This window comes from Coptis chinensis, chromosome 9 (genome assembly GCF_015680905.1).
Source record: "Coptis chinensis isolate HL-2020 chromosome 9, ASM1568090v1, whole genome shotgun sequence".
NCBI lineage: Eukaryota > Viridiplantae > Streptophyta > Magnoliopsida > Ranunculales > Ranunculaceae > Coptis > Coptis chinensis.
Window position 1 is genome coordinate 24,143,278 of NC_141464.1, and position 144,179 is coordinate 24,287,456.

Here is a 144,179-nt window from a genome sequence, read left to right on the forward strand (position 1 = left end):
CACCATGTCGTTTGGGGTAAAATCAAATCAAATCAAATCAAATTATACTTATTCCAAATTACATCAAAATATCATATTGACAACATTGTACAACTTAGTCGATCACTCGATTGCCGTCCGAATCAACTTAGTCGATCACTCGATTTCCAAATCATATCAAATAAAAACCCAAACATTATTTCCAAATAACATAAAAATCAAATCAAATTACACTTGTTCCAAATTACATCAAAATAACATGTCAAAATAAATTTACAAATTACATCAAAATATCATATCGACAACATACGAACCACTTAGTCGATAACATGTACTGTTGGGTCTTCAACGGGCTCATCTTCCTAAATTAGATTGGGAATGTTCAATGCCATAAATTGGAATTGCCTTGATGTGAATGCCAAATTCTAACTTTCAGCAATATTATATCGAACTCTAAGCCATTGGCGCATTACTGGAGAAACTGGACAATCTTCAACAAGTTCAACATTGACAAAATGATTTCCACCAACATGTGCACTACCCAACACTTTTTTCACTCTCTCAGGATTTGCTTGGGTTCTCAGCGGCATGATAAAGAAGCACTGACGACTTCCTAAATGCAGGAGGACAACATTAAATCTTGAAGCAAATCCAACAAAGGGCATGCTCATCCACTTATTTAAGGGTGTGTAACCTTCTTCATGTAGGATTGTTTTCTTCACATAAACAACCTCATTTTGACTGTACAAAGTACAGTAAAGAGGGAGGTGGTCAATAAGCTCTTGGTACAAGTCCTTTCTCATCTACGGCCAATCTTCTGACTTCTTCCTAATGCAATGCACAAAGCTCTATAACCGCAGTTGCCATCGCCAACAAGGTCATTGACTCTAACAATGTATTTGTGCATTTCTTCAGGAATATCCAACCCGTAATCTTTAGGACCCCTCGTCTTTCCAAAGTCTAACCCATATTTCATATTTCGTGGTGTGGTTGTTTTTAGAGAAGCCTTATTTCTTGGTGTGGTTGTTTTTGGTGTTTTTGGAGAATGCTTCTTTCTTGGTGTGGTATGGGTGTTTTGGGTGGTTGTTTTTGGAGAAGGCTTCTTTCTTGGTGTGGTGTGGGTGTTTTGGGTTAGTGTTTTTAGAGAAGGCTTCTTTCTTGGTGTGGTGTGGGTGTTTTAGGTTGGTGTTTTTGGAGAAGGCTTATTTCTTGGTGTGGTGTGGGTGAAATGGGTAGGCGTAGTGTTTTGTTGTGACGAGACCCACTCCTCATGGTCACGTTGAGAATGTTCAAAATGAGATGGATCTCGCTTTGAAGAGTTCTCATCTCCAGTTAGAAGCTTTCTCTTATAGCTACCTTTCGGCCGACCATTGGTTTTTGCTACCTTTCGGCCGACCATTGGTTCTCTTGGCGGTACTAGCCATGTACTTTCTGGTACAGCAATCTCCATAAGCTTCCTAATCATAACCCTCTTCTCTTCTTCATAAACCATTGCAAACCTTTTCATGAACAAGTCGATCGAAGGTCTAACATCGGGACCAACACCCACTGACACATTGGGAGAAGCAGACAATTAATGTTTTCCAAAAGTGGTCGATAGTAGTCAAAGGGATGGACCGCTCTTGCTCTTCAAACTCAATTAATTTATGAGCACATGGCAGTCCATGGCTCGTGCGCAAATAGCACCAACACCTGATCTCTCCATCTTTAACACATTTTACGCGGGTATCTATTTCTTCAAATAGCAAGTCCAAATATTTGTGTGAGACAAGGCCTCTGAGTTTACGAAACAAAAGAATCTGGTGGTGGTGCTGAGTTACAATCATACTCCTCTCGAAGGTAGCTCTAATCTCTGACATTTGGATCCCTAGAATCGGGTGGATTAAGCTAAACATACTCAAAAAATCATGACAGTTTGCATTTCCTAGTACACGCTTCACCTGAGCATGAGACCCTTCAACTCTATTGGTCGTTGTACTCCCAAAGTGAATGTGTTGGTCAGTCCAACAACATACAAATCGATCCCTGTGAGGAAACCAAGTCTCTCGCAAATGACTAACAAAATTGGAGTACTCAACCCTGTAATAATTTTCCAAAGCATCCTATCTACACTGGAAAATAACCTCTGTCTTTGATTTAACTACAGTGTTCCACGAGAACTGGGCCTTCTCTACAAGTTTTGTGCTTAGAAAAATATTGTAACATTTTGAAAGGACGTACGTAACGATATTCCATCTATATAGATGCTTGTGTGCGTTAGGAAAAACTTTATCAGCGACACTCATCAGGGCCAAGTCCTTATCAGACACGATCACGGATGGGCTTATGTCACCAAGCAAGCCACTAAATTAACGCAGGGCCCACTCATAGTCGACTGCTGTTTCAGACTGAAGCAGCACCTGACACACGGTGAAAGACTTCCACGTTGAACTTACCCCCAACAAACTGTATGAAAGGCCATCGATACCTGTTAGTTTTGTAGGTAACGTCTAACATGAAAATTGTTGGAAAAGTTTGAGCCAACTTAACACCTTCTGGATGGGCCCATAACAACCTCGCTATCTCCTCGGTATTCTCATCCTCTCTCAACTCCTCAAAGTAATGTTTTTTTGCTAACAACTCACACAATCTCTGCAATTGTGTGAGATCGTTCATATCCAATCTCCTCACCTTCTGCCTTGCAGTGTAGACTTGGGATATACTAGATATGTTTTCATGATACCTATTCTTGATGGAATCCAAAATTTGTTTAGGCTTTATTCCACACTTACTCATCTCTGACAAGTACTCGAACTCTGGAATGGTCAAACGAGTAGCAAATGCATGTCCTTCAAGGGTGCCAATACATGGTTGTGAATACCATTTCTAACTTCTATTTTCCAACTATCGACAGTGTTGCATTGGAAAACACCTTTTAACTTAAATGGACATCCCGATTTCTTGGTTTCATTCCGACTTTCTCTTATTTTCCCTCCATTCGCCTTCTATAACACCCCGGCTTTTTCTTTTGTTTTCCTAGTATAAAATAATAATAATAATAATAATAATTAAAACAAAAAATAGGATAAACTCTGTTAAGGATAGGAAACCCCGTAGGTTAGGAGATAAACCTTCCTTCCTTGTTTTTCGCGGGGGTTTAAAACAAAAAGGAGTTTGCACGGAGAGTTAGGAAAACACAGAGAGTTTTAAACAGAAAAAGGGAGAATTTTACTTGAGAGGAAAAGGAAGTTTTTATAGAAATCTACGGATAGCTAGCTGACAAATGGCTAATCACGGGTGAGTAGATATTTTGTTTAACTCATGGATTTTCTTCGTTACTATTGTCTTTCTAAATTTTTATAAACTTCCGTCATCTGGCGGTTCTCAGGCCGTTCTATGCATGCTCAGAAACTTGTCTCAGCGATATGTCTACGCAGCTGATTGAACAACGTAAAAACTTGTCTCGCTATATATGTTTATGCAGTGATTTTAACAACAGAAAAATTGTCGCAATCAATTTGTTTTATGACCGATTGAACAAAGTGTGTTTATAATAATTCAAGTATTAACTCTAATCACATGATTACATACTTGTCGAAAATTGTTAGATTATAGTGATTTAGTTTTCCACATGTTTATACTTGCGGTTGTTTTGGTTGTGAGAACCAACCCTTTTGGTTGGTTGAAGGGGGTGGTCGATTGATATCGAGTGATGGGTCGAGGTTGGTGGTTTGTTTGGAGTATCGTGAAGCGGTCGGACGGGTGGTTAATGGCGTTAATGGAGGCGATCCGAATCGATACTATTTAATTTTGTTGTGTGTTTTGATGGGTTGTACTGTGGTTTTAGTATAGAACTGTGTTGGTGAAATGAGAATTGATTTCATAGGGGTTTGGGGTCATTGAAGCTCAAGAGAAGCCATTAATGGCGTAGAACGCGATTTTCGCAGATATAATGGAATTGAGATTTGAGGGTATCGGTGGATTGGGTTTTTGTGATGAATCCAACCGTGGGATTTAAATTGGAGATGGGTTGGTGGGTTGTGGTGGTCACCGGGTGGAAGTTTTGGTGAGGAAGGAGATGAATATACCCTTCGATTTGGGCTTGGGCCAAATCGGGATGGGCTTTTATCTTTTACTTTTGGATTTTAGTTTTTGGGCTTAAGTTAGCCTATGGGCTTTAGACTTTGGGCCTTTGGGTTAGAAGAGTTTGTGGACTCGACTTTGATCTGTTGACTGAGTGGACTCGACTTTGACCGAGTTGACTTTGACTTTGACCCGATTGACCCGAAATTTGACTTTTCCTAAAATTATGATTCGGGTCTAATAGGATAAGTCTAGGACTATTAACGTGCTTGGCTTTAGGCTAAGACCTTTCTATATATAATCGTGTAATGCGTGTATTAACTAATATCACGATTGTCAAAGATTTTATGATATACAACGTTGACACTTTTCTGATCATATGAAATTAATAACGCGTAAACCTAAAATGCGTGAATCAAGATATTTCGTCGTTCTCTGAAATAATAAATACAATAAATTTCAATAATGCGTAAAACAATTTACCTCACTCTTTTAGAACTCTCCACGCCTAAAATTTCATAATTGAGTTTTATGACTGTTGATGTCATATGTTAGGTGGGCATTTATTGAATGTGTCATAAATGGCCCGTTAGCGTTATATAGGGGTATTCATTGAATGTGCCATGAATGACCCGGGTTTTCATTGAATGTGCCATGAATGACCAGATTGTTTGGACTGCCCTAGAGAGGAACTAAGGTATTCGCTTTGCGGGTTAGTGGTATTAATTTGATTATGTGAGTGTTTTGGGTTTTCTTTTGAATACCTAATATAATATCTACATATGATATATAGAAGTTCTAACTTTCTTTTCTGCGGGAGGGTAGGACTTCATAACATTTTGTGTGGGACCGGTCCTACCCTTATACAGCAGTGGATATCGGTAAGTGTAATTCAATTATTTAGATATTAAAAGGAGTTATTAGAATGAGTTAATAAGATGGAAGTTAATAAGATGGAAGTTAATAAAATGGAAGTTTTGCTTGGGAAGAAATTATGCGGTTAAAATGACGAACTACACATCTTCCAAGCCGCGAATGATTGAGTTATGGGATAAAATAAAGGGATTGTTTGAATAATTAAAGTATGATAATGGTTATATGTGTTTAGTCTACTCATACCAAAGAATTCAATTTGTCGACCCATGTTTGCTTTGTTTTGGCAACGGGTGTGTTCTTGGGAACATAGGTGGAAAGGCGATGGAATCAAGGGCGTGATTGATTGATTCTTCACCGAGCAATCGGAGTTTAGTTTATTAGGTATGATCTTTTGGAATGATGTAATAACGTAGGTTACATTTTCATATGACATGAAATACAATGTTGAAGACATGTTATTCTTAAAGTTTGTTTATGTTTGTATTGGGATGGAAGAAAGTTTTTAATAAAGTGATAGTTGAGGAATTTGGAGTTTTTTGTTGTTAAGTTGATCCCCGCTGTGATGTGGGTTTTAGGTTTTGACATGTGTTGTATCACCCCGTCATAGCCCAGGTTTTAGACAATTGAATATAGTGATGTTTGAGATATTTATATTTCAAATATTCATTATTTTAATTGTTTAGAAAATCGGGCTGTGACATTTTGGTATCAGAGCTTAGGTTAGCCTAGATAGTGAAGGTCTAGGTGATCCTCGGAATGTGGTGATTGGGTGTGTTTGAGTTTAAGATGTTTGAAGTACTAATAGAAGTTAGTTTTGTTAGGTGATGGCTGGAGATGACAATGGCGTTCGGTAATCGAAGGAATAATACCATATCTGGCGATTTGGGATCAATATTAACTTCAGTTGGTGCAAAACTATTCGGAGGGGTCAACATGCTAATCTAGGAGATCCTTTTGCTAGGAGAAACAAGGATTTTGTTACTTTAGGAGGCCGAAGTTCAAGGGAGAGAAAGGGGCCATTGATCTTTGAGAAATGGGTTACTATGTGTGAGTCCGGTGTTTGCTAAGATGCAAACTCACCGAGGTGCGTAGGAGTTGGCTTCTCACCAGTTGGAGGGGTCAGCTTTATTTTGGTGGAGGTCTATCAAGGATAATGTGGATGTGGGAAATATGACTTGGGAGGATTTCCAAGTAAGATTTGAGGGAAGGTTTGTTCCTAATGCTATTAAAGAGCAATTAATTGAGGAATTCTTTCATCTGACCCAAGGAGGGAAAACTGTTACAGAGTATGTGACTAAGTTCAATGAACTATCGAGGTATGCTCCCTATCTAGTGGATACCCAAGTAAAGAAGAACCAGAAGTTCATCCGTGGACTAGAGCCATGTCTATCGAGTTATTTGATACCCTTTGATTCAGAAACTTTCGATCGCGTGTTAGATTTGGCATTAAGATATGAACAGTTGGATAATAAACCCGGAAATGAGAAGATTAAAGAGAATGCCCCAAAACAAGCCAGCTTACACCTTATTTCTAGTCACCCACGCCAAGGGCGAGAAAAAAGTCAAAGATCACCCATATAATAGGCAAACAAGTAAGCATGTGGATAATGACGCCGAAAGTGCTTCGCTAAAGAGATTTGATGGTAATTGTTTGAACTGCGGGGAGGTTGGACATACTATTCGAAGATGTTCTAAACCCAATGAACTAGTAGGCAAGTGTTATAAATGTGGGCAGCTGGGACACTATGCTAAGAACTGCACTGGTTAATGTTAGGTATGTTTGAATTTGTTGTTTGCTAGTTTCCTTTATTGGTACTTGGCATGTAAGAATTTATCGTATGATTATGAAAATAAAATGCTGGTTGTTTTAACGGTTAGTTTCTTATGATTTATAATCAAAATTGTTCGGCATGTTATAGTATTGTTTTCCTAACGGAGTTTTCGATTTTAAGTAAGTATTGACTAAAGAAGAAATGGTTATTTTAAAATTTCATATTTGAGTAAATTGGAATTATCCAAGGAATAAAGAAACCCTTTTGATAAAGGTTGGATTTGAAATATTTGATATTGTCCAAGTTATGTATATCGTTGGTGTGTGATCCAATATACATAACATCTCTCTGTATGCATCGTTGGAGTTTGATCCAAGTGTACATGTACATCGTTGGAGTGTGATCCATTGTGCATACCACACATCGCTGGTGTTTGATCCTATGTGATGGTAGAGAGTTAGTATGCATCGTTGGTGTGTGAACCGGTGTATACTTGCATATCGTTGGTGTGTGAGCCAAGATGCATACATCACATTGTAGGTGTTTGATCCTATGTGATGGTGGACATAGTATAGGCCGTTGATAATATGAATCATCTATCGTTTTATATTTTTATTTTCTAACATGTGGTGTTTGTTTGAGACAATCGAGAGAAATGTTGATATATATGTAAATACTAAGAGTGGAACTAACTGCCTCGGTGTGAGAGGAACTACATTGCCTTCTTAGTATGATTTCACTCAGAAAATATGAATTTGTTGAACTGAGAAAGAATGATTTTAATTAAGTGTTGGCAATTGAAGAAAACTAATTATGTTTATTCCTTTTAAGGTGTATACTTTCTTGCGATACACGCATATGTCTCATTTTTATTGGTTGACGTCTTGTTTGTTTGGTTAATCTACACTCTACCTTGAATCTCGGGCGAGATCCTTTTAAGATGTGTATATTATAACACCCGGCTTTTCTTTTGTTTTCCTAGTATAAAATAATAATAATAATAATAATAATTAAAACAAAAATAGGATAAACTCTGTTAAGGATAGGAAACCCCGTAGGTTAGGAGATAAACCTTCCTTCCTTTTTTTTTCGGGGTTTAAAACAAAAAGGAGTTTGCACGGAGAGTTAGGAAAACACAGAGAGTTTTAAAAACGTAAAAAAGGGAGAATTTTACCGAGAGAGGAAAAGGAAGTTTTTATAGAAATCTACTACGGATAGCTAGTCGACAAATGGAGCTAATCACGGGTGAGTAGATATTTTTTTGTTTAACTCATGGATTTTCTTCTTAGTTACTATTGTCTTTCTAAATTTTTATAAACTTCCGTCATCTCACCGGTTCTCAGGCCGTTCTATGCATGCTCAGAAAACTTGTTCCGCTGATATGTCTACGCAGTTGATTGAACAACGAAAAACTTGTCCGCTATATATGTTTATGCAGTGATTTTAACAACAGAAAAATTGTCCGCAATCAATTTGTTTTATGCGACCGATTGAACAAAGTGTGTTTATAATAATTCAAGTATTAACTCTAATCACATGATTACATCTTGTCGAAAAATTGTTAGATTATAGTGATTTAGTTTTCCACATGTTTATACTTTGCCGGTTGTTTTGGTTGTGAGAACCAACCCTTTTGGTTGGTTGAAGGGGGGTGGTCGATTGATATCGAAAGTGATGGGTCGAGGTTGGTGGTTTGTTTGAGTAATCGTGAAGAAGCAATGGACGGTGTTAATGGCGTTAATGGAAAGCGATCCGAATCGATACTATTTAATTTTGTTGTGTGTTTTGATGGGTTGTACTGTGGTTTTAGTATAGAACTGTGTTGGTGAAATGAGAATTGATTTCATAGGGGGTTGGGGCCGCATTGAAGCTCAAGAGAAGCCATTAATGGCGCAGAAACGCGATTTTCGCAAAGATAATGGAATTGAGATTTGAGGGTATCGGTGGATTGGGTTTTTGTGATGAATCCAACCGTGGGATTTAAATTGAGATGGGTTGGTGGGTTGTGGTGGTCACCGGTGGAAGTTTTGGTGAGGAAGGAGATGAATGCCTTCCGATTTGGGCTTGGGCCAAATCGGGATGGGCTTTTATCTTTTTACTTTTGGATTTTAGTTTTTGGGCTTAAGTTAGCCTATGGGCTTTAGACTTTGGGCCTTTGGGTTAGAAGAGTTTGTGGACTCGACTTTGATCATTGACCGAGTGGACTCGACTTTGACCAGAGTTGACTTTGACTTTGACCAGTTGACCCGAAAATTTGACTTTTCCTAAAATTATGATTCGGTCTAATAGGATAAGTCTAGGACTATTAACGTGCTTGGCTTTAGGCTAAGACCTTTCTATATATAATGTATGCGTGTATTAACTAATATCACGATTGTCAAAGATATTTTATGATATACAACGCCGACACTTAGGCGATCATGAAATTAATAACGCGTAAACCTAAAATACGTGAATCAAGATATTTTTCGCCGCTTCTCTGAAATAATAAATACAATAAATTTCAATAATCGTAAAACAATTTACCTCACTCTTTTAGAACTCTCCACTTAAAAAATTTCATAATTGAGTTTTATGACCGCTGATGTCATATGTTAGGTGGGCATTTATTGAATGTGTCATAAATGGCCCGTTAATATATATAGGTATTCATTGAATGTGCCATGAATGACCCGGGTTTTCATTGAATGTGCCATGAATGACCAGATTGTTTGGACTGCCCTAGAGAGGAACTAAGGTATTCGCCTTGCGGGTTAGTGGTATTAATTTGATTATGTGAGTGTTTTGGGTTTTCTTTTGAATACCTAATATAATATCTACATATGATATATAGAAGTTCTAACTTTCTTTTGCAGGAGGGTAGGACTTAATAACATTTTGTGTAGGGACGCGGTCCTACCCTTATACAGCAGTGGATATCGGTAAGTGTAATTCAATTATTTAGATATTAAAAGGAGTTATTAGAATGAGTTAATAAGATGGAAGTTAATAAGATGGAAGTTAATAAAATGGAAGTTTTGCTTGGGAAGAAATTATGCCGGTTAAAATGACGGAACTACCGTCTTCCAAGCCGTGGAATGATTGAGTTATGGGATAAAATAAAGGGATTGTTTGAATAATTAAAGTATGATAATGGTTATATGTGTTTAGTCTACTCATACCAGCAAATTCAATTTGCTGACCCATGTTTGCTTTGTTTTGGCAACGTGGGTGTGTTCTTGGGAACATAGGTGGAAGGCGAATCGCTGGCGCAGGTGATTGGGATTCTCACCGGAGCAACTGGAGAGTTTAGTTTATTAGGTATGATCTTTTGGAAGGATGTAATAACGTAGGTTACATTTTCATATGACATGAAATACAATGTTGAAGACATGTTATTCTTAAAGTTTGTTTATGTTTGTATTGGGATGGAAGAAAGTTTTTAATAAAGTGATAGTTGAGGAATTTGGAGTTTTTTTGTTGTTAAGTTGATCCTGTTGTGATGTGGGTTTTAGGTTTTGACATGTGTTGTATCACCCCGTCATAGCCTGGGTTTTTAGACAATTGAATATAGTGATGTTTGAGATATTTATATTTCAAATATTCATTATTTTAATTGTTTAGAAAATCGGGCTGTGACACCTTCCTTCTTGTGTGACTGATATACACCCGAGCACTCCCAAGCCAAATTCAATCTTGCTACTCGGTTTCCCTTAGCATACTCCGACTTTTCAATTACCACAACCACATTAACTTGTTTTCCTATAGTAGTTGCCCAACCAATTGCCTCGCTACGTGTATGAAAGACCTAAACACATAAAAAACAACAACTATTATTAATATACTAATAAAGTTATATTTAGAAAATTTAAAAAAAAAATGAAATCAATGCCTACTCCATCATAGAGGTGGGAATTTGGCCCTAACGACCCTAACCCGACCTTGACCGACCCGACCCTAAGCCCTATAAAGCCCTCACAACTAAAGCCCTCACAGAGTTTAGGGCAGGGCTAGGGCTAAGGTTCTGAAACATAGGCCCGGCCCTAATTCAGCCCTAGTTATAGTTTTATATTTTCACTATAAATACACGTACCATAATTGTCTAACTCTTTGTTAAATATTTTAATTAAAATAACAATGTCCTTTGGAATTTATCACTTACACCCAATGGTACTTCCAATAACTTGTCTTATATAACAAAAACTTGTCAACCTATCTAACAGCCATGAAGAACAATGAGCACTAGCCTAATAAAAAAATAAAACTTTATTTCTTTGATCATCAAATCAAAGTCTAGAACTTATTATTCTCAATTTATTTTCCCACTTACTTCTTATAAATTATATTTTTATTCACATCCAAGCCAAGTCTAGAACTAAAGGTTTCCGTCCACACCATTAAAGCGAAATACAGAGCAGACATTTGTAACACAGAAACAAAAAAAACAACCTTTGTTTGAAAAATGGCATTTGTAAAATGAAGAAAATATATAGGCCCGGCCCTAAAGCCTTTAAAGAGGGCTTAGGGTAGGGTCAGGGCTTGAGATTTAGACTTGTGACCCGCCCGACCGACCACCCTCTTTGACTTTTAGGGCGGGCCGAATCCGACCTTTAATATCTAAAGGGCTTTTAAATGTTTAGGGCCGGGCTAGCCCGACCTGCCTACCCCTACTCCATCATACCTCTTCCATAGTAAATATTTCAATTGTATCACTTAAAATCGGTTGACAATCCACGTCATTCGAGTTTGCAGAGGATTGGTTCTCGGATCGCGACAAAGGATCCTACATTTAGAATAAAACAAGAGTCTAAAACAATTTGTGTAATGAGGGATTTCAAAGTCACCAAAAAAAATGAACTTCTCACTAAATTTAGTCCAAATTAAATGACCCAGTCATGTAGTTCCATAGAGGGTCCAAACGACCCAGCCATGTTGGTTGCTAGAGTCCCCAAACGACCCAAAGGTGTCGTTTGGGCTCGGGTTCTAAATGTTCTTGATTCATTCATTCAATCAAGTGTTTTGCATTCATTCTAATCAATGCTCTCTTATAGATTCATTCATTCATTTAATCAATCAAGTGTTTTGTATTCATTCTAATCAAGTGTTACCTCATTATTTAGGTTTGGTTGTCTTTGTCGTCGACGATTTCTCGGCATCTCATTTGCTCGACTAGTCGCATCTTCTATTTCTTCAACTTCTTCACCTTCACCTTCAACATTTTTTGCCACTTTTTCACTTTCTATTGGTTGTTCTTTACCTTCAACATTTCTTATATTTTCTCCTTCTCTAATTTGTTGTTGCACCTCAAGCATTACTTCAAATGCTTCTTATTCATCTTCGTGTTCAATTTAGGATTTTGATTGTGTTTTGATTGAGTATGAAAATAGTAAGGAGTAAATGAGAAACTTGAGTATTTGATTGAGTATGAAAAAAGGAGTAAGGAGTAAATAAGAAACTTGAGTATTCTATGTAGAGATATTTGAAATTTTGATATATTTCGAATAATTGAGTGAAATATGTTTGTAAACCCTAAACCCCAAACTAGTTTATTATTCACAATTGAAAAAAAAATGGAAAATAACAAGTTTAGATATAAAACAAATTATTATTTTAGATTTGGATAATTGAGTGAATTGAATATGTTTGAAATTAAATTTTTTTTATGGTACGAAATTTGTAAACCCTAAACCCCAAACCCCAAACTAGTTTATGATTCACAATTTGAAAAAAAAATGGAAAATAACAAGTTTAGATATAAAACAAATTATTATTTCGAATAATTAAGTGAAATATGTTGGTACGAAATTTGTAAACCCTGAACCCTAAACCCTAAATCCCAAACCCCAAACCCCCAAACTAGTTTATGATTCACAATTTGAAAAAGAAAATAAAAAATAACAAGTTTAGATATAAAACAAATTATTATTTCGAATAATTGAGTGAAATATGTTGGTACGAAATTTGTAAACCCTGAACCCTAAACCTTAAACCCCAAACCCCAAACTAGTTTATGATTCATAATTGAAAAATAAAAATAAAAATAACAAGTTTAGATATAAAACAAATTATTATTTTAGCTTTTGGCATGTTTGATTATATTATTTTAGATTTTGGCATGTTTAATTACATGTTTTAACTTGGTTATATAGATATTATGTCATAATAGATAAAGAGTGTAGAGTGTATGTAATTATGCTGGTGCAACTAATTGTGTTGTTCCTAACCCAATTTTTTAAATCGGATTTCAATTTTGCTAATTCAATTGGGATGTATTGATAATTGATCATTACTAATTCAATTTTGCAGATCATTGTTTAAATAAATTATTGTACAATTATGATCGATTAATGATTTGTATTATAAGAAAAGTGTTCAGTGTTTTATGTATAAGAAAAGTGTAATTGGTGTTTATGTAATCAATTTTTATTGGTTAATCGGGCTAATCATGAATTATATTCTCTTGGTTTAGAACTTTTCAATTATTTTAGTCCAAACGACTCCCCCATGTCGCCCCATAGAAGCCCCAAACGACCCAGCCATACCGCTTGCATGTGATACATACCAAACGACATGGTCAGACCGTTCCATGGAAAAAATAGAAAGCTCTATCTCAAACGATATGGCCAAGCCGTTTAAGTGTACACTCAAACAATATGGTGATACCACCCCCCCCCCCCCCCCTCAAACAGCACGCTCAGACCGTTCCATGGAAAAAAAAGAGCTCTGTCTCAAACGATATGGTCAAGCCGTTTGAGTATACACTCAAACGATATGGTAGTACCGTTTGAGTGTAGCACGCTCAGACCGTTTCATGGAGATTCCAGAGAGCCAATTCTCAAACGACAAGCTCAAACCGCGTGCATGTATACTAAAACGACATGGTGGTATCGTTTGAGTGTATACTCAAACGACATGGCGAGACCGTTTCACTCAAACGACTCGAGGGTTTCGTTATGGCGATACCGGTTGATTGAATTGGTTGTAAAATTTCTTTTTTTTTGGGGTTGCCTAATCCAATTTGATGAGTGCCCAATTAAAGTAGCTTTTATAACTCTGGTTTTTAGCAAAGCCCAAAATATCGCCGATATATCCGATATATATCGTGTTTTTGGTACACCGATATGGATATATTCGATATATATCTACCGAATATAGAATAATTTTTTTCCCAATATATATCCGAATTTCCAATATAAAACTTTATATCGCCGATATAATTGATATTTACGATATATATCGTTTGACTTTTTGACCAATTTTTAATATAAATATTTTTGAAATATCCGATATATATATCGGCGAGATATCCGATATATAGTCGATATATCCGAGATATCGGTGGAGGTAATTTTAATGTTTAATTGCATGACTCAACTGATGAGGAAACTCCATTGGACCCACAAGTATATGAGGTTGCACCCAGAAACAATAGTGGTAAAGGAGTTCTTAATGACAATTCCCAAAGAATGTATGCGCCCAATGTATAGTTGCACCAACACTCCTCGAATTGGAATTATATTAGAATTTCTAACATAAAAATATGAGTGGCATGTTCGACAATTTCTCGGCGGTAGGTATAACTCTGTATACACTTGGGTAGGGTATTGTGAAGCAGTTAGGATTCAAGAAGCGGGTATGCAAATTGACCAGCCACGTCACTCGTTTATGTATTGATGTAACTTATTTATCTTATTTTGTAATTTGAGACTTTGAGTACATTAGATTATGACATTGTGGTTAATTATTTATCAATATTTTTTTATGGTTTTTTTGATAAATAAATGTTGCTATTATATCCTCTGATATATCCGATATTTCCAATATTTTAGATAGTTTGGACGGGTCACCAAAAAAATAGATATATCCGATATTTTTAATATATCGGTTTTAGGTACACCGAAATATTCACCGAATTCGATATTTTGAGCTGTTTTGAGTTTTTACACCGACTACACACAAAGAATGAGGTTTCCCAAGTAAAACATTCTTTAATTGCCCATTACACCCTTAGACGTGGGCCGCAAGGGTCAAAATATCTAAAACGAGAAAGGCGGTTCAACGTTCAACCCCTTGTCCCATCTGTATTTCCACACTATAAAAACCAACCACAGAAACACAAAAGAAAAAGAAAAACAAGAAAGAGAGAACTCTCTATCTTTTATTCTAGCTACATTTTTTCAGTAGAAAATTTCAACCATGAGCTTTCCCCAACAAAATAACAGAACCCGAAGAAACCTGACTCCTCGTAATCATTGGATCCCTAAACCCTCCACATCATCATCATCATCATCCGACGTGGAAGGTACAAATAAGTTACCACAACTAGTACAAGAAATAAAAGAGAAACTATTAAAGGGAAATGTAGAATGTATGATATGTTACGATATGGTAAAAAGGTCAGCACCAATGTGGTCGTGTTCAAGTTGTTATTCTATATTCCATTTACATTGTATTAAAAAATGGGCACGTGCACCGACATCTGTCGGTAATCAGGGGACGAATTGGCGGTGTCCCGGTTGTCAGTCTGTGCAGTTTAATTCTGGTAAGGAGATAAAGTACCTGTGTTTTTGCGGAAAGAGGTATGACCCACCTTTTGATTCATATTTAACGCCGCATTCGTGTGGTGAGAATTGTGGGAAAAGACTTGATAGGAATGAGGAGGATAGGTGTCCACATTTATGTGTTTTGCAATGCCATCCTGGTCCTTGTCCTCCTTGTAAAGCGTTTACACCTCCGCGGATGTGCCCGTGTGGGAAGAAAGTTATTACTACTAGATGTTTTGATAGGAAGTCTGTTGTAACATGTGGGGATGTATGTGATAAGGTTCTTGAATGCGGGCGCCATATGTGTCGGAAGATTTGTCATGTTGGTTGTTGTGAGCCTTGTGGAGAGTTGGTGAATGCTGTTTGTTTTTGTAAGAAGGAATCACAGCTTGTCCTTTGTGGAGAAATGGCGTTGAAAGGGGAAGTGAGGGATAGTGATGGTGTGTTTTCGTGTAACTCGGCCTGTGGGAGGAGTCTTAGTTGTGGGAATCATGTGTGTGGGAATACTTGTCATCCAGGGCCTTGTGGTGAGTGTGAATTAATGCCTTCGAGGATCAAGACGTGTTATTGTGGGAAAACAGAATTAGAAAAGGAAAGAAGTAGTTGTTTGGACGCGATCCCTACTTGCTCACAGATATGTGGTAAGCTTCTTCCCTGTGGTCTTCACCATTGTAAAGAGTTGTGCCATGTTGGGGACTGTGCACCTTGTATGGTCACTGTCAGCCAAAGTTGTCGTTGTGGGTCTTGTTCACAAAGTGTGGAGTGCTCTAGAAAAATGGCAGAGAATTATGTATGCGATAAGCCTTGTGGGCGGAAAAAGAATTGTGGTAGGCACAGGTGTAGTGAGAGGTGTTGTCCTCTCTTTAATTCCAAAACCCAACTTCCAGGTGACTGGGATCCTCATTTGTGTTCAATGGTCTGTGGTAAGAAGCTCAGGTGTGGACAGCATTCGTGTCAGTCGCTCTGCCATATTGGTCATTGCCCTCCTTGCCTTGAAACTATATTCAATGACTTGACATGTGCTTGTGGGAAGACGTCAATCCCTCCTCCGCAACCTTGTGGTACACCTCCTCCATCTTGTCAACATCCGTGCTTGGTTCCTCAGTCTTGTGGCCATGCCTCTTCTCACAGCTGCCACTTTGGAGACTGCCCACCTTGTTCAGTTCCAGTGGCAAAAGAATGCGTAGGTGGTCATGTATTCCTGAGAAATATACCGTGTGGGTCAAGGGATATTAGATGTAATCAGCTATGTGGAAAGACCCGTATATGTGGTATGCATGCTTGTGCAAGAACTTGTCATCTACCTCCTTGTGATCCTTCTGGTGATTTTGGTTGTAGCCCAAAATCAACTTGTGGACAGACATGCGGTGCTCCACGAAGAGATTGCAGACATACATGCACTTCCATTTGTCATCCTTTAGCACCCTGTCCTGATGTAAGATGCGAATTTCCTGTGACAATTACTTGTTCATGTGGTCGGATAACTGCCAGAGCACCCTGTGACACTGGAGGAAGCAGTTGTGGGTATCATGTGGATTCTCTTTTTGAAGCTTCCGTAGCTCAAAAGTTACCAGTTCCACTTCAACCTGTGGAAGAAAATGGTAAGAAGGTTCCACTGGGGCAGAGGAAGCTTGTCTGTAATGAGGAGTGTGCAAAGATGGAGCGCAAACGTGTACTCGCAGATGCTTTTGATATCTCTCCTCCAAACCTGGATGCCCTTCATTTTGGTGAGAACTCGGCCTTGCCTGACATGCTTACAGACCTGCTTAGGCGAGATCCAATGTGGGTTTTTTCTGTCGAAGAGAGATGCAAGCTCCTAGTTCTTGGGAAGAATAAAGGAGGCAACACCAACGGTCTTAGAGTTCATGTTTTCTGCTCAATGCTTAAGGACAGGAGAGATGCGGTAAGGCATATTGCAGAAAGATGGAAGCTTGTAGTTCATGGTGCAGGGAGGGAGCCAAAAAGTTTCTTAGTGGTTCATGTCACACCCAAGTCGAAAGTACCATCTCGACTGCTTGGGCCCAAGGGTTCTGTGCTAGTGAATGTATCTCATCCTTCTGCTTTTGATTGTATGGTAGACATGGATCCACGACTTGTGGTGTCTCTGATGGATTTGCCAAGTGATGCAGATATAAGTGCGCTAGTGTTAAGGTTTGGCGGGGAGTGTGAATTAGTCTGGTTGAATGATAGAAATGCCTTGGCTGTATTTAGTGATCGCGTCCGAGCAGCAACTGCACTAAGAAGGTTAGATCATGGTTCAGCATATCATGGTGTTGTGGTTCTACAGAATGGTGGCACATCAGCTTCATCTCCGGGGGTTAATGCTTGGGAAGGAGCAGAAGTCACCAAAATTAATCCATGGAAAAAGGCTGTTGTGCAGGACACCCAGTGGGAGGAGTGTTCATGGGGTAGTGAGGACTGGTCTGATGCTACCAGTGTGCAGCCACAGGTGTGGAAAGGTAAAGAAACATTATTTGCTCCTTCAGCAAACAGGTGGAAGGCTTTGGACCCAGATACTTTTCCAAAACCAATGACTGTGGCCTCGTCAGGAACTGAGAATTCAGTGGAGCATGGCACTGGTAATTCTTCAGGTACAGAATCAGTATCACGTGTGCACGGTTTGAACTTGACTGGGCAGATTGCAGGCGTAACTGAGGTAGCAGAACCGTCTGAAGTGGTAGATGACTGGGAAAAAGCTTTTGACTAAATAGATGGATTCAAGTGAGTTGGGTGCTAGGCAAAGAAAAATTGTCAAACTTCTTCCATCTTGTTCATGTATGAATTTCATTTGTTATAGTTCTTCTTTCCTGTTATAAAAGAAAAGGAAAAAGGAAAAACATTGATTGTATCATCAACAATGGCAACTATCATAAGTATACCAGCCCTTTTTTGCTGCGGAGGTAAATACTGCTTTCAAAGATTCATATGGGAATCTGTCGTTTATCTTTTGATGCTTTGATAAGTTTTCTTGTTTCTGTTAATACACAAATTTATGTAGTGATGTGACTGTATGTATGGGTATTTCTTTCTAGACTGTGTTTGACTTAACTGGGAGATTAAGCTACTGTTGCTTGGAGTGTATCTCTTTTCCAGAGTTCATCATTATGAGTAGCTCTTTTGCCTAAAAAAATTTGTGACTGCAATATGTAACTATTTATATTTTTAGATAAAGTGACTTGGATTTTGATGCCATGTGGTAGGACTAAACTTTGTTATGGGGTCGTTGTTTGGCAATGAGAATTCAGTTTTAGATATGGTTGGCTGTTGGAACACATTATTACTTTAAAAGCGCTGCATAGCTATACATTGAATCAACTTTAGTCATGTTCCAAGGTTGTCAGCAAGTTTTTTACTGTATAACATGTAAAGATGGCAGGCCGTGTAATCAGTATTCTTATAACTAGTTTTTTATTATCTGTTCTTTCCATCCATGGAATAATACCATTTTTATATCGTCCCAGAGTGAAGAGCTTTAGTTAAGTTACTGAATTTTTCTTTGTTTAATGCTTTTGATAGTTTCAATCTGAATTGAGAAATTTTTACTGTAACTTAAAGTGACTATCAAACTTAGACTACATGTACTAGAATCATTTCCAAAGGCCAAATGAGTAAGCAACTGTAATGGGTCTGCATGGAGTCACGGACTAGTCGTGCATCTACACAAGCGAGGGTGGTGCCTAATCATGCCTACAAAGCTAAGCATTCAGCATTGTGCCAATTGTTACAAAATGCTGAAATCGGACTTGCTGGGAAATGGGGTTCTAGTTAACCTGTGGTGAGTTCAAACTTCAACGTTCAGTGCCAATGGATTAAGAACAAAACACAACCAAAATTCAGGTGACAGGAAGAAAGTGAATAGGGTGGAGTCTCCAAGAATTAGGGAAAGGTCTCAGATAATTACAGAAAGGATTTTCCTCAGGACCTAGGAAAGAAAGTAAAGAGAGCTGGCATTAATGAAAGGTAAGTCTATATACATCTAAGAAATTCAGTGTCTTTTACTCTTTGCATGCCCTTCTGTTTCAGAGGACTAAACTGTCAGAGTGCGTTTCTGGTTCAAATTGCAGATTGTGGAGTCAATGCGGAGAGCAAGGCTCAGTTAGATAGGCTAGCATCTTTGCGGACTAAGCTGGCTGATCTCAAGGTAACACTGTGATTTGCAAATCAGTAAAATTATCTCTTTAAGATGTTTATCAGATATAATAGTATTAAATGAATTTAATATATATGAAATCTATTTACAGAATCTGGAAATGGTGGGAAAAGTCCCTTTTTTGCCCAACTTGAACACCCACAGGACATGGCATACTTTATCTGTTTTTATTTTTGTCGTTCTTTTATGAAGCACATTCCTTTAGACTTTAGTTGACCAGTCCACAATGTAGCAGCGTCATTAGGCCAGGAGGCTCTCAATTTTGAGAACATATAATTCAATGCTTAATAAATTTTGCATTAAATAATCACTTAGACTAATTTTCAATGCTAAGTGAATTTTGCATTGCAATTGTTAGTGCAAAATTCCTTTGCATTGAAATTGAGTATAGTATTATGCAATTTTTTTAAAGACCGTTAGTTCGTTACCACTAAACACCCTAAAAGACAAAATATGCCACAAGAATTACTCGATGTTGGCATAAGACAAAGGCCTATAAGTGTATATCAAGTTTTAAGAACGAATTCTGATGTTTAAAATCTTGAATTACAATCATGTGATTGTTTTTTTTAGTTTTAGGACACTGGCAGATTTAATTGACTTAATCAGGGTTTCCTTGAAGCTTATTGTCTCATTCATCTTATTTGAACTTTGAAATGACTCTCGCAGTTAGCTTTGTGTTCTTAAGCCATGAAAAGGACAATTTGTTAGCCGATAACATAGTTCCTAGACCGAAGGTCCCTTCAGCACGTGGTACCATACCTAGTATTATGCTTACGCAGTAAACTGTGGGTAGGACAGGATTAGCCAGAACAATGTTACAAGCAGGGTGTTGGGTTGGTAATCTTATTCAGTTTCTGATTGGTGCTATACATTGTTATATATAGGCACTCTTAGCAAACGACAATAAAGAGTACTTCAAGAATGTAGTCTGGCTAGGGCTTTTACTCCTTTATTGATTATATATGTACTGTCAAACAAAAAAGAAACAAAAAATCCTTGTAAAAGCAGTAAATCGTCGAGTCGGTTTTGACTCAAAGCACCCACCTTTCTGATTAATCGGCGGTGTAATCACGGTGATCAGGTTAACCGATTAGTTTGAAAATCATCTTGGTCCTGGAGTGTGTAGTTTGTACCCCGAGTAGTTGCCTATATAACTGCGAGCATGGAATTTCAAAAGTTATTTGGAGCTCATTGAAACACCAAGACTTGATTGCTAGAGTAGAAGTTGATGCCTTGGTAGTTATTGTAGGAAAGCACATGGTGGAAGGGAAAAACCTTAAAGCTTATGAGCGAGAAGCAAATTTCTGATAATATCAAACCAAATAGCTAATGTTGAGTTTTCCTTTCTCTTTCTTTTGAGATGTTTCGTACTTTTGTTTTTGAAGATGGAGATGCTAGTTTGTGGTAATGTGGTATTCTTCTTCTTTGTCCCTGTTTCAGTTTTGGTTGGAGCCCTTTTTTGTTTTTCCCAATTAAAGAATTAAAAACATAAAACCAAAATGGGGTCGCCAGTAGTGGATCTAGAGCATGAACCAACTTAGAAAGGGATCGAGGGATCCAGAGAAGGGGTCGTTGCGGTGTGCATGACTGTGCTGCTCTAATGGTACAATTTAAAAAAGAAATTGTGAAAACACACAAATATGCTAAGTCTGAAGGTTATCTCAGTGCCTTAAGTTAGTTTGTCAGGCAAGCTCGACCCGTCCAACACCCAAGGAGCACCAGACAAATATCTAACTAGGCCTCAAGGTCCCAACCGAACCGCGTACTCAGGCTCCAACTGAGCTCCACTTGTAGACCTGTCCTGAAGTTGTTGGGAACCCGATAGCATACCCTTGAGTAGTCGGTAGTGTCATGAGCTAGCCCTGTAATTATGTCGGCCAAAGATGTGGTTGGGAAACAGAACATTACTTGTCGAGGCATTCTTAGTATAATTGTAAAAAGGTTTTACTATTGAGAAAAAGGTAACACTGAAATCACAACAAGGGTGATCCACCATCTGGCATGGTGGGTAAGCTTGAGGCTGACTTGTCATGATTCATAACTATGGCACACTTTACACGACCACAACTATACCGCACCGGTGGGTCGGTGGGTGGGTGTGGGGGGGAGGAATTCTGATAGCTCTGGGAAAAAAATTAGTTGGAGTCTGTTGTTTTGCACCTTTGATACTTGTTGTTTAAGTGAGCTCTTTATAATCATTATGAATTTACTCCTGATCATCAACACAAACGTGTTTTGTTAGTGGTGGTTGGCTTTCATGTGGACTTTGCGGGTGTCAATGGCAATCTGATTAACTGAAAGTCCGAAACTGAACTGGAACCAGAAGTAAATATTTCGATATGGGTCATTATGCAGTAGATATGTTAATATTCCGATCTGAGAAAAATGAACAATATGGAAGACTGGTCGATGGCTAATATCTGCTGGTACACAGGTACCGGTGGGTAGCCGTGAAATTTTCTTTCTTTATCTATACATGTATATTTTCTTTATTTGTCTTGGTGAATTGGGTATATGGCTATGACAAGAAATTGTATATGCTCTGCAACTCAGAATAGTGTTTCTTTATAGATAAAGAACTACATAATAAAATCAGTTTCAATCCTACTTTGTTACTTTTACAGCAACTGATACAACTGATTAGTGACTACACCCACTATGCATAAAAAGATTGCAGGATTGAGTGAGGCTTTAAGGAAGATCAGTTATCTAACAGATATTGTTTGATACAACTGATTAATGTCCTTAGTTCCTTAATTGTTTTAGAAGTATGCTATTTAGTAGTTTTTATTTTGGTTTCCAATTAGAATTTGGAGCAGGTTTCTGTTAAGGCATGTTAGCTTTCATTGTTAATTGGTTTTTATTGAATACTATTCTTTGAGATTGTTCTTCAAATTTAGGTTTAATCCCCAATTTTAGGTGTGTATTTTATTAAATGTAATTGGTGTTTATCAATTGTTGAAGATTCAGCCAACAAGATACATCGGATAGTTCATCCATTTCCAGATATTGCTAAGTTGCTAACATTTTAAATTATCACCGTTTTACCAGTGTTTGCTTGTCTACTTCTTGAGCTGCAAAGTTTTTTCCAAGAGTCTTTAATTTTTTGCTTCGAGCAGTGGCACAGTTAGTCTAGCTTTAGAATTCATAACTAGGTTAAGAAAATTATAATCTTTTCACAAAGTAGCGAATCACTTTATCTATTCTCAGTTGTTTTGTAAGTTTGTCTTTAATCGACAGTCACTAGCCAGTCGTTAGTCGTTACTAAAACGTTCTCTTCTGTTTATTTGATCGTATTGGTTTGCAAGTTTCTCTCTTTAATTAATAGGTTTCTACTATTTGGGCTTGCAAACCCACATTGACTGCCTTTTACTCTTGTCTCATCAACTACTACAGGTATGTAGAGCCTGTCATCATCTCCTTACAATATTTGAAAGAATGTTTATTTTGATATTGTATACCAATATTTTCTTATTTATTTCCTGTGGTATTAATAAGGGTGATTCTTTGGAATATTATAGTGGTTGGTGAACAAGAAATTGATGAAAAGATCATATTGATGATTGAAATCAGGTTCTAGCATTGTAACTAGACAAGTGATAGTCATCGGCTATTTATGCTTGAAGGTCATCTTTTAAGAAATATCCATGTTGGCCAGGTTTGAAAATCTACCACAAGTTCTTGAATACTAGTGAACTTTATGTCCAGTGTCCATGCCATTAAAGTGGATTAATTTAGATGTTATGTTTACCAAAAAAATGTAGGATAGATGAGAAAAATGCTAAGTTTGACATTAGGAACAAAGATTCCTGCCTTTGCATCTCATTCTGGTTGACGCACCAATTTAACTGGGCATTGCATGTGCATCATTGCGTGTAGAGTATGTTTTGTTCTTTTTGATATTTTTCCTACAGTACCCCACTTAAAGTCCTCACAGGGGTAAAAGAAAAGATGAGAAGAAGAGAAAAGATCTAGTTGTGATTTGAAGGATATTAGTGGATTTAACTTATGAATAAGACTCCATTCAATTTTAGAACTCTTACCTCTTCTTGCAATTTGATACTGGGAGAGAAACATGAAAAGATCATTTGTGTACAGATTTTTTCTTTCCATGTTGATATGTAGGAGAAACATTTTTGTATTTGGTGTTGGATTTACCTATTCACATGTACACCGATAAAATTGAGTATGTTGTCCTACTTGATTCGCTTCTTCTACGATTGAAGCTGGGTTCTAAAACAGTGCCAAAGAGCTCATTGTCTAAGTAAGATGATTGTTCTTTTTCTGGTTGTTGCGTAGCAGTTCATGGTGAAGATAATTTTGATGTCAGTTCTCCATTTTATGTCTCTTGATTATCCAGGGTGTAATCTTTGCATTCTCGATCTGTTGCCACAGGTCTTCAGGCACTAGGATGGGAAAAATGGACACTGCATTTCCCATGGTCTAATAGGTCTTTCCGAGTCTTGCACTTTTTCTGATTCCATATTGGCATCTGATATGGCAGGGAAAAACTCCACGACAGGTTTGTGCGGAACCCATTGTCATTTTAAAAGGAGGGATGAGCTCCATTGTCAACAGATGTGCTTAGCAATTTGTGGTTTCAGGTTGGAAAACTAGGATTCATCTCCCTCCAGACGTGTATACTTCTAATCAACCATTAAGAAAAATCCCAGATTATGTTGAGCTCCTCTAGTGTTTGATGTCAGTTTCCAAATATATAGGTTCTTAGTTGAAAAGGTCCCCTAAGGTCCCCTCAGCTCTTTAGGAAACAGACTTCATGATTAGTCCCCTCAGCTCTTTAGGAAACAGACTTCACGATTAATGTAGTGGTTCCTCCATGAAATTCCTGGCCTCGTGTAGGGAATGTTGTTTCCAATTTTTATAATTGATGCCACAACTGATTGGACTTTCTCAGAGGATGTCAATAGTATGGTGCTTATCTGAGATGTTTGATGTATTTCACTAGAGCAGTTTCTGTTCAATCGATCTCTCTCCCTCATTCTCATTGTTCTGGATATAAAAGCTTGTTTTTTTTTGTTTTTTTATTTTTTTTGATTGGCAAGCCTATTTTAAATGAGATCAGTAACTTTTTGATGCTGGCGGGTTCGAGCTCCAAACCTCTGGTATCATCACACAGGGAAAAAAGGATTTACAAGATGAGATAAGAAACGAAAAATGAATTATACAATATATAATAAAAAAATATGGGAGAAAGTAAAACTCAATACAACTACACATAAATTCATCTTTCTTTCTCCTAAAAATTAGGATATTCCAACGGTCTTCCCCAGCAACCAGAGCACAAGTGACATTTCAATACCGAATATGGTGTGTAGACAAGTCCTATCCAGCATAAACCCAAACACCGTAATGCCCGCCTTATTGTTCTCAAAATACGTCACTGCACCATAGGTGTATAGTTAATAAGTACTTGATCATAAATCACAAGTAAGTTCTTAGAATGATAATAGTTAATAGAATAAAACCCGAGCCATATCAATAGTTTACATGCGAATGATTGAGAAAAATCCAAGTGATGATAGTGATAATACCTAGGGCCTGTCTTTTTTGAAAGCAGATGGTGTGTGCATAGGCCGGCATAATGATCTTGGTGGTGTCTATGTCATCGTCCTCATCACCAGCATCATCTTCTTCTGATTCCTCATTTGGATATACGTGTCTATTTGAAGTGATTTGAGTTGTCTCACCATCAGTTGCATCAAAAGAATCAAGGGTGGCGCAAATGTGCCACTTGGCAGCCAAACAAGTGACGGACTGGGCCTTGTGTGTGATCTTTGTGGCACTGCGTAGCAGTATAAAGAGCCCTGCCATCAGGGTCATGGAACATAGCTGCAACAACACAGAAATTTCCAGTTATACATTATGAGGTATAAAATTCTTATATGAACTTATTTTGTCATATATATGTTACACATTTGACCAGTAGTTGTCCAAAGGTAATTTATGTTTTTTTCACAACATGAATTGGTATCCTTCACCGTTGATAGTGTGGAATTTGCATTTCTTTTCAGTGTGAAACGTGTCCATTGGAGTTTGTATGGTAATTTATGATGCTTAGCGTTTCACAACATAAATTGGTAGTTTTCACTTAAAAGGGTTGGTATTGCAGAATTTGCACTCAGTTTCAGCATTCATGTGTTCTTCGGAGTTTGAAGATAGCGTACCACTGTCATCGTCGGCCCCCAGGAAACTGTGGTTGGCTATGACTCTGAGGTGATTTAAATTTGTAGAAGCTTGAGATCCGCAAATAGGTTTAAGTATTTACTTGGTTTTCCATGTTTTTAAGAGGAAGAATTTTGAAACCTTTTGTATTGAATATGATGATTTTATGAATCATATGTGCGGTGATTATTCGTAAGATGGCGCCACTTGGTTTAATGAGTATGCACCTTTGCAGCATTTGAGATTGGTTTTGGTTCTAATGTCTAAAGCGCCTTCATGCCAAACCTTTGTATCCTTTTTGGGTTGAGAAATTCTTCTGGTCAATCCTCATCCAATTTGATTCTAGGGTAAGTGCAATCCTGAAGATCTCACCTTTTGATCTCTCTAGCCTTAGTAGATTGTCTATATTTTTTGGTCTCCACCCTTTCACGGTGTTTCAAGTCAGATTTTCATTTGGTAAGGATCGTTCTATGGTCTCGTGGTTGAAGGGTTTCCTTTGCCCACCATTAAACTTTGGCTAATATTTGAATAGACCTCTCCTTTTCTTCCTTTGGTTGTTGCTTCATGTCTGATCAGGTTTGTTAGTGATTTGTGAAGAGTATTTATTTTGAGGTTCTTTGGGTTTAATTGTGCTCCATACCATTCTGCTGCTGTGATGTTTAGAGAATCTTCTGGCATCTTGGTTTGCCATCCTACTTAGTGCTTCATGTCAGAGCTGAGTGTGTTGGCGAATTTTCTATTATTTCTATCCTTAGCATTTAGTTTCAACTTAGGAGACTTTACATTATATTATATAGTTTACATTGTTTAGGGCTTGTGAATTGAGGATATGTAGGGATTGTCCTTGAGAACCTTGTATGCTTTTCTATGCATTTCTACGTCCTAATGCACATACTCTGAGGGAGGATTCTAAGCTTTATACTTTGATCTTAAATGGTACAGTATAGGGGTCTGAAATTTTAAATAATACTGACAGGGGTCTGCCTTAACTCCACAAGTTGTTTAAAGAAAAAAAAGTTAGTAATGATCATCACAATTGATTGTGGAAATGCAGATCAAGTGAATAATGGTCGAAGGTTTTATCAACCATTATGAAAATTTGGGAAAATTCCGATCCCCTGTTTTGAGTTTGGACGAAATTATCGCTACATAAGTTATGAATAGTCCATTAAGATAAGTAATGTAGTACGTTATTTTTTCAAATTCATATCTATTCATTTAATCGCGTTATGGTTCTGTTTGTTTTGCAGGAAGTAGCTGAAGATAAATATTCTTCAAAGGCATTTCTTCCGTTTTACTTCAATACGTTTGGAATTATTTTTCTTTCAAATGTTAGAGCGGAACATGATTTCTTCTAGATGATTAAGTTGCAGAAATATTCCATCAGGTTTTTGTTTTCTATTTCTGGATATATGCTTAAATATAATAGTAGAATAGTAGTCAACAGAAAATAATAATTAAATAGAATATTCTTTTCAGGTTACTTCTTGCAAACAAACGCAGCATACTGCACTATATTCCTGATCTGTTTGAAGTTTGAACCAAAACATGCAGGGGAAGCATAATTAAGTTGGGTTAGTGATTTGAAGCTTCTTATTTTTCTCTTGTCAATATTTTCACCACCAAAGTCTCAGTAAGGTGAGGTAGGGTTTCAGCAAAACTTTGCATCTCTCTTTTTGCTGCTAAGATCTCTACGAACTTTGTTACCATGCCTAAGTCTTTTTTTTTTAGTTTTTTTGTGCGGAAGTCTATTGTGCGACAAGCAACAATAAACACCATCATGAAACCCTGTTACCTAAACTAAAAAGTCTAAAGTGTTTGCTTTCCCCCGCAAAGCCTGTGTAACAATATTATCTATTGACTAATTATTATCAACTAAAACGTTTCTGGAGTGTTAAAACTATATAACTCATTCAGTCGCACTCTCCCATAATAAATAGAAAAAAAAATGGTAGGAAATTAAAGATGGGCAAGACTTACTGCAAGTTCTCCAGCTGTGTAAATTGTAATTTCAGCATGAGACCGAGTTGTATCAAGCAAGGATGCAAGCTGACTGGCTGTGATAATAATTAGAGCAGATAGGATAAATGCACGATACCGATGACTTATGATACGAAGGTGTCTTCTGATCCTGAGATGCTCCTTTAATACAGTCCCTACATCTGATTCATCTTGGAAGACTTTAGCGAAGTCCTGGAACCTCAATAACTGGAGATAGCAGATCAAACGGAAGAGAACACACACAAGGAAGAAGATCGATGTTCGATACAGCCATGATAACAATTCTAAGATGCATGCTATCGCATCGCTAACATACACATTACCCAAGAAAGGAATCTGACTGGCTCCAGAGCTGTACCACCAGATTTTATAGGCTCCCTCGGCAGCAAAACATGGTAGGACAAAGAGAGCCAGTAGTTTCAATGATCTCTGCATCCATTAAACAAAAGAACATTTATGTCGAAATCGGTGAAATATGGTCACTGACTGGATATATAAGCAGGTTTTGTTTGGGTTGCAATCTGACCCAAGCTTCCCTCCTTTGTGTGTGGAACTACATTTAATTAAATAGTTAAAAAGAATAGCATAGCAATAGATTTAATTTCAACAGAATCTTTTCCCAGAAGCCACATGCACATAGTGGGGTTTAATTGGTTTTTTCATCGTGTTGTACGTTACAGCTAACTGTGACAGGAAACAAGCTGAAGAAACAGCGAAGGTTATATAAAGGGGAAAAAAGAAGGATACATACATGAAGTTGTGCCATATATCCTTGGCGAACGTTCTCGCTTTCACCACAAAGCTTATCAAGGTAAAGAAACCTTCGAAGCCCATATTGCCGAAAAAACCGAGAGAGACAAAGAAATGATACGGTTGAGACGCTGGAAAGAGATAATTGTACCACACCGTCATAAGGCCGATGAAGCTTTCCATCACAATCAGCACAAGCTAGAATGAAATGAGACAGACATGGCACTACGATTGCTAGAAAAAAGAATAGAAACCATGAAAGACAAGCTCTGCATGGATTTGATTGATCTACACACATCCATCTTAGACATGATCTGAAGTTGTGTAGCTCATCCGCTGCATGTGAAATGCTGCGTCCGAATACCTTGTTTTTGTTCAATAAACTTTGTTTTTCTTCATCACCCATTGTGCTTGATTATATTGCTTTATATGTCTCTGCCAAAACTTTGAGAGGAGAGAGGGTGAGAGGTTGAGATTGAATTGTAAGAAAGATGACTATATATAAAGAGAGAAAAGATAGGTGGGAATCAAATGAGAGATGTTTGTAATTCGGTTTTAAAATTGTTTCGTTCAAAATACTAAAATAGCCGTGTTAAGATGTTTCCTGAAACCTGATGGTATATCATTCATGTGACCTTTTCTTAGTTGATATATGAATTGCTATCATGTGGATACTATTTTCATGCGATAGAACATTTCCATTGGTTTAATAATTAAGAAATCCTTGGAGTAGTCAATTCTTAATTCGAGTGCAACTGAGAGAGTGATTGGCTACTTTACCTGTCTTTCATTAGTTTTTACCTCATTTTACCAACTTTGGCCGAACTCTAGTCCGGAAGATATATAGCTTTGGTAAATTTGCCCATACGGCCATACCTATGGAATTAGTTCGCCCTAGTGTCTAATGAGCTCCACTAGAGGTGTTCAAGTAAGAATACCTTCCTACAAAAAAAAAATGGTAAGAACGAGTATCTTCTTGTTTTCTGCCAGATGATATACTGCAATGGAGAGCCATACAAGAAATCAAAAGCTGTTCAACTATTTTTTAGAAAAACGAACAATAAAACAGTAATAGAAATACAATATATATAAAACCATTATCAGAAGTCATTCACTACTGCTGCACAACATTATAAGAAGCTTCAATTTATTCTTATCCGTTGCATGCTTGTAGATTTGCTACTCCTGCAGTGACCCAGTGAGATTGAACATGGCATATTATTTCTTAAACTCGATCTTACAATATTTGATGTTATTGTACATCATTCCAAACTTGGTTCACAAGTTGTTGGTAACAAGCTAAAAATTATATAAGATCTCTTACACTGACGTTTTCATGGTGGCACTGCTCGACTGCGTCACAGTTTTGATAAGAACTTATAAAAATGTCTGCTTTGAGTTTTAATTTTCTCACTGAGTTGTAAAGTGTAAACATTATATGGAAAAAATAATCGTTCTTGAGGAACAAAGGCAACATCAGAATCGCCACCTATAGATCAGACCAAAGCTGGAAGTGGGTCCATTGGCATGAGGCGTGTAACTTTAGAGCGCGTATCAAGGCTTGACTAAACTCCTGCTTTACACGTTATAATGCACAAACCAAATATATAAAGGGATCCCATATAAAAAACTAGTCTCTTTCATGTTCAGTAATCAGTCGTATATAATTGTATCGAACCTTTGCAGTGTCAAATGTCAATGGAACTGATATGTTTTTGTGTAACGTTGTGTTGTGTGTGTTGTAACGTGTAAGATGCTGATAGGCAGGGGTGGTAGAACCATTTGTTTTTGTCTCTTCTAAAGAGTAGGCTTGGGTGGTTGATGAGGTGTCTCCAAAACAATGGTTTGGTTTTCGGCGCTTTTTTAGATTCAGTAAAAACTAAACCGAAAGCGGCGCAAGTGATTTGAATTTTGAAGTAGTTTAAATAGAATGCCCCAGCGAAAGTAATTCTATTGATGGAATCCAGTTAACATAGGAAAAAAACCTCATCCTAGGCAATTCGGGTTGGCAATTTACTTTTAGCTTTTGTAAATGATGATTCATCCACTGATCTAATGATTTGAGTCGATCACACGAAAGTGTTTTAAGGGTGACCAAATTTGATATTGATTTTTATTATCGGAAAAAAAAATGATATTGATTTTTCACATAAATAGCTTAAACCTCCTTTTCTCACGAGTTAATTAGTTTGTACGACCATTTAATTTTAAATTTATGCTATAGGATATTGATCAGAGTATTTAATGGGGATCCAGAGAGATTTTAAATAATTTCGTTAAAGAACACGGATAAATATCACAGTCTACTTGGGACACGGATCTACTTTCGTTAAAGGACACGGATAAATCATAAATATTACAATCTACTTTGCATATGACTCATGTAATAAGTATGCCATGCAAAAGTCTTCTTACAGTTTCGGATGAAGTGAGGTTCTGTACAATAATTGCAACGTCACACCACAATACCATATTATTTAAAGACGAGCTAAGTAATACGAATCAAAGATCAAAATATCACTGATATATCTGATATATTATCGATATATATATTATTTTTTTGGTACACCGATATTGACATTTCTAATATATTTTTATCTAAATATATCGGTTTTTAAGTACACTGATATCGATATTTTAGTCTTGATATGAATAACACAAATCTGAGTATGGACACCGATTACAAAGATCAGAGGAACGGTGAAGTGTGTCACGAGCATCACAATCAACTTGGGATGAGGAATGTTGTCGCCAAACAGTGGACACCATGGATCATGCATTCATGCCTCAGTGATTGACCGTGATGTAAAAAGGGAAGCATAAACAAAGAACTATAGCTAGAGTGAGCGACCTCCTAGGCTCCCACAATGTAGATTTATGTTCCAGTTTGCTAGTCTAATCGTTTGGTATCAATCGTTGGTCAGCCACTTATCCCATACCCACCCAGCCAGTAGGGCGTATTTGTTGCTACTGGAGCAATTGAGTTTGGGTAGCCTAGCTTCCTACTTCTATCGTTCTACGTACTCATGGACCTCACCTTGACGAAATATGTAATTAATTGACGTCTAGATTTCACCTTCGCAGCGTACTCTTCCTCTAGACCCATCTAAATATTTTTGTCCAACCACCCGTCAATGAGGACCAATGCGAGTGTTGCTTCTCAGGGCATACATTGTACCCCATTTGCTTGCAATGATAGCAACGATTAACTCCTAAAGCTAATATAAGCTATGAGTATCTATCCAATTTGCAGGCAGTAATAGAAGTGTCATACTTCATAAACTATATTTAGGGCATCTCTAATGGGGGTTTTAACCATATAGAGTGGAAATTTTATACCCAAAATATCAAAAAACTCTTTCCAATGGGAGTGTTATATCCTAGATAACAGGGTATTAGTTGATAGAGGGTGGAAAATTCTCCCTCTCGCTATTAATTAATAAAAAGTCCGGACGACACTCGAACAGACGTCTGAGTAAAAACAAATTCGGACGTCACTTGGAGTGTCGTCCCTATCTATTTCTAAACTCACAATTTAAATTTTTTAAACTCAGACGTGGAGTTTAAAATTGAACATTTTTACACTTTTCCATTAGGAACAATAGAGAGGATATTTATACTCTACAATAATTTACAATTGGAGTAGTAAAATCCTAATGGCACCTAGGTGGCGTCTATGTGGAGGTGTAATTTTACACCGCCCCTCCCCATTAGAGATGCCCTTACACCAGTCAGGATCCAAATATTTTAACATTACTTTTATAGAGTCCCAGAAAGAAATGAACTAAAACAAAATATTATTGCACAAAAATGGTGACAATTTGACGACAGCAACTAACAAATGTAAATAAAGACACAATTAACTTAGTGATACATTAACAGCATTTTTTGCGTATCCTGCTACACTTTACATTCTACTGGAATCCCATGATCCCATCAGGCAATCACACTTCGTCCTTGCTAGCAGTGTCTCCACCCATGAGCTCTTCAAGGGATCGAGAATTCATCTTTTTCGATTATTTCACCATCATTACCATCCCATGGTTCTGTCTTGACAATCGTGGGAGGACTCTCTAAATGTAAATTTCCCTTCCCACCACGCCCTGCCTCCTTCACAAACTCTCTGGAAAGAGAAATACAACCAAATGATTATTGCTACATATTTTGACACGAAAACAAGGGGAAAAGATCCTGGTAAAAAATAGCAACTTCATTCCACTCATTTTGGCACCAAAGAAGGAAAAAACATCCAGGACTTACATGATTTGGTCAAGCTCAAAAGCACCCCGGAGAGGTGCCTGAGCACCTTTCTTCACATTCAATGCTACCATAGCAAGGTATCCATAACCACCTACACCAACTTGCTTCTCAATAACCGGTTGCTTACTTGCAGCTGCCCAAACATATAGCTGCAAAAGGCATCCAATCAGATTCCTTTAGTGTAAGGACATCTGAAACAAGTCATTCCAATTACAGCTAATGCTGTCAGATATACTAAGTTCATACATTTAAGTTGAATCTTTTCAAATTTGTTTAATGATAGTAATAAGCAATAACAAATAAAAGCCTTTATTGTCTGCTGATTCTAATAACACAAAAAATTCTCTTTTTCCTCCTAGATTTTGATTCTGAAGAGGAACAAATTGTGTTAAATCAACTTTTTAATAAGCTTTATGAAAACAAAGTTAATCCAAGGACGGTGTATGCTATGTCTATGTCGAATATAGATGTAGATGTTTGGTCTATTCCAAGTGCTATGAGAAAATTGGATTGCAATGATTCAATCAGCAGTTTAACAACATTACATGACGGATAAAGTAAGCAATTTGGATATTACTATTATAATATTCGAACTATTTATACTAAAACAATAATCTTTTTTTCACTTTTCTTATTATCATACATTAAAAACATTACTATTCACATTTGATATTGCAGGAAAAAAACTGTTGGAGAAAATGTAAAGATACATCATACAACTATGAAAATTAGCAATAATTATTTGGCCTTCACACTACAGAGATCAATACATACTCTGACACCTAGTGCCAACACAAAGTTTGAAGAAAATATTGCACATTATATCAGAAAATGCTAACACAAGGGATGGAAAAAGAATTGCAGAAAAAATAAGATTACAGTTTCAACTTTCAACGAGATGCATACTAGTGCTGTGCGGTAACTAATGTAAGAAACAGTTTCTGACGAGGTGTAGAACTTCCTAATTAAATAAAAAGACTAGAAAAAACTACAACTGGAACTATCATAGTACTTACCTATAAGGACTTCTCTTGAACTTATCTGCAAGACTGCAACAGACAACAAGAGCTGCACATACTTGTTTCTTCCTTCTTCCTTCTCCCTTAGTAACTAAAATGTCAGGGAGGAAAGAGACAAAACAAATCGCAGCTGAAATACACTTCTCTTCCATAGCATCCTTAATCACTTTCCCCAATCAGTCAAAATGTGATAAAAGGGTGCGATTACTAACTGGGCTTGTCAGCTCAGTTACTTCAGGAGGAGAAACATTTGTTTCCAGCTGTCCCAGAGCAAATGATTCAATGGCCAAGGCAGCTCTTGCACTACTCTCATAAGGGAACGGACTATCTATGTCAGCACCAAATACCAAGATTGTAGGGAAACCTTGCACATTGAACCTGCTCATCAGAGACTGGTGGAACCATTTTGTTAGAAACTGCACAATTAAACTAGCATGTACATTGAACTCACAACATAAATTTGGAAGATCAGAAAGTATTCTGTATCCCCTAATACCTGACTGAACGATTTCTATTGAGGAGAATACTCGTTCACTATGTAACAAGTCATCACTTAGTTCTACACGTCAGCATTGTTATTTCTGTTCAGATGTTGTTACAACTGTAATTAGTTATTCAGTCTTGATATCTTGTATACATAAGGTGAACTTTCTCAGTAAGAAACAAGTTCATTTCTAATAAAATTCTGTTGTCTCATTTCATCTTTTGTGTCGAGATTATCATGGTATTGGAGCCATTCATGCCAACGGCGGCCACAATCTCTCATGCTGAAGCTTTTTTCTCCAATAAAGGTGCTCTCAATTCTTATTATCTTCATTATATCATCTCTTTCAATCATTTGAGGTAATCATCTTTTAACTTCTCTTGTGCTTTCGATTCAATTCGATATAGTTCTTGTTTCAATTATAGGTCATTACTCACTTCCTAAAAACATCAATTCACGTTCAGTTCAATTTGGTTTCATTTCAAATCGATTCAATTTTCTACATATTCTTCACTAAATCATGGATCAAACTGTTCAACAAATTGCTCAACTTCAGTCACATTTACAAACACGTCTTCAATTTCAAAACCAATCACAAATTTCACAACCCTCAAATCTATTCCACATTCAAAACATCTCTAATTTTGTTCCTGTGAAATTCAACCGTGACAATTACTTGCTATGGAAATCTTTGTTCACACAAGTCATACTGTGTCATGATTTGTTATCCTTTGTTGATGGAAGTTCACCTTGTCCACAAAAACTCTTACTTGATACTAACGGAAATGAGACCACAACTGTAAATCCCTTGTATGTTCATGGATGAAACAAGATCAAATAGTACACATTTGGGTTAATGCCACAATTTCAGAAAGCTTACCTTATATTGTTGGATTACCAACCTCAAAAGATCTTTGGACATCTCTTGAAAATCGATTTGCTGCTAGTTCTATCTCACATTGTCATCAATTGAAAGAAAGACTTCATAATACAAAGAAAGGCTCGTTGACTATGGCTGATTATCTACAACAAGTCAAGGCACTTGCAGATGCCAGATAGCTTAGCAGCTTCCGGCACTCAAGTAGGAGAAAAAGATTTGGTCTATCAAATTATCAGGAGATTACTCGATGAATATGAATCTTTTGGTACTTCTATAAGACTGAGAAAAGAATCAATTACTACTGATGAACTGCATGGATTGCTACTCAGCGAGGAGATAGCTATGGAGGAGAGACACAAAGGAATCACCACTGAACCTACCACACAAGCCTTTTTAGGATTCAAGACATCTTTTCAGAACAATCAAAACAGTCAGAATAATGGGAATTTTCAGAATAATAGAGGACCAATATTGTATCAAAGGAATCAGTACAGTCCAACAGGCCGAGGAAATGTCAAAGAGGCAGAGGAAGAGGAAGAAATTTCTATAACAATGGATATAATCAAGGTTATAACAAAGGGAATAACAATGGATACAATCAGGGTACAACAACAACAACAACTATAGTGGCAATAGTTCAAAACTTCAAATTATAACTCTGGAGTCAGATATGTAATAAGGTGGGACATGTCGTTGTGGATTGTTACAGTAGAATGAATTATGCATTCTCTGGGAAAATACCACCTCCAAGATTCGCAGCAATGGCCAGTTCTTCAAATTCGACTCCAAATGCTTACTATGCTGATCACAACTCATATCAAGCTGAAAATACATGGATTGCAGGCTCCGGCGCAACCAACCACATGACAGCTGATCTCTCAAACTTATTTCTGATTTATACTGGCACAGACAAGGTCATGGTTGGCAACAGTGAAGGTCTGTCCATCAAACACACTGGTTCTACTTTACTTACCACGCCATCACCTGTTTTTAAATTAAACAATGTTTTACATGTTCATCTACATTGCACACAACCTACTGTCTGTACACAAATTTGTCACAGATTATCACTGTACGATTACATTTACACCAACTTGTGTTTTTGTGAATGATCTTACCTCAGGTAAGATTCTTTTCAAAGGACATGTTAAAGGCGTTCTCTATCCTCCTGCTTCAATCCACATCTCAAATCACCAAAACCACCTACTGCGTTTTTTGGAACAAAGGCAACTTCTTCTGTATGGCATAAGAGATTAGGACATCCATCACAACCAGCTCTCAGCTATGTTTTGTCTACTCACAAGCCTCTTCTTGAAGGATCAACACATGATTCAACTTTCTGCTCTTCATATCAGCTTGGGAAGAGCCACAAGCTTCCTTTTCAACTTCAAAAATAAGGCCTACAACACCTCTTCAACTCATTCACGTTGATCTTTGGGGACCAGCACCTCTCTCTTCAGTTTTCGGCTTTAGATATTATGCGAGTTTTGTAGATGACTGGTCTAGGTTTTGCTGGATGTTCCGGTGTAAAAAGTCAGATTTTGTCACTGTCTTTCATGTGTACAAAAATAATGTTGAAACTCTTCTCAACACAAAAATAAGATCCATTAGAAGCAATTTTGGTGGTGAATTTGTGAGTACAAGATTTGAATGTTTCTTAAAGCTTCATGGTATTACTCACTATTTCTCTTGCCCTCACACTCCCCAACAAAATGAGGTTGTGGAGAGAAAGCATAGACATATAGTTGAGAGTTCAAGAACTCTTATGGTTCAGTCCAATGTTCCTATGCTTGACTGGTTTGAAATATTTTAAACTGCAGTATATTTGATCAACAGACTTCCCTAAAAAATAGTAGAAACATATATCTCGTTTTGAAAGACTTTATCAACATAAACCAGACTATTCCTTTCTCAAAGTCTTCGAGTGTACATGTTATCCTTGGCTAAAGCCATATACTAAACACAAAGTTGAGTTCAGAACAAAACCTTGCATCTGTATTGGATACAGTACCAATTTTAAAGGATATAGATGTCTAGACAAACCCACGGCAGAGTCTACATTTCAAGACATGTTGTCTTTAATGAACATGAATTTCCCTTCACCACTCCATCTTCAAGTTCACAAACTTCTATTCCAAATTATCGACAAAATTCTGTGACAACAGTTTTTCTTTATCCTCCTTTATTTAGTTCTACTGCCCCTCCTACTTCTCCCACTCCACCTCATACAACTAATACTGCTCAAAATCAAAACAATATCACCCTTCCACAAAGTATTACAGTTCCTAATCAAAATGAACAACAATTTTCACAAAGCCCTGTCAGACAAAATACACAACATCTTTCACAAAATCATGTCAGACAAAATTCACAATCTCCAAATTCATATCCTTCATTCCTTCTAATATCATACATGATACTACACCAGAAATTATTTATACAAGTCAACCTACTGTCCAACAAGTTCAAACATCTGAAGTCGATACTTTGTCACATCAAATACCAACTCGGGGGTCGTACCACCTTAAGCACCAAAATCAAAAGTTTCTATTCCACATTCAATGACAACAAGGTCAAAGAATGGCATCCACAAACCCAAAGTAGCTTTCCACTCAACTAATTATCCACTTCCAGTAGCCCTTTCTTCTCAGTTAGAAGACCAACCTCCAGTCCCTACTTGTTTTACACAAGCTTCCAAAGTTACTAAATGGAGAGAGGCTCACTCAAGAATACAATGCTCTTATTCAAAACAAAACTTGGACTCTAGTACCTCCTCATCCAAGTCAAAATGTAGTGGGAAATAAATTTGAATAAAATCCAAAGCCAATGGCTCCCTTGACAAAAAAAAGATAGACTAGTAGCCCAAGGCTTCCACCAAATAGAAGGCACTGATTTTAGTGAAACCTTTAGCCCAGTAGCCAAACCAGCAACCAACAAGATTCTTCTTTCCATTGCTCTTCAAAATGATTGGGTTGTTAAACAGTTATATGTGAGTTTTCAAAGAATTGTTTTCATGGTTCAACCCCCTGGCTTTATTGATCCCAGTAAACCTAATCATGTTTGTCAACTTCATAAATTTTTGTACGGGTTAAAACAAGCCCCTAGGGCATGGTTTGAAAAACTTACTCATGCTCTCTTTAGTCTAGGATTCAATGCCTCTCAAGCAGACTTTTCATTGTTTGTCAGAAAAAGTCCATTAACTATAATCATCATCTTAATCTATGTGGATGACATTCTCATCACTGGAAACTCTCTATCCACTTGCAACACCCTCATTCAACAATTAACTCAATCTTTTGCCATGAAAGATCTTGGTCCTATTCATTACTTTCTTGGTTTTGAAATATACAGAGATTCAAACTCAATGTTCATTTCACAAACAAAATACATTTATGATCTCTTGAAAAAGACCAACATGACTGGCACCAAGCCATGTAGCTCACCATGTTCCACTACAAAACCTGATCCCTTCTCCACACCACAATTGTCTGATGCAACTGAATATAGATCAATAGTTGGAGCACTTCAATATCTCACTTGCACAAGACCACATATCTCCTTTGCAGTCAATCAGGTATGCCAACATATGCATGCTCCAAGGGTGCAACATATGACTCTTGTTAAGAGGTAATGAAGGTACTTGAAAGGTACAATTGGTGAAGGATTGGTATATAAGAAAGGTTCTCAGGAGATTACAGCCTTCTCAGATGCTGATTGGGATGGCTGCCCAATAGATAGGAGATCAACCACAGGTTTCTGTGTATACATGGGATCTAACTTGGTAAGTTGATGTGCAAAGAAGTAACAGACAGTTGCTAGGTCTTCTACTGAGGCTGGATACAGGTCTCTTGCATACACAGCAGCAGAGATTTCTTGGATGACTAGGATATTGAGAGATCTACAGTACACATTACACAAACCACCTTTGGTGTTCTGTGACAACATTAGTGCAATAGCTTTGTCCTTTAATCCAGTATTTCATGCGAGAACAAAACATGTTGAAGCGGACTATCATTTTATTAGAGAAACGGTTACACATAAACTCTTAGATGTGAAGTATCTGTGCACTCAAGATCAGTTGGCAGATTTGTTTACTAAACGACTTTCATCTGTCAGATTCAGTCGACTGAAGATCAAGCTATCAGTTCATGATCCTCTCTTCAGCTTGAAGGGGCATATTGAGGATAATACTCGTTCACTATGTAACAAGTCATCACTTAGTTAATAGTTAGTTATACGCATCAGCATTGTTATTTCTGTTCAGATATTGTTACAAGTGTAATTAGTTATTCAGTCATGATATCTTGAATATATAAGGTGAACTTTCTCTGAAAGAAACAAGTTCATTTCTAATAAAATTATGTTGTCTCATTTCATCATTTGTGTCAAGAGATTATCAATTTCTGGATTGTAGCATCTATTTAAATCTTAGTAATGCCAAGTACCTACTTATTCTCGGTCTTAACTTTGGATAGAGATGAATGTAGAAATTTAAATAAAGAAAAATATTTATTGATAGTTGGATTGTTTACATTGAGAAAGCAAATGCTTAAATAGATGTGGCTGAGTACATCAATATGGAAAGATAAGGGCAGAGGATTATGAACAAATCCTAGAGATAAAATCTTACCATATTAACCTAGCTCAAGAAATATAATCTTACCGTACTAATCTAAATCTAGACTATTCCAATCCAATAGATATTATGCACATATTGGCATAATATATTCCAATACTCCCCCTTAATCTTATAGTGCCTGAAAAACAACATGAGATTAACACCATAATAGAATGTCGCCAAACTTCAATTCAAACTGAAAAATTTGTCCGAAAGTGTGACAAAGGTTGTTTGTAGCAAAACACCATCCATGAACGGTAACATCCGATAAACAAACGCCGGACACACGTCTTGGTAGCATCAACAAAGGGCTTCTCTTTTTGAGACAGCACCAACAACGATATGATGGACTCCTCTTCATAAGTTAGTACGAACAACAAAATGCTCCTCTTCATGAGGTAACATAAACAACGGAGTATATCAAACTATAGTGAGGCTTGCATAACAAAAACCAACACTATATCCACCAAAGAGATAACGACGTCGAAGAAAACTCATACGAAAACATACTTTTGGTTCAAACAACTACTAAACGATTAAGCAAAAGAAAAATATTTTATGAAAGTGTGGAAACTAGTCGGGCGGGCAGCATTGTGGCGGCCACCCGCTGGAAAAAATAATTTACCTTAGGATCGAACTTAAGCTCTTGGTACCATGTAAAATTGTCAATTTCTCCATAAGCTCGAACTTATGTGAAAGGTCAATTTTGTTTATATATTATTTGAGAGTCTTGGGGACATAGGTGGGATCTCACCTAGTCTTTGGGGTCAACACTCCCCCTCAGCGGGACACACTGGAAATAAACAGGTAAAAGGATTAGACATCTTCATCTTACAAGAGTTGAACCCAAGACCTCTCATAAACCAGAGGCTCTGATACCATGTTAAATTGTCAATTTCTCCGTAAGCTCGAACTTATGTGAAGGGTCAATTCTATTTATATATTAGAGACTCATACATGTCAACAATGAGGTATTATATAGATTCAGTGTGGCGGATATCACAATTAAGGGAGTTAAGAGTTTGGTATCACTGTCCATCTTTTTGTTGTCTACTATTCTATACTTAATTCTCCTTCATTTTTCAAACGTTAGTTTGATATAGAAAGTTCCAATCAATCAAGCAGGACCATGTGTTCAAATAAACTCTATAAAGTTTTTTCATGTACACTATTGTAGCCTTTACTATTGTAAAAGATACGACACATGTTATAGACAGAAACTTCATTCGGAAACTCAATGGTTCATAGCCTTAGATCTAAGCCAAGTTCAACATATCACCAGAGTGGGGAAATCTTTGCTATTTGGGAGAAGATTTTATGTACTGGTCGATCAATAGAGTACAAGAAGAGGAAAATAAAATCTTCCAAAACAGCTTCTCAACAAAATAGGGGTTCAATGTCAAGGCAAAATAGCTTTAAAATATAAGTTTCTTACCTTATCTTTATCTGCATCACAATCAACATGCCCAAGCTTCACCTTTCCCCTCAAATTGTTTGCAGCCTTCTTCTATTCCGGTGCCAACTTTTTACAATGTCCACACCTGTAAAAAAAAAACCAAATAGGTTACAGATAAACAATACAAGTAGTTATACTTTTTTTATTAAGCATACGGTCAATTTATTTTCCTTGATTTTGCAAAAAAAAAAAATGTAAATGCAGGACGAACTTTGGTTGTTATGGCATCCCTGGAAAAGTTGGTTTTTCATTACACATGATATCTCAATTTTATGCCCAAGTAGGAATGAAATGACTTCATTCTCTCTTGTATTGGTTTGAAACAGGTAAGAGTTAGCAACTGTGTTGCGTGGGAACTTCAAATGGAAGTCGTACCCGCGTTGGACACTCCATATATTAACTGAAAATGTTGTGTCTCCGGAGTGTCCCTGGTGTGTCTAAGTCATACCCGTGCAACATAGGTTGGCGGGTACATTAACAGGAAAGAATTTTTCTTTTAAATTTTGTAAAAATGACAAGTTTATCCTTTAAATTTTGGTCATTTTCTGGTAAATCAAGGATCATGAATCACACACACTTCAAAACTATCCAGAAATCTGGTTAGGCATGATCATAAAAATAAAGAAAAAGAAAAGGAAACACTAGTATATGAACAAGCTTAACATAAAAACAAGAGTGATGGTACATTCTTTTATTTGGTTGAATGTGCTTTTGTTTGGACGTAGTTTATTTCTACATCCAAATTTCTAATCATATAGTCAACCAACAAATTTAGCATTTTGGAAAAACCTACCAGGGTGCAAAGAACTCCACAATCCAAAGTTCTTTACTTTTAAGGACCAATTCATCAAAATTACGGGAGTCCAATTATATAGATGCACTTGGTACACTTTTCTCAGACGATCTTCAAGTTGTCTTTCCATTTAAACAATCAATAATCTGTCCATGGCTTCAGTATGTAGTAATTTCACATACAATCATCACGTGATAGAGAGCTCTGAACATAGAGAAAATCACAAAAGGTATGTACTTTATAAGAAGTAGATATCAAATTTGACTTGAACTACCCTCACATTGGACGGAGAAACTTTATCTTTACAGTTCAATTTATTCATTCAAATTAAAACAAGTTACAAGACATGATCCCTGGGTAGTTAAATCGCTACTCGGTCGCTACTCAATGGAGGTGCGAGTAGCGAGTAGGTCTACTCGGTCGGGGATTAATCGGGATTACTCGGGCGATTTTTAACCGCTACTTTCGTCGCTACTTTCGTGGAGGAGGCCAGTAGGTCTACTACTCGGTCGGGGATTAATCGGGATTACTCGAGATGTCTTAATTTTTATATGTTTATATGTAGCATGTACATGACGTTGGGCAATGTGGCATACAACATGGTACAGAATTTTTGCTATCAATATGCTATAGAAATGTTGACATTGTCCATAGTTATTTGACTACTAAAGTTTCAGTCAATATCATTGTTTTTTCAATCTTTTATTTTCTTTAATTTGTTATAGTTACAAATGCAAAACATGGGTCGCACATTTTTTTTTTTTTTTTTTATATTAAGTTGTCATCAAGTATTCAAGTGGGTTCTCAAAAATCATAATACACCACATAGTGTTCAATCAAAATACACCACATAGTGTTCACTGAACATATTTTGTGAAGATTATCGGGGAAAAAAAAATCGACATTTTGCATTTGTAAAGAGAGTGGAGAGTCGAGATTGGAGAGGAGAAGAGAGTGGAGAGTGGGCGAAAGGGCGACCGAGAGGAGAAGAGAAAAAGAAAGAAAAAAAAAAAACGTAGAGAAGAAGCCGGTTCGGAGAGATTGAGAGACGCAGAGAAAAAAAAAAAAAGAAAAATGGAGAAAAAAAAAAAACGTGATTTGGAATTAGAGCTTGTTTTCACTACCGGAATTGGAGAGAGGCTAGAGAAGAGGTTGGAATTGGAGCTTGTTTTGGCGGCCGGAAAAAAGCCCTAACTTGATTTCATGGTTAGAAAAAAAAGAAAAATCTTGGTTTTCTTTTATATACCGATTTATGGTGAGTAACTCGCCCGATTCCGATTCCTCATAAATCGGCAACTCGGCCGATTACTCGGCGATTTTTGGACCACGATCACTTACGGGGAGTAATTGGTTGGTCGGGTCGGCTAGGTACCGAGTAGCGATTCCCCACCGAGTACTCGTCGAGTACTCGCCGATTTAATAGCACAGCATGATCCAAGGCAGCATGATGCTACTAGACCATGAAAATGCAGGCATGGACCTGAACTTACAAGGTTGGACAAGCACAAGCCAAATCAAACAACGCTGCGCCTTTTTACCTCCTCCACTATATTGTGCAGTTCCCTCTCCTTGTCCTCAAATATCCTCAAATTCTCTCCTTCCATAATATCCACACAGTCACATATAGGAATAAGATCCACTAGCCACTTGGCCTGGCCTTACTAGAGAATGAAACCAGTAGCATCTCCTTTGCCAAAGGATTTCTAATATTTATGGTGGAACCTAAGGTTTTTGGAAGGGGTCTATAATTAAGTACCATACCTTACTAGCTAATGCCAAATTCACAAGAAAGAAGATCGACACTTTCCTCCATCCCCTTGCAAAGTAAGCAAATATATATATATATATATATATATATATATATATATATATATATATATATATTTTTTTTTTTTTTTTTTTTTTTTTTTTTTTTTTTTTTTTGAAAATTAAGCTACTAGCTAATGCCAAATTCACAAGAAAGAAGATCGACACTTTCCTCCATCCCCTTGCAAAGTAAGCAAATATATATATATATATATATATATATATATATATATATATATATATATATATATATATACAGCCCCGCTCTTAGACGGACGTCCGTTTACGGACTTAACAAAAAAAAGTGAAATTTCACGGAATATACTCACGAAGGGTTTCAACATATTTCTCTCTATATATCTCAATTAATGAAAAAAAAAATCTATATATCATATCTCCAAACATAACGTTCTCCCTTCGTCTTCTCTTTCTCTCTCATGCAGTTCGTCTTTTCTCCATTTCTACTAACAAAAGCAATGAACTCTCTCCCCTTCCCGAAAGCAAAAGCAGCATGACTCTCTCCCCTTCCCCAAAACAAAAGCAGCGTGACTATTATTGAATTGGTTTTGAGTATTGCTTACTTGGATTTGCGCGTACTCAATTTGAGGTTTGTGGAATTGTGGTTTTTATTGCAACAATTCTATTTCAGTTGTGAATTCTTTTGTCCATTTGACCATTTCATGCCTTTTGTATTGATAGAGGCATGATTTTCTTAAAAGTCTCGCGGTCAGTTCGACCATTTAGTCCATGCCGTTGCAAGTATTCAACATGGGCATTACGAGTAGTGATTTCGGCGAGCACCCTCTTTTGAACATCATCTACTCGTAACATCATCGGCGTTACTCTCGACAAATCTTGGACAGCGGAACTTAATTTACCTTGGTTTCAATTTCCTACTTCTCAAACAAATTGGTGGTGCTTTGGTGGAGTCAGACAGGCATGATTTTTGGTAAAGCCATTAGCCTTTTCTTCAACATATTGGTGCCACTGTATATATTATCCAGTACTATAAAGCAACTCTACTCTGCCTATCCTAAGAAGAGAACGTTGAAGAAAGAAAGAATAGAAAAGAGAGAAAGAAAGAATAGAAAAATTGAAGAAGACCAAGTATGGCACGAGATATATGGGCGTTTTCACTTTCGGCTTTGGCAATGACTAAGGTCAAGCTTGTGGCTTCTCTTGGGGCTTCATTAGTCCGGCTGTCCGGTGGCTCAGTCCGGTTCATTCTTTGATTCAAGAAACTCTTCCCTCTTGGTTTCCATCCGTGCATGGGCGAGAGCGGGATGGAGGATATGGAGGGATGGGTGCAATCTTTGGGGATGCGACTTGCATACTTTGCGCTTATGTGTGGAACGCTTTTGCACAGGAAGTGGATTCGGTATCATCGTTCAAAGCGGCCCTAAAGTCATTGGTGCGCACTTTGAATTCATGGCTAGTGCACTTGATGGGAATATTTCACTTTCGGTTGTGATTGGGCAACTTGGCGTGCATATGTATCGGGTTTTGTGAGCTTCATGGTGGGGTGTACACCGGTGTGGCTGTCGAGGGCGTGGATATGGATGTATTAAAGAGACCGAGCAAGGTGGGTTGAGGCAGTGGAATGAGGAGGAACTTGCTCGGGTTCCGCTAGGAAGAAGTGGAATTGGAGCAATGGGAGCGGCGCCCGAACCCGATTATCTGTAAATCGAGTAATATACGACATATATAACAATTTTGGAGTGATCTAACACCATAGTTGTACATTACTTTCGGATGTCGAGGGTTGCCGCTTGTAACCTCCATTTAAAAACACTATGCTAGTTTAGTTTTTGTAGAACCATCGAATATGTACAATTGTAAGTAATGGGAAATGGGTTTTGAATTTTTCAAGTGGATGAAAGCAATTCTTTTCATCTTTTTTTTTTTTTCAGATGTAGAAGTTCTTGTTTGTACCTCAAGAAAACCTCGACACCGAAGTTCTCTGTAGAACCAACATGTTCTGGATGAATTTGAGGAGTATTGTTTGAGAGGAAATTGAGTCAAAGATAAAGAGTTGATATGGTGGGGTGGAACTTCTTTGGAAATCACAAGAGCATATCTCCAACTTTTGTTCTTTAATTTTCAGTCTAGACAAAAATTTATTTGGATGTTTTCCTCATTTCCCTCATAATATGGTTATCAAATCTGTTTGGAACAATTATCTATGAGACATCATCTATATCCCCACCGAAGGTATATTTGGGTTTTCATTTATGCAAATTAGGCAAGATTGAATGCAAAAATAAAATGGACTAACTGGACCACCTTGTGGCAAACCGACAACCGATATAGAATTGGCTTTTGTATGTAAAATCACCTCATTTTGTCTTTTCAAAACAGATTATGAGACTCTAAGAACCCAATTGTACAAAAATGACATCAAATTGGAAAACCCCGATAAAATTCAAACAAAGATAAATTTTCCTGTCTTTCACATAGTGACAAGATGAGCTTATACTTTTTCCCTGTTTTACACAAGGTGCCAATTAATACAATTGCTCTTCCAAAAGTGTAACTAGTTACAGCTTTTTCTAACATCAATAAAGATGAAGCTTTATATATAAAAAAACAAAACAAGAAAAAAAAAAACATGAAATAAGAAATGCATCGCCAACTGCTATGCTGCTTTGGGAGCTGGGAGCTGGGTGCTAGCTTTCTTGGAAGGAAATTCTTGTTCAGTTACTAAACATCCATTATACTGCTATAGTTGTCTTTTTAAACTTTTATTTTCAGAAACTCTTGATAATCAACTCTTGATCATTAATATCTTTAGTATTCTGACTAATTTTACAAGACACCACAATGTCTGACATATGAAGGACCAATTCCGATCTTCCTAGATAATAGAGAACCCGAGAAATTACAAAGAAAATATAAATGTATCCACTTCGTAGGTGTGTTTAGGGCCTAATAAGGATTAATGAGAGCAAATGAAACTAAGTGTAGGTCCTCGCCGCTTAGCCGCCCCTCGAGTTTAAAACTCAAAATGCCTCGCGATAACCGCCACTGCCGTTGCCATTATGACACTACCGCCACTCTGTTCATCCATTTGTGGTTCATCCATTGAAGAGCAATCTCTCTCTAGCTGCAGCCTTGTATGTGGGATTTGTTGCCACCGCTTTCTTTGTCGATGGTGAAGTAACTTGTCTTGTGCAAGACACCGAGAAGGTGATGAAAGTGTCCATTGCTTGGGGACTAGTATCCCCGCTCCCTTCCCAATCATCGATCATCGGATTAAGAGCCCCGCCGCCATCTTGAAGTTCCTGCTATCGTTAAACAAACCCAAATCAAATTGTAACAAGAACCCCTAGCCACTAGACCGGACAAACAAAACAAACCCAAATCAGATTAAGGCGTAAGAAACCAAAGCAAATTTATCAAAGAAATGCAACCGGATAATGAATCTAACAACCCCATGGAAAGATTTGAAATGTAATGAGAACAACAAAAAATGCCATTTTATTAAACATAGATAACCACAGTACGAGTGAATCCAAAACCTCATGGAAAGATCTCGACCATAATAAGAACAAATCTGTTTGATAAGCATATAAAACAGTTAAAAAGCAAGAAAAAAGAGCAAACCCAAATCTAATCATGACAAAACAAGAAACCCCATTTTTAATTAGTCAAACATAAGTATATATTAAATCCAAAAACCCATAAAAAGTTTCCAAAAATGAGAACAACAAAACCACATGAAAAAAATATTAATTGAAAATGGTCTGAGAACAACATGATTCATATTCATCTTCTATATATTCTACTAAACAATTTTTTTGAATAGGAAATTGGTTGGGACTTCATCGAGAAGGTAAGTGTTCCTCTCTTACTGACTTTTGAAACTCCCCTGCATGGAGAACAAATATTTTACGCATTAAAATTAGGTCGTTATTGTTCTAGGATCTTTGACCAAATTATTACGGTATAACGCCTTTACGTGTCAGACTCTAAGTTCAAGTACGATAAAAATAACCACTAATTCCAAATCTGTGCCAAGAACTTGGGGATTTAAATGTAACAACTAGCTAGGCCATTAAAAACGACAAAAGAGTGTAAATTTAATTCAATTGAAAACATTGGCGACAACGGTTATGAACTGATCATATCCATTTAACACAATCAAGCTACAAGTGTTCTGTTAATAATTCTGATAAAATCTAGCAGAATCACATGTATCCACAACTATCTATAACAGTAAAAGACCATGAAAGCAATTTGAATTACTTTCAATCAAAAGCATGCCTTAGGAGTCGGATAAACTAAGGCCACCATAACCCAATCAACCTAATCAAAAGAAAGCTCTCCATCTACATTGGACTTGCGCTACCCCTACTGGCCAAGACAGCAAAATAAGAAAAGATTTCTCTATCAATTAATAGCATTATAACAACTGATTGACTACAACAATTGATCGAAGACTAGCGCAGATGAATCAACAAATAAATGAGAAATTTAGATTGACTTAATTAATCAACTCAATTATATAATGTCAAGTAATCAAGATCAGATATATAAATATTTCATTTCAATATCCCATATAAAAACCATATTCAAAACCAAGCATTTTTCAATACAGGGCAATCAGACTAACTGAATCAAATCATACTCAAACAAACCTCTACCATGCAAGCAATGAAAGATACAACATAACCCCATTCATCCTATTATCGAAAAGAAAACTTCAATACATCTAAATCAAGTGCACATGCAAGAAAAATCATAATTTGGATACATAACTAAAAGAGAAATCGAAATAAAAAGCGAGAACTCCATTAGTTTTAAAATCATATATTACCAATGCATGTTTTTCCCCACTTCAAAGATGCATCTTTGCATACTAGTAGATTGAGAGTAAAGTTGAGAAAGAGAATTTGCAGAGTTCTCAATGTTGAATGAAGATCTCTCGTCCATCTCTTCAAAGAAAAGAAAGATCATTTCTTCTGTTACTATCCATAGCTTTTTTTCAAACTTTATTTGTTCTTTCTCTATAAGTACTTTGCGACTGTGAAGTTGAATAACATGAAGAGAAGAAGAAGAAGACATGGTTATTAACGTTTTTGTAGAAAAAAAAACACTAGAGCTGAAGGGGTTTGCTGTTATTGGACAAATGGCAAATTTGGCTAGGTGGATTGAAACGAATATGAGTATGTTACTAAGAAAATGTAATTATTCTTTTGTTGGGATTTCAGTGTTGAAACTGAAATCTTTACTGGGATTCTTTTCTACTTTCTGCCAACTTTGTCCGTGGAAAAAAAGAAGTTGGAGAGAGAATAGGAAAGAGGGAGCGAGTGAGAGAGTTTTGAGAAAACCCTTCGCGAGATTATATTTTGAAATTTCGGTTTTTAACTAAAGTCCGTAAACGGACGTCCGTCTAAGAGCGGGGCTGTATATATATATATATATATATATATTTTTTTTTTTTTTTTTTTGAAAATTAAGCTACTAGCTAATGCCAAATTCACAAGAAAGAAGATCGACACTTTCCTCCATCCCCTTGCAAAGTAAGCCAATATATATATATATATATATATATATATATATATATATATATATATATATATATATATATTTTTTTTTTTTTTTTTTTTTTTGGGGGGGTTAAGGCAGACCTCACCTGTACATTAACCAAAGCATAAAAAGCTTACAAGCTCCCCAAAGAATATAATCTTTAAAGGAATTACATCACAACAAAGAAAACCAAAAAGGTAAACAGTACCATATCATCATCTGTAGATAGTTTAGCTAATCATTCACTTGCAAGCACTAATCACTTTTGGAGTTATGATTGATGTTCTTCTTGTTCCCAGGACCTTTAGTCCTTCCTCTTCCTCTCTGGGTGTTGGTAAATCTAGGACAGGTTACCTTAATGGGTGTTGGTAAATCTAGGACTTCAAGGAGTGTAGCAGACAACAAGAGAGTAAGCAAATATTTGCTAGATACTAACCCCTCTGATTGAGATAATCAATAGTTTTAATCCTACCCAAGTAACAAGCCAGTAAAAGAAGACTATTTTGAAGTGGATAGAAGCATAGTTGTCCACTTGTGAATCGGAATGGGAATCGTTTTTCAAATTTTAGATTGAGTATAGTATCGAATTGTAAATTGTAAAATTCACCAAATTATATGTATGGATTAAATACTTAATAAGATCATCAACATTCAGACTTGAAGCTACGCCAACTTCAATTTCACTTCTAGCTTGAGGACCAGATGAATATGGTTCTTGCATGCAAACCAGTCTCCAAGTGGGGGATCGTTGAGGTTGTGTGAAGTATAATCATCCTTGGTCACTACTACACCCACCCAGGCATTTCCACTGAAAATAGTATTGCGATAGATAGAAGGAGAATGCAGACAAGAAGTAGTTGAAATCTTAAAACTAGACTTTTCCGACTCTCAATTTAGTTTAGGTAATCATAGACCAGCACATTATCCAACCTGAATGGGTTTTTTCTATCTTAGTAACAAACATTACTGAGAGCCTAAGCGTACTCTTAGAAACAGTAAAAGACATTGGCATGTCCATTACACTTGATTATTTGACAATCCATAAATGTTGCGAGGGAGTCTAGGAATTCAAAATATACTCACAATGAAGAGGGACCAGAACCTAATTACTGATTAAAAATAATAGCAATAATAGTAAGACAGATTAAAATGAAATTCATTTTCAAACCTGGAGCAAGAGATTTATAAGCATCAGCATCAAGAGCTGCCTTTTTCCCCATTACAGTTTTAACACCACGGTGCAAAAAAACTATCCCATTCGAGTTTACATCACGCATTGTGACTTGTCTAAATGTTTTATTTTTTGGACTTAAAGTTGGAGGGACTTAATTCAAGTGCAGGTGACGATGGTCCGTAAGAGTGGGGTGACGTGGAAATTAAGTTTTTTCTTATCTTACGATTATTTTATTGTTTTCTGCACCTCTAATTCTTCTTCGTCTTTATCTTCTTATTACTCGGGGCCTACGCACCACGTTTTACCTGTGCACGTTTTCTACCCCTTAGTAGATCTAGTAAGTGCTGCGGCAGAAAACCCACATCCTGATTATAGATTGCCAGAGTATGTGCCTCTCCATTGTACTTCCTACTAATCCAATTAAACTTACATAATTAACTTAAGAGTGTGTTTGGATTGCCGTAACCTCTCCATTGACTTCCTAAATCTAAACTTAGGAATAGAATGGAGTAGGAAACCATTGGAATGGAATCTATTAGAATGGAATCTTTAGATTCCAACTTACAAAATGTACATTTGGCAAACGTTTAGAAATCATCGAATTCAATTCCTACTTCAATTAATGTGTTTGGTTGCAGATAGAATCCTCTAACAGACTCAATTTTTAGTTTATTTCTCCATTTTCGGATTAGAAATAAAAACCGATTCCCATAGTCTAGGATTCCTTTGGATTAACAGGGTCTCAAAAGACTTAATAAAAGGAATTGAGTCCGTTTAGAATCCAATTCTATTGGATTCTATGTCTCCAAATAGGCCAAAAGTGAGTGGTCCACCAAGGATTCCAGTTAATTCCACTCCTCAAGTCCGATTCCTGGTAAACAAACGCACCCTAAGCCAATTAGTTTTACTCCTAGTTTTTTCATCTATAGGTTTACTCCTCCTTTCCAAAACCACAACACATCCAAATCAACCATGCTTGACTGTTATCTTTTTGGTCAATACATATAAAAAGATTTCATTGCCCTTTGCCCTTTGCCCTTTTAACCATTTTTAGTTTTTCCCCCCCCCCCCCTTTCTTTAATCTAAAGTTTTATCCCCTCCTCCTCCCAATACCACAACACATCTAAGTCAATTGAGTTTGACCGTGATGTTTTTTGTCAAGACAAATGAAAATACTCTAATGCTCTTTTCTATGTATAATTTCATAAATACCCTGTGACTTTGCAAAGACAAAATTGGAATTCAAATCATCTAAGACACATGTCTTGATCTTGTGAACTCTATCCGATGGCTACCACCAATCCTTATCAAATGACATCCACACTCTTAACATTATGAAATTACATAATCACCCTTAACATTATCAGTTGGGGGGGGGGGGGGGGGTAAAGCTCTAAATTAAAGAACTGTGGGGTAAAATTAATTAGCCTAAGTTCTGGGGGGTAAACATTTAGATTAAAGAATTGGGAGTAAAGCTAATTGGCCTAAGTTATGGGGAGGTAAAGCTCTTGATTAAAGAACTGAGGGGGGGAGGGGTAAAGCTAATTGGCCTAAGTTCTGGGGGGTAAAACTAAAATACTATTAAAATGATAAAGGGCAATGAAGTATTTTTACATGTATTGACCAAAAAGATAACAATCAAGCATGATTAATTTGGATGTGCTGTGGTCTTGGGGGGTAAAGCTAGAAAACTGAAAACTTAATTGGTTCTAAACGCCAATTATTAGAGTTATGCTCCTGAGAGGTTTGTAGGTCTTGCAATACTAATTTACTATCCCCCTCAAATAAAAAGGAGTGTTCTCCTGTACTCCTAGCCAGCTTGGTTGCTACTTCCATAGCTACCAATTCTGCTTCCTCCACATCTGCTGATGTGAATCTCTTGATGACTGCTCCCTTTAGGATTCCTTCGTTGTCCCAGGCTAGTACTCCAACTGCTGCATTTCTTGAGATCCTGCAATAGGCCGCATCAAATCTTATTACAATAGTTTCAAATTCAACAATAGGAAATAAATCATTGTAAAAGCAATTATTATTAATCATATGGGATCGTATTTGTGTATTTCCAATCCCAACTCCCTATTTTTCCTCATATGCTTGTATTATGGGTGACAATATTCAACTTGAGTTGAACCTTTATCTAGCAACATGACGTACTATTTGTACCAAGAAATGTAGCTAGGAACGAATCATTGATTTATCCGTCTTTGCAATCTATATGTATATATAGAAAACTGCACTACAAAAAATTAGTTCGAATAATGAAGGTCGATCTGGTAATAGCCAAATAAACCAAGCTACTTCAACTTTGAGTGGAGAATGCTGCAAGTAGTTCAAAGGTTTCTCCCTTGAAGGTCCTGGAATGCTCCTTTAATTCAAGAAGCGAGCGTATTAAGTCTCCATTTAGTTCACCACCATTAAGTTGCATGCCGGCCTAACAAACATAACAATTCAATGGTCGTACCTGCAATAGCTCTAACTATACCAAGAAGATTGTTAGCGGTATAGGGGATCTATTGATGAGGTAAAGTAATATGATTTTTGGTTGCAACTATTCATAGTTAGCGACCACTCTATCTGAAGTAATCAATCTAAGATTAAGGAGATGCATGAATACCCAACTTTTAGCTTTGCATGTGTGGTTGTAGTTTCCACTTTGATAGTATAAGCGACCTGCCGATTGAATTGGTCGAGCCAGAGTTTTGCATGGCGATCTGTAGAATCAAATCTTCTTGTTGCAAATTTTAGACGATAGACATAGATAATGGCTGGTGAATTTTCATAGAATAATTCATCGATAGATCATCCGGTTCAAGCAATCGTCTCCAATCTTAGATTCGGGTTTTTTTCTAAAAGTAAAAACCAATTCATTCAAGTACAGTCACTACCGTTACATCCCAATATTAGTTGTTAAGCCGTAACCATTGAGTCGAATATAACGGAATTTGTAATAATAAAAATCACTTTTGAGCTGATCAAAACATGACTTGGCCTATTAAATGAGTTGAGGCGCGTTGATCTATGTAACTGATAATGTTATAATTAGACAAATCAATTATATGATATACCAAAAGAGTTGGTAATAAGTCATAGTAGAATATCGAAAAAGAATAAATTGTTTGGAAAGGCAACGATCTAAAGCCCCCACTCGAGTCTTCTTGCGATCTAGTTTTTTGAGTCTTGGACATTGGAAACCAAAGTAGAGATGCAAACTTGATGGCAACAGTAAATGAGTATCAAGCTTGAATGTAAGTAATATAATCTAACAAGGAATAATAGCAAAATGAAAGGATCCAAATCTAACTTGTGACGTTCAAGAATAATTCTTGCAAATGACAGTTTGTTGGCCTTACCAGGTCTATTGAATGGTAAAATATTAATTGAAGCAGTAGTATATATATGTTAACGTATCCTTCGTCAGTAAGATATGAAACACTAAAGTCTAAAATGATTATGAAGTGAGCACGTTCATAATCAAGATGATAGCTAGAGCCTGATATATAGTAGATATTGCAAGCTCGTTGATATCAGCCATATCCATTTTAAGATGGATTCGCTAATGAAAATAATGTAATTGAGGGACAACTTATCTGTAGTTTGTATGAGTATGACGTGATTGTTCGTCCATGTGATGACACTCCCAAATACAATGAAACTCTTATTTGAGTTCGTCCATATGACTTTTCCAATTACCATGCTTCGTGGGCTTGAGGGAAAACCGTTGAAAGTTGTGGTTTCTCTAGAATTTCGATCCACAGACGACGCCAATGTAAAAGTTCTAATTGGACGAACCTTACGTGTGTAGGAAATTTAGGGAGAATGATGTTGTGACTGAGTTCGAAGGATCGAACTGCCTACGTATCCAGTTCTCTGATAAACTAGAATCAAGTCAAATGTAGTTCATTGTTTGGATTCTATGATCGAATGATTGGCGAACGGAGAAGATGGAGAGTGGAGAAGAAGCATAGAAGTCTCCTCCTCTTGTTTGAGAGTGGAAAGAAAATATATAAAATTCTCTCCCCCCTTTGGTGCTCCATTGGTTAATGACATTTAGTATTGCATTGATGCACGTAGTAATGTTCATTTTGTAACCATTTGGTAACTCATGACTTTTGAGATGACCAATTGTAACGATTCACTAAGTTAGTCTCAAGATATGATCAATGGCATTGACGCGTGTCGCAAATATATTGATGATAATATATGTCCCTCATAGACATCTATTCCAAAGCGCGTATGATCTTCTTATCAGGTTGTCTCTGTTGCTAACTTTGCCTTCAAACTTTGTTTTATTTCACATGGTCCAAATTTCCTACATAGCTAATATTCCCTTTTCTGCTTTACCCTGGTTTGCATCCTTGCTCCATTCTAAGAAAACATCCAGCCAGTCTCTTATGGTAATGTCCTCCATTTCATATATCCTGCCCCCTAGGTTTGAGGCAAACCAAATGGTTTTAGTCCATTCACATTTGAAAAAAACATGTATTGGATCCTCTTGAAACCAGCACAGAGGACAAGAGAACTCTCCCTTCATATCTCTTATGTAAAGCAAGTCCCCAGTAGGAAAGACTCCCATATACAGTTTCCAAAGGAATAGTTAATTACTGGCTGTGATATTAGCCTTCCAGATAGCTTTGATAGTTTTTGTATTGAAAGAAGAAGCTTGCTCAAGCCATTGGTGCTCTGTCATCTTAGAGTAAGCTGACTTAACATACAAAGTTCCATTTATGGTTCCCATCCATCTCAGTTTATCTTTTCCAGCATGTTTAGGTCTAATCACCACCTTTTTAATAAGGTTACCTATAGTAGGTGGGAATAGGCGATTAATCCTATTTGTGTCCTGATCTGTCTGTAAAATAGCGGCCGGGTTTGTCATTTCATTCGCATTTCAATGAAATTGAAAAAGTTTACTTATAAACAAAAACCAAATCGATCACGTGATGTTTGTGAAAATGGATTTAGGTGAGAAAATAATGAAAATAAAATGAAATAGACTTGATTTCGGAGATAGAAAATCCGTTTGAGCGAATCATATCTCCGTTAAAAGAGTTAGTCTCGATTTTTGATCCCTAATAACGACTCTTCATCTCTGAACGAGTGTTATTAGCATGTGGAATCGATTCAGAACCCTATCTCTGGGTGAACTTACTCGATTCCTAATCGTTATAATTATTGAAACACCCTCCATAATGGAGATTATAATCCTCACTCGGGCAGAGTTTTTGCTTCGAGATCACAGAACTAAGGTGTTATTCTAATTAACAGAAAATAAAACTGAATTAAAAACATTTTAATTAAAAACTGGAAATTAAATTCTTCATTACACTTGGAAATTAAAGCAGTAAGCTACTCTACTTCTATTGATGGAATGCTAACCATTCCATGAGAAAAACTAAAACTAGACCCTTCTATTTATAGTTGAATGGACGGTCGTGATCGAATCTCAAAAATCTGATCCAACGACTGAGATATGATCATTATTCAACTTTTTGACTTTAAGGAATAGTAATCACTATTTGACACTATTCAATACTATTTGACACTATTCCAAACTATTCATCTTTTGACTTTATAAAAAGTTAAATAATAAAATATCTACGTCGTTTTCGATGAATAGTGACGTGCTTGGCTTTATCTCTGATTTCAACCATACATCCATTTTGTAGAAGCAATATACCGTTGCGTAGAGTTTTCTATGTTGATAATTTTGACAGGTCATATGCTTCAATCAGAGTTAGGAGACGGAAGATATCGCCATTTGTAGTTTTCTCCTGTCTCTCTGGCCGATTTAAGTCAGTTTGACCAAGTTTTTGACCCAAAAATCTCTCCTTTACCTGGCTTAAGGACTTAAGTTTGGATTCTTCAACTTGTTTCATGGTTCTCTGAGTCCATGAGCTTTGTTGGCAGTTTGGAACTTTAGCTAAGCTAATATTTCAAGTCCAAGCTTTATTCGGCTGTATTTTGTGCTAAAACGCAGGTTTTGTGTGTATTTAATTGTTGTCTGTTTAAACCTGTGAAAACATGAAAATACAATTAATTTACATTTATTAAACACATAATTGACCCAAATGTAATGTCTCTATGGGGTTTAACACACAGTTTTGGGTACTTATCATGTCCCACCCACTACTATCCTCCATAAAGAGATTCTTAACTTTGAGGTTCTGGAGGTCAGGCCTCATAGGGATAAGATCGGATATAGTACAAGGTTTGTTATTAAAGCAAAGTCGAGGGTAATTCATCACTGAAGCCTCCTCACCCTTACCAATACTCCATATACAATTATCTTTAATACTGATAGCCACCTTATAAACCCCCTTCCAAAACCAGGAATCATAAGGTAGTGGATCCTTCTTAATATCAAACCAGTTCCTCCCATAGGCAGCAAGGAAAGTTCTTGCCCAGAGAGAAGAAGTATAAGTTAAAGCTTTTCAAGAAAGCTTAGCTAACATGGCTTTGTTAATATCTTGTGCTTTTTTAAAGCCTAAGCCACCCATGGCCTTAGGCTTGCAAATGCTATCCCACCCAATGGTGTGGATGCTTTTTCTTTCCTCTGTGTCATGCCACCAGAAACTCTTACAAGCCTTATCAAGTTTCTCACAAGTAGAGTTAGGTAGCAAGTAGGTAGACATAGCAAACAGGGTGGCTTAGACAACAGCCTGAATGAAGGTAAGATAGAACTTTAGCCCTCCAACCTTTAATCTTACCATGCACACTATCTACTAAATAATCAAAATCCTCACTTTTCTTCCTAGATAATAAAATAGGGACCCCTAGGTATTTATCTCTTTTTCCAAAAAATCTCATTTCCCAAAACTTTTTTAGAATCTTCCTATGTCTGTTATAAACATTCTTGCTGCAGAAGAAACTAGACTTATCATAATTAATTTTTTGACCAGATACAACACAGTAGTCATCTAAAATGTTCTTTAACTTTCCACTTTCTACTAAGCTAGCTTTTGTAAATAGAATAAAATCATCAGCATAAAGTAAATGAGTAAGAGGAGGTGCATTATTCCTTCTTATTTTAATGCCATGAAGCTCACCTTGATGCTCATCCTTTGTAATCATCCTAGATAGGGCTTCAAAAACAATAATGAAAAGATAAGGGGAGAGGGGATCTCCCTGCCTAAGCCCTTTCTGAAGGTTAAAGTGATCAAGAGGTGCCCCATTCAATAAGACTTTGAAGGAGACAATGGACAAACATTGGGATATGAGGAGTCTCCACTTATCATTAAAGCCTAATCTTTGAAAATTTTTATCTAGAAAGGACCATTCTACTCTATCATAAACTTTAGACATATCTATTTTCAAGGCAACAAACCCCTGTTTTGTCTTCATATGTTTCATGTTATGGAAAATTTCACAAGCTAATCCTATATTATCTCCTATATTCATACTTTTTATGAAAGTTCCTTGAAAAGGAGAGACAATTTTATTGATATGAGCTTTTAGTCTAATAGCAAGGAGTTTAGATATGATCTTATAGCAAAAATTGCAAAGACTAATGGGTCTACACTTAGAAATATGGTCAGGATTAGAAATCTTTGGCATAAGAGTTATGAAAGTCTCATTGATGTTAGGGTTCATCTTACCTTTCACAAAAAAGTCTTTGACACACTCAGAAATACTAGTACCTATCACCTCCCAGCACTGCTGGTAGAAGATACCTTGGAACCCATCCGCCCTAGGGGCTTGAAGAGCCCCTAATTTTTTTACAACATGCCAAAATCATCATCAGAAGGACAAGCAGTAAGGATATCATTCTCTCTATCAGTAATACAAGGATTAAACAGTTTTAGAATAGATTAATTATCAACAAGATTATCAGATTCAAAGATATTGTCAAAATACTCATTTATAGTATTACCTACCTCAGCCCTACCTTCTTTCCAGATACCACTATCATCTTTAATCTTATCAATGTGATTTTTCCTTATTCTATAAACAGTAGATAAGTGGAAGAACTTTGTGTTTCTCCCCCCCTCCTTAATCCAGTGTTGGCTGAATTTCTGTTTTCAGAAGGTTTCTTCTTTATCATACCAATCAAACAACTGATTCTTCAAAAACTTTGCTTTTTCATGGTTAGTAGAAATAAAGGGCTTTTATAAAACTCTATCCAAATCTTTTTGAGTTTTTTTGATATTCTGAAAAATATTCTCAAAAACTTTTTTATTCCAAACTTTTAGGTTTTTTTTCTGTATGTTTTAACCTGTATATCACTCTCCAATCAGGGAGATCATGAGTGACCTCATTCCAAGCCTTATCAATTATCGGTTTACAAGAATCATCCTTAAGCCACATATCATAGAATCTGAAAGGTTTTGGCCCTTATATATCTTCTACACATTTAAGATTAATCATCAAAGATAAATGATCAGAAGTAGCATTCACTATATTCTTAACAGTCATATTATTAGAAAACATTTCAATCCATTCAGTAGAATTGAGGGTACGATCAAGTCTTTCGAAAATATTATCTGATATCTTCCTATTATTATTCCAGGTGAATTTTGGCTTTTTATAACCTAAGTCTACTAACCCAAGGTCGTTTATCACATAATTAAAATCTAGTATACACTTAGTAAAGATAGACTTGCCTCCTATTTTTTCGTCTAAGGTTCTAACAACATTAAAGTCACCAAACACAAGCCAAGGTCCAGGGATGTAGGGCGCACATTCCCTCAACTCATTCTAGAACCTCGACCTGAGGTTGGCATTAGGTTATCCATAAACAAAGGTAAAAAAACCATGGAGTGAGCATTACTATGATAATTACTTATTTTACCTGAGATTTGATTTGTTGTAGCTCCCAGCACTTCGAGGTCAATACCAGACTTCCAAAAGAGAGCAAGTCCACCATGAAGACCACAGGCAGGAACACAGAAGACATTCTCATACTTAATAATCTTACTTATCATCTTAATCCTTCCTTCACTGACTTTAGTTTTAGACAAACATACTATGTCCGGTTGGTGATGACGGACTAAATCCTTTAGATTTTGAATTGCCATGGAGGAACCTATTCCCCGACAATTCCAGGCGTGAATCATTTATGTCGAGGTAGCTGTTTAGGGACAACCACCATGAACCCTGGAGGAGGACCACACAAACCTCCATTGCTAGCCAAGTCAGCACTAACACTCGAACTCTCATCACCATAATAGCCACTATTTGAACCCCTTGGGTCTTTTGAACTTTCACCAGTACTTTGCTGCTTAAGTTTGAAATGAAGACGACGCGCCACAGACTAGCCATCAATGGCAAGAGGCTGAGGTTGATAGATACTATCCTCAGAATCATAACCTATCCCATCTTGACTTTCTTGAACTAAATCTAACGGAGCATTCCCTACCGAGACCTCATCATGTTGTTCATCATTGTACGCCACCATATTTAGATCAGACTCTTCATATGGTTCATCCTCGTCAGAGAGTTCTTTCAATGGGATCTAATCTTCAGGAATATTTGGTCCTGAGACTTCCGATGGTACACTAGAATCCAGAGAGTGATTTGAGAAAGATGGTTCACTAGACTCCATAGTGTCACTAGACACAGAGAAAATAGGAACATCTTCCGAAATAAGCAAGTGCCCCAGTCCCTTAGCTCTCAAATCATCAGCATCTCTTTTAACCTTTTTTGAATTCTTTTCAGCCAACCTTATGCTACTGCTCTCCCATCCGTTGTTGTCCATGTCTGCTTCTTCTTTTCCTATACTTGCAAGAGACTTCCTCTTTGTTCCCACACAAATCCCTTGGACTTTCCTGTTACTAATCCCACCCTTTCTCGATCCTCGAGAGGCCAGAGTCTTGTCCCCCCTACCACGTGTGGGTAGACTGAAACGAAAGCTGGGTTTTTCTGAAACAGAAGGTAGAGAGGTGTGTAGATCCATCTATATCGATGTTATCAAGGAAAGGAATAATAGCCTTGGAAAGGGAAGAAAACTGGTTTGTGGGAGAGGCAGGATCAACCACTAGATTTTTCCTTATTCCCAAGATGAAACCCTCAGAAGCTAGGGAGCCTATCTCAACAGGTGCACTACCCAAGTTCACCGTAGCCCTGATTTCTCCAAAGATTGATGTATTGCATTGTGCCAGGCTTGTGTCATCCGCTCCAGAGGCTAAAACCAAGTCCAAGTCCATACCCGTTCTACTCGTATTTTGTCCCCACACAACTAAAGCACCATCTTGTATATCTGGTCCTTGAGTGAGCCTAGATGATAAGCTTTTCCCGGCCTCCGTGGGCTTGGTCTAGAAGCTCTGAGCTTTGTTGGTTTGTATTATAACTTGGAACCCCAAAGCAGTAGATCCGACAGTAACTGGCAAGTTTGTCATATTCCCTTGACCACCTCGCCGACCCAAGTGCATATCCTTAAGGCCCAAAATATTCTCATTCCTGACTGGATGCCCAAGAGTAAGAGCTCCATCCGACCTTTGACTATTACTTACTCTACTGCACCCGCTACTTGGGCCCGAATGTGCAGAGTCTGGGCCTGAAGATAAAAAAGCCCGAACTCTCACTCACTTCCACTGTATTCCCAACGGTGCCTTCAGAGCGTGACCCACCACCAGATCCACTACCAAACGTAACTATTGTACTTGTAGAAATGTGGCCCCCATCAGACCCTATTCCAACGGTTTTATTACCTTTGTCCCTTGACACGTGTCTGTTTCTTGAAGGTGTAGCCAATATTCCCGCTCCAGACCAGTTCCTACTACTCTGAGCAGTTTTATTCCTGGGCGAAATATGATCGAACCTTGGTTTCTGAGGTGTGCCCGAGATTGTAACCGATGTAGGATTTAGATTGATAGCTCCGTTAAAAAAGACAGTGGCCCTCAACATAAAAGAAAATTTGTGCTTAACTCTAAGAGAACCCCCACACTTTAACATATTAGATCCATACTTTTCCTTTTGCTGGCAAAAATAAAAGTCATGTCCAATCCGCCCACAGAAATAGCATAATATGTCCGTTCTCGTACTTGAAAGTCACCGGAAATACTTCTCCCTCTTCTGTTCTCATATCTATTCTTTTTAGAAGTCTTTCTTTGATATCCATTTTAACTTGGAATCTAGCCACCGGTGCTTTGAACTCAGTTGTGTCAAGTCTGTGGACTTCACCTTTCCCAGACTTCTTCTTTCCCATACTTCTTCCCACACTTTCGACATTTTCTGCATTAATACGGTCAGCTGGAATCCCATAAATTTGCACCCAAAACTTGACAAAGTCGAAGGCCAGATTTGCTTCCAGCTTTTCCATTCTCACCCATTTTTTCATAGCAATAATAAAACCCTGGACTAACCAGGGTCCATTTTTCCTAACGTGATGATCATATTCCACAGTATCTTCGAATGGGAACTTGTAAAAACCGTTTGTGATAAGTTCGACTTTTGTTTTGTTTCTAGTTTGCCAGCGATGTAGCTCATCTGCTACTTCCTTTACATCTATCTGCCTTTCTCCATATAATTTTCCCATTAAAATGTTTGTACCTTCATCGACATCCACCGGGTTTTTGCATTTTATATCAACTGTCCTCTTCTCTTTTGAGCAGAAGAGTTGTTTCATCTCTTCTTGTAGCTGCTCTATCTTAGATTTTGGGCTTGGTTCAGAGGCTTCACCTCTAACAAGAGCCCTAGCAGTAATAGACATACCGGACCAACCAGTAAACCCAGACCTTGTGAGAGAAAAGGGGGGGAATTAACGAAATAAGGAAACAACCAGACCGGATTACTCAAAAAGAAAAGTTAGGTTCTTTGGTGTTCAAAAAAATTTGAAATTGAGAACCACAAAATCTCCAATTGAGAATAATTTAATAGCACGAAAAGCAAGATGCAAGGGTACTGTAAGGAGAATAAAGTTTTGAGTTTGAAACTGAATCAAGATTCAAATTTGAAATTCAAAACTTTAGGGGGGAAGAAGAACTGCTTTTAGCAGCAAAGCTCCCCTTTAATCCAATCCAGACAATAGCATGTAAGCATGGTTCAGTAAACATTATTCTGCTACTGTGATTAACTGATTATGTACTTACGCAATGGTTAAATTTAGACACTCATGCAATTGATATATTAGTTAATGGATTTGCATTTCGCAGTACTGTTTGAAGTTCTCAGCTGAGTTGCTTTTGATATTGATTGGCTGATTGCCAAGGAATGTAGAAGAAGTCCTTATCATCAAAGTTCATTTCATTTTGTTATTCAGAATTAATTCTGACAAAACATCAAACCAACTCGTTAGTCTTTTACTCCTTTTTAGCGGGTTTTCTTAACGTATATAGTGACAAAAACAGTTTGGAACTTCTTATAACAGAAACTTTCTAAAAACAAACTAGATGAATGAAACAAAAAGAAGCATCACACTGAAGTCTGAAGCTACCCAATTACAATGCTAAAACCAAAAGGATTTATTGGGAAGCCTCATTTGTTTTCACATAGTCCATGTGACGGCGTACTCATACGCCCAACCTCTTATATCAACCCATTGCTGCATTGCAACACCATCCCCATGAACAGAACTGAGTATTGGTCATGGAGCACACAAAAGAAATGAAACACAAGAAGTTGGAGAAGCTCATTAAGTATGGGGAGAAGTTGAAGAAGATTGTTACACTCCAAAGGAAGAGCTGCGATAGAACGGTATCCCCTCCGCGAGCTGTTCACCATGATGAGCTCTTCCGGAAATCTGCCAAGGCCAAGGTTGATGATGACCCCGTACTTGCAGCATATACTTTAGCCCAGAATCATTTCAGCCTCCGCCCAAACATCTACATTTAGCTTTCTTTGGAATGTAAACACCCCCTAGCTCCCCTGTCCTCTCTGTCTTCTCAACTTGTTTTGGACAGCAATGTCAAGGTCCGTTTTCCTCCTTACGGTCATACTCTTATATCTTGTAATATGCTTAGACCAAGAATACATTAGTGCTTGTATAAATTAATGATGAATGATGATCATTTGCAAACCCGATGTAGGCTCGACCAGCTGTACTGTTCTGGTTTTTTGGTATCTGGAATCTAAAGATGGTTTCACTGGAGAAAATTATGACCAACCTAAGAAGGGCTTCTTCCTATGTAAAATTTGTATTCAAAATGTTGTAATAATACTACCTCTGATGAAGTTCTTGTAAATAATTACGTTATGGAAAAGGTTTTTATTTAGCAAATACATTGCACTGTTGACCATCATAAAAAAAGTAAGAAGAATCACATATTACAGATGATTAAGTCAATTTATGAATTTAGTTACAAAAGAAGATAGGAAAAACCACTGTCTTCGTGAATTTGCTATTGAAGTTTAAAGAAAGCCATGAGTGGATCATAAACGACTTGGTTTGCATTCACCGCCATTACAAAATCTGCATGAGCATAGTCGTCCTGATACTGAACAACTAGCTTATCACCATCGTGGGCCTTGAGGTTGTCCAGAAAAATCTGCACATCCTGAGGATCAGACAGAGCATCCGCGCCTCCATAGCTTAGGAAGAGTGGAAAGTCATTGGGGATGCTTGTCATGTTATACACAGGAGGTGTAGGTTGCCCGTAATGCTTAATGTTGTCCTCTTCATCTTCATAATCGTACATTGCTATGGTGCCTCCTCTAATCACTGTGCACCAATCCACCAAACCAAAAACCAATGGCACGTTGACAACTATATGCTTAAAAGTGATTTTAATAGGTACTCCAAAAAATTGCCGGCCAGGTCAAACAATTGTGAAGACTTACTCTGAGCAAGGTGGATCATGTTCTTTGTTGAAGTCGACTGAGGCTCGTTATCAAGGAACACATCAACACTGGAAGAGTTCAGGCAACAATTTTTACCTTAAGATAGCAAATAGCATAACAAGTCAGTATTATGTAAACAAAATTATTTCAGGTTTATCAAGTAAGGATATCAACAAAAACATAAGGTACAAAGATTCTACCTGTAAAAGAAGCCATTAAGTCATAGCAGTCAACACCCGGCGTCTTGCAAATTACTTTGAGTAGATTTTTTACAGGTCGCCTGTTTGATCACAAAATAAACTTACTTTTTAATTTGATTAAGGGGATGTATATAGATTCGAAACATCAAGCTTCTTTTGGTTAATTTTATCTTGAACTTGAACTTTATAAGAATTTAACTCGCAAAGTAACTAAATTTTATATAAGAATGCAAGGGAGGACAGAGTTTTTCTACGCTTTTGGATCAAACTCATCAATGCCCAACCAGTAGATATCCTGTTATACAAGGTTGATAATAGTAAGTTCTACTGTAATGAAAACTTCAGCTTAGAAATAGACAGAATTGAGAACTATATTTACTTCGGCAAGGAAGTTTTTAGCTGCAGTTTGAGCAAGTACTGATGATACTTGACCAAGATACGCAATTGGGCTCAGTAAGGCAGCTGATCTCAACAGATCTAGCTGATTCCCTTGGGACAAGGAGGCCAAACCAATCAAAGTTCCCTATGGATACCATAATTCAATATGAGCATTCAACTTCAAGATAACATAACACAAATGAAGTCATAAAAAGTAACGTCAAAATATTCACCAGGGAATGGCCAATATAGTGAAGTTTTTGACCCGTCTGACCATTGACATATTGAACGGTAGCGGGAAACTCGTAAGCCACTAATTCATCCCATGACCAATCCCAATAGGCCTACAAAGTTAAGAAGCAATTACTCTACAGTACACAATGCCTTACCTACTAAAGCATAATTGGCGGTAGGGAAAGAAGAAAACCGAATCATCTGTACTAGATGAAGTGTGTCCCTGACTATATTTGGTTCCGCGGGTATTTGCTATCCACACATCAAACCCACTATCTGCCAATATGAAAGCTAAGGACTCCTCTGGGGAATTTAGCAGCCAAGTTATTCCATCCTGATAGCAGAGACCATTTGTGGTTCATCAACTTAACTTTTTATATCTGCCTTCATCCTATGCAGACAAGGCCGAGATAGGAATGCATAGCCAAATATGTAAGTCTGACTTACCATAAGTACTCCATGCTGTAATAAAACTGGTGGCCTGTCTCCTCCTGTCTGGCCAGATCTCCCCGTTGGCATCCTCTGCATACTAAGGATGTAACCATCCTGGGTCGTTACCTACAACCAATCGACAAATATTTTAGCCCCAAAATGAAGGAACCAGGGGAAATAAAAAGGTTGTAAACAATTACGGTATGCTCTTCGCAAGCGTATCCATATATTGCCACCCTCAGTTCACAAATGCCACCATCAGCAGCTGGGGCCAATGAAGACTTCCTATGCTGACTATCACTTGAGAAGAGCTTTGCTCTTGAACCAAAAGCCAACTCACAGGAAAGAAACACTACAAAAATAAATGCAAGAATGTTGGTCATCTCTTACTCGTTGTATTTTTTGTTTCCTGTTACCACCTCTCAAACCCCTTATATTTAAAATGGAGGGAAATGGATATGTACAAAATTTAGTACAATCCATTCACCACACACCAACATGGAAGAGCAAGCCATATCACAAGCTTTCAAACTACATAACTTGTACTAAATAACTTGTACTTGGGACATAACAAGGCATCTAGTGGAACCCACAGCCAATATGAACATATGTGAACACGTAACGAACTACATCAGTTTTAGATTTCGTCGCCGTAACAATGCTGTTAATTGCTTTAATAAACATTTGATTGTGCATGTGGTCATTGCTGAGAAGATTCTTGTCATTGTTCTTGTTGGCATTTCACTCGGAAATAATAGCTTAGTTCCAAGAGGTCATAGTATTGCTCTCTTCTTTATTTAAATAAAAAGAAAATGTTGCCAAACTCCCAAAACTTCTAGTGTTGATTTAACAGCAACCTTTATACTCAATGAAAAAATAAATGTTACTTCTGATGCCAGGTCATGTAATAGCAACATCAACTATTTAAGAAATCCGCATTCATGTATTTTTAATGTTTTTCTTGATTATGGAAGTGGGAAATGAAAGGGTCTCGCAGCCAAGAAAACAGAAATTGCAAATGGCCTGGAAAGGGACGGAGCACACAAAACAAAAGTTTGTTATCACCTATGCTTTCAACAAAGGTAACACGATAACGTACAGTGAGTTTGGCTTATTTTATAGCCAATATAATGTCTTGACAATAAACTGATACCATCCTCCTGTAAAAGACTTACCTAGTTTTAATTGCCTTCTCTATTTAAAGCAGCGTCCGAGTACAAATTATGTAGCCTACTGTCCCACAATTCTGTTGCCAGAGCAAACTGTCTTTGGATCAAACTATAATGAAAATGAACCTGCTGTAATAATACTTCTGTTGGCAACTTGATGGTTTCAAGTTATAAGAATTGTAAGTACGCTTCTGCTTTTGACGTATGAGTTCCTTCAACTTGAGTATGTAATTAAACTATAAACAAGGTAAGTGTAAAGGAGCGTTTTGGTTCACCTTTATATACAAGGAGGGAGAGGGAATGATATTGGATAGAGTTAAGACCAAGTTTGTTGATGAGTGAACTGCCTACGTATCTTCTCTTGATTCTGGGGGGAGAGAAGAATCAGGTTTGACGTAGTTCATGTATGTGGTATTTATAGCTGTTGAGCATGAAGATCTGCGCAACACGTGTACTGATGAGTACAGATATGTGGTTGAGATCTGGTATGCGTGTAAGGCTGGTGTTGGTAGGAATCCCGCAATGATGGGGAGTAGTAGCAGTGGTTAGTAGCTTGCGGCAGTGATTGGTGTAAGTGCAGCTTTGGTAATGATTGCTTCTAGAAGGCAGGCTGAGTCACGGATCAGAACGCTCTGCGTGAGGATGCGCGAGCTGATCTGTTATGGAGCGATCTCGTAGCTCGGGGGTATGAGCTGATGATGTAGGTCGCTCTAAATGTAGCTCGGGGAAGTGTGATATTTCTGCTATGCTGGACACGTGTATAATATACATTGGTTGTGTATATTAGTCCCTCACAGTAAGGATCAAAAGTTTTTATGGTGAACCAAAGTTCTCTCTTCACCTGATCTACAAGAATATTTACTGGTTGTTTTAGTATTGGTGAGTAGTCGAAGAAAAAAAGCTTGAAGTCGCGCTTATAAACAATGTCATTGTGGATAAGTTGAACTGTTTGCAAGTGAAAATCAAGATTGATAGACATCGGTCAGGTGAAGATACAAACTCAGCATTCCAGAAGCTATATATAAGGTATTAAGTAGTATCTAAATCCAAGATGACAGAATAACTGCACGATGGAGCATGAAGAAACACAGTTCATCAGAGACAAGTACAAGGCGGAATCCACTATTCAGATAGCCCTAGGTGATGGATACGCCAAGCTCATCATTGGAATAATTCCAAGCGTAGAATGGTGAACAATTTTTATTCAAATGGCTCCTGCGGCCAGACTGGTAAGTTGGCCCTCCCATATATCTGTAATCCAAATGATGTTTTTTTCTACACTCAAAACAGCACAAGAAACATTCAGAACAACGCGAGAACATGAAGTACAGTTCAATAGTTACCACTGTGGCAGTATGAATTCACCTTTGATGTTGTCAGATGTGAGATATGAATGTATAGAATCAGAAAGATTAGCTGATGTTGGAACAAGGAATTTCCCGAAGACTACTTGACAGCTTAAAGTGAACAATAATCACAGAATGCTTATCACTTCGTTGTTGAGTACACTTATTACCTTGATCATTGAAAGTTGATTACAGATCATACCAGTTCACCAATTAAATGCACAAGTAGAAATCCTTAGACAACAAACACAAGTAATCAATCATCCTAACATGCGAAATAATGGGTAAAAGAATTTAAATTAAACTCTCGCTCTTATGAGTGAAGTTGAAAGAAATCCATGAGAGGATTGTAAACTAGTAGCTTAGCATTGACAGGCATTACAAAATCAGCTTGAGCATAGTCCTTAATATACTGAACTACTAGCTTATCTCCATCATGGTCTTTGAGGTTGTCCAGTAAGAGCTGGACATCACTAGGATCAGAAAGTGCATCCTGCCCACCATAGCTGAGGAAGAGGGGAATATCGTGAGGAATGCTTGTCATGTTGTATGCAGGAGGCTGAGACTGCCCATAGTGTTCATTGTTCTTTTTGTTGGAGTTATCCCTCACATGTGGAGAGAAGGAAAACGGAGCTGATTCTGCGTGAATATGTCAGAGCGCGACTGCGCTCAGAGTAGGCGCACCTGTGCCCATGCCATAGAAGCCTCCAGTAGAGTGAGCGAGACCTGCGCTCAGAGAGAGCGCACCGACGCCCAAGAGCTTGGAGTCAGAGCGCAACCCGCGCTCAAAGAGAGCGCACTTGCGCCCAGGTCTAATTTTCGTGGGCTTCGCTACAGTAACTACGAAATTTGTTTTTTGGTATAAAAACAAAATCAAGGTTTTGGAAAACCTAACTAGGTCAGAAGACTAAGAACCAGACAAAAACAAAGAGAGAGAAACCAATCGATCTTGAAAGCCATCAAGATTGAGAGATAACATTTACAGAGATACAACCCTGTAAAGAGATAAGAGTGATCTAGTAAGGTGAGAGAGTGAAAGGAGAGATTGTAATCTTCCTTCCCACTTTATAAAGAACTGGCTCTTGTGGAAGTAGACATCATTGGCCGAATCATGGTAAATCTTTGTGTTGTGGTTTGCCTTTACTGCTTTGCATTATTATTTGTTGTTGATAGTTGTTTAGCGAGTTGGGCATGTTAGTATAGGCTGTAGTTGATATTTAGATTTTATCCGGAGTTGAATTGTTTCCATATACGAGTTATCTGTGTAGTGGGGGAATCGATTGGTATTGGTATAATCCCCAACACTTTTCACCATAGTCATACATTAATGTGGATCCTCCTCTAACCATTGTGATATATGTCCAGATCACCGAGAAATATCAGTTTGCAAACCAAGCGTACGTCTTGCCATTATAGTCTTGCTTACAGGTAAATCTGAAGTTATATACAGCTTTTGAATTTTAAAATATCTAGTTTCTATTTTTATTTACAAGTTTGACAAGAAACTATGGTACTTACTCTGAGCCAGGTGGATTAAGTTCTTCATTGCGGTTGGTTGAGGCTCATTTTCAAGAAAAACTTCAATGATGGAAGTGTTAAGACAACAGTTCTTACCTTCATGTGCTAATCAATCACATTTAGTAGGTTCTTAAGATGCAAAAACATTTTCTTTGGACAACTGAGGGAGAGAAATAGAAAGGCTGGAGTCTCTCTACCTGTAAATACAGTCATTAGATCATAGCAGTCAACACCCGCTTTCCTGCACATTGCTTTAAGAAGTTCACTGTTCATTTTGAGAAACCATAGTTACATTTTACTTGTATTACTTTCTAAATTTTTAGTTGGCTGTGGTAATGTTATTGGACTTCCTTTTCTGTCTTAGACTTATAACGAGAGATCATATTCTTCATTCTATTATATTAGTTCATCACTATTTTCACAGAGAGGAGGGAACAACCATCACACAGGTGTTGGAGTTATCCCTCACATGAGGAGAGAAACTGGAGCTGGACAGAAACGGGCAAACTCGACATCGCTAGAAGTCGAAGGCCGCCAGATAAGATAGGCGACTTCGCTTCCAGAGTTCCAAGAATATAGGGCTTACCAGCCAAAGTGAAGCCAGCGGCTTCCAGTCTTCAGCGACTTCAAGGCCAGAGTGAAGCGCCACCAGTCTATTTTTTTCGTGGGCTTTGCTACTGATTAGCATTCGCCAATTTGGTTTTTGGAGATAAAACCAAAATCAAGGTTTTGGAAAACCTAACCTAACGTAACCAAACAAGTCGGTTGGATTGGAATCCGCACTAAAACAAAGAGAGAGAACCTTTACGAGAGACAACCCTCAGAAAGAGATAAGAGTGATCTAGTAAGGTGAGACCTAAAAGGAGAGATTGTAATCTTCCTTCCCACTTTTTATTAAGAACCGGCTCTTGTGGAAGTAGGCATCATTGGCGAACCACGGTAAATCTTTGTGTTGTGGTTTGCTTTTACCGCTTTACATTATTATCCGTGTTAATAGTTGTTTAGTGAGTTGGGCATGTTAAGATAGGTAGTTTGTGATATTTGAGATTTATCCGAGTTGAAGTGTGTTCATACAAGTTATCCGTGTAGTGGGGAAACCGATTGGTATTGGTATAATCCCCAACAAGTGGTATCGAGCCTTGGTTAGAATAGCCTTTAGGGTGTTATCCGAATCTTGGTCGGCGGTGTTTGACGAAATTCCCGAGAGAAGATTTGAGGTTAAATAACTTGTAGAGATGGACCATTCCGTGAACACTCGTATGATGAGTCCGAATAGGAAGAACTACACCATCCGGAAAGCCAAGATGGAAGACTTGCTATAATCGCAAGGACTTGGCACTTCCCATCGAGAATGAGGGAGTAAAACCGTAAAAAGACCGATGAGGTTTGAATGGAAAAAGCTTGACGAAAAGCTATTGGGTACATTCGACAATGGATAGACGCCGGTGTCTTTCACCATGTGGCCCAAGAGACGACTTCGGTTACATGGAAGAAACTCGAAGACCTTTATGAGAGGAAGTCGGGTGGAAACAAAGTGCTAGTCGTTAAGAAGTTTGCGCGCACCACGAAGTACCAAGAAGGTTCTTCAATGTCCGAGCATCTTAATGAAGTACGTAATATCATCAATCGATGCATTTGATGAAGATCAATTTGGGAGACGGTTGAGGCTTTGTTTCTATTAGGCTCTCTACCCCGAAAGTTGGGAGACATTAGCGTTTTCTACATGGAGCGACCCAAGGATGGAATTGTTACCATGGAGATGGCTACCACGCCTTTGTTGAATGAGGAGACTAGAAGGAGTGCAAAGAAGCGGCTCTTCTAACTTCGCAGGTCCTTTCACGCAGAAACGGGGAGAGGTCGGCGTAAAACCATCTCGCTCTAGAGGTGATGACGTATAAATCTAGGGGTGAAGCTAGAACTCCTAAGGCGCAGAGGCAATGTTACTATTGTGCCACCAAAGGCCACTTCAGATATGAGTCACGAGAACACCGAAGAGGGATGAGAAGAATAACCGCGGTACATGAAGACATGGTGCGTAAGAACGGAAACACAGCAGAGATATTTCACCGCACTAGTCGATGACTTTAGTGGGAATTGTGTCGATTGTGGTGTGTCTTTGTCGAAAGTACCTCATGTCGATACGAGTGGGTGATAGATACAGAGCATCCTATCACGCCACACCGCGACGGGGGATTCTTCACTACCTACAGTTGTGGTGAATATGGTGAAGTGAGGATGGGTAAAAGCATGGCCTCGAAGATTATAGGCATTGAGATGTTCATGTAGAAACCAATGTCGGCTACACCTTGACACTCAAGGATGTAAGACATGTCCCCGACATACGGTTAAGCCTAATTTCGGGCCGGGAAATTAGATGATGATGGCTTTGTAAACTCGCTTGGTAACGGGTATGGAAACCGAAAGCAGAGGTTCCATTGTAGCGCGAGGAAAAGAAAACTTGCTCTCTTTACAAAACACGCTAGTTTGTGTAAAGCGTAATTTAACGCGCGTAAGAAGAAGCTTCATCCGAACCGTGGGTACGCTAGATCGCGTGTCACACGGGCATAAAAGGGATGGAAGTTCTTGCTAAGCAAAAGGCCATGCCGGACATTAAAGGTACACATTTAAGTACATGTACTCATTGTTTGGTAGGAAAGCAACACGAGGGTGTCTTTCCAAAGATTCCGTCTCACGAAGGACACCGTCCTCGAACTAGTGCACACGCACTTATGTGGTCCTATGAGTGAAGTCCCACCGGGAGCTTCAGACTTTTGACATTCATTGATGATGCATCAAGAAAGATATGGGTCTATAGTCCGAAGACCAAGGATGAAGTACTTGGCGTGTTTGAGAAATTCCACAAAGATGGTGGAAAGAGAGATCGGAAGTTGTTGAAGTGTATTCGCCGGATAATGGGGGTGAGTACATTGGGCCATTTGAAGAGTATTGCCAGAGTCATGGGATTCGTCATGAGCGGACCGTTCCCAAGACACCGCAAATGTAATGGAATAGCGAGAGAGAAATGAACCGTATCATTGTAGAGAGGATAAGATGCATGCTATCTCACTCTAAGCTACCTAGAAGCCGGGTAGAAGCAATGCGCATACCGTGCATGTGATCAACCCGTCACCGAAGAAAGCCTCCGAATAGTGATTATCCGTAGAGAGTATGGTCGCGAGATGTTGATTATGGATACTTGAGGGTATTTGGGTGCGGGGCATTTGTGCATATTCGAAGGATGAGAGATCCAAGCTTGATGACAAAGCCAAGCGGTGCATTTTTCCTGGTTATGGAGATGAAAAGTTTGGTTACAAACTCTATGATCCGATTAACAAGAAGGTAATCCGAAGTCGAGATGTTGTGTTCTTAGAAGACCAAACCATAGCAGACTTTGAGGAGGGTGAGAAGCTACGTGGCTTTCACCAATGATCTTGTTGATTGTAACCGGTTCCTACCGTGGAACGCGCGCGAAGGCATTGAGAATGCAGAAACCATGAGTTTGAAGCTCATGATGAGAATCCTATTGCTCATGATGGGATAGAACCTATTGGTATAGAAGATGCGGATGAGATGCATGAACCACCACCAAAGCAAGCGTAAGTGCATCCTCCCGAGGCACCGCCAGATGGGGCAAGGAGGTCCGACAGAGAGACTAGCTTCAACCAGGTATCCACCACATACCGTGCGACGCGCTACTATCGGATGGTGGAGAACCTATGTACTATCAAGAGGCACTTGAAGCGTACGCATAAAGAAAAGTGGTTGAAGGCCATGCATGACGAGATGGATTCTTTGCATAAGAATCACACTTATGAAGTTAGTTGAGAAACCCACGGGAGAAAAGTTCTCAAGAATAAGTGGATATACAAAGTCAAGCATGAGGAGAACAATCCTCACCCAAGGCACAAAGCTCGCCTTGTTGTGAAGGGATTCGGTCAAAGGAAAGGGATTGACTTTGATGAGATTTTCTCTCTATAGTGAAGATGACTTCTATCCGGGTGGTATTGGGTATGGCCGCAAGTATGAACCTAGAGGTTGAAAGCAGCTAGATGTTAAGACGCTTTTCTTCATGGAGACCTTGAAGAAAATGTCTACATGGACCACCCGAGGGTTTGAGGGTCAAAGGCAAGGAGCACCTAGTATGCAAGCCGATAAAAAGAGCTTGTATGGGTTGAAAGCAAGCACCGAGACATGGTACATAAAGTTTGACTCCTTTATGGTGAAGCAAGGATACAAGAAGTCCGCTTCCGATCATTGTGCGTTTGTTAAGAGATTTCCGGATGGAGATTTCATCAGGTTATTCATTGATGTGGATGATATGTTGATAGTTGGCCCAAACATCAACAAGATATCCAAGCCGAGGAAAAGACTTGAGTAAGTCCTTTGAGATGAAGGATTTGGGTCAAGCAAAGCGATACTTGGGATCGGGATCACTCGTGACGAAAAGAGTGGAAAGTTGTGGCTTTCTCAAGAAAGCTACATCGGTAGTGTTGAAGAGATTCAACATGGATCAAAAGCCGCCCGGTCGGGTTATCCGCTTGGTGGCCCGGTTCCGCATGACCAAAGAGATGTGTCCTAAGGGTGAGCATGAGCAGAGTCGATGGAAAAGATTCCTTATGCATCCGCGATGGGCGCTTTGATGTATGCCATGGTGTGTACTAGACCGGACATTGCTTTTCGCCCGTTGGGGTGGTAAAGCGATTTCAAACCGGGTAAAGAGCATTGGGAAGGTGTTAAGTGGATATCGAGATATCTCAAAGGCACTTCCAAATCATGTTTGTGCTTTGGTGGAAGTAAGCCCTTTACTTGAAGGCTACACGATGCGCATATGGCGGTGATGTTGACTTCGATGAAGTCCACCTCCGGTTATCCGGGTTACTTTTGCGGGGGGAGCGGTTTCTTGGCAATCTAAGTTGCAAAAGTGTGTTGCCCTCTCCACTACGTAGAAGCCGAGAATATTGCGCCAATCGAGTGTTGCAAAGAGTTGCTATGGATGAAGAGGTTCTTCGACGAACTAGGGCTAAAGCGTAAAACAGTTTGTAGTTCTGTGCCGATCGGGCGCCATCCACTGAGCAAGAATCCGAAGTTTTCATTCTAGATCCAAGCACATACACGCGCGTTATCATTGATTAGAGAAGTACTTTCGAAGACAAGCATTTGTGTATCGAGAAGATCCATACCGACAAGAACGGGTCGGATATGATGACCAAAGTCTTACCGAAAAGGTAAGTTTGATGTTTGTTGTCTTTATTGCCGAATGGCGACACCTCCTCCCGCTGATTTGGCAATTGCATGGAGGTAGCCCCCTCACCGCTCGAGGGGAGATTGTGGAGTTATCCCTCACATGAGGAGAGAAACCCGGAGCCGGACGTCGAAACGGCAAACTCGACATCGCTAAAGTCGAGGCCAAAGTTCCAGAAGTTCCAAGAACATAGGGCGACCAGCCAACTTCCAGTCTTCCGCCGCCAAGCGCCAGAGCGAAGCTACCAAGGCCAGTCTATTTTCCGTGGGCTTTGCTTTGCTACAAGATTCGCTAATTTGGTTTTTGGAGATAAAACCAAAATCAAGGTTTTTTGGGAAAACCTAACCTAACATAACCAAACAAGTCGGAAGGATTGGAATCCGCACTAAAACAAAGAGAGAGAACCTTTACAGAGAGACAACCCTGTAAAGAGATAAAGAGTGATATAGTAAGGTGAGAGACCTGAAAAGGAGAGATTGTAATCTTCCTTCCCACTTTATTAAGAACCGGGCTCTTGTGGGAAGTAGGCATCATTGGCGAACCACGGTAAATCTTTGTGTTGTGGTTTGCTTTTACTGCTTTACATTATTATCTGTTGTTAATAGTTGTTTAGTGAGTTGGGCATGTTAGTATAGGTAGTTTGTGATATTTGAGATTTATCTGGAGTTGAAGTGTGTTCATACAAGTTATCTGTGTAGTGGGGGAACCGATTGGTATTGGTATAATCCCCAACAAACACAGGCACATACTGACATACCCATGCAGCCATGAAACGATAGGGATGCAGCATTCCTGTGTACCTATGTGTTAATACCAAATATTTGGATGATTATTCGTGTCACAAGTGCAAGGATAGATAGAATGGCCCACACTTTTGGATCGAACTCAACTATACCCGACTGGTACATGCTCTGCCACAGAAGTCAACAATTACAGTAGGAAGCTTTGAAGTCAATAATATCCTAGCAATGAGTTAATTTATTTTTTTAGTTACTTCGACAAAAAACCTTTCAGAAGCAGCTCGTGTAACCACCGATGGGATATGACCCAGATAAGCAATCGGGCTCAATAAGGCAGCAGACAGCAACATGCCCAGAAGCTTTTCTTTGGAGAAGGAGGCCAAAGCAAGCAAAGTTCCCTATGAACATTATGGTGCAGCTTTAGCAACCCCATCATGTTCAGCATACAAAGCATAGAGAGACCGAAGATATTTACCAGTGAATGCCCAACATAGTGAAGCTTTTGACCCGTCTGATTTTGTGCACAAACTGAAACACTGCTGGAAGTTCATACAGCACCAATTCATCCCACGACCAATCCCAGTATGCCTACATATTATATATATACTAGAACTTAACTCAGAGAAATTCACAGAAGAAAATGGTTGCCTATAAACTCAACGATTTCGATAACAATTCAGAACAAAACCGGATCATTAGAACCAATTGAAGCATGCTCACGGCTGTATTTGGTTCCACGAGTGTTTGCAATCCACACATCATACCCACTGTCAGCCAAAATGAATGCTAAGGACTGGTCTGGAGAATTCAGCAGCCAGGTTACCCCGTCCTGCCAACAAATAATACAAGACATTTCTTGTCTAATCAAATCGATTTTCCTTTTCTCAAGAAAAACCTAGTTTAAAAAAAAAATCATGTGATATTATTAGCAGAGAATTGGAAAATTATCAATGGACACCACAAGATCAACTGAACAGACTGTTAAGTATATTAAGTACAATTAAGGAATAAGTCACAAGCCTACCACCAACAACTTAACCGCAGTTCATGTGAAATAACACAAACATATACTTACCAAAAAAAACACAAACGTATACTTACCATCAGGACTCCATGCTGCAGCAAAACTGGTATCCTGTCTCCTGGTGTCTGATCTGTTCGCCCCAACGGGATTCTTTGCACGCTGAGAATATAACCATCTGGTGTTGTCGTCTGCAATGAAGCAAAAAAAGTCATTGCCATACACTTCAGTGCAAACACGAAAGACAAGACAGAAATTCTACACCGTACTGTATGTTCTTCACAAACATATCAATATATCTCGACTCTCGCTATAAATATTGTATGAGCACAAAACAACTCAACCTCTCTCCCTCTCCTTCTTTCTTTTTCTTCTCTTCCTCTTTTTCTCTTCTCACACTGTTCCTTTTATATAGCCCCCTTCCTTTTTGTGTTGTCCATCTGTCCTTCCATATTACGGTCTGCCTCCCGTCCTTACCAGTGCCACGTCTGCGGTCTAGGGTTCCGCGGTTATGATCTCCTGCACCTCTCTCCCTTTTTCTTCAGTATTTTGCATCCTATCCCCTGCACCACTGACCCAGTCATCTTTTCTACATTATGCCACTACAAATGCCTCTTCTCGACTCTACGGTCATGTTAAAGGATCCGGGGTCGAGAACCTTCATCGCTTGTCTTTTCTGTTCCTCGCCCCTACCCCTTTTTCCTCGATTTGTGTGTGAGGTGAACTATCATCATCACGCATGTTCCAGCCGCCCTTGTGTCTCACGCCCCCACGTGTCTCATCCTGACTGGATTGTCACTCCGACTCCTCGAATTCACCAACTCTCCGTATTTACCCCTTTTTAAGCTCCTTTCCTTCTCCCTCTTTCTCATTTCCTTCTCTCGCTCTGCCATTATTCTCTCTTTTCTGATCAGACTCTGTCAGCGCGAGCTCCACTATTCTTCCGGCGATTCCCCTCCACTTTCGGCACCCTTTTTCAGGCCTAACATCTCTGTCCTTGTTCCCACCAGTACGTTTTCTGGACTCATTCTCTTTTTGTTTGAACTGGTTATTTGGGTTGGTTCCTATCTCGCATCTGTTCCTCTGTATTTCCGATGTCGGCCAGTGAATCTGATGAATCGGGCTCATCTCCATCCCTTGGGGTAGCATCTCCACCCCCTACATCGTCTGCGGTGGTACCATCCACTTCGGGGCGTCAAGGTCCCCCATTACCTCCACCGTCTCGATGCCGCCGCCCTGATTTAGACTCAATTAGGGTTGCTTATGGCATTCCTGCCAGTATAAGTCTAGAGCATGTGTCATCCACCACCCATTACCCCCACCTGGTTCCCCGCAGACCGGGGTGCCTCATGATCACTGTGGGTCAAATAGTTGCCGATCTATGGCTTCCCCTCACCTGCCTGGACGTTGAAGTATGTAATCATTTTAATATCCCCCCATGCCAAGGCATTGGGAACTTTTGGCGGACAATGTTTGCCGCGAACTCATACAACAAAGCTGGTGAACCTCAGATCACCAGCCGCGATATCATTTCTCACTATTTCCTCAAGAAGAGCACCAAGGACGTCGGTGTGGGGTACCAGTCCTTCTGTGTGCGCCCTCAGAAGTCCCCTCTCTTGCTCCGCGTCACTACCTCCAATAAGGTGTGGCACCACTATCCTTTATACGTATCGGGGCAGTTTCTGTCCGCGGACCTTCCTCCATAACTGACACTTAACCATCTCGCCTTCATAGCCCGTGGTGAGTATCTCTATTATTAGTATCTCTTTATCCATCTGTATCGTTGTCCACTAACCGCTGCTTTTCTCCATTTTGTAGGTTGGCGACAGGATTCCAAATCTCAAATTTACTCAGGCATCTCCTGTCTCGTCTTCCAGAGGCTTCACGATCTTGGTGCTGGTCAAGTCGAACTCTTATGTATCAATCCTACCACCGCTACTCCCTTATTGCAAATCCCTGATCTACAAACTTTTCGCGGCTTCTCTGCTCCATTTTACCGTCCCCCTCCTCCCAAAGAAAGGAAACCGCGAGCCTCACCCCCTCCCATAAAAAGATCCCAAAACCCAGGCTCCCACCATCGTCATTCCCCACCTTCCTCACGGTTACGCAAATCTTGTGAACCCCGCCTTTACTCTGCTCTCGAAGACATTCCCTCTTTCCGCTCCATATCCACTTGGGACGATCAATACACCTCTCCCCTTTCCCCCACTAACGATATGGATATCCGCAAACAAAAATTGTTTGACAGCGACTCCGACGGAGATGACGATGACGATGTCATGGAGATCCCTGTCCCTGAAATCAATGTATCTGCCAGAACACCACCAACCAAAAGGCTGCGGACTTCCACCTCTGCCGAGTCTGACCAAGTCACCCAGCAGAACTCCGTCTCAGAAGATCCTGAGCCCATCACTTCCCAACCCCTTCAATCCGCAGTCCTTTCCCCGCACACTCGCCGCCCTGGCAAAGAACCTTGTCCCCCCGTTGCTCCTACTTCTGATTTGTCCCCTGTGGAAGAATTCCGTCCCGTGTTCAAGGTACGCGATCGCAGGCTGACCACCGCCGACTCTGCCTTGGATAATGCGGCCATCGCCTCCTCTTTTTTTTGTAATGCTCATCTTCCGAAAGACATAATGTATTCTAATAGGGGTTCATTCGATCAGCATCGTACGTCATTGTATACCAATTGGGAAAGGGTACGCTCTCTCTTTTTTTTTTTTTACATCTCGCCCTATGATTTTAGGTAAGCTTGGACATTTCTTACATGGTTCGCGGACTTCTCAACGCCAATAATAAAGTCGTATCCCTTGAAAAAGAACTTTGCGGACCTAAAAGCTTAAGAAGCGCCTGTGCCAGGCTTCAATCCGATATGGAAGCCACCAACCTTGCAAAGATCCGGGCCCAAGACGAGCTTAGGTTCGTGGAGTTGACTCATCAGCATGATATGGACAAAGTCACTGAACGCCTGGAACGACAGAGGGAAGAACTTCTTCAACAACACCAATGCGACTTGGACGCTCTTGCTCGCCAACATCAAGAAGCCATGGATACCCTTATACAGACACATCAAGCTGCCTCCACTGCCTTGCAGCAACAGCACCAAGCCAACATGGCAGCCTTGCGCGACCACTTTAAACTGTTGGCCGATAAGCGAGTAGTCCAGAAAATTCAAGAAGAGCACGTGCGACTCACTCGAGAAGGGAGACTCCTCCCCGAAAGGCCCAACACCCCTGAGCTTGACAGAACTGATGCTGCACTGGAGGTCGGACGACCCACTGATGTCATCCCCAATCCCCCCAGTCAAGAGGACCCGTCCACTCTAGCAGCGGCTACCAACGACTCCGCAACTACGGCCATAGACGAAGACTCTGATATCCGGACTCATGATAACCCCACAACCGAGCAGTTTTAGCTCTTCTCTTTTGCATCATGCCACATCTGAACTATTGAACTCTTACCAGATTTACTCTTTTGTTTTGTAAACACTTGATGTTTGTTTTGTTTCAAAGAATGCTTGTTTTCGTTTCATGTGCGTTGTTTCTTTAGCCATGGATTTCAATGCTTGATTAATTTGTACTGTACATACATACCCCATCTCCCCATGTCTATATATCTCTCCTGAGATTTTGCTGCATTGACTTAGATAGTTAGTATTCTTTCTTGGCCGTTCTCTTTCTGCTTAGCTACCTAGCCAGAAGTGATTTATCTCCACGAACCGCGTGTATCTATAACACTAGTCCGCAACCACCTAATTCACTTAGGACGTCTCAACGCCACCGGCTCCGCTCCGGCCTTGTATCGGCGAAGGGCTCATCCCTTCCGTTGACTTTTACTACTACTGGGTTAAATGCCCCACGTGTAGTTCAACTCTCTCGTCCGTGAAGGGCTCATCCCACTCCACGGATGAGGACAACTCCTCTTGTCCCCTGCTCAACAATGTGATTATGTCAGCGAAGGGCTCATCCCCCCCGCTGTCCCTCTCTATTCTGGGGCTCAATGCCCCATGTGTGATTTGTATCACTCCGCGGTGTTATAGACACGGGAAGCCGCTTGGGGGCCCCTTACTTTGCCCCATGTATAATTCTGAACTTGTCTCAGTGAAGGGCTCAACCCCTCCACTCTCTTTCTCACACGGTTTCCACATCTTGTCCCATGTTCATTCTGGAACTCTTCTACTGTTACTGCTAACAATTTCATCTCAAAAGTGTCGTTATATTATATATTTACGTACAGCTACATATCTTTGCTCTGGCTTTTCGTTACATTTAAGTGTGAAATTTTTTGACCATTCTAACATTCCATGGTTTCTCTACCAACTTGCCTTCCTCGGTCCGCAATTTGTAGGTTCCCGCTCCTCCTATATCTACCACGGTATACAGCCCTTCCTAGTTTGGCCCTAATTTCCCATCATTCTCTCTCTTTGTGCTAGGAGTCACTCGGCGGAGGACCTGCTCGCCTGTCTGGAAGTGCCGCGGCTTGACCCTCTTGTTATACTGTCTCTGTAACCTTCTATGGTATTCTTCTAACTTGATGCGGGTTGTGTCCCTTTTTTCTTCCGCCAAATTCATATCCGCTGCTAATATTCTCCAATTTGAACCCTCCTCCACTGCCTTTGTCTGCGTTGTTGTTGCAACCATTTCTGAAGGTATCACGGCCTCCACACCATAAGCCATAGAGAACGGGGTCTCCTGAGTGGAGGGCCGAGGTGTAGTCCGATAGGCCCAGAGTACATGATTCAGCTCGTCTGCCCAAGCCCCCTTTTTATCTTCCAACTTCTTCTTCAGATTGTTCATAATAGTTTTGTTGGATGACTCCGCCTGTCCATTACCCACTACACCATTTGGGTGGATTTCTAACGCTCACTATTTTTTCTTTGTCACAGTTCTTAACCGTTAGTAGCTTGCTAACAGTAGATAAGCGTAATGAATCATAGTTTTCCGTGAGTAAATATCGAATAATTTATTGAATTATTTGCTCGCGGTATTGTAACACTTTAGTTACTGTTGGAAACAATTAAACTGAAATAAAATAAAAAGGAAAAATCTAGTGAAGCCCTTGCGGCATCTTCCTCTTATCAGTTTCAGAGAGGGCATCAACTTAGATATGTAGAGGATCGATCGGTGAATGAGGGGAGCTTAAATCATCATCCCCTTCTCTTCGATTAAGGTATTTTCTCCTTTCTGACCGTCTTTCTATTTTTTTCATTTGCTTAAGAGTTGGGAAAATCATGGGTTTTAGGGTTTAATGTTTACATCTTCATTTTCTTTTAATTCTCTATTTTTAATTTCTTTCATACTTGGGGTTTTAGAGGATGCATTGGAGAATGAATTGGTGTTTATAATTAGATTTTCAATTTTGTCACTCCAATTTTCATTTTCCAATTTTTGTACTAGGGTTTTATGTAGTTGCTGATTTTTTTTGGTTGTTCAACCCATCTTCCACAGCTTGTTTTGATCTCCTAGTCGGACAAAATATGTATCAAATTTTGTTTTCGTGACTTTCATTTTTACTTTTGTTTAGGCCGTGGCTGCTACCCACAATTTTATCTGTTGGATTCTCGTGTGGAAGCCTTTTCCACGGCTTAAAGTTATTTTTCGCCCCTGTAAACCGTAGGCAAAGATCGATTGAAATATAGTTCCATGATAAAGTTGAGAACATAACAACACAAACACCACCAATGGCAGCCACCACGTCTCCTACCTACGGGCCACAGTATAAAGTTGAGAACATAACTATTATCGTTGCTTTTTGTGGTACTTCACTACTTCTTCCTCCTCCTTTTCTTCTTCTTAGTTCTTCCTATAGTTTTGTTTGGGCTTGAAAACCTAGGGTTTCCTCTTTATGTTGTTTTCTTCTATTCTTCGTTTAGATTTAAGAGGGTAATGTTTAATTACAATAATTTCTTTAATTTTTACTTTTGGGTTCTGATTTGTGCATTTTTCGGGTGCATAAAATATTGTTCGAGTTCCTTCATTTCAGATGTGGCTTTCTTAAATGAGGGAGACGAATCAGGTAACCCTAAGCTAGCTTCTTCTTTATCTTCTATGTATCTAGTTTCTATGTCTAGTTAAATTCTATGTAAACCTTAACAAATTGGTTGTCTTTTTCAAAGGGTTTGGTTAATTGAGTTTTGGTTCGCATCGCAGCAGCTAAACTGAATTAAAGGTTTGTTTGTTACTTTTCCTTTTAGTTGATGATTAATTTGCTTGTTTTGATTGGGTGTTGACTATTGGGTGATTCAATATGGTAGGGAATTTGTTTGTTGAAATTCTTCTGAGAACAAATTATTCTTGTTCTTCATTTCTTTGAGTTTGGTACAGTCTTTGCATTGGTTTATGTCCTGATTTTTGTTGGTGGTTGTATTTGTTCACTTCGCTTCCTTGGTTTTTCGACTCAGCATTATGAAATTTTCAGTTGGATTTAGTGTGGTAATCTCGCAACTGATTTCTCTAGTATGGTGATTGTTCCTCTTCTTTTGGGAAGGGAAGAAAATGATTGGTTCCTGAATGGTATGCCAATTCAGTTGCAATATCCCTGTTGATGGGTCTAGTTGTGTTTAGCTCTGTGTAAGTTTGAAAAGGTTGTCTATACTCTTCACTATGTTAAACGATGCACATGACTCATTTAGTAGGTACCTGTGCTTTCCTCATGATAAGATCCTAAAACTGTAGTTTTAACCCCTTAATAATCATACTTTTAGACTAATTATGCGAGTAATAAATAAGAGTTAATGCTGATTACGTGTTTTTATGTATTTCAGGCAGTAAAGTCAATTATGTGCAGAAATGTGTCACTTTGGCGAGATAAAGGAGCAAGGGTTGGTTGCTAAGAAGTTCTGTGATAAAGGCCAATATTCAAGGAGACAAAGCCTTTGTAAAGCCCAGTCAAAATCTAAAAAGTCAACACGGGCAGAAACAGATGTGCACAAGTCGGCTGAACTTCCGAAGACCATATCTTTGGACTCAGACCTCGGAATTGGGCCTACCTTATGTCAAAACGACCGGCTCGGAAAGAGCTTTCCAATGGTCTAAGCCTTGACCCAATCAAAGGAGCAAAAGTGAATAAAAAGTCTGTTGAAGGAAAATCCAGCTGAAGAGCCCTTTTTGGAATGAAAGAATTGGGTTTTGGGCCCGATTTTCCGGCCCAAAATATGGCTCCAAGCCCATACACGATTTTTGGATCTGAAGCATATAAAAACAAAAGCTTAGCTCTTTGTTAATGGTAGATAGTTAGACCTAGATTAGAAATTAGATTAGTTAGCCTCTATTAATTAGTTTTAGAACTTAGTTTTAGAATTTCAATTAGTTAATTAATTAGTTTTTTCATATCTTGTTTTAGATCTAGTTTCATGTTTAATTAATTACTTTAGAACAAAGTAGATTATTAATTTAAATTCATTTTGAATCATTGTTCTTATTGTTCTATTAGATTTGTAAAGTTAATTTCTTATTCAAATCATTACTCTCACCATTGTTCTTTGTGTTTGTTCAATTGAATTTGTATAAGTCTTGAGAGTTAAGAGTGGAACGATTCCGTACTCGTTATATTGCATGAATATATAAGTGAGAGTAGGAAATAAATAGTTGATACTGTAGAATAATATTAGAGTAATCTAATTGAGTTTTTACGGGTTATCATGGCGCCGCTGCCGGGGATCGAACCTGGGTCACCCGCGTGACAGGCGGGAATACTCACCACTATCAAATGGCGCCGCTGCCGGGTTATCAAATGGCGCCGCTGCCATCTTAATCTCGTTCAAGACAAGAATTCAATTGCTTGAATCCAAGGGGCAATCCCCCATTCTCTACCCACCCACCCTTTTAATTTTTCATTCTTATTTCTTGAATTTTTGGAACTGTTCACTGGTTTAGGCATAGGGGCTGCGGATTCACAAAGGAAAACACGACGGTAAAGGTATTTCTAAATTTTCAAAAATTCTGAAACTTTTCAGACATAATATTTAATGTCTTTTTGATTTACTGGAATATTTTCAGATTTTTCCAAGTTGGTTTACCTTGTGAACAAATACAATCTTTATAGTGCTGTATTTCAGTTTTCAAACCGTAAGTTCTTGAAAAAACAGACGAGTAAGGTTACTTAGGCAGTTCCAAAAATTCTAAACTTTTTACAGGAGTATCTATCCTAAGTCAGGAGTTTTTAGTAAAACTTTGATGAGTTTTTGATTTGTTTTGACCTCCTAACTAGTGGATTGTTTTCAGTGTGTTTCTGCAGTTTTGCAAACACTTAATTTCTGAAACACCAGCCTATAAGGAGGGTTTGTAGAATTCCAATTGCTCTAAATTTTTTACAAAAATACGTAGGATCTGTCAGGAGTCTCCAGTAAAAGTTTGGTGATTTTTTTCTCTGTTTTGATTGGTTAACTATTCCGTTGTTTGTATTGTGTCCGAAAACTGTTTCACAAACTTTGAAGGGCAGTAAAAGGACTTTCATAGCTCCGATTGATCTGATATTTTACAGGCTACTTGATAGACGTCTTAGCAATTTACTGTAAAAATTTCAAATTTTTTGGAGAGTGTGACCTGCGCCCATACAAGGCCAAACCGGAGCGCGACCGGCGCCCAAAACATTGGAATTCCAAATTCCACCTGAGCGCGACCCGCACCCTGGGCAAGCAAAAGTTGAGCGCCACCCGCGCCCAAACGCCTAAAAAAACCACTTTTTGGCTGAGCGCGACCCGCGCCTTACCAAGGCTAACTTCGAGTGCGACCCAAGCGCTGGAACTCCGCTTTGACTGAAGCGACACGCGCTCTACCTAAACCAAACCCGAAGCGCGCAGCGCCTCTTGTGTAATACCGGTGATTTTTCACAGGTCAGTCCAAATTTCCATTTCTTTAAGTTTTTCAGTGTTCTAACTTGTTATATACACTAAACACGCGTAAACAAGACGCTATTTGTAAGCGAAGCAAGGAGGCATTCAGGTACTCCTTTCACTCCTCGTTTCTTCTGTCAGAGGAGTTTAATTCTAGTATAATCAGGCTTGTTTTCTTAAAACGCAATACCACACGCCTATCTAGAAATTTATAGCTAGAGTTTTGGTTGCATATTAATTGCCCTATAATATATTTGAAAAACCAATATGGCATATCAATATGTAGACCAACAATCATATGATAATTATGCAAACCCTTCACCATGTTCATGTTGTGGTAGTCCTAACCATTGGGCTTCTCATTGCCCATCATATGAAGAGCAATCATATAATTATTATGAAAACCCTTCACCGTGTTCATGTTGTGGTAGTCCTGACCATTGGGCTTCTCAGTGCCCATCATATCAAGAGTTTGAGCCTACTATAGGATATAATAATAATTATGAACCGCAATTTTCAAACATTCATAGTAACTCATACAATCAAGAGTTTTCTAGCATCCAAACTATTCATGGATCGAGTTCCACCAATAACAATCAACCAGCCATTCAACCTTAACCTAACCCATCACAGTACGATATCAACCAGAGTCACTTAAACGCCAATAACTATTACTATCAAACACCATACCAACTAGAACCACACCACCAAGTTTCCCCTCCGCTATCAACATTTGACAAAATAATGGCCCAAAACAAAATAATACTTCAGAACCTAGAACGGACAAAATTGATGCTAACCTCACATACCACAGAACTTTCAACCTTGCCCGAAATTGACACACAAGTAGAACAACCCATTCCCATAACCACACCATTCGACCTAGTTAAGACCCACCCTGAATTTCATGAACTATTACCTACCTATGACCCTCCCATTAACCATTATGTTAACTCCACACGCCACCTGGATGAGAAAATTCTTGAAGATGACTCTTTATGACTTGTTTTGGATGACCACTCAAATTTGATAGATGCCTCCGAGGAACCTCCTACTGATCCATCTGAATATGAATATAATAATGACACATTAGAAGATATTTATAAAGATGTGACGGAGGAAGAATTTGATAACTATTGACATTCTCTTAATATGGACCCTCCTGTTGAGCATGTCCAGGCTTTTGAGTTTGCTAACCGCACTCAGCTGGATGATTCCTCGACACATTCGAATGATGCCATTGAGGATACTTATAGTGTTTTAGAAGAAGAGGGTGAGGACATAGAGATTAACAATTAATCTAAGGCATGAACAAGTTAATGTGCAAGAAAAAGAGGAAGTAACTTCTTTAGCGCAATGTGAATCTCAATTTAGTTTGGCAACTGAGGAAATAACAATGGAAGGAATAGATGACTTTCTTAAAGATAAAGCCACGAACCACAACCTTGTGGATTCAGCCAAGCTAAATGTAGAGTTCTTAAGAGCGTGTGAGGATCCAACAACTGATGAACCACCAACTGACCACCAACCACCTGAGTTACCACCTCCTAAAATCCAACCATCTACCAACACTAAACCATATATTCACCCACCATTTCAGAGGAACCTCGAATTTGCACTTGAGCCTATTGCCTCAGAGACCCTCTATAATTTTTTCAACCCTCATAGTGATGAGTGTTTGCCTAGCACACACTCCCATGAGTACACCATTCCAGTAATTGAGAGCCAAACTTTGACCGAGTGTAGTGAGAAACCTAGTTTGTCTTATTTTTCCGCATCTGAGCTTTATGAAAGACATCATGATCCACACTTCATTCCCTTCGCACCTAAAGTTTTCGCTAATTCATCTTTTGGGTCATTCTAACTATTTAAAACAACTACAACATGATGGGTTGCATATGTTCTTTGATAGGATGCATAAGTTTTCATTCCTTCGCTTACATGTTTGCTTCCAATTATACAACATCATTCTGTTTGGGGGTGTTGTTAGTATCATGTTTTTATGGCTAGACCCCCAACTCTTTCGACTATTTGTGTATAGTTGACCACGCATCATCCATTTTGTGCCACCCCAGTTTCTTGTTTGTTTGGGGGTGTGCACAGTCTAGGGAAATCTGACTTAAAACGACCCCACATTAAGTCTTGGGAATTCGACTTTAAAAGACCCATGTTTTAAAACAAATTTTCAAAAACCTGTTTTCAAAAATTTGTTTGGGGGTGGGGAGTTTGGTTTTTCCATTCTTGATCACTAAACTTCTTATTCTTATCCCTTCCCCATCTGATAGCTAGATTTCTTGTTGTTTGTTGTTTTGATGTTGTTTTTATTGTTTTTAGTAGTTTGGATATTAAGTTGTTAAATTCAGTAGTTAAATTTGAATTCGTTAGTTAATTGTAATTGAATTTCATTTTTTTAAAGTTAAGTGGTTCTTTTCAAATTGTGCATTGTTTTTATCGTTAATCCCACCTTCCCGAATTGTTTGGGGGTGGTATTATTTAGCCTAGCATAATTTGTTATATGATCATCTATTGTATACTTTGTTTTGGAGTGAGGATTGAGAATATTGCCGATATGGGCATCGCTATGAATAGATATTGTGGAAGGATGAAATCTCGATGAGTTAGGCAGTTTCTATCCTAAATTCAACCTAAAAGATATTATGGTTGTTTTAGAATCAAGAATATGAGTTGTTTCCGTTTTCGGTTTTGGAAATTTTATTATTTCCGACAATTGCCTTAAAGCTTTTTGGCAACTTTCCGATTCGTCGTGGCAATTTACAACCTATTAAAACTGCATTCATTCTACACTCAACACCCCAACTACATCTCACATTCATCTATCACGTTTCACTCCCACTTTACCTTATTTTTCCTTCGCACTTCGGCTTATTAGGTCCCCGAGCGCACTTGCGCCCTAGAGGAGTGCCACCTGCGCCCTAAGCACTGTTAGAGAAATCCTACCATGAGCGACTGCGCTTTTTCAGCCCAAACTGGCTTACTGCCCAAAAAACTGGAATTCCGTTTTCATCCCGAAGCACCCTCGCCCAAGTGCTGGAACTTCGAAATTCACTAGAAGCACCCTGCGCCCAACCCACCATAGCATAGGAGCCACTCATACAGCCCCTACGGGCACCAAAAATTTCCAGTTTTTGAGGGTTGTTCGGGATAGTTCGCGGTGTTCTAGAGAGTAGTTTTGTGATGACATCCCCTCGTATCATACCGGAGCAGTCTTTTGAAGACTTGTTCCAAAGTCACACCTATGGTGCTTGCAGTCTTTTGAAGACTCTATCTCCCGAAAGTTTGACATTGAATTAAGGAGGTCTGTTACTAAACTGGAAATATACCAGACTTGTGCTGCAGTCTGCTCAAAGTAGACTTGCTAGTCTGACTTTATGCTATAATTTGTCTTAGTTAGAGTGGGTTTTGGGATATAGTGACCTAGGATGAAAAGTTAGCTCTCTGAATCTATTTTCTAAGGGTTCTAGTTTCATAGTATTTGGATATCCGAGTTAAGAGTTACGCATGTCCAAAGATGGCATTCTAGCCTACCGGGGAAAGGCTGCTTGTAGGCCGATTCAAGCTTTCGATTTTGTTGTAGTTAGAGTTAGATTTGTGTTTTAATGATCTTGGCAGTAAAGTTAGTGATCTTTATCTACTTTCTAACGACTCTAATTTCATGGTATTTGGATTTTTGAGCTGGGAGTTACGGGTATCGAAAGGTGGACTGGTCCAACTGAATTTTCAGTGTACTGGATTGATTTTGAGTTAAATGTAGACATAGTTAAAGTCAAATTTAGGTATCCTCTACATATGCAGAAAAGATAGTTCAATGTGTCTGTTTTCTAATGCACCAAGTTTCATTGTATTTAGACATCTGTGTGAGAAGTTATGTTTTCTGGGATATGGTCTGTAACAAGTGACATACGCACAATCTTCACTTGTGTCGAGCAACTTATTTACTTGGAACGGGTGTACAAAGGGAAGGTAAGTAGTTACTCTAATATATTCATATGCATGATTTATTAATTATAGGCTTGTTAGAATGTTGAATACACTAGGGATAAAAGCCTTGAATAGTTTGGTATGATATATGTCAAATTTTGAATGAACCGAGATATAGTCTTAGAATTTTATATATCTTGTTGAACCCATGTAAAATTTATCAATCAGGAACCTACGTAATAATGCAAATTTGCTTCTTTTGTTGGTATAGGTAGGCAATGTGTATGTTCAGTTTAGAGAAGAACATGTTGCAGCTGTTGTTTAGCTGGAAGGTTTTATGGAGGTTAGTTATCATATCTCATTTATCCTTTAACAAACAAGGCCTATAGTCAGATAATAGAATATACATGTATGATTATGGCATTATGCACTCATATAGGTTTTGTCTTGCAAAAAATCATTTGGCTGGAAAGTTTTTGAGGTACTTGGGTAATACTTGAAATTATACTTGAAATTAGTATTTACTGAATTCAGGTATGGATGTTTATTTCATTTTTCCTGTCTTACGTATTTTAATTTATGTTATTCTCAGGATTCAAGATTTATGGAGTGTCGAGGCCTAGATAGTCGAAGAAGAAGATGATAAGTTCCCTGACAAATCTAAAATGTTTATTTCCTTGTGTATCAAATTTCCGAATTCGCATGTTCTTTATGTGTATAACTTTTTGGTTGTGATTTGTAGTAATATAAAGGAGTATGTACTTGATTGGATGTATTTGTGAGGTTTTCTGTTTATTGGTAACTTTTGTGGAATTTTCAAAAAAAAAAAGGGCATTTATGCAGGTGATTGGTGAATGTGGTAAACGTGTGACAGGAGAAAATTAATTTTTTTTCAATACGAAATTGTTTTTTAACGGCAAAAAAACGTTACTAAGCTCTTCATTAAGTAACACTTATAAAGTAGGAAAAACGTTAGAAATGGGTGTAAAAATCGTTAGTAAATGATTAAATTAGTAACATATACTACACAAAAAAGCGTTACTAATTTCTTATAACCGTTACTAATATATTTATTAAGCTACGTGTACAGACCGTTAGAAATTGAAGGAAACCGTTACTATTGTTAAAAATATTTAATGCGATTGAGTCTAGAAACCGTTAGTAATTAATTTTAGTAACGCTAAATAACCGTTACTAAAAAGAATTTGTAACGGTTAGAAACCGTAAGTAAATAACTTCACATATTAATAACGCCCAAACAGTTACGGAAATAAACCGTTACAAATATTTTTAGTAACGGTTCTGCGCTGTTAAGAATATCCTGTTTTGGTATAGTGACCCTCCGGGTTGTAAGGGGCCGAGAAACTTTGTTTCACCCCGTACGCTTGCAAGAAGCCAGCCACTTTTGCTCCGGTGAATTGGGTCCCGTTGTCCGCTATGATGGCATATGGTAATCCAAACCGGTAGATGACGTTCTCCCACAAGAACTTGATCACTTGTGTCTCTTTCACCTATTGCAAAGGTACGGCCTCGATCCATTTCGTGAAATAATCAGTGGCTGCGAGCATGAATCTTCGCTTCCCACTAGCCATGGGCAGCGGTCTCACTATATCCATTGCCCACATAGCAAAAGGCCATGGAGTGAAAACGTTGTGTAAAGGTTCCTCCTGGGCGAATATTAGTTGAGCGAATCTCTGACACTTGTCGCATCTTTTAGCAAACTCCACTGCATCCCTCTTCATATGAGGCCAGAAATACCCTTGTGTCAGCAACCGATGAGTTATAGTTCTCCCTGCAGAATGGCTCCCGCAATCGCTCCTTCGTGCAATTCAGCCAACACCTCAGCTGCTAGCCGTGGGCTCAAGCATTTTAATAGCGGTACATTGAAGTTTTTCTGGTACAACTCCCCCTCGAGTAGAACATATCTCTGAGAAGTCTACTGCCACCTTTTTCTCTCCTTTTTGTCAGCCACCTCTTTTCCCGCCAAAAAGTGTGTCATAGGATCCATCCAACTCCCTTCTTCCCCCGTGACCTGACATATTTCTATTGCATCCTCCATGCTTGGTCTTTCCAACCTTCTTACCTGAATTGTCCTTTCTTCTGACCCTGGGATTGTGGCAGCCACATAATTAAGCCAAGGCGTCGGCATGCCTATTCTCACCGCGGCCCAAATGAATGAACCTAAGATTCGTGAAATAGGCAGACCGTTTACGCAACACCTCCAAATATCTCGCCATTCGGGGACATCGTGCGGCGAACCCTCCATTCGCCTGGCACACGACTAAATTCGAATTAAAGTATACTGTCAGCTCCCTCACACCCAAGTCCTCGGCCATTCTCAATCCTGCTATTACTGTCTCATATTCTGCTTCGTTACTGGATGCCATGAATCCCAATTTCATAGTTTGCTCTATTTTGTCATTATCGGGTGTAACCAGTACAACCCCTATGCCGCTGCATACGCTCGTAGCTGACCCATCGGCGAACACTCTCCATCCGTTCCTCTTATTCCAGGGGTCTAACAAGTCCAGCTCTACCTCTCTCTCTGGTTTCATGACCATCTCTTCTCCCCAGGTGGGATCCTCCGCGGGAAACTCTGCCAGAAATTCCACTACCGCCTGTGCCTTTTCCGCGGTCCTTACCTGATATTGTATTTCATACGAACTCAACATCACCGCCCATTTCAACATTCGGCCGGACTTTTCTATCCTCAAAGCTTGCTTTAGGGGCAGATTCGTCACCACCACCACTACATGTGCCTCAAAAGTAGGGTCCCAGCTTCAAGGTTGAGAAAATCAATGCCAAGGCATACCTCTCGATCTTACTGTATCGGGTCTCTGCGTCCAACAAGGTCTTGCTCTGAAAATATACTGGCTTCTCCACCTTGTCCGCCAGGCGGACTAATACTGAACTAATAGCATACTTCGTGGCCCCCATATACAGATACAGCTTCTCCCCTTGCTCTGGCCGCGACAACAGAGGCGCTTTGCCCAGATATCTTTTCAACTCCTGAAATGCCTCCTCGCACTACGTTGTCCATACAAAATCAGGTGTATTTCTTAGCAATCTATACAGCGGACGACACTTCTCGGATGACTTGGAGATGAATCTATTCAAAGCTGCGACCCTTCCGGCTAGCCACTGTACTTCCTTAACATTCCGCGGTGATGACATCTCTACGAACGATCTTATCTGCTCGGGATTAGCTTCAATTCTCCGCTGGGTAACGATATACCCCAGGAATTTTCCCGTTGTCACCCCGAATGTGCACTTCTCCGGGTTCAGCTTTAAGTTGTATCTTCTCAATATTCTAAACGTCTCTCTTAAACCTTCTATATGTTCCTCCTCTGACATACTCTTCTCTACCATGTCGATCATCTATGTAAATCTCCATTCCCTTTCGGATCTTGCCTTCGAACATTTTCTCCCCTAGCCGCTGGAAGGTAGCTCCCGCATTCTTCAACCTAAACGGCATCCTTGTATAGCAATATGTACCCCCCCTCCACCACAAAGGCCGTCTTCTCCTGATCCGGCTTATACATCGCTACCTGGTTGTATCCCATTGATGCATCCATAAAGGAAAATACTTAGAATCCTGCCGTCCTATCCACCAGCTCGTCTACTCGCTGCATCGGGTAACTATCCTTCGAACATTCAAGATTCACATCCGTGAAATCGACGCACATGCGGACCTTGCCATTTTTTTCCGATACCGCGACTATGTTAGACAACCAGTCGGTGAACTCCACTTCTCGGATTATCCCGGCTCCTTTCAACCTCGCTACTTCTTCGCAGATTCCTTCCGCATATTTAGGTCTGATGCCGCGCAACTTCTGCCTCACGGGTTTGGCGTTTTCCTTCATGTGTAACCGGTGACACGCAAACTCCGGATCTAACCCAGTGACATCCTCTATTGTCCAAGCGAAAACATCTTTATTCTCGGATAAAAACTGTATCAACTTATCTTTCCATTCTTTTGGCAAGCTAGATCCTATCGTCGTGAACTTCTCCTCTTCTCTTTCCCCAATATTTACCATTTCGATTTCGTCAATCGTCTTCGGTCCCTCTGATGTCTCCGCCTCCCCCTCCACCGAGGCGCACTGTAATTGCTATGCTCGCCTTTTTCTAGGATCAAAAGCTTCTCCCTCTGGTCTGCGGATCAATCGCTTCACGGTGCCCCGGTGACTATTCTTGGCTGTCACTTGGTCACCGTAGACCTCATACATGCCGGTAGGTGTTGGAAATCATATTACTTGATAGTACGTGGATGGTACCACCTTCATCTCATGGATCCATCGCCTCCCTAAAATCGCATTGTACTGCGAAACCGAATCTATCACCATGAATCGCGTGAAAACGGTCATCGGCCCCGTTGTCACTGGCAACAAAAGCTCTCCCATGGGTTCAGTCATACTTCCATTGAATCTGTATAGATTGGTCCGTGAAGGCCGCAGCTGCTTAGGATCTACTCCCATCTCTTCCAACGCCCCTCTGAATAAAAGATCCACTGCGCTTCCACAATCAATCAGCACCCTCTTTACCATGTAGTTCCCCATAGCTACTGTAATTACTAGGGCATCTTCATGCGGTGAGTCCACTGCACGGAGATTTGCGCTGCTGAACACTATTCTGTCCTTCTCTGATGCCGCTCCTAAACTCTATCGTGGTCTATCCACCCTCCCACTGATCTGTTGGATGCTCGCTATCTGTCTTATCTTGTCTCTATGAGCATTGTGACTTAGGACTTCACCGCTGTAAATCACATTGATAGTTCCCAATATTCTTCCCGGCGGCAGCATGCGTTCCTCATTCTGTTCTCCTCTCACAAACTCTCTCATCCCTCCTCTCTCCACTATCCTCTGAACCAACCATTTCAAGGCATAGCAATCATTAGTCTCGTGATTCCGCATATGATGATAATCGCAGAACGGTTTTTCCGGTATCCCTATTGGTGTACTCCGCGGTCCCTCGTACCTCGGTAGATTCTTGATTAAGGGTAAGATCTCGCTCAATAGCTTATTCAGCGGTGTCTGCTCTGTCTCTCTGTACGGTTTTCTCTCTCGATACTCTCTTCGGGCAACCTCCCGCATTCCCGCTACCCGTGTGCAGTCTCTGCGGTATCCCCCGCCTTCCTTCCCAGTAGTTTCCGTCCTCCTAGGCTCCTTTCCCTTTTCCAATGACAATACTACTTTTCCCGACTTTCTGGAATCCTTCTGCATTATATCCTCATACCTTATGTATTTCTCCACCCTCAGATAAAGTTCATGTAAGGTCGCGATCTCATTCTTCGCCACAGATTGATGTACTCCTATTCCCGGGCGCAACCCTCTCTCAAATGCTATCACCGCAGTCCGTTCATCCAGATTTTTAACTTTCAATGTCTCTGCCTTGAATGGACATAAAAACTCTCTAACTGACTCCGAGGACCGTTGTCTCACATTGAATAAAGCCGCAATATCTACCACCCGCCTCTTATGGTGTATGAAGTGATCTATAAATGCTTGCTCCAACTCCTGGAAATTGGTTATGCTCCCCGCTGGTAACATGTAATACCAATCTGACACTCCTCCCTTCAGACTCGCCGGGAACATCATGCATCCCTGACTATCATACCGCGCCTCCTGCCACAGAGACATCTGTTGCCGAAAATGATGGATGTGGTCCGCCGGATCTCCCTTACCATCATACCTTTCGAATCTAGGTTGAGCGAACTGCTTCGGAACCTCTGATGCCCATATTTTATCTGCCAACGGGTTGCGGTTCAACCCAGCCACCACCTGACTGGCCGCTCCTCCTTGACTCTTCTCTTGTTGTCGGTTCGCTTCCCTATCGTTGTCTATCATTTCCTGGACTTGCTCCATAGTCAACCCTGCTACCGGATTTTCCACCAGATCTGGTCCCACCATCTCTTCCTCAGCTCTCTCCCCTTCAGATCCCTCATTCCCTTCTTCCTCAGTCTCATCCTCCGCCCTTTCTCTCTCCCTTCTCAGTTCTTTATTCTCTTCCCTCAGCCTCGCGATCTCCTCTCTCATCAGCCTCATTTCTTCTGTTTCCCGTTCCTCTCTTTGGTCTCCTTCTCCGTCGATCACACCATCCGGCCCTAGATCCGGCGTTGCGTTCTCCACCGCCACCTTTTTAGGTCTACCTACTCTCCTCTTCGGTGTCATTCCTCTCTTGTTTTTGTCTTCCCCACAGACGGCGCCAAATGTATGAGCATAAAACAACTCAGCCTCTCTCCCTCTCCCTCTCCTTCTTTCTTTTTCTTCTCTTCCTCTTTTTCTCTTCTCACACTGTTCCTTTTATATCGCCCCCTTCCTTTTTGAGTTGTCCATCTGTCCTTCCATCTTACGGTCCGCCTTCCGTCCGTACCAGTGCCACATCTGCGGTTTAAGGTTCCACGGTTACGATCCCGTGCTCTCCCTTTTTCTTCAGTATTTTGCATCCTATCCCGTGCACCGCTGACCCAGTCATCTTTTCTACATTATGCCACTACACATACCATCATTAGCTATTGTGGCTGGCCACACAACAAGCTGATTGTTAGTTGTGTAGAGGTTGGTCCTAGCCCCAATCGTGGATCCGTAGAATAGGAATGCGAGAATAATGTATATAACAGCCCAACCCATGTCTAAACACGTGTTCTCTCTTGGAACAACCACTCTAATCTTTCTTCATGTTAAATGGGAGGGACGTAAATACCTCCAAAAAACTGAGTATATTTTATATCACAAACTCTCAGAACTGTTGACAAAACGTATCATTAACTGAAAGCTTAAAATATCATCTGGTAGGACTAGAACTAACATCCAACCAGTGTTCAGCTTCATTCTTTGGTCTCCTCATCATAAAACTTAGGATGTAGCATTAAGGTACCACAGTCAATACACGTACCTCTGTGGTGATTGTAATAAACATGGCCGTTCTCACCAGACGGTTTCAGTGTTGCAATTTTGAAGTTTTTCTTTTTTCCTTTCTTTTCCTTTTTGGCTAGGTAAGCTGTACGTGAGCCTGTGACTATATACTGATAATAAGATAATATGTTACAGTGTGCTTGTTATCTTATAGATAATCAGGTTTCAAATCTAAATAACACAGAACCGGCGTCCCTCCCATTTATATATATAAATATAAATGTATATATAAATGGAGGTTTTCCATCATACCTGACCAAAATGTCGTTGGTTAAACCTGAGCCATACTTTGCTACTACATCTGCTGCAAAATTTGATTCTCGTAGTGTATGTGACACCAAGAGTTTTTCGACATTTCTGGTACAGTTCTTCCACCTATTCTTCATAACCCCTTGCACAGCAGCCTGGTAGTCTGATTCTACCCACATGTCATGTTGTATGCGGATAAAGAAAACAATAAAAGAGACAAGGCCAGAATAAAAGGTAATAACCAAGGCGCGGATTAGGCTGTCCTTAAGGAAAGATTTCTCCCCTTCCAATGGTGCACAAACGCAACAGTGGCGTCTTCCTCACAGGATTCAATGGTTAACAGCAGCCTGACTTTGCACTAGAACAGACTACCTTCTAGAACAACAATATAACTCTCTCTGGCGGCTGACAGGAAGAAGAGAAGAAGAATAGGGATGAGGTTCTGTTTCTCTGTGGGGTGGGATGAAGGTCCGTATACACGAAGTTTCTGCAGTGCGGATTGGATGCCTCTCTATATAGACGCGCCGTAGTGTTTATATAGAGGAAGGCAGTCGGTTACCAGATGGGAGAAGGACTCCTCAAAAACGGTTTCACAAACTGATAAGGTAGCAGAAACCAACTTGAAATAGGACACCCACCAAAACTTGCTGCAAAAGCAAAACAAGTTTAGGCTTTTAGTTAGCCACAAGACAGTAAGCCCAAGCCCGACCCGACGCGACTCGGTGCGGGCGGGCTCGTGTGCGCGTGTGGTATGGGTGAGTCCTCCCTCCTAACACAAAAGCATTTGTACCCTAAGGGCATGCCCTTATGGTAGAGGAATTTCTCATATACCTCACTTGCTAGTGGTGGTTAACCAATGTGGGACTAAACACAATGCACTAAAGTGGAGAGAACACACATAGTTCATCTCCTCCACTTTGCACACACTCACAAGTATTTTGAAATACACTTAGAGATTCCAACAATCCCCCACTATTTCAAAATATTAATAGTCTCCCACTATTTTGGAATAGGATATTACAAAAGAAATGAGTTAACGAAATGCCAGAGAGAATCGAAAAAACAATGCATAAGATACTGGTGCTTTGCGGGCTTGAACCAGTCATAGAGTAACATGTCTTATAATACATGAAAGTGGTGGATTAAAAAATCTTTGAACCAACATTCCCTTGTAGTAAAATAGATCACATGCACCCACATTGCTCTTTCATTATATGCCTGTTCTGCGGTGTTGCGCTTTTTGGGCCTTGCGCTGCATGTGTTCCATGAATGCTCTAGAGTACTTGCCTGAATACTTATAAGAACCGACCCAGTTCTACATTCACGTAGGTATCCATCAAGTGTACATTGCAGTTAAAATACACTATCTCATAAAAAAATGGACTATGGATTCCAATAAGAGTAAAATAACTCATCCTTTTCTCATTGCAATTCAAGTTATACAAAGTATACAAAAAATGCTATCTAGTCATAGGGTGGGACGTCTCAAAGAAAGACAATAGCATACCAGAGCGACGAGGTGACTTGTTTTTCCCTTTGAACCTACTTCATGGGATCTCCAATCACATAAGTGGGATTGTCGTCAGTGTCGCCCTCTATCTAAGGCAAAAGTCCCATCCCCCTCGACGTTTCAACCACTTGTCTCCTGTTAAGCGGTTTTGTAAGAGGATCGGCCAAATTTAACTCTGATCTCACATAATCTAGAGCCACAACTCCAGATTCCAGCAGCTGCTTTATAGACTGTAGTCTCAGACGGATATGCCTGCTTTTCCCATTATACAATTTGCTCTTTGCCTTTGCTATTGTGGCCTGACAGTCACAATGCATAGGTACAGCTGGAGGCGGTTTTGTACTAATAGGAAGATTTGCCAAGAGCTTTCTAAGCCACTCAGCCTCAGCACTTGCTTTATCTAAAGCAATAAGCTCGGACTCCATGGTTGAACCAGCTATCAAGGTCTGCTTAGAAGATTTCCAAGCGACTGCACCTCCACCAAGAGTGAAAATATAACCACTAGTGGACTTGATATCATGAGAATCAGATATCCAGTTTGCATCACAATAACCCTCTATCACAGGTGGAGTTTGTCTAAAACGTATGCCGTAATTCATTGTTCCTCTCAAGTACTTGGCTAGTCTCTCTAATGCACTCCAATGTTCTTTGCTAGGACAATGAGTGTATCTGTTCAACCTGCTAACTGCATAAGCAATGTCAGGTCTAGTGCAATTCATCAAGTACATGAGACTACCAATAATTTAGGCATATCTAGACTGAAGGACACTATGTTTATCATTTTTCTGAAGTTCACTAGTTGCCTCATAAGGTGTCGACGCAGGCTTACTATCATAAAAGTTAAACTTCTTCAAAAACTTCTCAACATAATGCTCTTGTGAAAGCATATAGCCATCACTATTTCTGATAATTTTGATTCCAAGAATCACATCAGCTTCTCCCAAATCCTTCATTTCAAATTGTGAGGATAAGAACATCTTGGTGTTTCTCACAACATCAAGGCTAGGACTAATGATTAACATGTCATCCATATATAGACAAATAATCACATATGTATTCACATCAAAAGATTTAAAGTAAATACATTTATCAGCATCATTTATGTGATATCCATTAGACATCATGACACTGTCAAACTTTTCATGCCATTGTTTTGGCGCTTGTTTCAATCCATATAAAGACTTAACCAATTTGCATACTTTTTGCTCATTCCCTGGTACTATAGTACCCTCAGGCTACATCATATATATTTCTTCATCAAGATCACCATTTAAAAATGCAGTTTTTACATCTATTTGATGAATAAATAAATTATGAATAGCAGCTAGAGCCATTAGAACTCTTATAGAAGAAATCTTAGTTACAGGAGCATAAGTAACAAAATAGTCAATACCTTTTTTCTGGGAGAATCCCTTGACTACTAGTCTAGCCTTGTATTTCTCAATGGAACCATCTAACTTTAGTTTCCTTTTGAAGATCCACTTGTAACGTATAGGTTTTGCCCCAGGAGGTAGATCAACTATCTCCCATGTGTGATTAGCTATAATCGAATCTAGTTATGAGTTTATAGCATCTTTCCAGAAAGGTGCATCTCGAGAACTGATTGCCTCATTATACGTCACATGATCATCATCAAGAAGAAATGTGTAAAAGTCATCACCAAAATTGGTGGATTTTCTGTCTCTTTTACTCTTCCGAATTTCTTGTTCAGAAATTTCAGGATCTGTTGATTGTTATGTTCACTAGGAGCAACCAACCTCTCAATGCCAATTTTCAAAGGAAACAAATTCTCAAAGAAATCAGCATTTTTACTCTCTATAATAGTGTTAGCATCGACAAGGTTATTATCAGATTTTACTACTAAAAATCTATATGCAGCACTATTATGAGCATAACCAATGAACATACAATCAACAGTTCTAGGTCCCAATTTTCTCTTTTTAGGTTCGTTCACAAGAACCTTAGCAAGACACCCCCACATTTTGAAGTATTTCAGGTTAGGTACATGACCTTTCCATAATTCATATGGTGTCTTATTCCCTATTTTCTTGTTGGGTATCCTATTCTGTATATGGCAAGCAGATAGGATTGCTTCCCCCCACAAGTTTAGGGAAGCTCCAGAATATTCAAACATAGCATTCATCATCTCTTTTAGTGTTCTGTTTTTCTGTTCGGCTACTCCATTTGACTCAGGAGAGTATGGTGGAGTAGTCTCACGAATAATGCCATTCTTGTCACAAAAGTCCTGGAAGGGGTTAGATTCATATTCTCCACCCCTATCAGACCGAAGTCTTTTAATCTTATAGTTAAGCTGGTTTTCAACTTCAGCTTTGTACTTGAGAAACATCTCACCTGCCTCATGCTTGTTTCTAAGTAAATATACCATGGTGTACCTAGAGAAGTCATCTATGAATGTAATATAATAAAACTTCCCCCAGACATGGTACTTGAATTCACCCAAATCCATTATGAATAAGAGTTAGCAATCCAGTTTTATCTCTAGAAACAGTTCTGTAAGGTTTCTTTGTGGCTTTAGTCTCAGCACATATCTCACATTTATTATTAGAAAAATCAGAAATATCAGACAATAAACCACATGCTTTCATTCTTTTCATATACTGAACATTCATATGTCCTAGTCTATCATACCATATATTAAAAGAGTCAAGCAAGTAAGCAGAAGCAAATTCATTCTTATTAATAATAATGTTGTCAAGTACATTCAACATGAAAAGACCACTGTTATTACAATAACCTTTCCCAACAAAACCCTCATTCTTCGTCAGAACGAACTTGTCACTCTCAAAAGTCACCTTGGCCTTTTTTCGATGGGACCACGAGAAATCAGATTCTGACGAATCTCCGAAACATGCAGTACATTACTAAGTGAAAGGGTTTTCCCTGAAGTTAACTTTAGAAGAATCTTGCATGTTCCCTCAACAGGAACAGACCTTGAGTCACCCTTATAGACCTTTTCATCTTTCACTAGTATGTAGTCTGAGAAGGCTTCAACATCACCACAAACATGGTGGGTGGCACCAGAATCTAGTACCCAGTTCTTCTTCCCAGTGGCCATGAACACTTGTGAGAAAACCTTTGCAAAGAGAAAAAACTTGTAAGGAGAGAAGAGAGATCTAGTAAGTTTGGAGAGACTTCAAAGGAGTGATTGTAATCTTCCTTCCCATACTTATAAAAAGATTTGCTCTTGCGGAAGTAGACATTATTAGCCAAACCACCCTCAACTATATTAGCATTGGGAGGATCATCAGTGTCTTTCTTGTGCCTGCACTGAAAAGCCCTATGTCCAGGTTTACCACAAACATAACAATTTCCATTGCCAGTACCACTTCTTTTAAAAGAAGTCCCTTTGACCTTGAAATTCTTATTTTTGTTGTACTTCTGCTTTTTAGAGGTTTTGTTAGATTTGCTGGGATTACCTTCAATGATATTGGCTTTAGAATGAAATTTCTTAGACAACACATCATCCCGAGTCTTATTCTTTTCCTCTATGTGAATGTGAATGATCACATCCTCAAGAGTCATCTGCTTGCGCTTATGCTTCATACTATTTTTATAGTGTTTCCAAGACTTGGGGAGTTTCTCAATCAAACATCTAGCAACAAAGGTTTTGGATAAATTAATACCCTCAGTTTTCAAATCATTAATCAGCACATGATAATCATGGATTTGAGACGTTACATGTCTATTCTCTCTCATCTGAAACTTTAGAAAAGTCCCAATAGCATATTTCTGAGTACCAGCATCCTCTATTATGTATTTTTTGTTCAAACTCTCCCATATAACATGTGCATTCTTATTTGAACAATAAATATAAAAAATTTCATTGAACAAGGTACTCAAAATAGCATGACGACATACCTTATTTCCATTGAGCCAAGCAGCTTGATTTCTTTCGAAATCATTAGAACCCTCCACGGGTGCTGTATCAGTGAGATACTTTGCATAGTTGAGTACATCTAGGGCTGTGAACACCCTTTCTCTCCATTGCTTAAAGTGTGAACCATTGAAGGATTCAATTTTTGACACATTGGGTAAGTTGCGAGCATTCAATAGAGGTGTAGCATCTCTCATAGTCGAAGTAATTTCCATGACTCCAGAATTGGTTTATTTGATCGGCGTGGTGTCAACAGGTGCAGACATCTTGTTCTTCCCTTAAGATTGTTGTATGCGGATAAAGAAAACAATAAAAGAGACAAGGACAGAATAAAAGGTAATAACCAAGGCGCGGATTAGGCTGTCCTTAAGGAAAGATTTCGCCCCTTCCAATGGTGCAGAAAGGCAACAGTGGCGTCTTCCTCACAGGATTCAATGGTTAACAGCAGCCTGACTTTGCACTAGAATAGACTACCCTCTAGAACAACAATATAACTCTCTCTGGCGGCTGACAGGAAGAAGAAAGAAGAATAGGGATGAGGTTCTGTTTCTCTGTGGGGTGGGATGAAGGTCTGGTATACATGAGTTCTGTTTCTCTGGTCTGGATTGGATGCCTCTCTATGGACACACAACAGTGTTTATATAGAGGAAGGCAGTCAGTTACCAGATGGGAGAAGGACTCCTCAAAAACGGTTTCACAAACTGATAAGGTAGCTGAAACCAACTTGAAATAGGACACCCACCGAAACTTGCTGCAAAAGCAAAACAAGTTTAGGCTTTTAGTTAGCCACTAGATAGTAAGCCCAAGCCCAAGCCCGACGCGACTCGGGTGCGCGTGTGTGGCTTTGGGTGAGTCCTCCCTCCTAACACAAAAGCATTTGTACCCTAAGGGCACGCACTTATGGTAGAGGAATTCCTCATATACCTCACTTGCTAGTGGTGGTTAACCAATGTGGGACTAAACACAATGCACTAAAGTGGAGAGAACACACATAGTTTATCTCCTCCACTTTGCACACACTCACAAGTATTTCGAAATACACTTAGAGATTCCAACATGTCCCTCCATCCCTTGCTAATAGCTATTTCAACACTCTATATTAAAGCACCGACTTCATCACTATAGTTAGTTGCAATTCCCTATCCTTTTCCAGAGGTCAGAAGAAAAAACCTTACTGTTTCTATTTGATATCCCATCTGTATTTATCTTTATCTGACCATATTTAGGTAACAGCCAAGTGCGAAGCCTTACCTTAGGGGTAGGGCCAAAACAAGCTTTCACACCCCAGTTTTTTAGTACCTCAGTGTCTTGTATCCTCTGTAGTCTTTTCACAGATGTCCTGCACATAGCTCTGACAGAAATTTAGGCTGTTGTTACAGTCTTCAAAGTGCACCTTGTTCCTATGCAGCCATAAGCTCACCATGCCTCCAATGATAGCAGACCGCCATAACGTCTTCCAATATTGTGCTCCCCTTTTTTATTGCCCCCGTGGCACTCTGAAATTTCTGAATATTTAATCTGCTCTTGAACCTACTTGCTATCCACCTCCACAGCTGTTCAGCAAAAGGACATGACCATAGTATATGATGTAGGCTTTCAGATTTCTTTTTGCACACATAACACCCAGGAGCTAGAGCAATTCCTCTTCTCTGAACCTTCTCTCCAGTGGCTGAAGAGTCGTTCATCAATTTCCATACAAGCGCTGAAGTTCTTGGGTGTAACATTTCTGCCAAGTTACTTTGTTCTTCCCTCTGATTTCTTCAGAAGCAGAGGCTATTGAGAATTCTCCTTTGATATCTGGGCACCACGCCCTGTAGTCTTGATCACCTATATCTGGCCGATTCATAACTTCAGTGTTGATCCCAAGGTCATGAAGTCTGTATGAGGTCTGAGGGTCTCCACTGGGCATTAACCATGACGTAGCTAACTTTAGGTATGCATCCCTTAACTGAACTATCAGTCAAGTTTAAATCTATGCAATCAACTTTCCCAACCACCTACTGAGAATTAGACACAATCTCATAGAGTTGCCATTTGTTACCCTTCCAATTTGAAAGATGTTTATAATAAGTTATAACCTCACCCCTTCTATTAAAAAAACTTTCTCATGAATGCTGAAAACTCATCTGATCCTGGTACTTCCCATGCTAATTTCATTAGCATACTTTTCTTGGCTTCCTTCATTCTTCTTAGACCCAGACTCCCTTCATTCAACGCTTGAAGCACGCAGCTGTCCCAACTCACAATCGTTGTCTTCCTTGTGTTTAGATTACCAGACCATAAATAATTACTCAGAGCTGTCTCCGCTTCTTTCATAATTCCCACCAGCCATAATTCCTTCTATCATAGCTTCAATTCATTAACATACTTTTAATATTCAGCAATTTTGACGTCACCTGTCATGATAAACCAGGAAAACCGAGTCAATAATCATACAACTCTCGCAATGATGAAGAAGGTAAAGTCACTAACCAAAAACAAAAAGAGGTATCTTGAAGATTATACAAAAGAGTTTTGGGACGATACTATAGGACTCACATATGTGTGTTGTGCTTGTGGGTGTTTTTTCTGTGACTATGAGAAAACGCAACTTCATCTTAAGAAAGATCATCCTAAGATAGTAAAGCAATTGAAGGCTAAAAAGTAGGAGATCAAATGAGATGATTCCTATGAATACTTGCTTGTGGTATGTGTAATGTCATTTGAGTGAAGGCTTCATGCCTATTGTAGTCTTTGTATGCTCCCTTTGTCTTTGATTGGGGCTTGTGGATTGAAGGCAGATGGTCCCTCAGGCTATGGTTGATGGGGTTGCTGATTGGGTTTTATGCCAGTGTAGGGAGAAATCCCAAGTGTTTTAGGTTTGATGCCTTAGGTTATGTGTACCTCCTTCTAATGACCATACTCTTAGGGAGGGTATGTAATGCTTCTCTATGTGCAATAAACAGGTGGGGGTCTGCCTTAGCCCCAACAAACTCTTCAAAAAAAAAATATAATCATACAAGTAGTTGGAGTACAATGCAGGATATTCATCCGTCTTCTGTTACCATCTCAAACATTTCATATAACCTCTTCCTTTAATTTAGAGCTTTCATACAGAAGTGTGCAGTTCCCCGTAAAGTCACTAATGACGTAGTTCCATCCTTGGAAGGATTTTTCTTGTTCTCCTCAAGAATCTTTTTAAAACCCCCAGAATGGACCTAGTCACAAAGATTATAGACTCATTTCTTATTTGATCTGGGCTACCACGAGGATATCCCTATAGGGATGAGTGTTTCGGATCCAACGGTCCGAAAATCAAAAACAAAAAGGAAGAGAGAGAATATGGGTTTGTTTTTGATTTTCGGACCGTTAGATCTCGGATCCAACGGTCTCGGCTGGCGTCCCTATAGGGATATCCTCATGGTAGACGAACTCTTATTATTTTTATTGGATAAATTCTAGGAAACCGGAACTTCTTCTATGATGAAAAAGGTAAATTGCATACCAACGCAAAAAAATTATCTCCAAATTGAGTGAAGAAAGTACCAGCCTAAACTACAGAATGAACTCCCCAGCTTAAAGCCTAGCAGGCTAGCATTAATCCAAATCTCTCCCATCTAGTTATGAGGCAAATCTCTATGATAAGTGCTGATCTTTATTCTAGGGATAGTTTCTCCAATGAATAATGTACGAGCTCAATTTACAACCTCTAATATTCAATGTCCTAATACCCCCACCCCCTCCCACTCCCTCCTTTCTTTTTCTTTTCTTTTTCCTCTTCTTTTTCTCTCCTCACTGTTCCTTTTTATACTGCCCCCTCTCCCTTCCTATCCGTTGATCTCCTCTCATCCTTCGGTCCACCTTAGCACATCTGTTTCTTAGGGTTCTGCGGCCTTGCTGTTGTGCCACCTGTTCCTCCTCTGTTAAGTTGCCTCCTCTTGGACTTTGACCACTCTGTTCCCACATGCTTCAGTACGGCCCGATCACTTTTGCAGAGCTGCGGCCTACATCCGGTGCTTCGCGCCTTCCCTTTCTTATACTACCTCGAGCCAGCAGACACGCCACCTCAGTAACCCAAAAAAGGTGTTGATACAGTAACCTCAATGTCTTTTTCTCCTTTTTCATTCTTTCTCCTCCCACTCTTCTTTTTATACTCCCCTCCCTCGCATCATTGTTGTCCACCTGTCCTCCCATCCTTTGCTCCACGGCCTGCCTCGCGTAGGGTTTTGGTCCACCCTAACGCTCCGCGGTATTATCCTATACACTCGACACTGCCGCTTGTCTTACTTCGGCCCCCCTATTCCCAGCTATCTTCTACTCCCGCGTTCCGTTATAGCAGCTTGCATCGGTCCATCGACCAGCAATCTTCGTAGTCGCGAATCCTACCACTACAGATGCCCCTTCTCGGTTTCGCGGCCTCTGAGATTGGCCCGGGGCCGAGAACCTTATACCTCTTTTCTTTATTTGGATTTGTTTGGTCCTCCCTCGGGGTTTGCACGCGCCACAGGTCACTCATTGCGTGCGCCGCTCCTGTGCCTCCTCGTGTACTACACCCCACGTGTCAAGCTCCTAGCGGTTCCCCTGTAGTCCCTTCGGTTTCCGCACCTTTGCAATTACCATTTTACCCTCGCCCTATTTAAACTCCCGCTTTCATTCTTTCTCCCATTTTCTTCCTTTGGCCTTCCTTGTCTTGCGTTTCTCTTCCCTTTTCCAACTTCCCTGCACTTTCTCCCCTGACTTTACTCTCCTTGGCTTGGTTCCGGCCGGATTTTGGCGTCGCTGGACTCAGTTTCAGGTTGGTCTTTTATTGTTCTTGTTATTCTTATCGTTTTATCCTCTTTGTTTGCTTCTATCCCTTCTCGTTATACTTCCCCTACAACTGTTAGCATCGTTTCTCTTTTCTAATCTATTCACCTTCCTCTTGATGGCGGCGACGGCCTCCGAGTCCCCCTCCTCCTCTCCCTCCGACGACTCTTCACCCTCTAGATCTACCGAGGTGGCTTCTCCACCTCCGATTGGCACCCGGGCGGCCCCCCTCTACTTCCGGCCGTTTCCTTGCCCCTTTATTGCCGCCTTCTAGATATCGTAGGCCTAACTTAAGTGCGATTAGGGCTGCCTACGGCATTCCGGCCGGCATTTCGATAGAACACGTGCCGTTCGTCACCCACTATCCCCACTTAGTGCCTCCGCGGCCCGGGTGCTTAGTTGTGACAGTAGGTCAGATCGTCGCCGGGCTGCGGCTCCCTCTCACCGTACTGGATGTGGAAGTGTGCAATCATTTCAACATCCCTCCCTGCCAAGGCATCGGCAACTTCTGGAGAATCATGTATGCCGCGAACTACTACAACAGGACCGGCGACCCTCAGATAACTTGCCGCGACCTTATCTCCCAGTATTTTCTAAAGAAAAGTACCAAGGATGTGGGTATAGGATACCAATCCTTCTGTGTCCGCCCCCAAAAGAAAACTTTCTTACTCCGTGTCACCACCTCGGATAAACAGTGGCACCACTACCCACTATATGTTTCCGGTGACTTCCTGCCTGCAGACCTCCCGGCAGGAGTAACACTCAATCACCTCGTTTTCCAATCTAGTGGTGAGTTTCATCCTCGTCCTTTCTTCTTTCGGCCTTTGATCCGCTAACTAACCTTGGTTTCTTGTTTGTGTTTCTTTTCAGGTTGGCGGTCTGATTCCAAATCCCGAGTATACTCTGGCTACCTCTGTCCCATCTTCGACAGACTCCGCGATCTTGGTATTGCCCAAGCTGAACGCCTGAACGTTAACCCCTCTACTAGTACCCCTTTGCTGGAAGTTCCTCCACTCCGCGACTTCCTGGGCTTTTCTGCCCCTTTTTACCGTCCGCCTCCTCCGAAGGAACGTAGACCCAGAGCCTCACCACCCCACAAAAACCGTTCCCGCTCTCACCATCACCTCTGCCAACCTATTCGAAGCTCTCGTTCCACGTCCGCCGCCCCGTCACCTCTTGCTCCCCCTCAGACTTCGGCACTCGAACGGCTTCCTTCCTACCGTGCCATCTCCACTTGGGAAGATCAATTCACCCCTCCACAGTCCCCCTCCGCGAACATGGATCTCTCCCAGATGAAGCTGTTTGATAGTGATGAGGACGAAGTAACCGAAGTCTCTCCCCCATCACTGCGGCCATTCCTGTTGACGGGCCGCCGGCCAAGCGTCAGAGGACGGTAGGGTCAGAAGGCCCCATCCCCGCCGCCCGTGTGACAGAAGAAGATGCTCCCCCTCCTATCACCCAGCGTCCAGGAAAAGAGGTTGCCACTCCTGCCGACTTTGTCCCGGTTTTCAAGGTACGCCACCGCAGAGTCAATGTTGAGGATTCGACTCTTGAGAACCCCGCGGTGGCATCCTCCATCTTCTACGGCTCCCACCTGCCAAAGGACCGTGCTTACGCTGATGCCGGTACCTTTGAACATCACCGCACTTCTCTGTATATAAACTGGGAGAAGGTACTTCCCACTCTCTCCGCTCTCCTCCTTCCTCTCTTTTTTTTTTTTTTTTTGGCCCTTTGTCCGTCGTACTTAGGTGAGCCTGAACATGTCGTTATATGATCCGCGGTCGATTCGATTGCCGGTCTAAGGTAGATTCCTTGGAGAGAGGTCGGTCCCCGACGGTCGAGAGCTACTTGTGCCGACTCCAACAAGAGCTAGACGCCGCCGACTTGGCAAAATCTCGGGCTCAGGATGAATTGAGAATCGCAGAGAACAACCATCAGGATTATATGGACTCGGTCAATGACCGCCTGAGCCAGCAACGCACCTCTCTCCTCCAGCAGCACCAACGAGATACTGCGGTTCTTCTAGATCAGCACAAGGCAGATATGACTACCCTCCAGGCCCATTACCGGTCCTTGGCGGACAAGAGAGTGGCCCGAAAGATCCAAGAGGAGCATTCAAGGCTTCTCAAGGAAGGCCGCCTCCTACCTGAGGTGCCGCCGATCCCCGCTGATGAGGAGATGGGCACCGTGGGGGAGATGGGTACCGCGGTTGAAACCAGACCGGAGGGGTCGGCTGGCGTTGGGGATGTTGTTGAAGATCTAGAGGCAAACCGGGAGGCTGTTGATGAAGCCCCTGCCGAGGCCGCTGCCGTTTCCGCTGAAGATGCTGCTGATGTCTCCACTGAAGAGACCCCTGTTGGTGACTTAGGCGATACCACCTCGGATGCACGTTTAGCTTCTCCGTGAACTCGAACTTGCTTTGTTTGTGTTTGTATCTGGTTCTGTATGTTTTAGTTGTGGCACCCTTGACGCTTTTGAACACTGTTAAATTCCCTCCTTATGTAAGGAGTTTTGCTTAGAATTGTAACTTTGTTGACCTTGTGGGCCTCCCACTGGAGGTGCCCTGTTTTCACATGTCATGTTTAACTCCAATGTTTGCCGTCTCTAACCTTGTGTATTCGATTCTAACTCCCCCCCCCGCTCTTTCCACGGCCGGTGGGGCGGCCAGGGCATTGCCTCGCCCGTGAGTTTGATTTGGACACAATGTCAGCGAAGGGCTCTCCCCCCGCTCTCTGGGACCGGCAGGCCGGCTTGGGCATTGCCTTGCCCCTAAGTTGATTCGGACCTCATGTCCGCGAAGGGATCTCCCCCCCGCTCTCTGTGACCGTCAGGCCGGCTGGGGCATTGCCTCGCCTCTAAGTTTGATTTGGACATCACGTCCGCGAAGGTCTCTCCCCCCCGCTCTCTGTGACCGGCAGGCCGGCTGGGGCATTGCCTTGCCCCTAAGTTGATTCGGTCATCATGTCCGCAAAGGGCTCTCCCCTCCGCTCTCTATGACCGGCAGGCCGGCTGGGGCATTGCCTCGCCCGTGAGTTTGATTTGGACACAATGTCCGCGAAGGGCTCTCCCCCCGCTCTCTGGGACCGGCAGGCCGGCTGGGGCATTGCCTTGCCCCTAAGTTGATTCGGTCATTTGTTAACTTCTCAAAAGTGCCGTTGTATTATATATGTACAAACAGCCCACGTCCCTTGTCCGGACTGGTCTTACATTCAGATATGAAATTTTTTCAACATTCTTATATTCCAAGGCCTCTCTATCTGTTTTCCATCCTCAGTCCGCAGTCGGTATGTTCCGGCTCCTCCAACACCCACCACTAAGTACATCCCTTCCCAATTGGGTCCCAACTTTCCTTCGTTTGCCTTTTTAGTGCTTGCAGTGACTCGCCTGAGAACCCAATCGCCAGTCCGGAATCTGCGGGGCGCGCTCGCTTAAACCCATCTTGTCTCCGCAGGTGACGGTGATATTCCTCTAGCCTAATGCGCGCAGTGTCTCGTTTCTCCTCTGCTAAGTTCAGGTCGCGAGCCAATATGCCCCAGTTCATCCCACTGTCCACTGCCCTTGTGCGTGTGGTGGTTGCCATCATTTATGAAGGGATCACGGCCTCGATACCATATGCCAATGAGAAAGGCGTCTCCTTTGTAGTCGTCCGTGGTGTAGTGCGGTATGCCCATAGCACCCTACTTAGTTCATCAGCCCATGCCCCCTTGCGGTCTTCCAGCTTTCTTTTAAGGTTGTTCATGATCGTCTTGTTCGAAGACTCGGCCTGGCCATTCCCCTCTGGGTTGTATGGGGCTGAGAATCCCTGTTTCACATTATACGTCTGCAAGAAGTCCCTCACCTTTGACCCCGTGAACTGCGTTCCGTTGTCCGCGACGATGGTGTGTGGCAACCCAAATCTACAGATAATGTTTTCCCATAAAAATTTGATCACCTGCTCCTCCTTGACTTGCTGCAAGGCCACGGCCTCCACCCACTTAGTGAAATAATCCGTCGCCGCCAGCATGAACCTTCTCTTCCCCTTCGCCATTGGCAGCGGACCCACTATATCCATGGCCCACATGGCAAATGGCCACGGACTGGACACGTTATGCAATGGTTCTGCTGGTGCAAATATTAACTGAGCAAACCGCTGACATTTCCCACACTTCTTGGCAAATTCCACCGCATCTCTCTTCATATGAGGCCAGAAGTACCCCTGCGTCAACAATCGGTGTGCCGTTGTTCTTCCCGCCGAATGGCTCCCACAGTCCCCGGCATGAAGCTCCGCCAGTACTTCTTGTGCTAAACTTGGTCCCAGGCATCTTAGTAGTGGTCCATCGAAGTTCTTTCGGTACATTTCTCCCTTTATCAGAATATACCTGCGCGCCGTTTGCTCCAATCTCCTTCTTTCCTTCTCATCTACCACCTCTCCTCCCTCCAAGAAATGTTTGATAGGGCTCATCCATCCCCTTTCCCCCTCCGCAGCTTGATATACTTCGACCTTTTTTTCAATGCTTGACCTCCCTAATTTCTTGATTCTTAAGGTTCTCTCCTCTGCTCCAGGCATTGCGGCCGCGACATAGGCAAGGGCGTCTGCATGCCGATTCTCCCCGCGGCCCAAATGTACAAATCTGATTTTTTCGAACTCGGCTGCCTTGCGATGCACCACTTCCAAGTACTTCGCCATCCGAGCACACCTAGCAACGACCCACCATTCACCTGACATACCACTAGGTTGGAATCTGAATAGACAGTTAACTCGCCGACTCCTAATTCCCTGGCCATTTCCAACCCTGCGATCACGGCTTCATACTCCGACTCATTATTAGTAGCCGTGAACCCGAGCCTCATGGACAACTCGATTCGGTCGTTGTCAGGGGTAACCAACACCACGCCTATTCCGTTGCCCGCGTCTGTTGCTGACCCATCCGCGAACACTCTCCATCCATTCCTTTTATCCCAGGGATCCGTCCCATATGGCTCTCCTTCCCGTTCGGGCTCCATGAGCATCTCTTCCCCCCAAGTGGGGTCTTCTGCAGGGAAATCTGCTAGAAACTCCGCTACCGCCTGAGCCTTTTCTGCGGTTCTCACTTGATATTGTATTCCATAGGAACTCAACATTACCGCCCATTTGAGCATTCTTCCAGATTTCTCCGCCCTCAGAGCCTGCTTGAGAGGCAGGTTTGTCACCACCACCACTGAATGTGCCTCAAAGTACGGTTTCAACTTCAGCGCTGAGAATATCAGTGCCAAGGCATACTTTTCCACTTTGCTGTATCGTGTTTCCGCATCCAGCAGTGTTTTGCTTTGGAAGTACACCGGTCTTTCGACCTTGTCCACCACTCGAACGAGGACTGAGCTTACCGCATATTCGGACACTCCCAGATATAGGTATAACTTCTCCCCGGGTTCTGGTCGCGATAGCAAAGGCGCCCGTCCCAGGTACCTCTTCAATTCCTGAAAAGCCTCTTCACAATCGGTCGTCCACACAAAATCTGGCGTCCTTCTCAACAACCTATACAGCGGCCTGCATTTGTCAGACGACTTGGATATGAATCGATTTAAGGCCGCGACCCGTCCCGCCAGTCTCTGTACTTCCTTAACGTCTTGGGGTGACGGCATCTCTATTAGTGCTCGTATTTGCTCGGGATTAGCTTCTATTCCCCGGTGGGTCACAATATAACCCAGAAATTTCCCGGTGGTGACCCCGAATGTGCACTTCTCGGGATTCAGCTTCAAATTATGTGCCCGCAAAATGCCAAACGTCTCTTTCAACCCCTCTATATGCTCTACTTCCGACATGCTTTTCTCTACCATGTCGTCGATGTATACCTCAATACCCTTCCGCATTTTGCTTGCAAACATCTTCTCCCCCAGTCGCTGGAACGTAGCCCCGGCATTCTTCAAACCAAATGGCATCCTCGTGTAGCAATATGTTCCCCCCTCCACTACAAACGATGTCTTCTCTTGATCCGGTCCATACATTGCGACTTGGTTGTACCCCATCGAGGCGTCCATAAAAGAGAAAATTTTGAACCCTGCCGTCCGATCTACTAGCTCATCCACTCGCGGCATTGGATAACTGTCCTTGGGCATTCGGAGTTGACGTCCGTAAAGTCTACACACATGCGGACCTTCCCATTCTTCTTTGGTACCGCGACTATGTTGGATAGCCAGTCTGAGAACTCAACTTCCCGAATTATGCCTGCTCTTTTTAACCTCGCGACCTCATCGTGGATCTCCTCCGCATATCTCGGCCTAACATTGGGCACCTTCTGTTTCACAGGCCTGGCGTCCTCCCTCATGTGCAATCGGTGACAAGCAAACTCGGGGTCCAACCCTGTGATCTCTTCGATTGTCCAAGCAAAGACGTCCTTATTCTCTGAGAGGAACTGCACCAATTTATCTTTCCACTCTTTCGACAAATTCGACCCTATCGATGTAACTTTTTCTTCTTCCCCGGTTCCCATATTTACTGACTCGATCTCATCCAGCGTTTTTGTTTCCACCGGCGCCTCAGCCTCCTCTTCTGCGGAGGCACACTGTAATTGCTATGCCTGTCTTTTCTTTGGTTTCGAGGTCTCCCCCTCGTCCCCCCGAATCATCCTTTTCACTGTTCCTTGATGGCTATTCCGCGCTGTCACTTGGTCTCTGCGGACTTCATGCATCCCCGTCGGGGTGGGAAATCTGATTACCTGGTAATAGGTGGATGGTACCGCTTTCATCTCATGGATCCATCGCCTGCCGAGGATGGCGTTGTACTGTGAGTTCGCGTCCACAACCTTGAACCGCGAGAACACCGTCACGGGTCCTGTTGTCACCGGCAATAGGAGTTCTCCCAGTGGTTCGGTCATACTCCCATTGAACCCGTACAAGTTAGTCCGGGATGGCCTCAGTTGTTTCCTGCCTATCTTCATTTCTTCCATCGTTCCCACGAACAACAAATCCACCGCGACCTTTTGCCGATCAATCAAGACCCTTTTCACCATGTAATTTCCCATGGCCACCGTGATCACCAGCGCATCCTCATGTGGGACATCCACCCCTTTCAAGTCGGCGTCTGTAAACACGATGCTTCCTTTGCTGGTCGCGGGCCATGGGACTGGCCGCGAATACCCTGCCTCCTCATTAACTTGTTGGATGCTAGCTGTCCGCCGTATCCGATCCCGGTGAGCATTGTGGCTCAAGATTTCCCCACTAAATATGACATTTATTGTACCCAGAATTCGCCCCGGGCTTGGCAGCCGCTCCGCTTTCTCTTTCCCCTTAGTAAACTCCTTAAGCATCCCTCTCCCAATCATCTTCTGTACCATCCACTTGAGGGCGTAACATTCATTCGTTTCATGATTACGTATCGATGATACGCGCCAATCTGGGTTTGCCGGTATTTTTTGTTGGGCTTGCTCAGCGGTCCTTCGTAGCCTTTTAAATCCTGGATCGTGATAACAGTTCCTCTAACGGCTTTGTCCGCGGTATCGGATCCACTTCGATCGGCTTCCGTTCTCTATATTCTCTCCGACCCCCTCCACTCTTTTCGGCGTGCAATGACACCCCCATCCACCACCTCTCCTCCCCTGCGACGACTCATACCTTCCAGCGGTCCTTGCTTCCGATCCAAAGCCGGCCGCGGCTTTCCTGTCTTCCTTGTCTCTTTCTGCAATGTGTCTTCGTACCGTATATACTTCTCTACCCTCGGGTACAAGTCTTGTAATGACGTGATCTCGTTCTTAGCCACAGATTCGTGCACTCTCGTTCCCGGCCGCAGCCCCCTCTCAAAGGCAATCACTGCAGTCCTCTCGTTCAAGTTCTCCACCTTTAAGGCTTCTGCCTTAAATATGCATAAGAATTCCCTCACTGACTCCGCGGTCCTCTGTCTTACATTAAACAGGGCCGCTATGTCCACCACCCTCCTTTTTTGGTGTATGAAGTGGTCCACGAAGGCTTGCTCCATCTCCAGAAAGTTGTGTATACTCTTCTCGGGCAATCTATAATACCAGTCTGAGGCCCCCTTCAAGCTTGCTGGGAACATCATGCACCGCAATCCGTCGTACCTGGGTTCCTGCCACAGCGGCATTTGCTGCCGAAAGTGGTGGATGTGGTCCGCTGGGTCTCCCGTCCCATCGTACCTCTCAAACCTAGGCTGGTTGAACCGCTTTGGGACCTCCGCCTTCCAAACTGCGTCCACCAATGGGTTGCGATTCAATCCCGCCACTACCTGGTTTGCCGTCCCGGATGTACCTTTTGCTTGCTCCTAGCTTGCTTTCAGATCGTTGGCAATCATCTCCTTCACCTGTTCCCTAGTGAGCCCCGGCACCCCATTCTCCCCCACATTGGGTCTCCCTTTTTCCTCTCTCACCGTTTCTGACATCTCCTTTTCTGATTCCTCTACGGTCTCCCTCTCTCTTCGTAACTCCTCGTTCTCTTCCCTCAACCTCGCTACTTCCTCTCTTAATTGTCTCGTTTCTTCCGAAGACGATGCCGCTGTCTCTTCCACCCCGTGCTCTCCCCCATCATCTCCTACCGATTCAGCCACCTCCTCTCTGGACCGACACTTTCCTCGGTCGTCCCACACCTCTCTTTCCTTTCATTGCAATACCCCCTACTGTTCAACTCTCTTTCTTCCCCACAGACGGCGCCAAATGTACGAGCTCAATTTACAACCTCTAATATTCAATGTCCTAATATCCCCACCCCCACCCCCTCCCACTCCCTCCTTTCTTTTTCTTTTCTTTTTCCTCTTCTTTTTCTCTCCTCACTGTTCCTTTTTATACTGCCCCCTCTCCCTTCCTATCCATTGATCTCCTCTCATCCTTCGGTCCACCTTAGCACATCTGTTTCTTAGGGTTCTGCGGCCTTGCTGTTGTGCCACCTGTTCCTCCTCTGTTAAGTTGCCTCCTCTTGGACTTTGACCACTCTGTTCCCACATGCTTGATGCGGCCCGATCACTTTTTGGAGAGTGGCGGCCTACATCCGGTGCTTCAGCCTTCCCTTTCTTATACTACCTCGAGCCAGCAGACACGCCACCTCAGTAACCCAAAAAAGGTGTTGATACAGTAACCTCAATGTCTTTTTCTCCTTTTTCATTCTTTCTCCTCCCACTCTTCTTTTTATACTCCCCTCCCTCGCATCATTGTTGTCCACCTGTCCTCCCATCCTTTGCTCCACGGCCTGCCTCGCGTAGGGTTTTGGTCCACCCTAGCGCTCCGCGGTATTATCCTGTACACTCGACACTGCCGCTTGTCTTACTTCGGCCCCCCTATTCCCAGCTATCTTCTACTCCCGCGTTCCGTTATAGCAGCTTGCATCGGTCCATCGACCAGCAACCTTCGTAGTCGCGAATCCTACCACTACAAAGAACAGTTATATGCTCTATCGTTTTCTGTCAAATGAATACTAATTCTTACAGGTATGCTTGCACTAGAAATAGCGCTATACAGTGTAGATTTGAAAGAAATAGAACCCACTATTGTCGGACATGAAAATTTGAAGAAACTGGAGAAAACATCTCTCAGAAATATTACATGATGACAAACCTATCTGGGGTATGTAGCAGGAAGATATAGCACATGTAAATTACTCAAAGGATCCTTCTGGGTCCTAAGAAGCTTTGAGGAGGGCACATGGTTTCTAACCGTATGAGTTCTCACAGCCAAGACATTATCCAAATATATTCAGGAATTCACCCGCTTCACAAATGAAGCTCTTTCAAAAGCTTAACCGAGGTTAAACGCATCAAATAACACGGGTGCATTTGATGCTTATATATCAATTCGAAAAAGCGAGCACATTTTCCACATATATAGAGGATATAAAGTGAAAGGCAAAGAACATCCCATCTTGAACAGTAACTAATTGTTCTTTTTTTCTCACACGATCTACTAATTCTAACATTACTAGCTTCCACCTTAGTCCTGAAAAGAAGGAGCCTCCAACAAGACAATTAAGTACATAAAGAATCAACATGATCCATACTCCAAGAGATAGAGATAAAGGTTAGAGAGATTCATTAATCTATAAAGGTTCACAGTAAAATTCTTTCACTGCGTCAACAACATCTACTCTCACAAATTGCTAACATCTTTTTTGTGAACCATCATTACAAAAGGGCATTAAGCTTCCAATCTTAAGTTCGTTTTGCTATCGTCTTTGCAAGTGTAATGGAATCTACTTCCACGATGAACAAGGGAACCTAGACTTAAGCTAAATGTCAGTCCCAATCGATCTTATTAAACTCGATTTCTGATTGTGTCCACTCATACTCAATTGGTCTCACGCATGTTCTTTTACAATACAGAAAAGGGAAACGGTGACGTAGATACCTTAATACCATAAGGAAAACTGTAAGAACAAGATGTACAATATCTGTCATCTCTAATCAAATCCTCAAAGTACATTAAAAAAAAAAAAAAAAAACAGCCAGGGGTAAGATGCCTTATGGTGTTTACAGTATGAGCACTATCAACATACTTTTAATAACACAAAATGTTTTCATAGACAGAGCTTAAACAGAAATTGAAACGATAATGAGACGTAAAGCTTGCTTAATTGAGAAATTCCCTAACTAATTGTCTCGCCATAAATCTATGCAATCAACTCTCCCAACCACCCATTGAGATTTAGGCACAATCTCGTTGAGTGCGCAATTGATACCCCTCCAAATTAAAAGATGTTTAAAATAATTCTTACAGGTATGCTTGCACTAGATGTTTTCAATTATCCACGTTGTTTATGCATATACTTAAATAAAAATATTGGCCTTCAGAGAGATTATTATTATTACATCATCATTAGGCTGACGAGGAGGGAAAAACGAGAGATTCGAGCAACAATTTTTCTGATTCAGATTGAAAACTAGATTTTGTATATGACCGGAACCTATTAAATATTTTGCATACTTACAAATTCTCTCACACAAATTTACAAATCATCCATCAGGATATATATTTATTTGAAATAAACCAAAATATGTTAACGAATAGCATTAAACCAAAATATGTTAATGAAATAAACCAAAATATATTTACAAACCAAAATATATAATTCGTATGGTATTGGTGCTAAGTAATTGGCATTGAATAGCATCATCATTTTGTGGTTTAGGATATTAATTCGTAAATTTCTAATTTTCAAATGGAATTATCTTAAACTCTAACTTATATAATAGTTTTTTTTTTTTTTTTTTTTTTTTTAAGTGATTTAGGCAATCACCACCTCCTCACTAACTAATAACAAATCACTAAAACATTTATCAAATCACTAAAACAGATTTATTGTTTCCCTATCTTCAAAGAATACACTACTCCTCCTTGAAAAGATTTAATAATCACATGATCATGATCTGCGATGAATTGGTGAATACAAAGAAAATTCTCTTTCAAGAGCCTTCGCCTGCTCCCCCAAGTATCTTTTCTTTTCCTAGATAATTATTTGTATACATATACACAATACACTTAAATGAACGTAACAAAACCTATTCAATTACAACATAAATAGTGAAGAAGATCATGTCGTTTTATGTCTTTCGTCAATGTGAACATGTCAAAGTGTTAAAGTTAGATTGAATGGGTAAAATGAGTAATGGTTTAGATTTGAACAATCTAATAATCAAATGGATGGAAGAAGAATGTGCCTTTCAAATAACATTCCCATTCCAAACCAACTGAAGCACTAACGGGTTTAGTTTATAGTCTAGCACGCACCTTGAACTTGCAATAAAATGCTCAAGTACTCCATCTTATTCCACCTCTTGCTTTCTTATAGTAGACTTATATATTCTCAATGCTTCTGCAAGCACATTGCAAAACGAAGTTCATAATGAAAAAATAGTACCAATTTTTTTTTCCCAACATTGTACTAATTATTAGAAGTTGTTCTTCACCTCATAGTGCAGAGCGCGACCTGTGCTCGACCAAAGCATGATAGAGCGTGACCTGCGCTCGTGCCTTGACCAGAGTCTAGTAATTATAGCGCATGCAGAGTGTGACCTGCGCTCGTCCAAGGCTCAACCCGAGCGCACCCTGCGCCTTGCGTATTATTTAGAAATCCATCGACTATTTTAGTTTAGTTCCTATTTTAGAATCTTGTAATCTCTATATAAACAATTGTAATCTCCTTAGAAATCAATCAAGTAAATATTCTCAAATCTCTCTCTTTCTCTCTAATTTATCATTGAAGGCCAAGACTATCATGACACTTTTGCATCTGTTGCTAAATTAGTCACTGTTCGATTACTTCTCTCCATTGCTACTATCAGACATTGGACTCTTCATCAGCTAGATGTCCACAATGCCTTTCTCCAAGGCGATTTGGATGAAACTGTTTATATGACCTTACCTCCTGGATTCGCCAAACAGGGGGAGCACAGGATATGTTGCCTCAATAAGTCCTTATATGGACTCAAGCAAGCTTCTCGGCAATGGTTTGCCAAACTATCTACCACTCTCATCACTGTCGGTTTCACTCAGTCTAAGTATGATTATTCTCTATTCACTAATATTTGTGGTTTTGATTATACATTTGTCCTTATATATGTGGATGACATTCTGATTACAGGTAACAATCCATCTCTCATTTAGAACTTGAAGAAATTTTTAGAAGCAAAGTTCTATATCAAGGACTTGGGACGTCTAAAATATTTCTTGGGTATCGAGGTTGCTCATTCCAAAGAAGGATTATTTCTTACACAACACAAATGTTTTTTTGACATTCTGTCTGATTGTGGTACCACTGGTGGTCGTATTTCTGAGTTCTCTATGGAACAAAACATCAACCTCCATACCGATGATGGCACATTACTTCAGGATCCCACTGTCTATCGTCGCTTGATTGGTGATTGGGCGTCTCTTCCATCTTATAGTTACACATCCAGATATTACTTATTCTGTAAATTATCTCAGCCATTTCATGCAGTCCCCACAGACTCCACATCTAGATGCTGATGATCGTATACTCCGCTATTTTAAAGGTTCGATCAACAAAGGGATTCTCTTATCCGCTAATAGTTCTTTACACATCTCTAGTTCCTATGACTCTGATTGGGCTGGCTACCCTATCACTTGTTGTTCTACTAGTGGTTATTGCACTTTTCTTGGTTCTAGTCCTATATCCTGGAAAACAAAGAAACAGAGCACTGTATCTCGTTCTTCTGCTGAAGCCGAATATCGTTCCATGGCTACCCTGGCGTGTGAACTTCAATGGTTGAAGTATCTTCTCTATGACTTAGGAATTTCTCATCCTTCTCCGATGAACATGTTCTGTGACAATCAAGTCGCCCTGCATCTCTCTCAAAATCCAGTTTTTCATGAACAAACGAAGCACATAGAATTGGACTGTCATTTCTTACGTGACAAGATACAGGCCAAGTTACTATCTCCTACGTTCGTTCCATCCTCAGATCAGGTGGCTGGCACCTTCACTAAACCTCTCAGCAAGGACACCTTTATGAGATTAATTCGCAAGTTGGGAGTTCTTGACATTCACTCTCCAACTTGAGGGGGAGTATTAGAAGTTGTTCTTCACCTCATAATGTAGAGTGCGACCTGCACCCATGCCTTGCCAGAGTCTAGTAGATATAGCGCATGCAGAGCGCGACCTGCGCTCGTCCAAGGCTCAACCCGAGCGCACCCCGGGACTCGCGTATTATTTAGAAATCCACCGACTATTTTAGTTTAGTTCCTATTTTAGAATCTTGTAATCTCTATATAAACAATTGTAATCTCCTTAGAAATCAATCAAGTAAATATTCTCAAATCTCTCTCTCTCTAATTTATCACTAATGTTAAAGGGTTAAGTTTGATGGTATGAATAAAGAGCCACAAAAATTAGTATAACAATAATTCATACAGACACTCTTCACTCTTTTGGACCAAAGAATTATTAGTTGCATAACCATCCAAGATTCAATCCATCAAATATTAGTAGAATACTCTTAAGAGATTTTAAGCTTAGATGTTTTTTACTCCAAAATCATTTAAAATTTCTACAACCAAAAAAAGTTTAACCAAATTTTATTGCATATTGAAAAAAGTTTGTTTAGCTACTGTAAGTTCAAATGTAGTTTCATCCCTCTAAAATTAAATGCTCATTCATTCTAGTTCAACATACTTGATGCTGACGAAGTAGTTGTTTGATGTCAATTCCAAGAACTTATTGTACAAAATCCTGCAACCCCAGGTCTAACTCGGTAGACGTTTTAAGTATCTTGTATTTTGGGGATCACCGATTGCATTTCCCATAATTTCTTTGCACATTCCTTTACCCATTGACACCCTTTGTGATGCAAATTCAAAAGGAAAAAATTATTGATTTGGGTACTGAACTATAGTGGATTTTACAAAATGGGTACTGTATTATTTTTTTTTGCAAAATAGGGTACCGTAGATTTCAAATATTGCTAAAATGAGTACTGTCTATATATACTATAAAGTATGTATACATATTTGATGATTTGGCATACATAATGCGTACACATGGCAACTTAGTCTCCATGTAAGTAGCGCATGCACCAAATCAAAGGCCTAAGCCCAAAAGTTAACTAAAGCCCACTAATGACAAATCAAACCAGCCCAAACTTTATAACACTCAAACCGGCCCAACCCAATTAACTTTTAACCCGATCCAGATCAGATAAAACTAGATGCACCTTTCTAACTTGTTGTGGGGAGCATGGTATCCTCATCACCTTCATCTCCCCCAACAGCACAAAACCTCCACCGATCAGCCACCATCAAATACCAATCTCTATCCACCCTAATCCTAATCCAAACTAAAAACCCTATAAATTTAACTTTAATCTGATCAATTTTGATTTTGATTTGGAGTAGAACATCTAGATTGGGCAAAATATTTCGCATCTCGAAAACCAGTTCAAGTTTCCCAATTCACCTTTTTTTCTTGTTCCAGTAGTGTGGATATTTTTAAGCCATTAGCAGACTATTAAAATCAAGACCCTAAAAAAAAGGCTATTTTGCAGCTATTTAGGAAACATGAAGGTTGTCGCTGTGATAAGCACCCAAAACTATAATATTAAACCCCGAGAGACATAACATTTTGGTCAATTATGTGTTTAATAATCATGTAATAATTATATTTTCGTACTTTTGCAGGTTTCCGTAGTTAACGTGAATATGATAATAAAACATGCATTGAAGTACAGGAATACTAGAATTTTTAAAGTCTTCCCACTCAGCCCCAGTAAAGCCCAACAAAGCCTGACTAGAGCCGAAGTTTCCAAAGGAACAAAACCAGTGCAGAACGGGTCTACATGTAAAGAAGCAGCAAACTTCCGAAGCTCACATCTTTCAAACCTGGACGCCGACGTCGGCTAGTGAATTGCCAGAGCAACCAGGGTGACAAACTCTACGTAAGGAAAGAAAGTTGTAAAAACGCCAAAATCAGCGCCGCCACTGGACACATCACGTGGACCCACTCTGCGGGCCCAAAAGGCATGACGAGTCAGCATAGGCAGGTGGCAAGTGGTGGTCACAATTTTGTGCTACATTGCAATAGGAAAAGACAGGTATCAATATCCATTCAATGTTTGAATTGAATTGAGGAAAAGGACAAAACATAAGGTACAAAAAGACAAATAACCAAATTAATTCAGATGAAGCCAAAACTTTGTATTTCAAAGTTTTGAATGGATCAATTTGACAAAAGGACGAAACCAAATTAATTTCTTCACGAGAGACCATCCTATATATATGAGAGGGGTCTTCAATATTGCACCTTCAGCATTTTGTGCTTTAGCTTCTACTCATTAGTTAGTTAGCTTTAATTTATCGTATGTAGCTTCATTACAATACTTTACATTCCGTCATTTTCTCTTCCAACAGCTTCAATACTGTAAGTTATTTCTTCTTAATAAAAGTTATTTCTTTTCAAGTTTAATATATGTCCTGCATTTACTTATTTATTGTATACAACAAGTTTAATTATTCCTCCAATGACCATGAGCTAATTCCCCCCCCCCCCTCAGGGGGAGGGTTATGCTGCTCGTGTGAGAATCCAGATTGACACTTTAATGTTCTAGAATCACTGCTTAAGAATTAGGTGTATATTATACATTCGGTCCCAAAATGATTGTGACTGTACAAATTTGGAGTGTTGATGCTCCAGAACAGTCTCGCGAGAGACCCAAATGTCTCTAGCGACTCTGCAGTGTCGAACGACTCTCTAATTTGTCCAAATTGATGTAGAATTGAACCGGGGCTGAAATGATATTCCGAGATGAAATATTAGTTCAACTCCTTATGCTAATCTGATGCAACTTTCGAGAGATCGCGGGCATTTAAGCTAGGGATTGATACTCGACGTTGTCTCGGGTTTGTCTATGAACTCGAGACGAATTAGAGCTGTAGTGATGTGGTAATATAAACTGTTGAAAAATTATTCTTGCATGAGTATGATTAACTCTCTCCCTGTTTCTCTATCTTTGTTTATTTACATCGAAATCACCGTTATTTATTTACATTATTTGCATTACCGTTAAATTACTTAAACCAACTAAATAACCTAAAATCCTACTCACCAAAAGTTGTAAATCCAGTTGTAAACCTTGCCGAGCCCTAAGGTTTGGACGATCCCTTACTTGACCTATCCTACCAAACCAACGTGAGTGAGGTAACTTGACTAAACGGACGACTATATAGGGACTTTGAACTTTGGACTTTGGTTCTCGGACTTCGAACTGTGGACCTCGGACTTAAGTATAAAACCAAAATGTGAAAATCCTTGTTTTATCAAATGGCGCCACTACACGCCGAAGGACTCTGGACATTTAACGTAATAATTGGAATACATCAAACAAAAACCCCCTCCCCTACCCCCTCATCTTTTTTATTTCCATTTTTTTTGCAATACTAACGTGTTACGTACCTGTTTGCCCCAACTTTTTCTACTAACAGATACCTATGAACCAGATCTTGTTTATTTCTATTAGCACAGTCTAAGTATTCCGTAGGAACTTGAACTACTGAACTGATAAAAGAGTCTCGAACGAGACTAAATTAATAGCGCGCGAGACTAATCTGGAGTATCAACACTCTGGTTTTTAGGTACAGGCCACTTTCCTTTTCAGTACTCTTTTGGACTCTCTAGTCCGGTTTATCCACCATCCAGTAAGTTCACGAGCTCAGGAGTTAATTCGATCGTTGTACGAGGAATCGCGGGATGCCAGGTTTCAAATTCTTAAACTCCTCAAACTTTGTCAAGGATATTATTGAGTTGTTTGCTATAACCTGTTTTACCCCGCATGTTTGTATGTTGGCATGAGAACTCTTTGCATGTAAATGTGGTTCGTTATTACATCTTCATGTTAATACGATTAATATGATTTGAATATATTTGGATGTATCCGTAATTTCAAACCACCTGCTTAGAATAATTTTGTATGTGTATATTACATCAATTTACATACGCGGTATTCATTTGCATGAGTTCGTTCTCGACATTCCCCTAGCTCACATATAGTTGCACGTATCAGTAGCTATTGATTATTGCATGCGTATGACATATTTTTATTCATGTATAAGTAATATAGAATTGCATGTATAGACTTCCTGTGTAAAACTAGCTTGTGTTAATTGTACGTTTAGTTTCTATTTTGGCATCTATCATTTTTAATTGCATGTTTCGTAATCACGTCTCCATAATACATTAAGTACGTAAACTATAATAATAATAATAATAATAATAATAATAATAAAGAAATAAAATAAAAAATAAAAAAAACCTAATAATTAAAATTTCATCATAATCATCTTAATAATACCCCGCATAATACACCATCATATGTCATCATCCTATTCCATCAGTGTCTAAGAAACTTGAAAGATTGAGGTTCCCTAATTAAGGAACATGCTAGCACGAACAACCTCCCTCAATTCTCTAAGTTGACCTGGCTGCTGGAATATTCACATGTTACCCTAGCTTACCTGCTTGAGTTAGCAACAGCTCAAGAAAACGTGTTTCATCTCCCTTCTTCCTTAATTCTAAATCCTCCGGTCATAATTTGTTCCTTATGAGTTTAGAATTAAAACTTGTATTTGTATGAGACTACGGTCTACTACTAATAAGGAATTAGAACTTACATATCGTCGTCGGAAATATAATAAACAACTGCTTATGCTATCTCCTAGACATAGTTCCTCCTCCGTAAACCAACCTCGTCAAATATCTCTGTTACCATTATCTCCCTTAGTTATGGCCCAGGAAAATCCCACAGTCGAGAAACCCCTTTCGGATTTCTATACTGCTTTACAAGAAGGACCTGCTTCATGTATTAAACTCGATGAGATTGCAGGAAATTTTCGCATTCCGCCAAACATTTTTGGTTTGTTACTTGTTTACCATGGTCTAGACCATGAAAACCATACAATCACCTTCGTCGGATACAACAAGTAGTCACCACTTTCCGCCATCCGACCGTTACCAACGAACAAGTCTTGCTTAGGTTGTTTCCCTTCACCTTAGCTGATAAAACAACAGTTTGGCTCGCAGAACAAGCTCCGCAATCCATTAACACATGGGACAAAATCGTACAAGCATTCATGATAAAGTTCTCTACTCAGAAGAAAACTACAGAAATGCTTCAGAAGATTCAATTCTTTCGCCAACACCCCCAGGAATCCTTTTCGGAAGCATGGAGCAGATTTACTGATCTGCTTCTCGAATATCCCCATCATCAACTCAACACCGCTGTCTTAGTCCGTTCATTCTTTAATGGTCTCTCTGACCATCAAAAGGAAACATTAGATATCATGAACGGTGGTTGTTTCATGGACAAAGGCGCTACTGAAGCATACACTTTTCTTGAGAAACAGGCTTCACGAAGCACCCATTGGGGTAACACTGATTCTTCCAGATCTTCTAAAGACACTCCTACCAAAGTTACGTCTATGTTCGAGGTCAAACCCGATCCGGAATTAAAAAATCTGATCGAGTCCCTAACCAAAAAGGTCGATGCTCTTTCGATTCAAGTAAATGATCAAAAACCCAAACAAGTCATGGCTGCCAACGCTTCCCCATGTCCTATTTGCTTAGGTCCTGAGCACCCCGATTCTTATTGTCCTTTGATAAACGAGTGCCCTCCCCAACCTTCTGAAGAGGCTTATGCTTTTAACATTCCTAATGTACCTTGGCAACAACATCCTAATTTGGCTTGGGCCCCCCCTGCCCAACAACAAGCTCCTCCGGGTGTCAACAACGCTCCTGTATGACCACCCACGAACTACAATTCCTACCGTCAAGGAAATCCTTTGCAATTCCAGCAAGGGCAAAGTCATGTTCCCTACGACGCAAATATAAGGTACCAAAACAACTGCAGCCTTGTTCCCGCTAATCAAGGATATGGCTACCAAAATCAACCCGTAAACAATAACCGTGAACTTGTTCCTGCTGCTCCACTGGTACAATCCACTGCCGATAAAACAGTTGAAACTTTTCTGACTTACATGAATCAACAAAATCAAATCCTAGCATCTATCCAACAGTCTCTTCAGTTGTTAGCACAGGATAAAAGTTAAAAGGGCGTGTTCCCTGGCCAAGTAGTTCCAAACCCTAAGCCTACAAACACTGCCTTTGAGCTCAACAATGCACCAAGATCTAGTAGTCTCAGCCAGGGTGAGGTAAATGACATCACCACTCTTCGTTCTGGCCGAACCGTAGACAATCACATACGTATGCCAGACGTCGAATCAACGAAAGCCGCGGCTGACGTCCTTCCAACTCCTACCTCGCAACCTATAACGGACGAAGTTGTTCCTTCCAAATATACATCCATGTCCCTAGGGAAAGACACCACTGAACCATATGCGCGATTTCGCCTAAAAGCTCCATCCCCTACTCGTTTGGCAAAGAACAAACCGGACGAACATTTCGATGAGATCCGTGAAACCTTCAAAAATTTGACCATAAACCTATATTTTCTAGATGTGCTTAAGCATTTGCCCAAACACGCCAAGTTTTTGAAGGACATGTACACCACTAAACGACGTACGAATGTTCCTTAACAAGCATTCCTCATGGAGCAGTCTCCCTCAATTACTACTACCAATGGTGTGGTTAAATACAAAGACCCAGGTCGACCAATGATAAGAGCCCAAAACTGTAGTTTTAACCCTGTAACAGTCATACTATTAGGCCAATTATGTGAGTAATAATTAAGAGTTAACACTGATTACGTGTTTTTATGCATTTCAGGCTTCAAAGTCCATTATGTGCATAAATGTGCCACTTTAGCGAGATAAAGGAGCAAAGGTCGGTTACAAAGGAGTTCCGTGATTAAAGGCCAAGATTCAAGAAGACAAAGCCTTTCTAAAGCCCGGTCAAAAGCTGAAAAGTCAACGCGGGCAGAAACAACACACAAGTCAGCAGAACTTCCGAAGGCCGTATCTTTGAACTCAGACCTCGGAATGGGGCCTACCTTATGTCAAAACGTCCGTCTTGGAAAGAGCTTTCCAATGGTCTAAGCCTTGACCCAATCAGAGGAGCAGAAGTGGACGAAAAGTCTGTTGAAGCCAACTGCAACTGAAGAGGCCTTTTTAGACTGAAAGAATTGGGTTTTGGGCCTGATTCTCTGGCCCAAAACATGGCTCCAAGCCCATGCACGATTTTTGGATATGGACATATAAAAACCAAAGCTTAACTCTTTGTTAATGGTAGCTAGTTAGACCTAAAACAATAGATAATTCTATATCTAGTTTTTATTTAATTAAATTAAGTTTAGTTTATATTCAATTCTTGTTTTAGATTAAACTCTTAGAATCATTGTTCTTAATTAGTTTGATAAATAAAATAGCTATTTGTCAATTTCGATTCTTGTCATTTACAATTGTTAGATCTAATTTCATTTATTACTTGTTATTCAATTCTTAGTTATTAATTAGAATTTAATTATTGTTTAATTTAGATTAGTAAAATTCAATTCTTTATATTATGTTTAGTTATAATTTAGTCGGAAATGATTGCGTCATGATTCTCGGCTAAACCTCTATTAGAGGGGGTTGAGAAGCCTTGATGAAAGCTTGATTCCGATTATCGTAGAGTCGTCGTAATTTCCCTTCCACTCTAGAAACGATTAGTTCACCATGAGAATGGGTGTAATCGTTCACATGCTAGTTATGAATTGGTAGAAATGCCATGTGTAATTAGGGATTAGGACTAACTAGATTGTTCTGCGAAGCAGTTTAATTCGGATTATGACGATTCGTCGTTAGTAGGGTTAAGTCGAGTTAAGGTGGAATCAATCCCCCCTCTAACTCCTTATCATAGAATCGACGTAGCATTCCCATAGTTGTTCTAATAGTCGACTAGTTGCATCTCGTGGGTAGTTGCATCGTAGTCTAGTTGCCATTTCGTAAATCTCTCATTAGACTTTAGAGTTAAGTTTAATTATACGTAGAAAGCACAGCATGCGGAAGGACTAGGAGTGGAACGAATCACTCTACTCCACTATATCTGTTCAATAGATAGAGAGTAGAATCTTTGATAAAATATAGACACGCACATAGTTTTAGTTTACTTACGTTTTGAGTTTTATTGTTCATTTCGTAGGTAAACTATCATTTTATCGTTTATCAAATGGCGCCGCTGCCATCTTAGTTTCACTTTCGCATTGTTTTCGTAGTATAAGTACTTTTCTTAAAGTCCCATTTCACCCACCCACCCTTGTTTGATTCATATTGTGGTTGTCCATTTCAGCGTTGAAAAGTTCCGCGAAAAATTACACCGAGCACGCTTCCAAACGGAGCGCACGCTAAAAAAGCTCGGAACCTTGAGCGACCGCCCCCATGTGGAGTGCGACCCGCCCTAAATCACTGTAACTTGAAGTTACACGGAGCGCGACTGCGCCCTAGGCGAGCACAGTACACCCGCGCCCTAAGCTAAATTTTTCCGGATTTCTACAGTTTTGATTCGAACTTTGATTTTTCAAGTCTTTCAGCGTTCTAACTTGTTATATACACTGAACACGCGTAAACAAGACGCTTATTCATAAAGCGAAGCAAGGGCGCTTGTCAGGTATTCCTTTCTTCCACACCTCGCATCTCTCGTTAGAGGTTTATACTAGTATATCGATTTGTTTGGAGTGTTGATGTGTTTAGCTAAGTTTGGTCTTAGCCTTGTATGAGATGAAGGTCCGGTCGAACAAAAACACCGAACGTAATTACCTGGCAAATACAACAAAAGTCTATCTAGTATACCACCCACTACACCTCTAGCTACTATTTCACACACACAACCTGATATAATGCCTGAAGACGAAGAGACTCCTCTCTCTGACTTCTACAAAGCCTTGAGCGATAGCCCAAAATCTTGCATCGTTCTAGCAGACCCAGTGGGAGATTTCCGAATCCCCCCAAATATTTTTAATTTGTTACTCGTTTTTCATGGTTTAGACCATGAAAAACCTTATCAGCACATGCGTAGGATTGAACAAGTCCTAACAACATTCCACCATCCTACGGTTGGTGCGGAACAAATTAAACTAAGGGTATTCCCTTTCACCTTAGCCGATAAAGGCGTCTTGGTTAAGCGCCCAAAGCCTAATTCAGTAGACTCGTGGGCTAAACTTGTTCACTTGTTTATGGAACATTTTTACCCACTCCTAAAGACGAATGAGATGCTTTCCAAGATTCATTTCTTTTCGACAAAAAACCTCATGAATCATTTTCGAGGCTTGGAATCGTTTCACCGATCTCCTTATAGAGTGTCCACATCATAACTTAGCGAAAGACACGTTAGTTCGTGCCTTTTTCAAAGGACTTCTACACCACCATAAAGAAGTCCTTGACATAATGAATGAGGGTAGTTTCTTAAGCAAAGGAGTCTCGGAGGCTTATAAATTTTTAGAGGATCAAACTAAAGCGAAAATAACAACCGGGGGGTAGTGACGATATCCACCGCTCCGCTAGTTCTTCTAATACGATTAAAGGGCGCGGTATGTTTGAAATTAAACACGATCCCGAGCTTAAAACTCTAATCGAATCACTCACTAAAAAGGTAGAGGCCATTTCTGTTCAACAAAAGCCTATCCCCGTCATGAATGTAAATTCAAATTCATGTAGTTTTTGTTGGAGCCCTCAACATCCTGACTCCCACTGTCCTATAGCCTATGAACAGGCTTGTTCCATTAATAGTGAACCTAACGCCCCTTGGAGACAAAATCCCAACTTTGGTTGGAGAAATAACCAACACGTCACACCTCTAGGGTACAATAATCAATATGTTAGGCCAACGCACAGTTTTAACCAAGCTCCACCACGAAAAGGACAGGGTCAGGATAATTTTAATAATTATAACAACCAAGTGCAACCTCGACAAGGTCAATCACAAGGTCAAGCTAGTTATAATAATTATAATGCTAATAGAGGTATCGTTCCGGTAAATAATAATTATCAAAATCCACCCATAAATAATTCACGTGAAATAGTTCCAGTCACACCACCCGTGACTACTACACCCACACAACCGGATCGTCTTGACACCTTCATACAAGTGAGCCAAAAACTTTTCCAAACCATGGCTCAATCTAACCAACAACTTCTTCAATCCGTTAATAATTTAACCCAACAGTTGGCCCAAGATAAAGCCCAACCCAAAGGTGTGTTGCCAGGTCACGCAATACCTAATCCTAAAACAACAAACACAGCCTTTGAGGTAATCGATAATACTAGTAATGAATATGAAAATATAGGTGAGCTAAATGCCATCACCACTCCGCTCGGGCAGAGTGGTTGATAACAAAGTAACTATGCCTATAGTTACCCCACCCAAGAGTCCCCCTACACCGCTATTTTACTAGATACCGAAATAGAAACTGAAGAGCCTACCACTGTAGAGGTGCCAGTTACAACACAGCCTAAGAAACAAAAAGCCACGGTTAAACATCCAGGTGATACCATTGCTAAATATAGAGAGAAACCACCGTTTCCACAAAAATTAGCCATGTTAACTAGGGATACAAATTATGAGGAGATTAGGGACGTTTTCAAGAATCTAACTATAAACCTTCCCTTCCTCGAAGCTATTAAAAAGCTACCACACCATGCTAAGTTTCTTAAGGAGTTGTGTACCACTAGGCGTAAGACCAATATACCAAAAGAAGATTTTTTAACAGAACAATTCCCAACTTTATCTGAACGTAATGGAATTGTTAAGTACAAGGACCCTGGTCGTCCTACTGTACAATGCACATTAGGAGATTCTTATACGACGATCGCGTTATTAGACCTCGGGGCTAGTGTTAACTTACTCCTGTTTTATTTGTATAGACAAATAGGTCTAGACGAGATGCAACCCACTAAAATGACGTTTGCAATTAGCTGATCGGTCTATTAAGTATCCTAAGGGTGTGGTCGAAAATGTGCTGGTAAAAGTTCAGGATTTCTACTATTCGACTGATTTTGTAATCCTCGATACAGAAGTTGCTAACGACTCTGTCCCGATCATCTTAGGGCGTCCTTTCCTGGCAACTGCCAATGCGCTCATTAATTGCCGCGATGGTTCAATGTCCATGTCTTTTGGCCATCTTGCTGTTGAAGTAAATGTTTTTTAAAAAAAGACACATGTACCCGATTCGTCTATGGATGGAGAGGTTAGCATGATCGAGAGTTTCGCTCGAGACTATTTCAACAACACGTTCCCTGATAATCATATGCCCAAATTTCTTTTCTTTGGAAGTTTAGACTCTAACATTTTCATCCCTACACTAGTCGATACACATATTATGGATGAGGACGAGATAGATGACTTTCTCAAAGATATATAGGACTACCATAGTAATGTGGATATGACCAACCTAGATGAGGAATTTAATGAGTTTCTTAGAGCAGGTGATGATTCACCCTATCAAGAACTACTTTGCACAACATCCACCTCGACTTCCCTCCTTCCACCCTTTCAAAGGAATCTCGAGTTTGCACTTGATAAGTGCTCAAAAAGTGCTATTTAACCCTCGATTATGCCTCTTGTTTAGCCATCTTAGTGGACTAATAGTGTTTATAAGTTGTGTTTTAAGATTCTACAGGTGAAAAAGAGAGTTTTGTAGAATATTAGAGAAAATGGGGTAAAACGAAGCAATTCAGAGCATTAATGATCACATGGGAGGTCCGTGGACAATCATAGAGAAGGCCAAGGAATTGGAGCTATTAAATATGCGACTTGGACCTATTTTAAAGTCTATTTGGAAGCCCAAGGCCAAAAGATTCGTTGCTTGGACCAAAGCCCGCAAAAGAGGATAGAAGGATAGAGTAGAAGAGAGAAAATCGGCTTATGCGTCTGGGACGCATGGATCGAGCGTCCAGACGCATTGATTGCATCTGGGATGTATAGATCGAGCATCCAGATGCATTGATTAAGTCTGGGATGCATGGATAATGCGTCCAGATGCATGAATCGACACTGTAGCCAATTCCTTCTCAGTTTTGAAGACGAAGTCGGACTCTGAAAGAAACCTATTTGTATTAGGAAACAAATGACGGTTTGGAATGCTTCTAGAACTCATTGTAACCCCTATAAATAGAGGACCTAAGTGCCTCATGTAATGGGCCAATTCACTTATATTCTTGTCTCCAGAACTTGAGGCAGAGAGAGATTAATAATAAAAGATCGGTTTTAACTAGTCGAAGTCTTAATAAATTAGTCTTTCTAGCCTTATGTTCTTCAACTCTTCTTCTTCTCGCTTCTTCGTGTTCTTCTTCCTTCTATATGGAAGGCTAATCTTCTCCTTCAAGGGAGGAGATGAAGCCAGTGCTTAAGGTTTAATGATTCTTCTGGTTCATGGTGTTCTTCAATCAGGTTAGTTCTTTATGTTTGTAGTTATTAGTTCCATTGCCCACACCAGGGGATGGAAGTATAGAATAGGGTTTATATTTTGCAATATTAATATCATGCTAGTGTTCTTTACTTTTCTTCTAGTAGTGTAATTCTTTAGAGTTAGGGAAGTATTCTTTGTGTTGCCTTAGAAGGGGTAGCTCAGGGAGTGGCTGCCTAGGAGAAGTATTCTTTGTGTTTGCCTTAAGTGGTGATTCATTGAATGGCTGTCCTATTAGGAAGTACTCCTTGATGTTGCTCTTGGTAATACATTGAATGGCTGCCCGAGCTTACATAAAAGGAAAGAAGATATTAATAGCATAAACATAAGAACAACCTTAAGTAGAGTTAATTGTTAACGATGTTTCATCCAAAAGGGCATCGACACTCGCTCGATTGCCTAATTGTAGTCTACTTGTAAGAACAACCATGAAGCAGAAGGTCATAGATTAAAAGTATTGGTGGATTCTAATCTCTTGAATTCTCTCTCTTATAAATTCTCAATAGTTTAGTTAGTTTAGCATTAAAATCTACAATCTCTACAACATTAGTTTTTAATCCCTCAAACTCCCTTTCCAGTCCTGTTCTTCACATAACATACACTTAAAAGTGGAACGATACCCTACTCATCCTTTACTTAGTGAGGGATAATTAGGTTTTGATACTCTTCTCTTTTGTTCAACGATCATCATCTATCTACATCATCCATACACCATCTAAACACACAAAAAGAGGTAGGTCAGCACTCGATCCTTTTGTCTCTCCTGTGCTTCATAATTTTTTAAATCCACCTAGTAAACAAATACTTCAGAAGGACAAACCATTTGACACCTTCATTTTCAGACTTGAGACAGTCCCTACCTACACTATGAATGAGTTTTGTGCTAAACCCACATCCTCATTTTTTCCATGCTTTCCTTCTACAACTTATCCATATCCACCATATTCTCCACAACCATTCACTTTTCCACACTTATTCACTAGGACACCCTCTCGTTCAAAAATGAAAAAGAAGGTGCATGTTAGGTTGCGTTATAGGGTTATCCGAATTCGCTTTCAGTTCACTAGGTTGCGTCATAGGAAATCTTGGTGCTTGATTGTGTTTGGATATGTTTGCTGTGATATTTATTTATGGAATGATCCTCAACTATTTCGGTTGTTGATATATGATAAACTGCATGTTCATACATATGTTTAGATAAAGTCTCGAGTATCTGACTATAAACGACTCAATTTTTGTGTTTGGTGCATTTCCTTTCATTTCTGTATATTGGTGAGTGCACCATTAAGGTAACCGGGCCCTCCCTATGGAGTGTGTGGCCGTAAGTACCGGATCCTAAGTCCACGTTTAACATAATTCACGTTTTCCACTCTTGCATGTTTTCTCGGATTTTTGAGTCATGTTTCTCTATGGGGTGAATTATGTCTTTCTTGCTTATTGTTTTTCCTTATAAAAGTAAAAATATTATATATATATATATATATTAAATAATAAATATAGTAATCTATGAAGTCTCGGGAATCTGACTTTAAAAAACCCACTGTAAAAAAAAAAAAAAAAAAAAAAAAAATTCTAAACTTTGTTGTAAAAAATTTGTTTGGGGGTGGGGTGTTCGTGTTTTTGTCCTAGAATGTTTTATGTCCCATTAGAGTTGCTTAGGCCGTTTAATTGTATTTCGATTCGGGTTGACATAATCTATGAATTTAGAGTTCAGTAGTTCGCATAACGTACGTCAGGCACGCACTTCGAGGCGTTTTCCATTATCTTATATGTCATCCATGGTCGGAATAGAGTGTTTTATGGATCATTGGATTGGAAATTCTCTCCTGATCATTTCCATATCTCATTCGCAAAAATCGGACCGGTAACGAAGCGGCAATTTTAGTTTGAAGTTTCGCGAAAAATCGAAAAATTCAAAAATTTCGAATTGGGCTTGGGCCCAACGGCGCACACCGGTAGCGCACCCGCGCCCTTACCTTTGCCCCAACAGTCGCGTTCATCCTTCCAAACCGCCATTAACGCCCACCAAAGCTCCAAAACCTAAAAAAAAAAAAAAAAAAAAAATTAAAAAGAAACCTAAACTAACCTACGCCAACCATAAAAAATCCACTTCAAATCTTCTCTAAAACCAAACCACCACCAAATCCACCAACTTACATCACCAAAAACCACCGAAAATTACAAAAATTCAAGCTATCGCGCCACCACCACTGGTTGTTTCATTTAGTTGACTTAAATTCCAACCCCACATCCCATTTAAACCCCCACTACATTCCAAACACTACAATGGCTCAACAACGTCGAATTTTGCCGGAGCAAGTATTTACTGGCGACCACTTCGTGCCGTTTTACGGTGACGAAATGATTAGTAGAGACTGGAATAGCTTGTGGTACTCGACCGAAGCCTTTTACCACGAAGACTTAGTCCGACGGTTCTACAACACGAGGGAGTTGGAGGGGACTAGAATTTTTGTTATGGTGGCGAAGAGGAGGAAGGAAGTAATTACTGGGTTGTTGGCTGAGATTCTAGGCATTCCACCTAGAATCCATCTGGATGTCACATTACAGGAGTCCCAATATAATGGGGTAGAGCCGTTGATGAATGTGATAGTTACCGAAGGGAACTACAATGCGAGATCGCATTGTGTTCTCTAGGCATCCTCGAATCCAACCAAATTGGCCGCAGCTCGATGGATTGGTCGGGCGCCTGGGGAAGGAGGAGGTCGGCGACATCGGTCCGAACTGCCTCCACATTTTATGGATACTCCGGAGCGTAAGTTCGAAGTTCTCAGATCTTGGAGTTTTTCTTAGCATGATTAGGGAGTGGGAAAGTTGATGGCACCTCTCCCTGTTTTAATAACCAAGATCATCTTTGAGAGTTGAGGAGGCGGCCGGATAGATTTACATCACCCTACACCAAATCCTCGGATCTATAAGGATTGTGTCCAACGAGTTTGGAGGTTACCTGAGGATAGAGAAGAGGACGAGGAGGATGGTGGAAATGAGAATGACGAGGAGGATGGGGGAAATGGGAATGAGGAGGAGGATGAGAAGGATTTGACTTGTTTTGATGCGGATGCCTTGGAGAGGTGTTTGGTCGATCACGATAACGCATGCCCGTGATTCATCGTGGCATGCGCTTAACACTATCTGCGAAGACCTCCGGACTTGACAGGCAACTATCCACCATAACTTCGAGATCCGTACCCAGAGAGAGGATGAGAGGTGGGAACAGATGAGGGCCGAGCTAGAAGCTCAGCGCCAGTTCCGGGCCGACATGCTTGCACGATTCCCACCTCACGGGGATTCTCCTTCTGAGGACACACCATCGAGGCACGAGCGTCGTCGCCGAAAGACGAATGGTGCTGGCCCATCGGGAGCTCAGGAGCCATCTCCTGAGCATGTGCCCTCCGCTACCAGTACCGAAGTGGTTAGGGATAGTATAGTTTGATGTTTTTTATTTGTAGTTTTAATATTGTTAGTTATTTTAATGTAAGTTTTATTTCCGTAATTTGGATTTTTTAGTAAACAGGCATTTAATGCCAATTTTAATATAATGTCGTTATTTTAATTTTGCGTGGTTGTTTAATATTGATCCCACCTTCCCAAATTGTTTGGGGGTGGTGTTATCTATTCCAGCATGATTTTTATATGACCTTCGTTTTAGAAGTTATTATGAGTCGGGTGAAAATAGGGCCGTTTAGGCATATCTATGAATAAGTATCATGGTAGGATGAAATCTCGATTAAATAGGTAGATTCTATCCTAAATTCAACCTAAAAGATACTAGGTTTGTTTTAGAATCAAGAAAATGAGTTGTTTCCGTTTTAGGGTTTGGAAATTTTAGTATTTCCGGAAACTGCCGTAAAAACTTTTTGGCAACTTCCCGATCCGTTTTAGCAATGTAAAACCTATATAAACTTCGTTCATTCTACACTCACAACTCACACTACACCTAACCTCCATCACTCCATTCACGATTCCCACGTTTACTCCCATTTTTCGATTCCCTCGAGCGCCGCTGCGTCATTTTTCGATCTTTTCAGAATTTTTGTTCGGGCGCTCTGCAGGAAAGAGAAGCGCTCTCATTTTCAAAATTTTTTTCCCAAAATCTTGAGGCGCTTTTCGCTACGACTTCCGTGGACCAGAAAAATTCTAGTTTTCTGCGAGTTGTTTCCGGATGATTCGCAGCTATTCCAGAGCGTAATTTTGAGATGACATCTACATTGATACCGGAACAGTCTTTCGAAGATTTGTTCCAAAGCACTACTTATGGTGCTTGGTTTCGCGAGGCAATCACATACGTTGGCTGGGAACCGCTCATGGTAAGACTTGATGCACTGTATTCTCCAACACTAGCATCTTATTTTTACGATAACTGCATTTTCTTTGAGAGACGAGATGGAGAACAAGTGTTCTCCATCAACATTGATAATGAACCAATGGAAATTACCAGGTTCTTGCTAGCATTTGTTCTTGGACTTGCTATGCCCGCTGAAATACAAGACCCATGGTGCTATTAGGTAGATAATATGTATGTCTACACTTACGAGTTTTTGCATGAGTCGTATGGCGTGGGCATTTTCCGTATCGAGGACCAAGGGGAATATAACGTCGCCTTTGGTAGCCTGTCCATGAACATAGGAACTATTATGTTTTGGATCATGCTAAACATTTTAGGAGAATGACGTTTTTCTTCTGTGAATGATGCCACTTGCAGCGTCTTCCTTGCTTTAGCCATGGGACGTATATGTCATGACCTTCCCCGAACCTTGATGTCTAGTTTAGCTCGATCCCATAGCATGAGGCAAAAGTACCTTCTTATGCCTGTTCTAATTTCCCGTATTATGCTATGTTTCTTTCCTATTTTTTGTACACGTTTCACGGATTGGATTACGGTCGACACTGTACGACCCACCAATAGTATTATTCGATCTTTCCGTGCAATGACTTGGCAAGGGTGGAGGATACAACCTCATCAGGTTGCACCCTACACCCCATCAGACCAAGTGGCTCTTAATAGGTTAGCAATAATAGACGATAAATGGCGGGAAGCCCGGCAAATTATCATGGCATGGCAGGATCTTGAAGAACCTCACTTCTTTATAGAAGAAGAGGATGAGGAAGATGATGAGTAAAGCGGGGAGATAAGGTAAGTTTTAATTCTAGTTAGTGTCCGCTTATGTCCCAAGCAATTTCATTCTTTTAACCCCATAATGGGTAGAACTTCGTATAGAGTTAGTTGCCGGTTTATTTCCTATATTAGTATGTTCTAACCTTGTTTTGCAGATGTTCCTGAATTTCACGCGATTCAATGGTATTTTTCCAACCCTCTTTATTTAAAATGCTTTGAGGACAAAGCATGCTTCTTGTTTGGGGGGGGGGGGGGCATAGAAACACGTGTAATTAAGGCATCTGTTAGGATATAGATAGGTATAATATGCATTTGTTTTCTAGTTAAAATTTAAAAAAAAAAAAAAAATATAAATAAATAAGTTATGCTATACACTTAGGAATATTGGTATTGTTTTCTTTCTCTATGCTCTTAATAATCTAGAAGTCTCATGTAGCTTTTGCATTAGAATAATTTTTAGAAACTTAGGTTAATATGTAGATAATAATCTTTGCATCTATCTATAAATATATTACATGAGTATCTATGATTGTTAGCAGTGAGTTTCTGAAATCTAGGCTAGAGTACTTATTCTACAAATCCTATGAGAATATAGCCTAAAAAAGCCTTATATGAAAATAAACATTTGAGAAATGACACAAGGGAGAAGTAAAATCCGGATAGAGATATCACACGTCCACTTGCTTGATCACTAAACCATATCATTAGCGAGAATTTAGGCCCTCTTTGGATCGATATAGCCAGAAATTCATACCTATGAATTATATTCCGCTAGTCGCCCCTCTGAGCCCTTCTTTAGCCTTCCATAAACCCCAATTCCTTTACCCTGTTACAAAAACAAAACAAAATAAAAAATTCAACCTACCCAATCTAGAATAAGTCTGAGAATAGAATGAGGAAGAAAAAAGAAGAGAAAAACATGTGTAAACAAAAGTTAGTTAATTGCTTCAGAAAATAAAGAAAAGAAGTTTCCATCCAAAGAAAAGAAAAATAAAAATAGAAATAAAATAAAAACTCCCAAAAAATAGAATAAAAGGGGTCAAAAGCCAAAGAAAAATATATATATATATGGCTAAGGATGGAAACAAAGTGTAGAAGCAAAAGTAAATAGCAAGGCTTTCTCTAGTTACATAATAGGAAGACTCTATTATCTTAGACTTGTCCTTTTTGAATATCCATTTTCTTCCTTCTTAAACCATCTTCTAATCCCCGCAACACCTAATAAAGACCTCTAGCTCAATTAGGAATAGGCTAGTGTGATAGTAAGTGGCAGATGTGTTTGATCGACTCCGGCTTCCTTGTTGTCATTGAGATTGTAAGGTAAAGTGTGCCCACTGCACACTGGAGTAACAAAACTTGAGTGGAAAAATCAGAGTGTTGTATCTTGACTATTATTGTGAGAACCTACTTAAGGACGCTATTCGAAGTTTAAAACTTAACCTGCTAGACATTTCATAGTATTACTCATTGTATATATGTTTATTGTAGATGATTGATTATTATGCATATATTAGCTTAGGTTTTAGACTTGATTACTCTATATGCATTGCTAGTGAGAGGTATAGTTAATTTAGAGCATGAATAAGGAAACAATAGTTTTATTTCTTAGTCGTTGTAGTATAGATGAAGTTTGTGAGTACCTTCACTGGAAAACTCTCACAAGGCTATAACTCGTCCACTAGGGAATTTCTAGTGGTTTAAGGCCTTGTTACATATGGTCAATGCAATCGCACTCAAATCAAAAGAGTAGTTAGAACTCCATTTTTGGTCACTTATTCTAATTTCTCATCTTTGCTTGAGGACAAGCAAAATGCCGTTTGGGGGTGGTTTGATAAGAGCCCAAAACTGTAGTTTTAACCCTGTAACAGTCATACTATTAGACCAATTATGTGAGTAATAATTAAGAGTTAACACTGATTACGTATTTTTATGCATTTCAGGCTTCAACGTCCATTATGTGCAGAAATGTGCCACTTTAGCGAGATAAAGGAGCAAAGGTCGGTTACTAAGGAGTTCCGTGCTTAAAGGCCAAGATTCAAGAAGACAAAGCCTTTCTAAAGCCCGGTCAAAAGCTGAAAAGTCGACGCGGGTAGAAACAGCACACAAGTCAGCAAAACTTCCGAAGGCCGTATCTTTGGACTCAGACCTCAGAATGGGGCCTACCTTATGTCAAAACGACTGGCTCGGAAAGAGCTTTCTAATGGTCTAAGCCTTGACCCAATCAGAGGAGCAGAAGTAGACAAAAAGTCTGTTGAAGCCAACTACAGCTGAAGAGGCCTTTTTGGACTGAAAGAATTGGGTTTTGGGCCTGATTCTCTGGCCCAAAACATGGCTCCAAGCCCATGCACGATTTTTGGATCTGGACATATAAAAACCAAAGCTTAACTCTTTGTTAATGGTAGCTAGTTAGACCTAAAACAATAGATAATTCTAGATCTAGTTTTTATTTAATTAAATTAAGTTTAGTTTATATTCAATTCTTGTTTTAGATTAAACTCTTAGAATCATTGTTCTTAATTAGTTTGATAAATAAAATAGCTATTTGTCAATTTCGATTCTTGTCATTTACAATTCTTAGATCTAATTTCATTTATTACTTGTTATTCAATTCTTAGTTATTAATTAGAATTTAATTATTGTTTAATTTAGATTAGTAAAATTCAATTCTTTATATTATGTTTAGTTATAATTTAGTCGGAAATGATTGCGTAATGATTCTCGGCTAAACCTCCATTAGAGGGGGTTGAGAAGCCTTGATGAAAGCTTAATTCCGATTATCGTAGAGTCGTCGTAATTTCCCTTCCACTCTAGAAACGATTACTTCACCATGAGAATGGGTGTAATCGTTCACATGCTAGTTATGAATTGGTAGAAATGCCACGTGTAATTAGGGATTAGGAGTAGCCAGATTGTTCTGCGAAGCGGTTCAATTCGGATTATGACGATTAAAGTGGATTAGTAGGATTAAGTCGAGTTAAGGTGGAATCAATCCCCCCTCTAACTCCTTATCATAGAATCGACGTAGCATTCCCATAGTTGTTCTAATAGTCGACTAGTTGCATCTCGTGGGTAGTTGCATCGTAGTCTAGTTGCCATTTCGTAAATCTCTCATTAGACTTTAGAGTTAAGTTTAATTATACGTAGAGAGCACAGCATGCGGAAGGACTAGGAGTGGAACGAATCACTCTACTCTACTATATCTGTTCAATAGATAGAGAGTAGAATCTTTGATAAAATATAGACACGCACATAGTTTTAGTTTACTTACGTTTTGAGTTTTATCGTTCATTTCGTAGGTAAACTATCGCATTTTATCGTTTATCAACCAACTGTACCATGCGTTGAAGCGTATATTATCTTTTATCGCACTTTTAGACCTAGGTGCCGTGTTAACCTACTTCCTACTACTTATTTAAGCGGTTAGGTCTTCATGAATTAAAACCTACCAATATGACTCTGCAACTCGCGGATCGCTCCATGAAGTACCCAAAGGGCATAATAGAAAACGTCATAGTCAAGGTCCAAGATTTTTACTACCCAGTTGATTTTGTCATTCTAGATACAGAAGTAGCCTGTGACTCCATTCCTATTATTTTGGGACGTCATTTTCTTGCAACTGCTAACGCTCTCATTAATTGTCGGGACAGTTCAATGACATTGTCTTTCGGGAACCTTTCTGTCGAAGTCAACGTGTTCAAATTAATGAAACAATTTCCCGATACTATAATAGAGGGTGAGATTAGCTTGTTTGATAGTCTGGCGCAGGATTATTTCACAAACTCTTTTCCCGAAGACGAGGTACACCAATTTCTTTCTTTTGATAATCCTGAATTTAACGATGACTCATACATTAAGGATGTCCACGCATTATTAGAGTCAGTACCACAATTTGACCCTACTACTGTGTTGCCATCTGATTCAGAAGAACTGGACTCGCTCTTTTCCATTGAAGAGACAGGCCCTCACGAATCCTTGATCCCCACTCCTCCAACTCCAGATTTAAAACCTTTACCCTCTGATTTGAAGTATGTGCATCTCGATCCCGATGGTAGTCACCCTATAATAATTTTGTCTCACTTGACTACCTATGAAGAAGCACATTTGATTCATGTCATTCGTGAACACCACTCCGCTATCGGATGGTCCTTAGATGATATCAAAGGAATATACCCTAGTGTATGCACGCATCGCATACATCTAGATGACAGCTCAAAGACATCGCAAGAACCGTAACGTCACCTTAACCCCGCCATGAAAGAGGTGGTGAGGGAGGAAGTTTTACGTTTACTTGATGCGGGTATTATATACCCTATCTCTGATAGTGACTGGGTTATTCCTGTCCACGTTGTTCCCAAAATGTCCGGCATTCAAGTTGTACAAAATGAAAATGGTGAATGCATCTCCACTCGCATTCCATTAAAATGGAGAATTTGCATTGACTATCGCAAACTTAATGCCAGAACACGTAAAAATCACTTCCCTCTTCCATTCATTGACCAGATGCTAGAACGTTTAGCTGGTCATGCTTACTACTGTTTTCTTGATGGCTATTGTCACACCCCGAATTTCGACAGAATTCGGAGAAACAATATTTGTTCCCGACTCTTCGATCTTCGAGGTGTGACGCACTCTCCACTCAGAAAAACCCATAATCAGTTTAAATACGGATAATTAAAACCAATAAAAATTTCAAATTAACAAAAGTCCTCTTCATTACAAAAATTCACAAAACTGATTAAGTTATAAATCTCCTTTCAACCCTCTTTAGTTATAAATACAACTGAAAATATAAAACAACATTTGTCTCAACTAAAAATCTATTATACCTTAAGGGAAAACAAAATATATCATGAATCGCGACGCTTAATGCAAACCACAAGCAAAGAACCAACCTTCTTCAACATGAAACCCCAAGACTTATCAACTATGTTCATTTAATGAACACACCGATAAACAAACATGCAAATCGGGTCGAGATTATAAACAATGGTGTGAGTAGCTCTAAAATACAACATATACTTATAGATATACATACACAATCCATAAGACAGTTAGTTCCTCCACCGAGGCGCCTTAACTTCCAACAACTAATACAACATCCTTAAGTACAATAATTAAGGCAGGTAGTTCCTCCACTGAGGCACCTTAACTTCCCACTAACCACACAACAAACTATACGCATAATAAATAAGGCATGTAGTTCCTCCATCGAGGCGCCTTAGGTTCTAACTAAACAAATAACCAGCCAAGCATATTCTATACTTACCGCATTTAATATTCAATTACAGAGTGGGTCGTCTCTGCCCAAGTAATTAGTTTGACCCACCCTTTTGCAAAGCCATATAAAATCATATATTTAAAGATATATAGTTAACCAACATATTACCATAATTATATTATTTAAGGCTTTCTTTGCGTGTCCCTAAAATCACGTCGTATCTATGTCTTACCTAGTTTCCCTGGCTACCACAATCGCTTCCCCCAACTTGTACATCCACATGCCTCCGCTTCACATAATGAACCACTTTCGGTCGTGAACTACTACCCGAAAGCGGGATGCCGCGACACCGTAACCCTCACACGAAAGCCATTATGTAAAAATACGCCATTATCGACGACATAAAAATATATCGGCGTCGTTCTAATTTTGTGAACGGAATAATCAAGCCACCATTCAGCTCGCCGAAGGGCCATTCAGTTCACTCAAACGCCCGGAAGGGCCAATCACATTACTTACCGAAAGGGCCATTCAGATTCATCGAAATGCCCGAAGGGGCCAATCATATCGCGATAATGCCCATCACAAGGGCCAAATCACATGAGTTGTGGTAGCTAGGTTCTAGGATTTTCGTTACGTAATTTATTCAAGTGTCATACATTTATATCTCAGAATAATTCTTATTCTATCTCATGCCAGTATACTTAATTGTACTGAATCTCAACATTTCTCGTTATAATACAATCCACATTATCACGTATCAATACTATTCATTGCACGATATCCAAGTATCTCTATATCAAATCTCGAAACTTATTATTTCACGTGCCAATAATATATTGCACTACACCCTATGAAATATCTCAAGCCTTCATTTATACATACTACAATTCATTTAAGTAGCAACTCATAATAATAATCAATCATGAAATGTATTCGTTCAATATATTTATGTGAACTCAAGTCACCCTCAAAGCCCAATACTAAAGTCCATGAATCTAAGTCTGTATATAATTTAATTATCATAAAAACGTATATATCTAAGTCTTATAAGAATTCCCCTCTTGTTACATGCCAATATTTATATTATTTACACACGACTCACGTCAAATCTTAATTAGATAATGACAAACAAGGTTATACAATTTTCGACAATATTTTATTACTAAATTTGTCCATATTCTTAAATATGTGAAAAACTAGAAAAAAGTCAACATTCTACAGTCAACGGTCAATGGTCAACAGTGAATGGTCAAAGTCAAAGTCAACATGTCATTGTCAAAGTCAACACATCATTGTCAAAGTCAAACTGTCGTTTCCATATATGTTCAACAGGTTCAGGGTCATAGCCATGGTTCATGGCTAAGGGCAAAGGTGCATGGCTCATGGGCTCATGACTAAGGTAATGGTTAAGGTCATGGTTTGGACCCAACTAGCCAAGCCTATGACTCAACCAAAGATTCAAATAATGTTAGCCGGATCTTATATAAAAGCCAAACCAGAAACCGGCCCAACAATAGATTTAGCCCAACTAGAAATATCTAAAGGGAACAGATCCACTTAAAACCAAAATGACCCAGCCCACAAAATAAAAGAAAACCGGCCCATGTAT

General features: G+C 39.8%; 7 protein-coding genes, 4 long non-coding RNA genes and 1 pseudogene across 19 annotated transcripts; 3 read left to right on the forward strand and 9 right to left on the reverse strand.

Moving 5' to 3' along the window:
* Positions 1-14,772: 14,772 nt before the first annotated feature.
* On the forward strand, positions 14,773-18,116 carry LOC147475273 (NF-X1-type zinc finger protein NFXL1-like). The gene has a single exon (XM_086583635.1). The coding sequence runs from the start codon at positions 14,865-14,867 to the stop codon at positions 17,916-17,918; it is 3,054 nt and encodes a 1,017-aa protein (XP_086439761.1). The 5' UTR covers positions 14,773-14,864; the 3' UTR covers positions 17,919-18,116.
* Positions 18,117-18,971: 855 nt separating this feature from the next.
* On the forward strand, positions 18,972-28,986 carry LOC147475274 (uncharacterized). 2 transcript variants are annotated; one of them, XR_015208487.1, is made up of 5 exons: positions 18,972-19,171; positions 19,276-25,252; positions 26,798-26,934; positions 27,027-27,121; positions 28,229-28,986. It is a non-coding gene; the product is annotated as an uncharacterized LOC147475274 (long non-coding RNA). The 2 variants fall into 2 exon arrangements; XR_015208488.1 differs by lacking the exon at positions 18,972-19,171 and adding an exon at positions 25,495-25,598 and having other exon boundaries at positions 25,132-25,252; positions 28,229-28,365.
* On the reverse strand, positions 24,529-28,704 carry LOC147475275 (extracellular ligand-gated ion channel protein (DUF3537)). The gene is made up of 4 exons (XM_086583652.1): positions 28,300-28,704; positions 27,528-27,977; positions 24,917-25,214; positions 24,529-24,765 (listed from the first exon to the last, which is right to left on the reverse strand). The coding sequence occupies exons 1-4, from the start codon at positions 28,702-28,704 to the stop codon at positions 24,629-24,631; spliced, it is 1,290 nt and encodes a 429-aa protein (XP_086439778.1). The 3' UTR covers positions 24,529-24,628.
* Positions 28,987-32,043: 3,057 nt separating the features above from the next.
* LOC147475276 (uncharacterized) lies at positions 32,044-50,508 on the reverse strand. 5 transcript variants are annotated; one of them, XR_015207619.1, is made up of 5 exons: positions 50,312-50,508; positions 40,995-41,100; positions 33,575-33,969; positions 32,559-32,707; positions 32,044-32,421 (listed from the first exon to the last, which is right to left on the reverse strand). It is a non-coding gene; the product is annotated as an uncharacterized LOC147475276 (long non-coding RNA). The 5 variants fall into 5 exon arrangements; XR_015207621.1 differs by lacking the exon at positions 50,312-50,508 and adding an exon at positions 41,227-41,781; XR_015207618.1 differs by having other exon boundaries at positions 32,075-32,421; positions 33,575-39,698; positions 50,312-50,507.
* On the forward strand, positions 43,853-46,750 carry LOC147475277 (uncharacterized). The gene is made up of 2 exons (XR_015207623.1): positions 43,853-44,221; positions 44,314-46,750. It is a non-coding gene; the product is annotated as an uncharacterized LOC147475277 (long non-coding RNA).
* LOC147475278 (uncharacterized) lies at positions 46,331-49,036 on the reverse strand. Its single transcript, XR_015207624.1, has 2 exons — positions 48,431-49,036; positions 46,331-46,895 (listed from the first exon to the last, which is right to left on the reverse strand). It is a non-coding gene; the product is annotated as an uncharacterized LOC147475278 (long non-coding RNA).
* A 12,932-nt stretch (positions 50,509-63,440) lies between the features above and the next one.
* Positions 63,441-65,800, reverse strand: LOC147475279 (triacylglycerol lipase 2-like). 3 transcript variants are annotated; one of them, XM_086582428.1, is made up of 9 exons: positions 65,472-65,799; positions 65,287-65,397; positions 65,033-65,173; positions 64,839-64,949; positions 64,607-64,750; positions 64,482-64,522; positions 64,228-64,307; positions 64,028-64,123; positions 63,441-63,953 (listed from the first exon to the last, which is right to left on the reverse strand). In XM_086582428.1, exons 1-9 carry the CDS (start codon positions 65,652-65,654, stop codon positions 63,589-63,591), a joined length of 1,272 nt encoding a protein of 423 aa, XP_086438554.1. In that variant the 5' UTR covers positions 65,655-65,799; the 3' UTR covers positions 63,441-63,588. The 3 variants fall into 3 exon arrangements, with proteins under 3 accessions (XP_086438554.1, XP_086438555.1, XP_086438556.1); XM_086582429.1 differs by having other exon boundaries at positions 63,441-63,908; positions 65,472-65,796; XM_086582430.1 differs by lacking the exon at positions 65,033-65,173 and having other exon boundaries at positions 65,472-65,800.
* A 698-nt stretch (positions 65,801-66,498) lies between these two features.
* LOC147475280 (triacylglycerol lipase 2-like) lies at positions 66,499-77,200 on the reverse strand (annotated as a pseudogene). The gene is made up of 8 exons (XR_015209713.1): positions 77,126-77,200; positions 76,388-76,498; positions 75,975-76,115; positions 75,762-75,874; positions 75,527-75,684; positions 69,502-69,569; positions 69,305-69,415; positions 66,499-68,425 (listed from the first exon to the last, which is right to left on the reverse strand). The product of XR_015209713.1 is annotated as a triacylglycerol lipase 2-like (transcript).
* A 3,492-nt stretch (positions 77,201-80,692) lies between these two features.
* On the reverse strand, positions 80,693-81,100 carry LOC147475281 (uncharacterized). The gene has a single exon (XM_086585359.1). It carries the CDS (start codon positions 81,098-81,100, stop codon positions 80,693-80,695), a length of 408 nt encoding a protein of 135 aa, XP_086441485.1.
* A 12,220-nt stretch (positions 81,101-93,320) lies between these two features.
* LOC147475282 (uncharacterized) lies at positions 93,321-93,632 on the reverse strand. The gene has a single exon (XM_086585360.1). The coding sequence runs from the start codon at positions 93,630-93,632 to the stop codon at positions 93,321-93,323; it is 312 nt and encodes a 103-aa protein (XP_086441486.1).
* A 19,324-nt stretch (positions 93,633-112,956) lies between these two features.
* LOC147475283 (uncharacterized) lies at positions 112,957-113,718 on the reverse strand. Its single transcript, XM_086585361.1, has one exon. It carries the CDS (start codon positions 113,716-113,718, stop codon positions 112,957-112,959), a length of 762 nt encoding a protein of 253 aa, XP_086441487.1.
* Positions 113,719-113,909: 191 nt separating this feature from the next.
* On the reverse strand, positions 113,910-114,479 carry LOC147475284 (uncharacterized). The gene has a single exon (XM_086585362.1). It carries the CDS (start codon positions 114,477-114,479, stop codon positions 113,910-113,912), a length of 570 nt encoding a protein of 189 aa, XP_086441488.1.
* Positions 114,480-144,179: the final 29,700 nt, after the last annotated feature.

Excerpts from the sequence above, each read along its gene's own strand:
- LOC147475284 (XM_086585362.1), bottom strand. The coding sequence starts at position 114,479 with ATGCCGCTGTGGCAGGAACCCAGGTACGACGGATTGCGGTGCATGATG.
- LOC147475275 (XM_086583652.1), bottom strand. The coding sequence starts at position 28,704 with ATGGGTGATGAAGAAAAACAAAGTTTATTGAACAAAAACAAGGTATTC. Across the intron at positions 27,978-28,299 it reads GATATATGGCACAACTTCAT|AGATCATTGAAACTACTGGC; the intron begins GTATGTATCCTT and ends TAATGGATGCAG. Across the intron at positions 25,215-27,527 it reads ACACAGCTGGAGAACTTGCA|CTATGTTCCATGACCCTGAT; the intron begins GTAAGTCTTGCC and ends GTGTTGTTGCAG.
- LOC147475281 (XM_086585359.1), bottom strand. The coding sequence starts at position 81,100 with ATGAACAATCTGAAGAAGAAGTTGGAAGATAAAAAGGGGGCTTGGGCA.
- LOC147475279 (XM_086582428.1), bottom strand. The coding sequence starts at position 65,654 with ATGACCAACATTCTTGCATTTATTTTTGTAGTGTTTCTTTCCTGTGAG. Across the intron at positions 65,398-65,471 it reads ACGCTTGCGAAGAGCATACC|GTAACGACCCAGGATGGTTA; the intron begins GTAATTGTTTAC and ends GATTGGTTGTAG. Across the intron at positions 63,954-64,027 it reads CATGATCCACCTTGCTCAGA|TTGTCAACGTGCCATTGGTT; the intron begins GTAAGTCTTCAC and ends TTAAGCATATAG.
- LOC147475273 (XM_086583635.1), top strand. The coding sequence starts at position 14,865 with ATGAGCTTTCCCCAACAAAATAACAGAACCCGAAGAAACCTGACTCCT.
- LOC147475282 (XM_086585360.1), bottom strand. The coding sequence starts at position 93,632 with ATGGGGAACTACATGGTAAAGAGGGTGCTGATTGATTGTGGAAGCGCA.
- LOC147475283 (XM_086585361.1), bottom strand. The coding sequence starts at position 113,718 with ATGGTACAGAAGATGATTGGGAGAGGGATGCTTAAGGAGTTTACTAAG.